Source organism: Lytechinus pictus, chromosome 11 (assembly GCF_037042905.1).
Source record: "Lytechinus pictus isolate F3 Inbred chromosome 11, Lp3.0, whole genome shotgun sequence".
NCBI classification, from domain to species: domain Eukaryota; kingdom Metazoa; phylum Echinodermata; class Echinoidea; order Temnopleuroida; family Toxopneustidae; genus Lytechinus; species Lytechinus pictus.
In genome coordinates, this window is record NC_087255.1 from 7,043,873 (window position 1) to 7,188,051 (window position 144,179).

General features: G+C 36.4%; 2 protein-coding genes and 1 long non-coding RNA gene across 6 annotated transcripts; 2 read left to right on the forward strand and 1 right to left on the reverse strand.

The window, feature by feature from the left end:
- Positions 1-12,670: 12,670 nt before the first annotated feature.
- On the reverse strand, positions 12,671-17,746 carry LOC129283840 (uncharacterized). Its single transcript, XR_008586758.2, has 2 exons — positions 17,238-17,746; positions 12,671-16,281 (listed from the first exon to the last, which is right to left on the reverse strand). It is a non-coding gene; the product is annotated as an uncharacterized LOC129283840 (long non-coding RNA).
- A 6,015-nt stretch (positions 17,747-23,761) lies between these two features.
- LOC129279349 (uncharacterized) lies at positions 23,762-55,563 on the forward strand. Of its 4 annotated transcripts, none has more exons than XR_010295087.1 (8): positions 23,762-27,654; positions 34,010-34,129; positions 36,966-37,216; positions 38,185-38,455; positions 39,481-39,603; positions 44,708-46,196; positions 47,244-47,371; positions 47,611-55,563. XR_010295087.1 is itself a non-coding variant. In XM_064106528.1 (8 exons), the coding sequence occupies exons 6-8, from the start codon at positions 46,118-46,120 to the stop codon at positions 47,737-47,739; spliced, it is 336 nt and encodes a 111-aa protein (XP_063962598.1). In that variant the 5' UTR covers positions 27,243-27,654; positions 34,010-34,129; positions 36,966-37,216; positions 38,185-38,455; positions 39,481-39,607; positions 45,698-46,117; the 3' UTR covers positions 47,740-55,563. The 4 variants fall into 4 exon arrangements, 2 of the variants coding, with proteins under 2 accessions (XP_063962598.1, XP_063962597.1); XR_010295088.1 differs by having other exon boundaries at positions 47,250-47,371; XM_064106528.1 differs by having other exon boundaries at positions 27,243-27,654; positions 39,481-39,607; positions 45,698-46,196.
- Positions 55,564-77,120: 21,557 nt separating this feature from the next.
- LOC129271347 (neurotrypsin-like) lies at positions 77,121-93,247 on the forward strand. Its single transcript, XM_064106577.1, has 8 exons — positions 77,121-77,175; positions 78,749-79,072; positions 86,341-86,673; positions 87,867-88,202; positions 88,569-88,901; positions 90,618-90,844; positions 91,511-91,626; positions 93,205-93,247. Exons 1-8 carry the CDS (start codon positions 77,121-77,123, stop codon positions 93,245-93,247), a joined length of 1,767 nt encoding a protein of 588 aa, XP_063962647.1.
- Positions 93,248-144,179: the final 50,932 nt, after the last annotated feature.

The following is a 144,179-nucleotide window of genomic DNA, read 5'->3' on the forward strand; positions in this document are numbered from 1 at the left end:
GGAATTCTTTTTCTTTCTTTCTCTTTTCCTCCATTTTTCTTACTTTTCTCTTTTCTCTCCTTATGTTTTTTTCTTTCACACATTTATTCATCTTCCCTTCCTTTATTTTAATTCTTTCTTTCTTTATTCATTTCAAGTAATGACGGGAACCGTTATCTGTCTTTTATTCTTTCCTTCATCCTTTTATTCAAACTTTTTTCCTTTTAATTTTCCTTATTTTCTCTTTCCTCTCAATTCATTTCTTGTTTCCTCATTTTTTTTTTCTCTTTTCTTTCTTCCGCTCACCCTCCCTTCCCCTTTCTTAATATATTACGTTAACAAGTCTAACATTGTGTAGCCTTTTTGGTGATTTTTTGGCCTGGCTCGGTCGATCCGATGGTACATAGTGCTTTGTCGATTGTCCCGTATTTAATTTTGTGAAATCTGGTCACCCTGGCTGGAACATCGAATTCATTATTTTTCATTTACCGCAATGAATCTAATCAATTAATCTAATTTGATGCATTAGGTAAACTTTTTTCCTTACGCCTTACGTGGTAGACATACATGTATCATACAAACTTGTAAAAAAAAAAGAAAGTAGGACACAATTGTGATTTAATGTCATGGAGATCTTTTGGGATAAGTTTTTTTTCCATACGTACCCATTCCTCTTCCTTCAGCGTGAACTATACACATAATCCCATCTCCTTATGAACAGTGTAAGAAGTAGAAAACATTTGAAACATTCTTCATTGAGTTTTAACGGGGTGCACAGGGTGGAATTAGGAAAGAAGAAAGAAAGGCATATCAACAACAAAAAAAGAATTAAAATAGATAAAAGACATTAATAAGCAGACTTGATTTTTTTTGGTAAATCGAAATTGACAAGTTATTAACAGAGTGAATGTTAACAAACATTAATGACAAACTTAAAATAAAACAGAATTATGAATATCAAGGGCATTTGCGAATTCTCATTATGTTAAAACAAACGTGCGGTCAATATTGGGATCGTCAATTCGTTTACATGGTTGATAAAAAAACCCTAATAAAGGGAATGAAAGGTACGTTGAAAACAATACTAGTATGACCAAGATCATACAAAGTAGACGTGCAAAAAGCGAACACCAGCAAAACTGGTTGTGCTCATCGATTTGTTATTTGGTTCTTTTGTTATTGTCAACAGTCTGGTAGAGTCTTGCTCCCCACCCACACCTTTGATCTCCTTTGATCACATCCGCTTCCCAATTTATGACAGGATGTTCATAGAAATGGGGGGGGGGATTAATTTGTTGATGCGTTAGCAACAATAAATGAGGATATTATTTTCATTTCGGTTCAAATCGGGTCTCTAAAACCCTCACCCTATAAAAGTATAAATTTACCTCAATGTAACAGATGGAACAGATTTATCTTTTTGCTAAAACATCTGATTACATTACCTGCTCTCTATTGCGGTTTTTAAGTTACATTGGTAGATATTCGAATTGGGAAGAGATGAAAGTAGTGGAAATAATAAAGGAGAAGCATGAAGAGGGGTTCCAGCTTCATGATGAGAACAACGCATATATTTCGCGCAATTTTATACAAAATTATAGATGGGATCAAAACGAATATTAATATCCCTGATACACCTACATGATGATAATAACACAAATAATTGACGTCGAAGTAAATATTAAACTATCATATTTACGAACTGCGGTTTTATATTGATAGATTAGTCGGACATCAATTAAAGTTATAAACATTTTTTAACTATTTAATTCTTTTAGCACATTTAGCTTCAATGTTTAGCCACACATACCCAAGTAAAAGTATGTTTTCGAAAGCTACTATGACGTAGTGTGTGGAATGGGTACTTAACGAGTTAATTATCACTTGCCGACAAAGCAAGAATGGAGCTATACAAACCATTCTTTTCTTTTGTTAAGAGTTTTGGTGGGTGCTCACGCAAACGCTAACTATCAAACCTAACAATTCTTTTCGGGGAACAAAGGAGTTAGTCAAGCCAAGTTAAAGAATGAAAGCCCCGTCCCGGTTCACCTCTATATAGACGAAAATCCTTTTAATCATCACGCGTGAGCATTACTGAGTAAACAAGTTTCATAACTAAGTACTGCAGAACTATAGGGTATCCATATTACCATGAAACAATAAGCCCCCTCTAATTTCTCTTTCTCCCCTTTCCCCTTCTCTCACTTTTTCTATTTCTCTTATCTCTTTCCTTCTCGTCTTCAATCCATCGATCCTTCCTTTTCGCATTTTCTTTTATTTTTGCTTTCTTCTTCTCCCTTTTATCTGCATCTCGTAGATCAGCGCCTGAAAGGCATGTCAGGGTATATATAAAAGGATGACCATGCAGGGAAAGAAGAGTAAATAGTTCTAGGACGACCTCCGGAATATAGGGTCAACATCGACAAATACCTGCTCCTTTGTCAGAAACTCATTTACGATCACGACTAACCATGTCAGTGAATGAAATAACGGACACCACGGGAGGAATATTCATAGGAAAGGACCCTTTACGCTGGTGCCAGTGTGTAATCGAACACAATAAGTCATTCGGTGAAAAAGCCTAAAATCCCAGTTATCAACCCAAAACTTTGTAATTTTCATAACAGATTTTATCCACGATAAATGATCGAAAACTTATGCTTGATATGAAATAAAAATCACATGCAGTCTTGAACGAATGTGTCAAATCAGACCTCCTCTTTCGACCAATAATGCACGGCCGAACATCCTAGGGAAACACCCTAGGATAGACGAGGGCGCTCCCCTAGGGCACTCATGTCCTAGGGGAGCGGACGCGGGCGTCTTCCCTCGTCCGCTCCCCTCAAATGTCCGCTACGGGCTACCGCGTTCGCCCTAGGGGGCACTGTGACGTTTCCCGCGGCCGGCACTGTATATGATACGTAATTAATCAAAATTGACAAACGATAATCCACTCAATTACTTGATTGAATGTAAAAGAGATTAGTGAGAGTTTCAAAGAGAACGGAGAAAAAGGGTTCAACGTTTGGGGCTCACTCAAGCATGAAATATGTTTTCTGTTCAATGTCAGGTATACAAAATTGAAATCTTCAAACAAACAAAAATGTAAATGTAAGTACGTAAATAAAGTTATCACATCAGTGCTGAACGATACAAGTCGAATCGCCGAGGCAGTTACGTACGACAGTGTTTTCACGCTGAAGAAATTTCCCGAATTCCGGGAAATCCAGATCATTTTCAGGTAATTTTCGGGAAATGAAAAAATGCCAGGAAATTCCAGGATATCAGAAAATTACAACTACAATTTTACGTAAGAACTTCAATATTGATGTTATATTATAATTTGTTGTATTTATATTTGTATCTATTTTTAAAAAGTGATTTCAACAAAAAAGTTAAATTCCTTGATTTTGGTCTCTCGGACCAAGTTTAGGCTCGCTTTGTTATTGTCCGATTTTGGTTACAAAATTCAATTAAAAAATTCAAGGAAATGTATATGAATTTCAGGAAATTTGAGATTCAGTTTCGGGAAATTTGTTTTGGACCTGTGGAAAACTGACATACGATTAAGATTATGATTGCTGCTACCCTGCTCAATATTTACATATATTAGTAACATTAACATTTTTGAATGTCTCTACATGTAAATAAATTACATTTCAGTTTCAAAGAGAATTACTATGATTGCACTCGAATGTTTTACTATGCTATTTTCACAGGTCCATGTTACGGGTCTCATTGATATTGTGAATATCTAAATTATCTTTTTTTTTTAGTATTTGTAACTTTATTCATGGCTAATAAAGACATTTGTCTGCTTTACAATTAAGTCTCTCAGTACCAATTTGTCACGTGTCATGAATGTTTAGCAGGCTGTTGTTTTCGAGGACAGGGGTAATGTACGTTTAGATGAATTCGACTTCTTTGACTTCATGGTGACCAGGGGCAGATCCAGGATTTTCCAAAAAGGGGGGGGGGCACATTTTCCCGACGAAAAATTTGACAAGCATAACAAAGGGTCTTCACTTTCAAAAGGGGGGGGGGCACATTTCTTTTTTACTGCATTTTTACATTACAAATTTTAATTATGCCTCTCAAGGGGTGGTCGCGGGCCGGCTTCCCCCCCCCCCTCCCCCCCCCCTGAATCCACCAGTGGTGGTGGACAAAACCGTTTTCAATTGTTTTTCATATTTCATCCCTTTTCCATTCCATTTTTTCAATTTTCTTATATAGCCTCGGGACATTGCCCCCCCCCATTAGCATACCATTAATTGTTTTGATATTATCCCATGAATTTATTCTGTTTTCGTTCAGAATAATTTATTTTCTAAATTAAATTATATTATATTCATTTCGAGAGATCCTAAATTGAGTATGTATGTGTGTGTGTTTGTGTGTATGATTGTGTTTTAGAGACGTGTATGAATCAGATAGGATCACTTACGTCTGGTGCCGACGTTTTAAAGTCACTGACCGAAAGACCTGATTGGATCTTGCACCTCGATCCTTCGTAAATTCCCCGGATTACAGCTGAACACCACAACGCCCAAATCAACGCCCTGTTTCAATGATGATTGCCTTTATAGTAAAATTACCTTTATAGGCCCATATTCTGATCGAAAACAGGTTGATTATCAGAACTGAATTCAGAGCTGCTCCTGTCTGTAGTAACATCATTATAAGTGTGGAATTCGGAATGAGGGCGTTGCTTGTTTAAAAACTTCACTCCATGGAGCTCTCCAAATTCATCTCAAATTAGACTGCTTCTGAAAACCAGATTTGTTCCTTCAAGCAGAGACGCTTGTGGCTTTCCTGGCTTGACTTCTATGGATTCTTCATGCCAACCTTAAGGACTGTGGTCTTCTGCATGATACACATCAATTTCAAACAAGACATTCTGTGGTGAAACACTTGATGTAGATGATATGAAATTTTGTTTCATATAACTGAATCTCAGAAGTAAATCCTCGGGAGCAAGAAACGTTGAAAAATGAAAATAAAAGGTCCATCAATAATGAATGTCTTGAGCAGTGTTCTTTTTTGTGCACAGATCAATGGATCTTTTCAAGTCCAAGCAGGGATGTAGTCAATGCTGACCTCGAGGCAACATTTTGCTGACCTTGGTCCGAGTCACTGTACAGAATCTATGGGAAGTTCTCTCAAGCTGCCTCATGACTCGGAAGAATCAGCCTCGACCTCATCCCTGTATGCAAGTGTGATATATATCTACGATGCAATATCATGATTAAAGAGAGAGAAACAAGAGAGCTTCAGATTTTGAAGTGTAGCAATCTCCTGAAATGTATGTTTTATTTGAAAATCAAACTAAAATAACTTAATTGGGCATGTTATTCATTATGATATGTATGAATGAAAGCATTTAAGCAATTTAGTGCTCTTGCAAAACATATTCTGAGTTGTATTTACTGCAAACACTCAGAAATATTGATAAGCATTTGCCAGTGCATGAAGTGTTTTAATAAAGAGTGGCTTTTGTGCCTATGGAGAGTTATTATTTCTTCAACATTTCTTCATACAAATTATTTCAGAAATCACAATTTGAATATTCCATGACCTCTGATAACAAGAGCAGAATATTTTCGGTGATTGACACACTTTAAAATGATATTAGGAGAGAATGTACTGAAATTGTGTGAAAATAATGGCATAATTGCTGAAGAGGCCTATAAAGATTGAAAATAAATATTATTTCAAGTTTTTCTTGAAAAAAACCCATGGAAAATTGAAAATGGCATAATTTACACAAGTTTTCAAAACAAAATACGAAAAAAAAATGTTTGCAGAATTTTTAGTACACAAGCCTATGGACAATCAATTGAACGTAAATCGAACGCAAATTTTGCGCATCCTCCAAAATCTTACATAAGTTACGTTCGATTTGCAATCAATTGCAAAGCTTGCGCTTGATCTACGTTCAATTGATCAAACGCAACTTCTTCTTGCAACAGGATTGAACGTAACTTGCGTTCAATTGCAGATTTGCGTTCAATCGCAAGTTTCTTGCAACACCCCATAAGCGTGGTAATAAATCCTCAAAAATTTAAATTCTCGCGCAGGGGGTAGTTTAAGCCTGGTTTAAATCCAACAAATCATGGCCAACAATTTTTTTTAGAATTTATGCCTATATTGCATTTCGAGCTACTTCCTCAGTTTTTAACCGATTCTCGAGACATTTGGAACACACGTTGGTCTCAAGGTAAGGAGGTGTAAGATTTTTTTTTTCTTTATCGGAAATTTGTTTTGCCATGGTAACAGTATATTTTTTGGGAAAATTTCGCCGTTTAAAATACTTCATCAGTTTTCTACCAATTCTCAAGAAAGTTGGCTCACACATTGGTTGTGAGGTACATGTAAAGATGTGCAAGATGTGCAAGAAACATTTTTGCATGTGTCGGAAATTGTGTTGCCATGGTAACGGTATATTATGGTAAGAATTATGTATAAATCTTGCTGTTCCAACTACTTCCTCAGTTCTTGACCAATTATCATGAAATTTGACACAGACATTAGTCTTAATGTGAAGATGTGCAAAACATATTCTATGCCTAAAGTTTATTTAAAAAAATGCGTTGCCATGGTAACAACATATTAAATAACGAATATTAGGTGAAAACTTGTGGTTTTAACTACTTTATAATTTTTAAACCATTTCTCATGATATTTGGCACAGACATAAGTCTTGAGGTGAAGGTTTGCAAGACACAATTTTGCATGAGTCGGAAATCGTGTTGCCATGGTAACGGTATATTATGGCAAAAATTGTGTAAAACCTTGCAATTCCAACTACTTCCTCAGTTTTAACCAATTCTCATGAAATGTGGCACAAACATTAGTCTTGATGTGAAGATGCATGTGCAAAACATATTTTATGTCTTTATAAAAAAACCATGTTGCCATGGTAACAAATCAATATAAAAAATTATATGAAAATATTGTGATTTGAACTACTTTATCAGTTTCTAACTGGTCAATTCTCTTAAAAATTTGGCACATACATTAATGTTGAGGTGAAGATGTCTAAGACATATTTTTGTCTGTATCAGAAATAGTGTTGCCATGGTAACAACATATTATATAACAAAAATAATGTGAAAATCTTGTAGTTCGAACTCCTTCATCTCTTTTCAACCAATGCTCATGAAATTTGGCACACTCATTAGTCTTGAGTTGAAGATTTTGTCTGTATCAGAAATCGTGCTGCCCAGAAATCGTGTTGCCAAGGTAACAACATATTATATAATGAAATTAGGTGAAAATCTTGTGGTTTGAACCCCTTTATTAGTTTTCAACCAATTCTTATAAAAGTTGGCTCACACATTGATTTTGAGGTATAGATCTGCAAGACATATGTTGGAAAATGTGTTGCCATGGTAACAGCATATCAAATCAATAAATGTGTAAACAGCATGATGTGGATTGAACTACTTCTTCATTTTATGACATTGGCCTATATGCTCATGAAATGTAGGTTTTGGGCAAAAATAATCTGCAATACACATTTTCTCATTTATCAAAATATGTGTTTATAAATATGGTAACTACATAGGGGGCCTACGTCAAAATAAGATTAAGACAATGGACTGGTCAGTGCTAACTTTTGTTTGGCTACATAGAGAACTACATGTAGCTGTGGGCTTAGTTCTATTTTTTTTTTTTTTTTTGGGGGGGGGGGGCTATACCTCTACTCTAGATCTCGAACTACAGCCCCTAGCTTTAGATCTAAGCCTAGATCAAGATCATTTAGTCCTATAAATAATCCAATGCTAGATCCCTAGCCTACTTCCTTTTTCCGGCCTAACGTTAGATGAGTAGAAGTAGACTAGATCTAGCCTACATTTACTACTTATTGATCTAGAATCTACATTGAGATAGAGTCTACAAGTCTCTAGATCTAGACCTAATACTATGTACACCTAGTTTGATATAGTTCTAGATCTAGATATGGTCTAACTTTTAGTCTAAGTCATTTAGTCTAGATCTAGGCCTAGGTCAGAGATTTCTAGATCAAACAGTAGACTAGATCAGCCAGTCCTAACGTTAGGGCTACTGGCTAGGCTAGAATCAATAGAAGAAAGCACAGGCTAGGCTGCCTAGATCTACATTCTTTTATAAAATCTAGGCCCTAGTCTAGACTGAGCTGTTGGTATAGCCTTATAGGTTTAGGCCTGTTTTCTAGTCCTGGAAACCTAGATCTAAACAAGTCTCCAAAATGTGTAAAATAAAAACTCCTCCAAAGAAACAGATGGACCTAGTAAAAGTAACACTACAGTATATTCTAGATCTACATTATAGATGTCTAACAGTTAGACTCTAGCCTAGAACTAAGTTTAGGCGTAGTTGGCAAGCAATGCATAGCGATAGATCTAGCATTGTAGACAGGAATAATACATTTACTGTCATATCACATTGGTGAGACTAGGCCAACGTAACGTTAGACTGTCGTAGTCTTAGCGGAACAACCAAAATACAGTCGGAGACTGAAGCTTTTGGTCTAAGTCAGATCTATTCTAGACCTACATGTAGCTCTAGATATATCTCTCCTAAGGCTAAGCCAGGCTAAGTCCTGAATGTTCTAGGCCTAGACCAATACTAATATAGATTAGGTCTAACGTTAGATCTAGGCCTATGTAGCTTCAGTCTCGGTTGCTCCACTACGGCACAAGACTAGTTACGTTTTGCTTCAGCCTTCTTCAGGAAAGTAAAAAGTCAAAGCAATTTTCAATTCTCCTCCAAACAGACGGATGTTAATTTAGTTGTAGATCTTGGGCATAGGCCTAATGTTAGACCCAAGACTAGTCTCAAAAGTTTTCCCTGGCTTAGGTCTACTTCAACTAAAGTCAGTATAAAGATGTCGAGAGGAATCTATTCAATTTAAATTTTGACAAAACAATACATGAAAAGCAATAAATGGGAATGATACACAAAAAACTGTGCAAGTCACTCAGTTTGAGATTGAAATGTTTTAGTAATTAACAAATATAAAGATAATCTGAATGAAAAATTCTTACCATATATGGGTGATGAATGTTTTTCTTTCACTACAATAGTTGTAATTAGTTTCCATAAAATCCAAATTTTTGAGAAAAAAACAACTCTAGTGACATTTTTTCAACTTTGTTGCAGTCACCCCTGCAGCAGTAATTTACCCAAAACTTGCTAGTCTTGGTCGAAAGAGGCTGATTATTTCCAAAAAAAAATTTAAACCCGGGTTTAACCCAGGTTTAGTTAAACCTGGCTATCAGAATACCAAAATAATTAAACTACACTTAGACCACAGGTGAGGTTTAGAGGAGGTTTAGTTAAACCAGGGTTAACTTTAGACTAGGGTTAAATTAAACCTGCTATCAGAATACGGGCCACAGTGTTTAGTGCATAGAGATGTATACTAATAACGCTAGAGGGCGTACTTCGTCAAATCTCTGTGATTACGCGGAGACCGGCCGCCATTACTCGATAGGTCTTCGCAGCCTGCCATGCGCGTACATTACCTATGGGGCATGTACAGTGATAGCACAGAAACGGTACAAAATGATGACATATGAGCTTGAAAGCAAATGGAAAAGCAAAATATTGTAAATCGCACTGGGTTAAAGTTCAAATTAACAAAGAATCTATCAAAACTGAGGACAAAACTGCCTATATAGACCTATCTATAGGGCATAATATATCCTACAAATAATACAGTCCAACGATAATAAACATCCCCAATCGTTTTTGCTTTGGTCATAACATTTCGATGTATCATATATATGACTTCTATTTTCCGATGATTTGGAAGGGATGAATATTAAAAATAACATGCAGCTAGGCCTAGGCATATTGTTCTAGGTCCTGCAAATTTAACATGATCTGGTGTTCAAGTTGACCTCAGAAATTTCATAGGCCCTTTCAAAGTGTCTGATGCATCCGAGACATAAGCTATCGAAAAAACACGATTGCATTTTTTTTCAAGAATAGTTTCCTAATTACTATGATGCTGATTGCTTATTTATTTCTTTACTTTTGATAATTTTTATAATTCATTTTCCATTAAGATCTACACATAGAAATCATATAAAGAATATAGAGCCTAACTCCTTTCCCCATGGTTTTAAACGTCGATGTAACCAACATCACAATAACTCGTGAGTCATAAAATGACTTTTATTGATAATATTTGAAAATGATTTATGCATTGGTCCAATTGATTGATAAGTTTATGATTTAAATGTCCAATGCTGTCAACCATCCGGTCATATTGATTACTTATATACGTGCGAGCAATTAAGAAATGTTTGTTGACAGCAAAATTTGCATATCAAATGCGCGCATGCAGTAGTACAATTTTGCAATGAACAGGAGGCCATGGGGTAAAGTGTAAGATGTTTACCGTGTATTATTGACTTGCAAACATTTCAATATTTCGGAGAGTAAACAAATTACAATGCATGTTTAACGCAACATAGAACAATTTCACTTTGATTTTCTGGAAAGTCTAAACTTGATTCACTCCGGCTGAAATACTATGCAGATCGGCAAACCGGCTGAAATATTAGGTTGATATAATAATGGCCGGCGTTTGTGATCCTAATGATTGGACCAATATTATGTGAACAAATCAAGGATAGAATAATAAGAAGAAGAGGAATAAGGAGGAGAAGAGAAGAAAAAGGGCGGGAAGACTGAGGATATTTGTATTATACTACAAAGATTATTATTACTAAAACTGAGTGTATAAAACCAGTTGATAACAATATCATGAAAGAGATTCATAAATGCAAACTTAATAAACTTATATAAAAACGGTTGCAAAATTGTGAGTACTAAAACCAAACATAATATTATTGAATATTGCAAAACTGAAAATACTTGGAATAAGATGTTATACAAATTGTCAGCTGTTGAGTGATCATCATAATTACCTGTCTTGAGATTGTGTTAATATTTATTAACTGTGTCTGTGTTAAATTTATGGCAAAGATTTCCAAACACTGGCACCGGCCTATGTCATAAACCGGTAAACATGCGTTTTGCATATTCAGTTTTGTTTGTCACTTTAAAAGTATAACTAATTTGATCTTCTAATGTAATTCTTTTAATTTCATTGGCTAGCCTATGGACCTGAGTTTGATTATTCAGGTTTGCTTTATAATAAGGTTTTCACGGATGAACAAAATTATAATATCATTGACATACGGGGCCGCAGAATGATTTTGAAACAGGGGGTGCATAAAATCAGTGACATTTATTATATCACGTTCATTTTCACTTTCGGGAGGGATCCCTGGGGGGGTGGTACTCGACCAAAAAAGTAGTAGGTATGTGCCGCGGGCGAGACAAAAAACGGGGGCCTTGGAGCGCGCTTATTGTAAAAAAGGAGGGTCCTCGGAACAGGCTTCGGAACATAGAGATGTATACTATCTCTATGCTTCGGAACTACAAATGTTTGTGAAAACGGGGGTCCTTGGAACGGGTCGCCTGCGTGTGCATCTCAATGGAACGGGCATACGTGCATGCAGCTAGCACGGGCGCCGGGTACGCTAGCGCAGAGGCGATGGTCGGACAGCGCTCTGCGGCCGCTTTTCACCAAAATTGCAGCTCATTGTAGCAGATCAATGCGACCGGAACGGCGAAACGAAAAATATGCGAAGCTTTGGAGTGGATTTCTTTCTTCTTTTTTCTCGATAAGAAGAAAATGCTATGCTTTGGAGCGGCTTTCTTTGTTCTTTTTCTCAAGACAAAAATGCTATGCCTTGGAACGGAAATTTGAGTGTAAAAATGGGGGTCCCCTCCGCGGCACATACCCACTATGCAATATATACTGAGTGCCCCCCCCCCCCGGGAGGGATCCATGCAGTCGCGCCCCTATTTTATTTTGATCATAGTGTGTCAAAGTAATTTTGATTGGGTGCGTATGACACTAGTCTTTAATTACACCCACCCATTAAAAAGCGAATAAAAATTCGATTCTAGAATGTACACTGGTGTAACGCCAAGAAAAGTAATGAGATACCCTTTATAATTACTACTTGCTATTATAATAGCGCATAATCAAAGATCAAAACACTAACTTATACAAATTATTGTTAATAATATATTTCTTACAAATTAAAGCAAGTTACATATAGTAGGCCTATATAGAAATTAAAATATTATATCCAACATAAACAAATTGGTCATGAAAAAATCAAGTGACGTGAATGAAGGAAATGTGGAAAAGGACGATGCAGTTAAAGGTAGGGATATCAAGCGGAGAAGATGGGCTAATTCACTGTCTTTTGAATTAATTGTCAATTTTTCCATTAATGTAAGTTGTATATTTTTATTTTATCTGATATAATAGATATTATTATCTAAAATAGGCCTATAAACAGAGAGGTAAATGCAAAAATTATATAAGAGAATTTCATCCCGAGAAGTCAGGTATAAATGCCAAATTCACAGCATAATCCCCATGTAATCACACTAAACAGTAAATCTTTTCAAAATGAATGAATCTTTGTTCATTTTTCTTCAAATGTTCATCATATTCATTCCATAATATTTATTTCACATTTTTGCACTTAACAACCACTTGTATCACTTGTTCTCTCTTCTACACATTCTCTCCAATCACTCTATTTAATGACTATTGGCAATTCAATGTATGTTTGCAAGTCTCTAACAATAAAAGAAACAAACGGGAACAGCATTTCAATTAATACAACCATTTAATAGGAATAACAGATCAAATAAATATATCATACAAATATATTACAATTATAAGGATTAGTTCATCCTGCTAATACTACAGGAGGATAAATTTATCCTAATTTCAAGGCTACACGAGGATAAGTTTATCCTAATTTCAAGGCTAAACGAGGATAAATTTATCCTAATTTCAAGGCTGCACGAGGATAAATTTATCTTAATTTCAAGGATACACAAGGATAAATTTATCTTAATTTCAAGGCTTCATGAGGATAAATTTATCCTAATTTCAAAGCTACATGAGGATAAATTTATCTTCGTTTCAAAGCTACACGAGGATAAATTTATCTTAATTTCAAAGCTTCACGAGGATAAATTTATCCTAATTTCAAGGCTACGCGAGGATAAATTTATCTTAATTTCAAAGCTACACGAGGATAAATTTATCTTAATTTCAAGGCTACATGAGGATAAATTTATCTTAATTTCAAAGCTACATGAGGATAAATTTATCTTAATTTCAAAGCTTCACGAGGATAAATTTATCCTAATTTCAAGGCTACACGAGGATAAATTAATCTTAATTTCAAGGATACACGAGGATAAATTTATCTTAATTTCAAGGCTTCATGAGGATAAATTCATCCCAATTTCAAGAATACACGAGGATAAATTTATCCTAATTTCAAAGCTACACGAGGATAAATTTATCTTCGTTTCAAAGCTACATGAGGATAAATTTATCTTAATTTCAAAGCTTCACGAGGATAAATTTATCCTAATTTCAAGGCTACGCGAGGATAAATTTATCTTAACTTCAAAGCTACACGAGGATAAATTTATCTTAATTTCAAGGCTACATGAGGATAAATTTATCTTCGTTTCAAAGCTACATGAGGATAAATTTATCTTAACTTCAAGGCTACATGAGGATAAATTTATCCTAATTTCAAGGCTACACGAGGATAAATTCATCTTAATTTCAAGGCTACACGAGGATAAATTTATCTTAATTTCAAGACTACACGAGGATGAATTTATCTTAATTTCAGTCTACATGAGGATAAATTTATCCTAACTTCAAGGCAACATGAGGATAAATTTATCTTAATTTCAAGGCTACTTAAGGATAAATTTATCTTAATTTCAAAGCTACACGAGGATAAATTTATCCTAATTTCAAGGCTACACGAGGATAAATTTATCCTAATTTCAAGGCTACATGAGGATAAATTTATCCTAATTTCAAGGCTACACGAGGATAAATTTATCTTAATTTCAAAGTTACACGAGGATAAATTTATCCTAATTTCATGGCTACACGACGATAAATTAATCTTAATTCAAGGCTTCATGAGGATAAATTTATCCTAATTTCAAGGCTACACGAGGATAAATTTATCTTAATTTCAGTCTACATGAGGATAAATTTATCCAAACTTCAAGGCAACATGAGGATAAATTTATCTTAATTTCAAGGCTACATGAGGATAAATTTATCTTAATTTGAAAGCTACATGAGGATAAATTTATCTTAATTTCAAAGCTACACGAGGATAAATTTATCCTAATTTCAAGGCTACACGAGGATAAATTTATCCTAATTTCAAGGCTACATGAGGATATATTTATCTTAATTTCAAAGCTACACGAGGATAAATTTATCCTAATTTCAAGGCTACACGAGGATAAATTTATCCTAATTTCAAGGCTACATGAGGATGAATTTATCCTAATTTCAAGGCTACACGAGGATAAATTTATCTTAATTTCAAAGTTACACGAGGATAAATTTATCCTAATTTCATGGCTACACGAGGATAAATTAATCTTAATTCAAGGCTTCATGAGGATAAATTTATCCTAATTTCAAGGCTACACGAGGATAAATTTATCTTAATTTCAGTCTACATGAGGATAAATTTATCCAAACTTCAAGGCAACATGAGGATAAATTTATCTTAATTTCAAGGCTACATGAGGATAAATTTATCTTAATTTTAAAGTTACACGAGGATAAATTTATCCTAATTTCATGGCTACACGAGGATAAATTAATCTTAATTCAAGGCTTCATGAGGATAAATTTATCCTAATTTCAAGGCTACATGAGGATAAAATTTATCCTAATTACAAGGCTACACGAGGATAAATTTTTCTTAATTTCAAAGTTACACGAGGATAAATTTATCCTAATTTCATGGCTACACGAGGATAAATTAATCTTAATTCAAGGCTTCATGAGGATAAATTTATCCTAATTTCAAGGCTACACGAGGATAAATTTATCCTAATTTCAAGGCTACATGAGGATAAATTTATCTTAATTTTAAAGCTACACGAGGATAAATTTATCTTAATTTCAAGGCTACACGAGGATAAATTTATCTTAATTTTAAAGCTACACAAGGATAAATTTATCTTTATTTCAAGGCTACATGAGGATAAATTTATCCTAATTTCAAAGCTACAAGAGGATAAATTTATCTTAATTTCAAGGCTACACAAGGATAAATTTATCTTAATTTCAAAGCTACACAAGGAAAAAATTATCTTAATTTCAAAGCCACAGCAATTACACAATTCACCTTAGAATAATTTAACACTTGGTTATTTCATTGGGTGGCAAATGACATTTATGATTAAATTTGCATTGGACTTGTAGACAAGAGTAAGTTTTTCATTAAAGGACAAGTCCACCCCAGGAAAATGCTGACTTGAATCAATAGAGAAAAATCAAACTAGCATAGTGCTGAAAATTTCATCGAAATCAGATGTAAAATAAGAAAGCTATGACATTTAAAGTTTCGCTTATTTTTCACAAAACAGTAATATGCACAACTAGGTGAGTCAGTCGATGATGTCCATCACTCACTATATCTTTTGTTTTTTATTGTTTGAATTATACAATATTTCATTTTTTTATAGATTTGACAATAAGGACCAACTTGACTGAACCATGGAGTATTAAACAATGCTAATTCCACATGTTCAGGGAGGAATTAATCGTTGTACCACTTGACAATGAGAAGAAAATTAGAATATTTCATATAATAAAATACAAAAGAAATAGTGAGTGGATGACGTCATGGTCTCCTCATTTGCATACCCGCCAGGATGTGCATATAACTATTTCGTGAAATTAAGTTAAACTTTAAAAAGTCATAACTTTTTTATTTTACATCCAATTTTGATGAAATTTTCAGCGTTATGCTTGTTGGATTTTTCTCGTTTTATTCAAATCAACTTTTTGTAGGGATGAACTTGTCCTTTAACTTGTGACCTGTGGTGCATGTTCAAAATTATGTAAACAACATGTATGTAACTATGTACCCGGGTTAACAAATTTGTAAAATAATCTGTGACAGCTCTCCTGTCCTGGGCGTTGTGGCTTGCGCCTGTAATCCAAGCTGTGGGGAATCAAGTTACAAATTGATGCAGAGGTTCGAGCCCTGGTCACGTCTTTCAGATTGTGATGTTAAAGGTTGGTCCCAGAGGTAAATAATCATATCTGATTGATACACGTCTGACAAAACTCAAATACACACACATCTCCTGTCTTCCAGAGACTTCTCACTGTCCTTCCCAATCCAGTTGTGGTACTTCTGAGTTCTGTAATGACATTTAAGGAGAAAAAAAATATTTTAACTCTATACAGCAATTAGTTATTGTGTCAAATTTTGAAATGCAAAGGTTTTTCATATTGTAATATGAATGATTTGTACTGATAGTAATCAATTTTATTTACATCACATTCACTGTTAACCTTAAGATGGGCTAGCTTTTGTGGCTACTCCATGGCCAGATGGTTGTATACACGTACCCAACCCTTGCCCCCCCCCCCCCCCCAAAAAAAAAAAAACCTGCAGCTGAACGAGCACAAAATTTCAACAATGGTAATGTGAGATGTATTCTGCAAAGCGATTTTGCTTACTTTTCTAAACTAAGACAAGGCATAACATAAGCGATTTTGTGTCTCGCCCACTTATGAAAATAACCAGAAATATCATGATTTGCAAGGGCACGCAACATATATAATTATTTATAATCACATATTAAATTTTAGTATTTGTTAAATAATAATTTTTATCTATAAATTGTTCTTCAAAACGGCATTTTGTAACATCACTAATCGCAGGTACGTAACGAAGCAGTTGATGGGCGAGACCTATTGTATTTGCTTTGTTGACAAACGGATGAGGGATCTACGAGAGATCGGTCTGGTAAGAAACCTTCCATGTTTCGCCTTTTCATTAACCAATTTTGGAAACTTTCATACCCATTAGATGATTAGGCGTATGAAGGTGTAAACAAACAAAAAATCAAAATCATTTACGTGATTTTTATCTTAAAAGATGGATTTCCTAGGGAAATCCATCTTTGTTTACAAGTGTCTCTTTAAATGGCAGGTGGTTCAAGGCTCCATGATGAAGAAGTATGTCAAAATATTAAAAAATTATCATCATGGAGTCCTCAAGACTATCGACTAGGACCTACATGTACATTAAACTTAGACATTATCTCACTCACTCAGGCACACATTATCATTAAAATTTACAATATCTCACCTCCATCATCTCTTTGTTTCGCCGGACGGAAACGACAGGCCTGTTGTACACTTCCCCAGTCCTCTTCGATTGAGCAAGTTGCCCGTTGACTTGAAGAAACAAAGACAAAGTGTGGACTCCGAGTTCTTGTCCCTTTCGCTCGAACTGCTTGGCTGGCTCTGCTGGGACGGCCGCGCCCGGGAGCCGGAGCGAGTGACCACAGACAGTGAACGAATACGGCACGACCACTACCGGTACCAGCTGAAGAAGATGAAACTCTCGTAGTTTTAACTCGTAATTAAAAATGTCAATAATAACGCGTAAGAGAACTTCAGAAGATAGAAACACTTAAACAGTAAAACGTGATCCAAAACAAAAACAATGTCGAGAAGAGCTATTTTGGCTTAATCAAGGACAAGGTTATCGAGAGCGGTTTGTAATCAACAGATGTCATGTTGTGAAAAAACAAGTACCGTATGCGTTCGAGGTCCGATCCGTGGCATGCCGGCAATGCATGTGCAGCGATGTGCAGCATGCGTGACACATCCCCTATTGTTATAGCGAGAGCTGGGCTATTATTCTATTGGTCTCGATAAACTTTAATCTCCATTCGATTCCCTGACTCTGCTTTTGTTTTGCAATTGCAACGCTCCTAGCTAGGGTTACAGCTATTCTACGAACCGAGACCCTAACATAATTATGTCAAATTATTTCTGATATCGCAAAAAATATATAGGCCTACGGCATATACATATATCGATATTGCTTTGCTAATAATTATCCAATGAGCTAGTATATCAAACTAAATCATAATGTGAAAAATGAATTAATATAATATTAACTATATAGTCTACAAGTTTCTTTAAGAGGGGGTAACAGTTATAGGCTATCGGCCTGCTAGCATGGTGCGCCAGAGGAAATTAATATAAGAAATTTCCCTTTAGAAAATCATGATATACTCATCTAGTACAATTAGACCTGCATGGCGTGTTCAAAATTTGGGGGAAATTTTGCTTTTACCGTTAGGCGCGATCGAGAACCTTTCTAGTTGTTGCATGTACGGTATAGCATCATAAAGATGATACGTACATCTATGATCTGTATACATTCTTTTTATTTGTATGTCCAGCTAACTGGTGGTCATCTGCCTACTTTTCCCATTAACATTTTGTTCTACCTTAATACATGCATGACGCATCTCATGTTTTGTGGATGATTTGTAATAATCGCTTGTGCTCGAGTATAAATGCGTCTGTGTATACAGACTATCATGCTATCGTCAATGTGCCCCGAATGTGTGCATGATAGATAGCATATGACCATGAGCATGGAAGATGAAAAACTGGGCATTATTGACCGTCCTTTAAAAAAAATGGCCGTGGTAAAAAAAGGTTGGTTCAAAAGAGTAAATCCATGGTCTTGTGATGATTAAGGATGATATCTATTTCATCTGACATTAACGTTTTATCAATTTTGATTGTTATTAAAACACTTTTGTGCCACTATTACTTTAGTCATGCAAATTACATGACATTGTCTTCCATATTTTTCCTTTATTCCTTACAATCGAATGGATAAAAACCAGGGAGTTGGGAGTGGATGAACTGCTATAAGCTAGCCTATACTTTAAAATTTAAATTGTTAACTTGTCCTTCTACATTCAGATCTTTGCATGGGTGTCAATCCCGGGGGAGGGGGTATTATACCCCCCCCCCGGCCCCCGGCCTTGTATATTAAAGCGTAGTACTTGTAGTCTGATCTTATAAGGATTGCAACCTCTACTGGCGTGCGTGATGTTGGGCTATAGGGACCATGGAAGAAAAGGGGTGAATTTGATAAATATAGGCCCTATATTTGTTTATGTCAAAACTTGTTACAAAATCAAATCATCATCATCATCATCGTTGTACGGAAGAAGTAGGTAGTCCTGTAGTGCTTCCGATCATTCCTTCGAAGATTCTTAAACTGGTCTTTAAAACAACTAAAACGTGTGTGGAGGGCGGATATTTATGGGAGAATTTGGTGCATGGAGGACCAGTGTTTGTCCAGTCTAGTTTTGAAAATGTTTAAAGTGGATGCCGAGATTACAGAAGAAGGAAGACTGTTCCAGGAGTCAATCACTCTCTGACTAAAGCTGTTTTTCCTTAGCGATGAGTTGCTTCTATATTTGTACAGCTTCATGTGATGACCTCGAGTGATACTTTGGCCTATGGGTGTGAAGAAGAGATCTGGATCAAAGTCTACCAGTCCATTCATAATTCTATAAACTTCAATCATATCACCTCTGATTCTTCTGTAATGTAGAGAGAACATGTTGAGTTCCTTCAGTCTTGTTTCATAAGTTAGATGCTTCAGTTCAGGCACTAGCTTGGTGGCTCTTCTCTGGATCTTCTCTATCTTGATGGCATCCAATTTGAATCTTGGATACCATATAACATTGCAGTATTCAAGTAGAGGACGAACTAGTGACTTAAACAGGACAGGTAACGTTTCTCTAGATAGGTATGTAAATGTTCTCTTTATGAGTCCCAGCATCTGGTTAGCTCGATTTACTGCTTGAGCTACATGTGCATGATAGTTAAGTTCATTATCAACAAGTACTCCTAGGTCTCTCTCAGCCTTGGTCTCTTCAAGTATCTGGTCGTCGATGTAGTATGTAGAGTTATTGTTGTTGCGACCCATGTGCATAACTTTACATTTGGACAGATTGAAGTTAAGGAGCCAGGAGTTTGCCCATTTTGTGGCTTCATACAGATCTTTTTGTAGTGATAGATGTTGGCTATTTGAAAATACCTCTCCATAAATCTTGGTATCGTCAGCATAGATCTGAATATCATTGAAAACTTTGTACGGAAGATCATTGACATAGAGGATGAAAAGCTGGGGCCCGAGGATGCTACCTTGCGCTACTCCACTGACTACCTGAGACCAGTCAGAATACTCTCCTCTTAGGGCGACTCTCTGGATTCTTCCTACAAGAAAGGCCTCAATCCATTTCAAGACATGACCATCTATTCCGTATGCTTTCAATTTCATGAGTAAGCGTTGATGAGGGACTGTGTCAAAAGCTTTTCTAACATCAAGGTACAGTATATCAATCGGTCTTCCATGGTCAAGGAGATCAGTCCATTTTTCCATTTGAACCATTAGTTGAGTGCAACAGGATCTGCCTGGAGTAAAACCATGCTGAGCATTGTGAAGGAGACTGTTATCCTTGACATGATCCATTATCTCCTCTTTTACAAGAGATTCCATTACCTTGCAGACCATAGAAGTTAGACTTATAGGTCTATAGTTTGTTGCTTTTTGTCTACTGCCCTTTTTGTGAATAGGCACGATGTTGGCTTTCTTCCAGTCTAATGGCAAATACCCTTCTCCCATGGACAAGTTGAATATGGATGTAAGAGGGTAACTGATCTCTCTAGCCAACTCTTTCAATACTCGAGGATGAATACCATCAGGTCCAGCCGACTTATTTGGATTGAGAGAAAGAAGTTGTTTTTCCACTTTCTCTTGTGTGAAGTTGATGGAACCCAAAGTAGATCCCTCATGACTCCACTCTGGTGTCATAACATTTGAGTCATCTTCTTTCGTAAAGACCTTTGAAAAAGCTTCATTAAGTGCCGACACAATATCCTCACTTTTGTATAATTTCTCTCCATTATCTAACACAAGGGATCCAATTCCTTTGTTCAGTTTGACTTTAGAGTTTACATATCGCCAGAAGTCTTTCGGATTACTTTTTGCGTTCTTTGCTAAGTCTTTTTCAAAGGTAGTCCTGAGAGTACGTGTCAATTTCCGTAACGAGTTACTGATTTCTCTATAATATCTGAAATCCTCATGACTCAGCGTGCTTTTGTAACGTTTCCATGCTCTATTTTTCCTTTTGCTTAATGCATTTGATCTTTTAGTTGTATAAACTTTTCGCTTCCTTTTGTTGGTCATGCGGGATTTAGGTATACATTCCTCTATGTGTCTATGAATAGTATCTGAAAAGACATTCCATGAATCTTTGCAGTCCAAATCTACGAGGAGATCATCCCAGTCAATCTTGGACATATTAGCTCTCATTTGATCATAGTTCCCTTTGTTGAAAAGCAAAGACTTAGAGGATAGTAGCTTTCTATCACCAATGTCAATATCCACATTGAAGTGTAAGGTGCAATGATCACTTTTTCCGAGGGGAGGTCCGCACACAATATCAGATATTGTTTCAGCTTTGTTTGAAATAACCAGGTCCAGGGTGTTACTGTGTTGGGCAACCCTATATCTCGTTGGCGAGTCAACTAATTGTGTAAAAAACAAATCCTGCAAACATTCAGCAAATTTAGAGGCTGCTGGGTTACATTGGTTTCTAGTCGAACTCGTTTGCCAGTTAATTTCAGGATAGTTAAAATCTCCAGCTATAACTAGAATATTACATGAATTTAGCGCCGAGATCATAGATTCCAATTTTTCAAACACGCTGATTAGTTTATCATTGTTCTCTTGGAAACTGGACGGGCTCCTGTACACACAAATGAAATATATACTGGATTGCTCACCAAAGTCAATACGGCATCCAACAATCTCTTTGAAGTTTGTATCAAAATCCATCTCTGTTACATTTAATGACTGTTTCGAATAGACTGCAATCCCTCTGATATTATCAATATGAAGGTTTGTATACACATTGTAGTTTTTAATGGCTATTGAAGGTTCTAGTAATTCAAATCTGCTATACTTAGGTTTAATTTCAGTTAACATTATAATGTCAGGATCTGTTCGCTCAATTTCTAACTGGAGATCTTCTAGTTTATTGCTCAGTGAATCGCAGTTACTGTACAAAACTTTCAAGTAATTAGCTTTTAGGACTTCTGGTTTTCCTGATAATACCATGTTTATATTTTGCACTGGTAGTCACGCATGCGGCTGTTGTTGATCGTCAGGGATGTCCAAAGGGCTTCCTCCGACAGCACCAGCAGCAACACTGTCAGCATCTACATGTAGCGTCTTGTTGAGTTGCGGAGACTGACCTTGTTCATGGGATCTATCCCGGTAACTATCATCTCTACTAGTGGAAGTTGTGGTGCTTGCCATCGTCTCTTCTGATTGGGTTTTCGCCTCATCAGGTCTAGAATTTTTACTTCCCTTGAGGAGGTCAGAGAGACTGATTTCCATTACTGATTGTCTGCGAACTGCTCTGTCCCTAAGCTTAATAATCTCTCCATGACGTATACCTATGTTCTCTTCACCATTGGCTCTCCTCAGTCTGAGTTCGGTGTAGAGTTCTTTTCGTTGTTTGCGTTGATTCGGTGTCAGATCAGGAGCAATGTAGGTTGTGGCCCACATATCCTTATTTCTGAGATTTTTAGCAGATCTCAGCAGAGTATTTTTGGTTGAGGAGTCCTGTAGTTCAATCAAGGTTACTCTCGGCTTAGAGAACCTGTTTTGGCCAATACCACCAAGTCTTGTAACTTTGTTTACTTCTACTCCTTCGATACCCATCCCATCTAGGATCAGTTCATCAACAATCTTTTTGTCATAGTCCTGTCTGCCCTTTGGAGAACGTGCTGTTGATTCAGGAAGGTTAAATACCACTAGATTGTTCTTTCTTCTTTCTCTTTCTATCATCTCCTCTACTGCTGCTATTCCAGCATTAGTGTTGTTTAGGGACATGCTTTGTTTCCCTTTGCTGGGAGCTTGAAAGGGACCAGTGTTGTCGGCATAGTCTTGCATATCACCAACAACAGAGCTCTTTGCTACATCAGCGTAGTTTCTGTAACCCTTCCCACTATCTACATGGGAATTTACCACAGCAGGTTTAGCAGATCCTCTTAGTTCTTCCGATTAAAAAAGTGAAAATGTTTGCTCGCTGGCTTCGCCTTCTCATTTTTTTCTAAAATAGATTTTGCCTATAGGGTTAGCGCCCCATGGCATGGACCTATCCACGGAGGACTCCCCAGTCTCCCCCCCCCCCGCTTCCGCGGCCCCTGTTGGTAGCTCTTGCATATAGCAGGTCTACTTTACGTTATTCAGATGAGACGTGGAGAAATTATATTGCTTGCAAAAAAAACGCTCCTCACAGGTTATTTATCGGCCTAAATCATATTAGAGAAAATTGAAAAAATATTAGCCAAAATACGGGAAGAGATATAGGCCTACCCTGTGTGGTAGGACACGAATATGTGACGATTCAAATTAACAGTTGCTATCAGCTTACATGTCATGTTCAGCATGTTCAGTAAAAATCAACGCCACACATAATTATGGGCTGAGTATTCTTACACGCCCCTTCGCAAAACATTTTTGTTCGTCCTTTCAGTTCCACAAACTTAACTGAGCGCATATTCTTGTCATCAGACTGTCTTCACCTCAGAAATGAGTATTTCCCCCTAAATAAGGCATTCAATTTTGTGACGCCTGTTTTGGCACTTAAATCAGTTAATCATCTTTTGGTTGAAAATGCTATAGGCACGGATAGGCCTTGAGGAAGTTCCTTCAAAATGGCCGTGATATTATGAAGAACTAAAATCAGAGCAGAAAAGATACATCAATACATTGGTTTAGGGGGGCTAAAATTGTGTTTCTCGTGTAACGGGAGACCTCAAAATGCAAAATTTCCATTTGAGTATATACTCTAGAAACTAGCGCATGTTATTTTTATTGTTTATTTCAGAAAGAGTGGTCATATTGCAAGCGAGTAATCCATTTAGCATATCAAATACTTTTTTGAGAACTTAATGCCGAAAAATACTTTTCAATGTTTCTGATGTAAAAAGTAAATAGTAAATATTTTCAAAGTGTACTTTGAAGTGGACACTTAATGTTTAAATAGAAACCACAAATAATACATAAATTAAGTAGAAATTTTAGCAATAACATAAAATAAGATTTAATGAAAGCAATGCATGGTGTGTCACAACGTAATATTTGGGGGGTCACCAAATTCATCTACAAAATACAATAATGGCCATACTTTTCATTATTTTTTATATTATTGCTAATCATTCTTTCTAAACATAAAACTATATGTAATGGCTACCAGAAAAAATCTTTAGAAAGGTAATATGCATTCTACACCCAAAAGTCGGTGTTTCCCATGTAAGCCATTTAGGCCGGGGGACACCAAACCTTACATGGCATGTAGTAACAATATCTTTTGATTGTCATTTTCTCTGAAAATTAATATGGGTTTTTCTGTACCTTTTTCGTATCAATAGACAAATCATTTTTTTAGATTGTTCTTTGGGCCTGATAGCGCCATCATAAAATGATGAAAAGTGTCCCTGACTGACACATACACACCCGATCACGAAAAGAAAACAAAAATAGGTTAGAAATGAAAATGAAAGTCATGTATTTTATATAAACTGCGTAGACAGGATTTAATTTTGGAGGGGTGGTAAGTGCACGCGAAGCGTGCCAACACTTACAGAGCGCGCGAAGCGCACTCTCGAAGGAAAGGGTGTAGGGAAGTTCTTGATATCTCATTAATTTAATATGAAAAGAAGACATCTCTTGCATCTCTAGTATCCTTATCAACTCGCCCCCACTTGCTGTGATTAAAACAAATGTATTTGAAAGAAATTACGAGCTTCCCCAAATTAATGGGAAAAGATTTTTAAAACCGTTGAATGATATAATACCGCACGAAGCGCGGAAGCTAAAACGTTTTATAAAATTGAGAACAGAAGTGGCATAAAATGCTACCTTGGTCGCATCATATTTGATGATGAAAACTTTAGCCACAGTAGATGTCTTTAGATCACAAATAGTAGAAGACGGGTATGCAATGAGGAAATATTCCTTTCCGCGAATGGTTTTGAAGCTCTGAATTGAAACTTTAACCTGCTCTAATTTTGATATTTCTTAGATTATAAATGGATAACGATGAAAAAGGAAGCTCAAAATGTGAAAGGGCCCAGTGATGCAAGCCAGACTATGAGAGGGACTTTTCATTTCCCTTCCACGTGAAATACGGTAACATCTGTGATTTATTTCGGGAGAATTATTAATTATGATTCAGAAAGTTCAGTGATATTCAAAATTTCAAATCAATCGCACAAAACAAGACAGGAGATGGGTGTAACAGCGATACAGAATAAAGTTTCATCGTACATATAGCACGGCACGAATTTATAATGCCTCGAGCCCCTTTTGAGCAGATACTTTGCCACAAATTACTCACTGAAAAGTTGGAAGATATCATAATAATTATGGGAACTCTGGGAGTGGCGGGAGTGTTGACCCGCTCCGAACAGAAGAGCCGAAATTTTGTGTCAATGCAATTTAAAAAAGAATCATCATATTTTTTCTTAAATTTATGTATACTCTATAATTTATGGCAAGAATATACAATTCCCATAGATGGGAAGGGGAAAAACCGTATCATATAGTTTGGATAGAGCTCGAAAGCAATTTTTTTAATGAATTATAAGAGAGAAAACTGAACGTCTCATTTAGGTTTTTATTCTTTTGACAAAAAAAATACCAAAAGAGAAAACATTAGGGCTGTACCCATCTTCCCTCTCTTCGCTTTTCCTTTTCCTTTCTTCTTCCCTTTTCCTCTCTTATTCTTTTTAGAGCGTTTTTTTGTTGGGGGGGGCGACCACCCCCATCGCTTCCCCCTGGCTACGCGCCTGTTTTATTATGGTGCTCCTCGTTTGAGGTAAATCTTAAACGGAATTCCTAAAACCTTCACCAATATTTTTTTCGACTGCTTTTACAACAAACTTTTCTTCAGGGAGAACTTTCCCTTCTTTTAAAAAGGTATACACTTTCCAACACACACCCGCTCCCATCTATTACGGACATGCACATATACATGTACCTTCTTAATGGATTTAACATATATTTGGATGTGAATAAGAATTGTTTAGAACTAGGTGAGATAATCGATAGTGATAGAGTATTAGAAGAAGAAATAGAAGAAATAAAAAACAAAGTTGAAGATATTTTCAATCGCCAGTTCTTATTGGATTTACGTAATGATCGAGCAAATGATGTTGAACAAAATAAATTGATAACTTAAGTTTTTAAACAGAACATACAAACAGAGAAATATCTATTAACTGTTAAAAATCAGAAAATACGGAAAAACATCTGTCGATTCAGAATAAGTTCCCATAATTTACCCATTGAAACTGGAAGACATAGACGTCCAGATTAAATACCCTCACATTTAAGAACGTGCAATAATTGTAATTCAGGAAGGGTTGGGGATGAGTATCACACGATAATAGAATGTTATGTACACACAACTGAAAGGGTGGTGTTTTTTGACAAAATAGCTGAAATGTATATACAGTTTAAGAAACTTAGCGATGAAGACAAATTTATATTCATAATGAAACTTGATAATGAAAACATAATTGATAATTCTTGTAAGTTCTTCAATGCGATTATAAATAAGAGGGGTGAGTTTTAACATCAAGTACATTTTATTTTCTTTTTAAATTTCATTCAAAATATCTAAAATCCACCAAAGCCACCATTACCAAAGATATATCTCTAACGTTATACATTTATTTACTTCCTGATTTGTATTCGATAATAACTTATGTATATTGCATTATGCTACACCTTCTTTATGTTAAATTTCAATTCGTCATTTCTCTTTGTATATATATAGATATATCTTTATAATAATTGGAAATCTATGTATTGATGTATTGCTGATTTATACGACATACATGTACAGTTATGAATGTTTTTGTTTATGTTATCATTGTAGGCCTATATATTTTAAAACAAAATATTCATGCCATATGAATGAAGTTTGTTAATAAATTCAAATTCAAAATTCATGTACGGAACCGTACATCATGTATATAGGTCCATGATCATGATAGGTCCATGATCATACCATGGAGGTAGACCAGTAACATACAAAGAAAAAAATACGAGACACAATACAAACGCACCCTCACACACACCATGGACCTATATGTTCAGCACACACACACACTGGACGACGGCGCCCCTGTCCACCCTATAGATACCCTATGCCCACGGCCACACGATAGTACGCGTGCAAGAAGCTTGATTTCGCAATCAATCGCACGTGTGTTTTGTTTGTACACAAAGCTGACGTTGGGCATCACAACACTGCACTGCTTAATAATTGCATCTCGAAATCTAAACTGTTCACTCGTAAATCTAAGTACTTTTCATTCAGCACACATTTGCAATGTGGACTAAATTTAAACGAAGAAGAATATACGATGGCGACGAAGCGCGACATCTTTTCGAAGCTCTCTATTTTACAGAAGAGGAAAATGCTGCAACAAGTGAAGAGGCCGCGCCACCAGTTTACGGGCCGGAGTACGGCTTAGCCTTAGGCGGGGACGACTCCCAGGCCAGGAGTCGAGTTTTTGCGATTTGACATCAGCTACGGGTTTGAAGATTGCAACAAGCAACGACGTTGTTCGAGCAGATCCCGTTGGCGAAGAGAGAGGTAAGGCGCGCCTATTAAAGGCTAAGCCTACTTAAGTTACTTAACCTAGCCTAAGCCTTAGCTTAGCCTTTAAAGTTTAAGTTTAAATATAGGCTATATGTTTAGTTTATTTAGTACTACTTTACTGGGGATATACATACATGTACTAGACTAAAGTCTAGACCTTCTTTAGGCTATCCTCGAGTCTGTCTAGTCTAGGCTACATGCATCATTGTACATGTATGAATTGTAGCATAGAGCAATTGCCTTGGTCTCTGTTAAATTGGTTGTTCCGCCACCAAAGACTGTTTAGTGTTGGCTCGATCCACCTACCAATTACAGAGAAATTAAAAAAAATATTTAGTAACTCCTTGAGACAGACGGCACCCAGCTGTCTAGATCTACAATGTAGATGTAGCATGACTAGACCAAAAGATTTCGGTCTCTGTTATGTTGGTTGTTCCGCTGAACTCCGTTGGCTCCACTCACCAAATACAGAGACCGAAGTTGTAGCTCGATCTGTACAGGGACTCAATGGCCATATGTTTATGTATTAAGTTCAGATCAACCTGGGAAGTGGGAGTTGCGCGACAGCCGAAGTAAGTCACTGTTTTCCCCCTTTTAAATGCTTGCTGATTTTGTTAAAATTATATCTAAACACAGGAAGCACTTGTAGTCATTATAACCATGATTAACATACGCATCTCACTATTGCAAGCGCGAAGCGCGAGCTGAAAATTTAGGAAATTCAGACCTGAAGAGGGGCATTCTAAGGCTTTTTTTGTAGGAATGCACTAAGACCATACGTATTTCACTAATCAAATGATGCGAGTGCGAAGCGCGAGCTGAAAATTTTTGATATTCAAATCAGAAAAAGGGACATCTTAAGGAATATTTTTAAAGAATCCATTAAGAGTATACATATCTTACCATAGTCAACTAATGTGAATGCCAAGCACTTGCTGATTTGGTTAGAATTACATCTAAACACATGAAGCACTTTTTTAGTCATTGTAATCATGATTATCACATGCATCTCACTAATCAAATATTGCGAGCGCGAACAGAAAATAAAGGAAATTCAGACCTGAAGAGGGGCATTCTAAGGCTTGTTTGTAGGAATTCACTAAGACCATATGTATTTCACTAACTAAATGATGCGAGTGCGAAGCGCGAGCTGAAATTTTTTTATATTCAAACCAGAAAATGGGACATTTTAAGGACTGATTTTAGGAATTCATGAAGAGCAGATATCTCACCAATCCTTTAATGCGAACGTAAGCACGGACAGGAAATGTTTTATATTAAGACCGTAAAATGGGCCGATCACTTTTAGTAGTCATGAAAAAGAAGAATATGTCACTACATAAAATGATAATAGCTCGAAGTGCGAGGAAATGTATTTGTTGTATATTAACTTGTATATTAACTCTCAAATATACTTGAAAACTATAGTATTCCGAAAAAATATTTGATCTATTATATCTCGTTAAACAGACAATGCAAGCACCAGGAACAATGAAGACATTAGCCCTGAGCAAATCATGTTTCATAAAGTTATGAAAAAAGTGTTTTTATGCAAAAACGTGATTATGTGTACAAAGTCAATGCAAATTGACATACATAAATGTATGATTATTTTTACTTTGGTTGGTTAAGATAGATTTATTTTATGTTGTTTATGTTCGCAAAAGGATTTCCGACAAAGTCCATCGAAAAAAAACAATAAAAACAAAGGTTTGAAAAAACAAAGAAATACATAAGAATAAAAAAAACAATAAGATACATAATAAATTTATTATTTTTCTTCAATTTTGTTTAGATTATTGGTAGAAATGTAAAAAATTAGAATTCTACTAGCTTTATAAATTGAGTTAAAGGCAAGAACATACACAAAAACGCCTAATTAGGGCAAACTTCATACGTTTATTTGCATAATTAATTAATTTAAAAAGTGTAAGCAATTTAGGAAAATTTTTCTATTCGGTCTTGTAGTTTACATCCGGCTCTAAGCACATGCAAATTTTTGCGGCAATTGCGCAATCAACCGCCGAGATCTGAGGGGGGAGGTCAAATTGACCCCCCCCCCCCAGTATATGTTGGTCTGAAATAGCCCAGTTAAAGGACAAGTCCACTCCAACAAAAACTTGATTTGAATAAAAAGAGAAAAATTCAACAAGCATAACACTGAAAATTTCATCAAAATCGGATGTAAAATAAGAAAGTTATGACATTTTAAAGTTTTGCTTCATTTCACAAAACAGTTATATGCACATCTCAGTCAGTATGCAAATGAGGGAACTGATGACATCACTCACTCACTATTTCTTTTGTATTTTATTGTATGAAATATGAAATATTTTGATTTTCTCGTCATTGTCATGTGAAATGACGTTTCATTCCTCCCTGAACACGTGGAATTCCATTATTTGAACATTTTGTGCTTCAGGCAAGGAGGTCCTAATCATCAAATTCGTAAAAATTGAAATATTATATAATTCAAACAATAAAAAACAAAAGAAATAGTGAGTGAGTGACATCATCGACTTTCTCATTTGGATGTAACTGGCTCGTTCATATAACTGTTTGTTAAAAATAAGCGAAACTTTGAAATGTCATAACTTTCTTATTTTACATCCGATTTTGATGAAATTTTCAGCATTGTGCTTGTCTGATTTTTCTCTATTGATTCAAATCAACATTTTTTTCAAAATTCACAAAAAATGCTTCTTTATTTATTGACCGATTTTGATTTTTTGCTTCCACCTGGTAGAGCTTTATGAAGTTCACCAAACTTCTACGCAGAATTTTGAAATTTTGACTAAAACATTTTTTATGCTAATTCAAGCGAAATTTTTTAATGCATATTTTTCAAAATTCACATGAAATGCTTCTTTATTTGTTGACTGATTTGATTATTTTTTCTTCCATCTGGTTGAGCTGCATGAGGTTCACAAACTTCAACAAATAATTTTGACTAGAAAATTACTTAAATGCTAATTTATGCAAAATTTATTCATAATCACAAATAAATGCTTTATTAGTTGGTCAATTTTGATTTTTTTTTCCTCCATCTGGTGGAGCTACATGAGGGTCACCAAACTTCCCCACAGAATTTTAAAATGTTGACTAGAAAATTATGCTAATTTGTGATATTTATGCGAAATTTATCAATAAATCACAAAAAATGCTTATTTCTCCTTCATTTGTCAATTTCAATTTTGTTTGCTTTATATGATAGCTCTAGGTGGGGGATACAAAATTAGAAATCATTAAATATGCTGCATGTATTTCATGCATATTTTTCAAAACTCACAATAAATGCTTCTTATTTATTTGTTAACCGATTTTGATTTTTTTTTGTTCCATCTGAGAGCTACATGGGGTTCACCAAGGTTTTACACAGAATTAAGAAATTTTGACTAGAAGATTATTTATGCTTATACAATTTTTTTTTCATAAATCACAAAAAAGCTTCTCTCATTTATTCATCAATTTCAATTCTGTTTCCTCAATTTATGTCACCAATATAATTCACTACATTGTCAACTGGGCTGAAATTAAAAATTGTGTTCAATTTCTTTGCGAGTTGCCGGATGAGCTCCACATCATTGATGTGCTAGTATTGTATTAATTTACCTTTTTAAAGTCAATGGTTAAGCCCACCAGTAGCTGAAGTAACCTTATTTTATGATTTGGCCCGATAACTTGTAATGTAACTACATGTACTACTACTTCTAGCATCATTAGTGTATGAAAAGTAGGAATGGAAATATTTCTTTCTTTGTTTTAAGTGAATAGTCTTGTGTATCATGTGAAAGAAACTCAGATTTATTAAGTTGTATGTGGTATTAAAGAATGACCATGTGCCATCCATTGACCACCCATTAACAAAATGGATGTACCAAACAAACCCATATTGATGTTCTGAAAGTATTATTTAGACTGAGATATTTTGTCTCTAAATTATTTTGGAATTTGTTCTTCCTAAGATGCAAAACAAGAGTATTTTCCTAATTTTGAATTCCAGTAAATTTAAAACTTAAAACCTTTCATTGATACTTCTCTGCAATCAAGACAGGAAGTGCCTAATTACTGTGTCAAAGTTGCTCTAGGCTGATTTGAATGAGTTCTAATCCTCTTTTTGTCACCTTGTACAATAGTGTGAGGGTAAGCGTGCTTCAATAGACTTGCCAAATTTAATCCCTCTTTTGTCAAAAGTAAACATCTGTGGGAGTCAAAGTTCTTCTCTTGGTAATGAGGGTTATAACATCCAGTGGCGTAGCTAGGATTTTTTCCTGGGGGGCACTGGGGGGTCCTTGCTTTTTCAGGGGGGGGGGGGACATTTTTTTCTGTGTGTGTGTATATACTATGTCACAAGGGCAGATCCGAATGGGGGTGGAGCCCGAAATTATCTTCACCTATATTTTCCCCGATCAGTCACTTCTATAAAACAACCTAAATATGAAATAATCTCATAAGCTCTATATAAAAAAGTGCGAGCGCGAAGCGCGAGCGATTTTTTTTATCTTTCATTTATTTTGTCCTGAAAATTGAACATTCTGGGCACAGTTTAATCCTGAACAAGATGTGTATGTAACTAGATAATTACTGCAAACGCAAAGCACGAGCAGAAACTTATAATGAATGTTCTAGCATGATCGGAAACAGACCTGTTAAGGACTGTTTACAGCTACCCACGAATACGGTACATATATCAATAATGGGAGCGTGAAGCGGGAGCTAAAACTTCATTTCGACCTAAATAATTGACATTCTAAGCACTTTTTGTAATCATAAATGGGATAGGTGCATGTATGTAACTAAACAATTTGGAAGAAAATTAAGATTTTAGACCTAAAAGCGGGACACTCTATTCATATTTTGTAAATTATGAATAGGATATGGTTAATTGGGTATCATTGATAATTATTGATATTCTGATCTGAAACTGGATAAGCATATTTTAAATAAAGAACATGCAGGCTATCTCAATAAACATGCGTGCGCATATTTTAGATTTAGACCTAGAATCTTGGCATTCTGAATACATTTTTATAATCATGAAGATCAATAATGCAAGCGCGAGCTGAAAACATTTGATATTATGATCTGAAGAGGGTTAATTTAAAAAACTATTTCAAGTACTGTGTAGGAAAATTGTGAAGTGGATGTGGATCACACTTTATAATGAAAGATTTGTTTATCTAACATGCGTAATGACAACGTGGAAGTTTTTGTTTTTAAGGCTTGACAACTAGAAATAAAAAAATAGGCCTACGTTTTGACAGTCACATCTGAAAATTGATATTTTGAGAACTTTATGGAATACATGAAGACAAGGAACTTGGCAATCAAATAATGCGACCACGCAGCGCGAGCTTAAAATGTTGATAATTATGTAGACCATATTAACAGACATTTTACAGAGTGCATTAAATGAAAAAAAAATAATGAAAGCTCGATGTCCGAGATGAAATATGTTTTGTATATTGACTTCAAAACTTGACATTTTAAGCTCCATATCAGCCTATTGAGCAAGATATGAATCTCATCGAACAGGAAATTTGAGCATGAAGCGCGAGCGAAAATTTTATTTAGTAACATGAAAGATTTTTTGTTTTGCAAGTCTCACTCGTCTTCCTCCTCTTCTTTTTTCCTTCTGTCTTTCCCCTTCTCTTTTCTTTCTTTTTTTTTTTGCTCCGCCAATTTTTTCAGGGGGGGCAGCCGGGGGGGGGGGGGGGCACGTGCCCCTCCTGGCCCCCCCCCCCCCCCCCGTAGCATACTCATGCATGAATTATATATCATTATGAAGCTAAGATTCCCCTATTTCTGTTGGCATATTCAACTGAAAATTAATTTCTGGTGACTTCTGTGGGGTTTGTAGCAATGTCAAAATCAATATTTCCCCAAATATTACCATTTCACTAAGCTACATAAATTTAAAGAGACTTTAAGGATATTACTTAATTTCATACACTTATTTGTATGATTAAGTTACATTTCTCCATTTTATAGCACCTTCCAGAATTCCAGGGGTACTGCCTATGGAGAATAATAAATGAATCACCCCAAGGCAAATCTAGCACCTCTGTTTCCCAGGGCCATGGCATCACCTAATGTTTTGTTGTTCAGTAGAAAAAATGCTCTTTGAGAGGTGCAAATACAAATGGAAATCTATCCTGAAAGTGTTTAAGGCAAGTTTTTAGAATGCTTAGTTAATAGGTTACCAAAACCTTGTTGATATCATGGATCTCTGAATGAATGATTAAGCCCACCAAACCATACAGTAGATCTGAAACTTAGGCAATAATTTTGTTAGACTTCTTGCAACAGTTCTGATAAGTCATTTTAATTTGTATTTTATCTATTCAAGATCAACCCTCCCGAGGAAGAAAACGTCTGATGGTTTATTTTGTTGACAGAGAGACAGAGTCTGACTCCTCTCATTGCTCTGAAGCTGTATCACGTACCTGTAGAAGGAACTTCAGCAAAAGTAAGCTATTTTTAAGTTAAAATTTTACATAATGATCATTTTATGTTACATTTTGCACTTTGTTTTACCTGTACAAACCACAATGTAACTTGTAAGGTAATGATGATAATAGCAGGGCCCGCTGGGAGATCAGGTTTTGGAACTGCATGAGTGGCTACCCTTAATGAGCTACTATGGGCTAAGGAACGAATGAGAGCATTTGTCGTTTGATAAATCAATTGGAATCTTAATTTGTAACTGTCAATCTAGATCTAACTGATTAGACTGACAAGAGTAATCTTGATTTGGTAGTCATTGCATTTTCATATGTCTGTTGTCACAACATTTGGGAAATTAATTTGAAACTATTTCCATGTCATAATATCACAATTAAAGGTCATTTCAGGTTAACTCGCATTAAACGGGGGGAGGCTGGGAGGGGGTCCCCAACAAATTTTTTCACTATGCAGCTGCGCGAATATTTTTTTTTTCCGCGCTGCTCCCTGACTTTTTACTTTTAAATATTGCACATCTTTTGAAACCAAATTTGTGATGCCTGGGTATGCGGTTGAGAAATAACAACATTTTTTAAAGCACATGTACATGTACATGTAAGACCTGCAATTGCTCCAAAATGTGATTCTGTATACAATGCAAACTCCGTTTCTCAACCAAAAATCATAAATGTATACACATTTTATTTTTGTTTATGTTTTGTGCTATTATTGATTGCGAAAGGGTCAGGGTTGGCCGATTTAAATCACGTTGATTTAAATCATGATTTAAATCACTTCCATTGAAACGTGTACAAATGATTAAAAAAAATTTTATTTGTGGCTAATTTATTTTTAATCAAAATTGAAAGATTTTATCATCTTTATATCATCAAAACATGAATAAATACTTCATATCTACTCTCCAAACAATTGAAATCATGTCATTAAAAATCAGGATAATATTGCATTCTAGCCTATAAAGTGGTGAACACTCGCCCCCTACTCCACTTGCACTATGATTTTAAAAAAATCATTGATTTGAAATAACTGACATTGAAACATGTACAAATGATTGACATGTGGCAGTAATATTTTTTTTTACTCAAAACAGAAAGATTTTATCAACGTTATATCATCGAAACAAAATCCTTCATATCTACTCAAAACAATTGAAATCATATGTTTAAGACAGGTTGATCTTGCAATGTAGCCTATATCGGTTAACACTTTATACGCAGCTGTACACCCACAGCAATAATGGTACTCCAGAACAAAAAAAATATGTTTAAAAAAAGGAATTCAAAGAGTAAAAACTGAATTTATACTATTATAGGCCTGAATTTAGCCAAGGCCTGTTCATACTTTCTGTACAATTGTGCTCATTCAGCAGGTACACTGAGAAAGGTTCAATAATGCACAGATAATTGAGTGCAATAATACACAAAATCTGCATTGTCCCTGGTTTTATCCCATTAGTATAACATTTTATTACATGTATTTAAAGGTAAATGCTAGTTTTGGTAACGATATCAAAATGAGTTCGTACAGAATCCAATGAAATGACCACCAAAGTGTCTGTTTGTATTTAGATAAAACGTATGTGCTAAAGGATTCTGGAAGAAATTGTGTAATTGCTGAGAAATCAGCAAATAAGCACAGGATTCGGGTAGAGCGTCGGGCCCGACGCTCAAAGCAATAATTTTACACTGTCCCACGTGCGCTTATCTGTGTTGGGGAAGTTCAGTCTGAACATTATTCAGCGTAGATTTCAAGATTTCACAAAGTTCAGTTTATGTAACTGTACCAGATTTAGATCCTCGATGATATACTGACAATTAAGCCTGGTTTTACAGACTTTCTCATGAAATCAGTGTTTACTGCAACTACTGGAATTTCTCTTTAAAGCTGTAGAACCAGGTGTTCTTATTCCTAGCAATACTGCTAAGAACTGCCAAATTAATATTTCAGGTTTATTGTACTAGAAACCTCCCACTTCCCCGATTGTACGAAAAGAAATAATTAAAATAAACTTGCAACTTTTTCCCAGTAAGTCACAGCTTTGCAAACAATGCTTTGAACAGTAAAAAAGTTCCAATTGTGGCTCAAATAACAAAGGATGTTTAACAAATAAAAAAAATTGTAGTTTTCTTTAACACATTATTTTCTGTTCTTGGCATGAAAATCGAGAATGTTTCTCTTTGAAGAATGTGAGTTTCTGAGTCATGGAATTCTTCCAAAGAAACTGATCCTCGTTTCATGTTTGAATAGGAATACGGTACTAACTTTGCTGTACCAAGACCCAAACCATTCAGTAGGAGCTGAATACCTTATACGAGAGGATGCAGAAAACAGCCTCGTCATCATGACTTTCTATACGGTACTCAAAAACCTTAAAGATTTACGGAAAATTTCATACTTATTTGCACAATTAATTACTAGTAATAAAAAAAAATAAAAAATCCAAATAAAAAAAAAGCTTAACTATACAACTGTCTTGTGGTTTACATATGGATCGAGGTGTATGCAAATTTCTGTGGTGATTTTGCAATCAGCGGCCAAGATCTGAAGGGGGGGGGGGGTCATTCGACCCCCCAGTAATTCATGGTCTGAAATAACCTAGTTAAATTAGGGTTAAGAGATTTTTGTCTCACCTGCATAGCAGAGTGAGACTATAGGTGCCGCTTTTTCCGACGGCGGCGTCAACACCAAATCTTAACCAAAGGTTAATTTTTTGAAATGACAGCATAACTTAAAAAGTATCTGGACCTAGTTCATGAAACTTGGCCAAAAGGTGAATCAAGTATTACTGAACATCCTGGTACATTCATGCCCTGATGTTTTTGTTTTTGATGACTTTACAGAGCGAAATGCAGCCGGTCTGGAATTAGCGGCAATACTGAGGATGAAATGCTGCAGAAGTTATTGTCTTCATAAGATATCAAGAATAGATGCAAGCAAGGCCCGCAGAAGATTTCAGAACAATACTCTAGCAGATCAGAGGCTATGGATTTTGCAGTACCTTATTGAACATCACAACTTTGTAAACATGGATGGAGACTCATCCTTGGGATTACTAGGACCCGCTTATGGAAGATGGAGTCAGGATTAGCAGGTAAATGGTTCAAGAGGTATCCTTTAACATGACTAGTACCATTCTTGTAAAATTAAATCATGATACATACTTTAAACTTTATTTTTTTCACTTAATTTATTTATAAGGGATTATAGTTTTACATGTTGTCTCTTAGGATCTGGTTCTGCTATAATCATTGGTGCAGGAGCTAAACCCAGCAAGCTTATAAAGGACAATTCTTTGGTTCACTTGGTAGTCACAGATGTCTTTTCCCAAACATTACAATTATTCAAGCACAAATTCCATGTGAAAATGGGTCTCTGTGCTTATTTAGGAGATGAGGAAGCGGAGTCTGCTTGTTTTAATCTCAAACAAGTTTTTAACATATTGTTATATGTGCATGCTGGAGAGAAAGATACATGTAATGAAGAGGAGTGCTGATATGATAAGACAACTGCAGGAGGCTTGATTGTAGGGATAGAGTAAAGAAAGTCAAAACCCTCCTTACAATGAAAGGTGCGTTAATATCAAATTTTTTCGACGAAAACTGGTCTAAAAAATGGACTTAAAAGCATTAGAATTGGACATATATAAGACCTTGGATATCAAAATTTAGTACACCCAAAATTTCACCAGCAGAAATGTGGTTGTCACCTATCTCTTTACTCCGTCTTTCCATTGCTTGGCTTGGAATTTAGAACATGGATAATTCACCCAAATAGAATTTCAAAGGGCAAAAAATTACCAAGTACATGTACAAGGGTTACCAAGTTCAAATATTTGGAGGCAGGATATGATTTAAGGATCAAAGGTAAACTGAATTAATTGATAACATTTTAAAGTGATCACAATTTTAAAGCGATAGCAATTGTTGTACATGTGACCAGTGTAAATTAAGCTCAGGGAATAATATGAAAATTTTCTATTGATAATAATATTGTAGAAGATACATGTTTATAGTTTCTTTTGCTTTAAATGTACCACCTCTGTATTCATTTAACCTCCAGAAGGATTGGTGACATCTCGTCCATCAAATCACCATCATAAAGGACTTTTTTGTCTGTGATGACGTCAATGGTGTGGCTTAGTGAATTTGTCGATAAGTTTGGAGAGAAACTGCCAACCAACAACAAAATCCATCTTCCATCATGCCTTACACGTGGAAATGTGTATTGGATTATGAAGGAGGAAGTAGAAGAGCAAGGAGGTTCTGTTTGTAGTCAGCAATACTTCTTCCGCAAATGGAGACAGGAAATGTCTCATGTTACCATTCCAAAGGTAGGTGATTCTCATGAGTATTTGCACTGTATATTTACAAAACTATCATACCTTTAACCATAAAAAACTGGGCTATTTTGATACCTTAGAAGACTGGGGCGGGGCTGATTCAGCCCCTCCCCCCATATGATCTTGGCCATTGATCGCGATGAAAATCTGCACTCGCATTACACATGGCATAATCTACAAAATGGTAAAATCAATTTTCAAAAATATTACATTGCTAATTAATTATGCCAATGTATTATGTTAATTTATGCATAAAAAAAACCTTTCCTCTATCTAAATAAGGCCCTTTTGCTAAAAATAATTCAATATCGCAATTATTATTTTTATATACTCTGTATATCATTATTTCTAGAATTCTGATTGATTTCTTTGTTTTTTATTGATTTTTTTGATGGAAATCATTGTTACTCTGACCATAGACAACATGATATTTATTATGTTTAATCAGTGAAAGGAGAAAAGGTAATACATAGATGAACTTGGGCTAAAAACACTATTTGCATCGGATTTGAACAAAAATTCATGTTTTGGGGCAATTTGGGGTCTGTATGCACTAACAAAATATTGGGTAATTTTGGAACCATGTATTCAGGGGTCGCAAGTTTATTCTCAAAAGTTGTGTGAGACTTTAAAATGAAAATTTAGTCAATGGCGCAGTCAGACAATTTCGCACGGCAGATATATCACAAAAAATGTTGAGGGGAAATCTGAATCATAGGGTTAATTATAAAACCCAAGATTTTGCATTTTATTGAAAAATTTGAAATAACTTCCTATTTCTATCACATTTCATGAAGCTGTTTTGAGACCAAGTAGATTTGATATACTTGACTATGTATTCCCCAACATAAACACAGGTCTTTAGGTGATCTACAACAATATAGCATACTTTGCTGGCTTTAGCAGTGCAGCTGCTACAATGGTATAGCACCTAACTATGATGATGTTAACTACTATTCCTTAAAAAATTTAGAAAATATACATTGTGTAATTCTCTCTTTATTTGTTCATTCCAGGTGAACCTTTTTTACGAAATGCAACATATGCACCAAACTGAAATCTTGCCTAGAGAAGACAACTGGCAGAGAAGAGAGACAAACTTTACTGCAAGAAAGAGAGTCACACCTTTTCCAGCAAAAGTAAGTTTCAATGAAATATTTGATAGTGTATATGTACATGTATTTAGATTTAATTATCACAGTCTTCCAGGATAAGTATCATTTATATGTCATGGATGTCAGCCCGGAAGACTAGCCTCCACAATTATCAATCTTTATTCACTTGCCATCTTTCTTCCCTCTTCTTTTGTGTAAATGTGGTATTTTCAAAGTATATGCAGAGATACAATGTTGAGGCCACTGGCGTAAATCCCGGGGGGATGGGGGGGATATATCCCCCCAATTTGTACGAAAGAAATAAAAAAAAAATCACAAGAGATAATTGTTTTATTGGTGAAAATTCTTCCTAAAATACCGCTTAACAAATAAAACAATATTATTGAATCATAAAATGCAAATAAAGAGCCAGTTCACCATTTCCAAACGAAATACTTACATGTAAGTCCTTATTATAACATTGAAGAGAAACCCCCGTTTCTTCCAATTCATCAATGTTGGGGTCTTTGGGAAGGGATTAAGATGGAATGTCAAAAAATTTTGAATGTAATCTCTAATAAAACAATTAAACCATCATGGGGTTAAAAGATAATAATATTGGAGGGGTATTTGCCATACAGTGGCGTAACTACGGGGGGGGGGGGGGGGGGGGAGGGGGGGGGCATGGGGGGCACATGCTCCCCCCATCGGCTGACCAAAACAAAAACGGGGAAATGGGGAAAAATAGAAAAGAGGGAGAAAGGAAGAGAAACGTAGTGGGAAAGAAGAAAATATTATTCATTATAATGTTATATTATAATTATGTTATGTTACATTACATAAGAAACATTTTTATCATAACTTCATGAAACATAATTTACCCAGGGCCTACGTCTTCATAGTTCCTGGTGCTCGCATTTTCTGTTCAAAGAGATAATATAATCCTGTTGTACTAAAACATCCCGTTTTCAAGTCAATATAAACTAAATATATTTCCTAGCACTTGAGTTATCATTATTTTATGTAGTGACATGAGCTTCTTTTACATGATTAAAAAGGTGATTGCCCCATGTTAAGGTCTTCGTACATGTATATATAAAAACATTTCCTTCCGTGATTACGTTCGCATTAGTGGATTGGTGAGATATGTCTGCTCTTCATGAATTCCTAAAATCAGTCCTTGAAATGTCCTTTCTTCTGATCTGAATATCAAAAATTTTAAGCTCGCGCTTTGCGCTCGCATCATTTGGTTAATGAAATACGTATGGTCCTAGTTAATTCCTACAAAGAAACCTTAGAATGCCCCACTTCAGGTCTGAATTATCTAAATTATCTAAATTTTCAGCTCGCGCTTCACGCTCGCAATATTTGATTAGTGAGATGCGTATGATAATCATGATTGCAATGAGTACAAAAAGTGTTTCATGTGTTCAGATGTAATTCTGATAAAATCAGCAAGCGCTTGGCACTTGCATTAGATGACTATGGTGAGATATGCATACTCTTAATGGATTCCTAAAATATATTCCTTAAAATCTCGCTGTTTGGGGTCAAAATATACGAAAATTTCAGCTCGCACTTCGCGCTCGCATTGTTTAGCGAGACAGGTACCTATCATGATTACACAAATTTGATTATAATATCGCTTTTTAGGTGTGAATATAAAAAATTCAGCTCGCGCTTCGCTTGCATTATTTGGTCAGTGAGATACATATCCGTTCAATGACATTGTCCTTAAAATGTCTCTATTAGGTCAGAATAACTAGCAACCAAGCGCTCAGTGATTTGAAAATTTTGCTGGTGCCCCCACAATGCCGTGACCCACAGTACGCCACTGTGGACATATCAATTACAATTCCTTGCATATCTAAAAACATGATAACAAAAAAAAAAGCAAATATATTTCAGTCATCCCCCCCACCCCTCAACACGGATTTACGCCAATGGTTGAGGCAATTTAAATTCACATTTCAGTGGTACGCGAGAGTTGCAGGGATAAGAACACTCAACACCACATGTAATCCTGGATGTCCATCATGTAATCTAACAGAATGTATTCTAGAATTTGCAATTACTTCCTATTTCTATCAGAAATTTCATGAAGCTTTTTTATTTTACTAAGTAGAGACAACCGCGTAGCCAGGATTTCATTTTGGAGGGGGCGGTAAATGCATGCAAAGCGTGCCAACACTTACAGAGCGCGCAAAGCGCGCTCCCTAGGGGGTGGGTGCAGGGAGGGGGAGTTTCCCCCTCCCGTGCAAAGCTTTCGGTGTTTCTTAAATTAAAATGAAAAGGAGCCGTCTCTCTTGTCTCTAGTACCTATATCAGCTCCAACTAAGTTGACTATATTTTGATTTTGAACCTTGTTTTTAAAAGTGATTGTGAACGCACAAAAAGGGATAAAATGGAGGAAATTACAATAATATTTACCCAGCGCGGAGCGCGAAAGCTAAAGTGTTTTATCAATTTTTTTCTAAAGAAAAGGGTCCCGAGATAAGGGTATTCCCTAAGTTATACTGAATGTTTCCCTTGGAAAGATCAGATATGATTACAAACAATTTAGCGGCAGTGCATATCTTTAACTCGCAAAACAAGAAGGGTATATGCCGGGAGGAAGATATTTCTCCCCGTGCAGAGCAATAAAACTCTGAAATTTCAAAGGGCGGACGTTTCATCAAATGCAGATATCTCTACCCCATCGGCTCTAATTCAATCGATTTTCTAAGATTATTGAACTTCAATACAAGGAAAATAGTGCGCAAAAAGTTGAAAATTCTGTGATTTATTGAAATTATTTAAAAAAGGATGATGTATAATTTATTTGATTTATCCTGAATCGCTTAATTTTGAATGATAAAGAAACTTAAGTGTCATTCAAAATTTCAAACTGAGGGCGCAAAACAGGACAGGAGATGAATGTGCAGGGAAATTTTAATAGAATTTGATTTAAAAAATATTGTACTTTTTTTTTATCAAATACAAATTTTATACCTTCCTCTTTTAAAATTTGGAACCTGTTTGCCCCCAAATTATGGTTATTTAGTAATGAGCTGAAAAGCAGGAGAAGTTGCCTATATATGGAGGTGACGGCAGAAATTGATATAAAGATTTTACCCGCCCGGAGTCGACCCGACCAGAAGTTGCGCGATCAATTTGAAAAAAAAAGATAACTTCATATACTTCGGCCTAACCTTACTCTTATTCCATGCCCTAATGTATACATTTAACTTTAACTGGCAAGAAACACGTAGCTGAGGTCGAAAAACTGGGTTAGAGAAAGGGTTAGGGAAACAAAGGAGAACTGCAATATTGTAATTTAACTGCGTGCAGCGCGGAAACAAAATTCATATATATAAATTTAGAGCAAGAGTGAAGAAGTTTCTCTTCTGAGAAAAAAATAAAGAATAAAAAGAAAAACCCACAAAGCTACCTTTCTTCCCTTTCCTCCCTTCGCTTTTCCTTTTCTCCTCTTTTTTTCTCTTTTTTTTTCTTTTTGGGGACGTTTGGGGGGGGGACCACTCCCCCCCCCCCCTGGCTACGCACCTGAGTAGAGAATGATTATCTTCTTTTCTAATTTCGAAAACAAATACAGTTTGGAAGCAACATTGCATAGAGAACCATGTGATCTATGTATTAGTATTGTGCAGGATAAACGGAAAAAAGTCATACGGTCACAGTGAAAGCAACTTTCCTTTCTTTGTTGTAGCTAGAAAATTGGTACTGTAAACATCGAAGGGTATATTAACAGGCAAAGTGTAATTAGCTAAAAATTATATTAAATTTTTTTTTCTGATGTCTGTTTTTTAATTTATTATGTTTTCAACTTTTTGTTTTGCATTTTCGATGGACATCATCTGCAACTTTATTCAGAATATAAAGAAAATATTATCACTTGATTTTAATCAGTAAATGTAGAAATGGTGATATATTTATGAATTTGGCATTACATCACAATTTGCATTGGATCTGTAGAGGAAATCTTGTTTTGGAGCAGTTTTGGGCCTGATGCACACTTTACAAATGTGTACTGACTGAGGGGTCGCAAATTTGGTTTCAAAAGTTTTGCGAGACTTGAAAGAAAGTCTTAGAATGAGTCAGCACCAGCTTTTCATGTTACAGATATGATGTAAAATTGTCTGAGAAAGTCCCCCCCCCCCCCTTTTAGGATTAAGTTTTTGCATTTTCAATACACAAAAGGTGTACATTCTTATTCCATGAATTTTAGAAAAACAAATAGTTATCAAGTATCAAAGAAAATATGACATGAATTTCAGGACAATATTTTTCTCAATATTGGGCTATTCTTTTACAATGTTCCATTTAATTATGTTTATTATCTTAACCCTATTTCGCCTGGGCTAATTTAGAATGGCATAGCCCGGGGAGACGTACCTGTTTTTGCTTTCCCCTTCAAACCTTGGATGTTCATTCCGCTTGATCGCGACAAAAATTAGCATGCACACACCCAAGACGTAATCTCCACAATTCGATTGTCAATTGTACTAAACTTAATTCAAATTTATGTTTAATCAATTAAATATGTTACTGTAATTTATACATTTAATCATAAGTTGGCTGTGAATCTTTAAAAATACCCCCAAAACTGCTAGATTTTGATCTGGGCAGTCTAGACAGGATTATTATGAAATGTTTTAAAAATGGCAATTTTTAAAACCTATGTTTTTCATTGTTTTTCGTTGGAAATCATCGGCAAATTTTTTCAGTCATAACTAACATGAATTCTATTGCTTTTAATCAGTAAAAATAAAAATCAGGATACATTTATGAATTTTAGCTGCATGCAGAATTTGCATTTGATTTGTACATGAAATCACATTTTTAAGCAAATTTTGTTCTTACATGCGCTTAATGTTTACGTAACATCGGAATTTGGTCTTAAAAGTTGCATGAGGCTTAATAAAGGAAATAAGTCATTACAGTCGCAGCACAATATTTTCCTGACATTACAGATTTATCATGAAAGATGTTGAGAGGGCAAAAACAGCCCCCCCTGGCTGGATAGGGTTAAGCTCTGAACAGATATTTAATTTATCATTTCGCAGAACAATGTGTATCCCGGGAAAGTGTTTTAAAATAATCTACCATAATTTTATTTGTTATATTCTTTTTCTTATCATTTTCAATGCAGGTAAAGGTAGGATTTTTGTCTCACCTGCATAGCAGAGTGAGACTATAGGCGCCGCTTTTCCGACGGCGACGGCGGCGGCGACGGCGGCGGCGACGGCGGCGGCGGCGGCGACGGCGGCGTCAACACCAAATCTTAACCTGAGGTTAAGTTTTTGAAATGACAGCATAACTTAGAAAGTATATGGACCTAGTTCATGAAACTTGGCCATAAGGTTAATCAAGTATTACTGAACATCCTGCCTGAGTTTCATGTCACATGACCAAGGTCAAAGGTCATTTAGGGTCAATGAACTTAGACCATGTTGGGGGAATCAACATCAAAATCTTAACCTAAGGTTAAGTTTTTGAAATGTCATCATAACTTAGAAAATATATGGACCTAGTTCATGAAACTTATACATAAGGTTAATCAAGTATCACTGAACATCCTGCATGAGTTTCACATCACATGACCAAGGTCAAAGGTCATTTAGGGTCAATGAACTTTGGCCGAATTGGGGGTATCTGTTGAATTACCATCATAACTTTGAAAGTTTATGGATCTGATTCATGAAACTTGGACATAATAATAATCAAGTATTACTGAACATCCTGTGCAAGTTTCAGGTCACATGATCAAGGTCAAAGGTCATTTAGGGTCAATGAACTTTGGCCAAATTGGGGTATTTGTTGAATTACAGCCATAAATTTGAAAGTGTGTTGGTCTAGTTCATAAAACTTGGACATAATAGTAATCAAGTATCACTGAACATCCTGTGCGAGTTTCAGGTCACATGATCAAGGTCAAAGGTCATGTAAGGTCAAAGAACTTTGGCCACGTTGGGGGTATTTGTTGAATTGCCATCATATCTCTATAAGTGTATTGGTCTACTTCATAAAACGTGGAAATAAGAGTAACCAAGTATCACTGAACATCTTGTGCGAGTTATAGTAGTTTTCAAAATTAGCACTGCTGCTATATTGAATCGCGTGATGCAGGTGAGACGGCCAGAGGCATTCCACTTGTTAATGAAGGGCCACGCACACGAGGACATTGACCAGCTATTCACCCGGGTTTCAACATGCATAACACGGCAAAACATACCAACACTTTCATCTCTGCTTCATCATATCCCACTCTCTTATCGAAAACCAAATACCACATCGGAAAGACTCAACGCAGTCTACAATGTGAGAGACTGGCTCAAACCTTGCCTGAACAAGATGTCACTGCACAGCTTTCCACATCAATTTAGAATCACAAAACACAATGGAAAAGCTGTGAACATTACACACCAAGAAGTGGAGCAACAGCAGTGAATGGCAGGCTACAACTGGATGGGATAACATCATCACACATCACCCTCCAGGCCAACCATCCATTGTCCATAAAGTACATGATGCTATTACACTTACCAACCTCCAACGGGATATGCCAAAGTATGCCCCCTACTTTAGTATTGAAGAAAGACAGGAATGGGAGAATCTGCTAGCTAGCATGGAGGAAGGTGGTAAGTACAGTAGATCATCTTCATGTCTTTGTATTGGCTTTGTTTTAAAGAGGGAGGGCAAGGTTGCTGAAATGGCCGATAATTTTTTTAATTTGATGTGGCTTCCATTATGAACTTCAATAGTCCTAGGTATATGAGGAAGTAATTTTCCGCATTAATTTTGTTGACAGGTGTTGCAAAAGCTTTTTAAAAGTATTGATGGACAAAATTTACAAAGAAGAAGAATTTCCTGTGGAAATAATAAAAAGTTTGTCACTCAATACTGGCATCTCCTTTATACGTACACCCTTAAAATTAAAAGTATTAAAAGAATGAAAGCATTTATTTATTCACATGTCTAAACAGGTTCATAGGATCAGAGATATAATGACTGTTTTGCATCTTAGTCCTGTTGTATGAAAATAGTAATTATTACATCCTACATAAATTAAATCCTGTATGCTGATTGGTTTAAATAGCATCATGTGACCAAACATATTCTCATTATTTTGCGGTGATGTCGAAAATGAAAGCCCACGGAAGAAAATGTGCTATTCCGTTATCACTGACGTCACTCGCAAGCACTAATACGCGCACTGAGCGCGTAGCTAAGCACTTCAGGAAAAGCAGGTCAGTCACTGAGTCAGCGGGGCTGGTTTGGTTCAGATTAAAAAAAAAAAAGGATGTACAAGAACTAGATTATCAAGATCTATTGCTCTAACTTATTAAAGTAGGATATAAAACAAATATACCAGGCCATTATTTCGAAAACTATAGAGGGAATTATTCATCCTCGGTTGTACTGGCAAAATCATTATTTTCCCTCAGGGCTTCGCCCCTCTGGGAAAAATAGTAATGCCAGTCCAACCTCGTATGAATAATTCCCGCTATACTCACTCAAAGCCTGGTATATTTTTATACTATAATAAGGTATAATTAATATCAATAGGGGATAAGGGTTGGAACTTCCAATCATTTATGCAAGCACTTATAGTTTGAAATTTGGGTCTGATTTATCTTACCACTTGTGCATATACTTCTTTTCATTCTATTGGGGATTTTTTTTAGGAATAGAAAACTCTGGTAAATGGCCACTGGTGGATATATTGATGGATAAAGAGTCTCAGAATACACCACAAAGACATCTTGATCCAACTTCGGAATTCTCAAATGATGAACAGCAACCTATTCAAGCGGTAAGTAAATGTGTAAAAGTAGCCAAATTAATCCTGCCCGTACCCGCTTTCCTCACTTGGGTTGATTGCAGCACAATGTGGTTCAATTTCTTGCTGAAGAAAGTTAACCCATAGCTGGGATTCCAAACACTCAGAATTAATCACTTGTGCCCCATAATATGTTCATGTGCACTATAACACTGTTAACTTGTATTGCCTTTGTAATAAATATTTAGATTTTTCTCATTGCAATATTTCAGGTCCATCTAGGTACTAAGCAGAAAAGGCCTCAACAGCCAGTATTAAAACTGGGAGATATGGTTGCAGTCTACTTAGAAGAGTTCAGTAATGAGTGGCCGCGAGTGAGCAAAGTGTTGGAAATGACTTGAGACAGTGTGAAGCTGCATTGGTACTCAGGATCAGAAACGTCCACGTGGATATCACCTACCACATCAGTTCAAGGACAGAAGGGTCAGCCGTACACAGGAGAAGTCTCTCTTCAAGAAGTCATTTCTTTCCCCTACAGTCTCACTAAAACAAACAAATTACCATAGGATATCCAGTGTCACTTGAAGGAAAAACGTGAAGAATACTTTGCATATTAGGTCTGTATGAACATACACTGTATTCATACCAATTTGGAATGAGTTTGTTTGTCCAGGACTCAAAAGCTGTATGTCTATATGGAAGCCACTTGAATTATGTATTTTTGTGATATTACAATGTACCTATATGTTTCCACATTGGACATGGTGCCCGGGGGGGCCACTTACATTGACGAGTGGATACCATGCGCGACCAAAAAAACATGTAAACAGGATGTCTTATTCAAGATTGGGCACGTTACGTACGTAACAAGGGTGTCAAAAACACAAAAATAATGGAAAAAGGGTATCTATTTCGCTAGGAAAGTTACGTGTTTAGGGTCAAATTTGCGGGAATGATGAAACAAAATTAAAATGTTTTATAAAGGATGTCCTCTTTGCCCCAACACTACGTGTTTAGAGTCCGATTTGCGCGAGGTGTGGAAGGTGGGGCCGTGCACCAAATGGTGTGTAAAGGTAAAACCGACGACCGACGGACCCGTGACATAACATATCGCTGTACTTGTTTAGGGGTTCATTTCAGGGAATACTTGCCAAGAGTGTTGATTTGTTACCAATACTTGTTAAGGGTAGGGTTTCAGACGCCAATACTTGTTAAGGGGTGCATTTTCAGAATATGGAAAATACTTGTTTAGGGTGCTTTTCGAGACCCCATGGTCGCGCATGGTATCCACTCGTCAATGGAAGTGGCCCCCCTGGGATATGGTGATAATTTCCAGGGTTTATCTTCACATAATTTTGATCACCTACATGTATCTACATTTAGAAGAGATAAATGCACAATGGTTGATAGAGAGTTGGTACCTGAAGTAGGTAATGAATTAAGTTCCACTGCCAATGGAAAGTTTACCCTCTCAGTGCTCAAGAGGTAAGCTCCTTACCATGGAACTCAATATGCAACATTTGCGTATACTGAACAGGCACAAATAACGATTTTCTGTAATGGCACATGTCGGTTATCTCTCAAACAAAAATTTTAAGTCAGACTATGTGAGAAAGAAATTATACATCAACTGGAACCATCTGAAAACCTTTCATTGATTGCATAGTGCAATATAGTTGAATGAGTTTTATTGTCTTGCCTGCCTAGCTGAGTGAGACAATAGGGGTCACTTTTCCGACAGCGGCAGTGTCGTCAACATTGAAATCTTAACCAAGTGGTAATTCCATAAAATATGTACGTCCGACCCCCTATATGTGGGACTTTCATGAAATTTTCTGTCTCTGATTTCTGGTTCTCTTGACAGTCTGTAATGTTCTATAACGTCCATGATTCCGTCAGTTTATGAAGTGAAGTAAGACTTGAGAAAAATGGGGGTCGGATGTACAAAAAGGCTTATCATTTTATGGAATTTCCCCAAGGTTAAGTTTTTGTCTCGCCTGCATAGCAGAGTGAGACTATAGGCGCCGCTTTTTCGACGGCGGCGGCGTCGTCAACATTGAAATCTTAACCAAGGTTAAGTTTTTGAAATGTCATCATAACTTAGAAAGTATATGGGCCTAGTTCATGAAACTTGAACAAGGGTAATCAAGTATGACTAAACATCCTGCTTGAGTTTCAGGTCACATGACCAAGGTCAAAGGTCATTTAGGGTCAATGAACTTATACCATGTTGGGGGAATCAATATCAAAATTTTAACCAAGGTCCACTTTTTGAAATGTTGTCATAACTTTGAAAGTATATGGACCTAGTTCATAAAACTTAGACATAAGGGTAATAGTGTATCACTAAAGATCCTGCTTGAGTTTCAGGTCACATGATTAAGGTCAAAGGTCACTTAGGGTCAAACTATGGCCATGTAGGGGTTATTTGAGGAATTATCATCATAACTTTTAAACTTTATGGATCTAGTTCATGAAACTTGGACATAAGAGCAACCATGTATCCCTGAATATCATGTGTGAGTTTCAGGTCACATGACTAAGGTCAAAGGTCACTTAGGGTCAACGAACTTTGGCCATATTGGGGGTATAGGAGGAATTGTCATCATCCTAAGAATACTGGGGGGGGGGGCTGAATTGATTCAGCCCCCCCTCGACATTTTTCGCGATAAATCCGCCGCTCGATATTTTTTGACCGCGTCGTTCACTGACTTTTTACTTTCAAGTCTCGCGCAACTTTTAAGACCAAAATTGTGACCCCCGGGTACGCGGTTCCGAAATTACGCAACATTTCGTAAGTGCATGCAGACCCAAAATTACTCAAAAACGTGAATTTGTGTGCAAATCCAATGCAAATAATGTTTTTAGCCAAAATTCATAAAATGTATCATTATTTTTCCTTTTACTGCTTAAAATCAATTAATTTTATCTTGCTTACGGTCAAAATAAAGTCCCCGACAATTTCCATTGAAAAAACAATAAAAAACAAAAAGTCAAAAAACAGAGAAATACATAAGAAATTTAGAAAACAATAGAATACATAAGAAAATAAATGTGATGTTAAAATTTTTGAAAAATAAATTTGATCAGATGCCTATCTTGAGTCTGTGAAACAAAAATTAGAATTTTAGGGGCATTATTTTATTAATTAGAGCATGCAAACTTATGATTTTACGCATAAATTAGCATAATTAATGAGCAATGAGATTTTTCGCAAAATTTGATATTATAGTTTTGTAGATAATGCCATGGGTAAGGGGCGTGCCAATTTTCGTCGTGATCGCGCGATCGACGGCCGAGATCATAAGGAGGGGCTGAATCAGCCCCCCCCCCCCCCCCCGAGTCTTCTTAGGCGTCGAAATAGCCCAGTCTATTTAGGGTTAAAGTCTATGGATCTAGTTCATGAAACTTTGACATAAGAGCAGCAATGTATCCCTGAATACCCTGTGTGCGTTTTAGGAACATAGCCAAGATCAAAGGTCATTTAAAGGTCAATGAACTCTGGCTATGTTGGGAGTATGTGTTGAATTGGCATCATAACTTAGGAAGTTTATGGATCTAGCTCATGAAACATCGACAGAAGGGTAATCAAGTATGAATGATTGTTTTGCACATGTCTTAGGTCACATGATCATGGTCAAATGTCATTTTGGGTCAATGGACATAGTATTTTATTTTCGTATATACGTATTAGTGTTTTCTTCTGTGAATAATTATTCATTAGCTGTTTTCAAAGGAAGCACTGCTGCTATATCGAATTGCGTAATGCAGGCGAGACTGCCAGAGGCGTTCCACTTGTTGAAATGTCATCATAACTTACAAAGTGTATAGACCCAGTTCATGAAACTTATGAGTGAAATCAAGTATTACTGAGCATCCTGCCTGAGTTTCAGGTCACATGACCAGGGTCAAAAGTCATTTAGGGTCAATGAACTTAGACCATGTTAGGGGAAAGAATATCGAAATCTTAACCTCGAGTATATATATTTATTTATTTCTTCTGTTTTTCATTGTTGTTGATGTAGTTGATGTAATGGTGTAGCTTTGAAATAAAGATAAATTTATCCTCGTGTAGCCTTGAAATTAAGATAAATTTATCCTCGTGTAGCTTTGAAATTAGGATAAATTTATCCTCATGTAGCCTTGAAATTAGGATAAATTTATCCTCGTGTTGCCTTGAAATTAGGATAAATTTATCCTCGTGTAGCTTTGAAATTAAGATAAATTTATCCTCATGTAGCTTTGAAATTAAGACAAATTTATCCTCATGTAGCCTTGAAATTAGGATAAATTTATCCTCATGTAGCCTTGAAGTTAGGATAAATTTATCCTCATGTAGTCTTGAAATTAAGATAAATTTATCCTCGTGTAGCCTTGAAATTAGGATAAATTTATCCTCGTGTAGCTTTGAAATTAAGATAAATTTATCCTCATGTAGCCTTGGAATTAAGATAAATTTATCCTCGTGTAGCTTTGAAATTAGGATAAATTTATCCTCGTGTAGCCTTGAAATAAGGATAAATTTATCCTCGTGTAGCTTTGAAATTAAGATAAATTTATCCTCATGTAGCTTTGAAATTAAGATAAATTTATTGTCATGTAGCCTTGAAATTAAGATAAATTTATCCTCATGTAGCCTTGAAATTAAGATAAATTTATCCTAGTGTAGCCTTGAAATTAGGATAAATATATCCTCGTGTAGCCTTGAAATTAGGATAAATTTATCCTCGTGTAGCTTTGAAATTAAGATAAATTTATCGTCATGTAGCCTTGAAATTAAGATAAATTTATCCTTGTGTAGCTTTGAAATTAAGATAAATTTATCCTCCTGAAGCTTTGAAATTAAGATAATTTTATCCTCATGTAGCCTTGAAATTAAGATTAATTTATCCTCGTGTAGCTTTGAAATTAAGATAAATTTATCCTCGTGTAGCCTTGAAATTAAGATAAATTTATCTTCGTGTAGCCTTGAAATTAGGATAAATTTATCCTCATGTAGCCTTGAAATTAAGATGAATTTATCCTCGTGTAGCTTTAAAATTAGGATAAATTTATCCTCGTGTAGCTTTGAAATTAAGATAAATTTATCCTCATGTAGCTTTGAAATTAAGATAAATTTATCCTTGCGTAGCCTTTAAATTAGGATAAATTTATCCTCATGTAGCCTTGAAATTAGGATAAATTTATCCTCATGAAGCCTTGAAATTAAGATAAATTTATCCTCTTGTAGCCATGAAATTAAGATAAATGTATCCTCGTGTAGCTTTGAAATTAGGATAAATTTATCCTCGTGTAGCTTTGAAATTAAGATAAATTTATCCTTGTGTAGCTTTGAAATTAAGATAAATTTATCCTCATGTAGCTTTCAAATTAAGATAAATTTATCCTCATGTAGCCTTGAAATTAAGATAAATTTATCCTCATGTTGCCTTGAAGTTAGGATAAATTTATCCTCATGTAGACTGAAATTAAGATAAATTTATCCTCGTGTAGCCTTGAAATTAGGATAAATTTATCCTCGTGTAGCCTTGAAATTAAGATGAATTTATCCTCGTGTAGCCTTGAAATTAAGATGAATTTAGCCTCATGTAGCCTTGAAATTAAGATAAATTCATCCTCATGTTGACTTGAAGTTAGGATAAATTTATCCTCATGTAGACTGAAATTAAGATAAATTTATCCTCGTGTAGCCTTGAAATTAGGATAAATTTATCCTCGTGTAGCCTTGAAATTAAGATAAATTTATCCTTGTGTAGCTTTGAAATTAAGATGAATTTATCCTTGCGTAGTCTTGAAATTAGGATAAATTTATCCTCGTGAAGCTTTGAAATTAAGATAAATTTATCCTCATGTAGCTTTGAAACGAAGATAAATTTATCCTCATGTAGCTTTGAAATTAGGATAAATTTATCCTCGTGTATTCTTGAAATTAGGATGAATTCATCCTCATGAAGCCTTGAAATTAAGATAAATTTATCCTCGTGTATCCTTGAAATTAAGATAAATTTATCCTCGTGTAGCCTTGAAATTAGGATAAATTTATCCTCGTGAAGCTTTGAAATTAAGATTAATTTATCCTCATGTAGCTTTGAAATTAAGATAAATTTATCCTCATGTAGCCTTGAAATTAAGATAAATTTATCCTCGTGTAGCTTTGAAATTAAGATAAATTTATCCTCGCGTAGCCTTGAAATTAGGATTAATTTATCCTCGTGAAGATTGAAATTAAGATAAATTTATCCTCATGTAGCTTTGAAACGAAGATAAATTTATCCTCATGTAGCTTTGAAATTAGGATAAATTTATCCTCATGAAGCCTTGAAATTAAGATAAATTTATCCTCGTGTATCCTTGAAATTAAGATAAATTTATCCTCGTGTAGCCTTGAAATTAGGATAAATTTATCCTCGTGAAGCTTTGAAATTAGGATAAATTTATCCTCGTGTAGCCTTGAAATTAGGATAAATTTATCCTCATGTAGCTTTGAAATTAAGATAAATTTATCCTTGCGTAGCCTTGAAATTAGGATAAATTTATCCTCGTGAAGCTTTGAAATTAAGATAAATTTATCCTCATGTAGCTTTGAAATTAAGATAAATTTATCCTCATGTAGCCTTGAAATTAAGATAAATTTATCCTCGTGTAGCTTTGAAATTAAGATAAATTTATCCTCGCGTAGCCTTGAAATTAGGATAAATTTATCCTCGTGAAGATTGAAATTAAGATAAATTTATCCTCATGTAGCTTTGAAACGAAGATAAATTTACCCTCATGTAGCTTTGAAATTAGGATAAATTTATCCTCATGAAGCCTTGAAATTAAGATAAATTTATCCTCGTGTATCCTTGAAATTAAGATAAATTTATCCTCGTGTAGCCTTGAAATTAGGATAAATTTATCCTCGTGAAGCTTTGAAATTAGGATAAATTTATCCTCGTGTAGCCTTGAAATTAGGATAATTTTATCCTCATGTAGCTTTGAAATTAAGATAAATTTATCCTTGCGTAGCCTTGAAATTAGGATAAATTTATCCTCGTGAAGCTTTGAAATTAAGATAAATTTATCCTCATGTAGCTTTGAAATTAAGATAAATTTATCCTCATGTAGCCTTGAAATTAAGATAAATTTATCCTCGTGTAGCTTTGAAATTAAGATAAATTTATCCTCGCGTAGCCTTGAAATTAGGATAAATTTATCCTCGTGAAGCTTTGAAATTAAGATAAATTTATCCTCATGTAGCTTTGAAATTAAGATAAATTTATCCTCATGTAGCCTTGAAATTAAGATAAATTTATCCTCGTGTAGCTTTGAAATTAAGATAAATTTATCCTCGCGTAGCCTTGAAATTAGGATAAATTTATCCTCGTGAAGATTGAAATTAAGATAAATTTATCCTCATGTAGCTTTGAAACGAAGATAAATTTACCCTCATGTAGCTTTGAAATTAGGATAAATTTATCCTCATGAAGCCTTGAAATTAAGATAAATTTATCCTCGTGTATCCTTGAAATTAAGATAAATTTATCCTCGTGTAGCCTTGAAATTAGGATAAATTTATCCTCGTGAAGCTTTGAAATTAGGATAAATTTATCCTCGTGTAGCCTTGAAATTAGGATAAATTTATCCTCATGTAGCTTTGAAATTAAGATAAATTTATCCTTGCGTAGCCTTGAAATTAGGATAAATTTATCCTCGTGAAGCTTTGAAATTAAGATAAATTTATCCTCATGTAGCTTTGAAATTAAGATAAATTTATCCTCATGTAGCCTTGAAATTAAGATAAATTTATCCTCGTGTAGCTTTGAAATTAAGATAAATTTATCCTCGCGTAGCCTTGAAATTAGGATAAATTTATCCTCGTGAAGCTTTGAAATTAAGATAAATTTATCCTCGTGTAGCTTTGAAACGAAGATAAATTTATCCTCATGTAGCTTTGAAATTAGGATAAATTTATCCTCATGAAGCCTTGAAATTAAGATAAATTTATCCTTGTGTATCCTTGAAATTAAGATAAATTTATCCTCGTGCAGCCTTGAAATTAGGATAAATTTATCCTCGTTTAGCCTTGAAATTAGGATAAACTTATCCTCGTGTAGCCTTGAAATTAGGATAAATTTATCCTCCTGTAGTATTAGCAGGATGAACTAATCCTTATAATTGTAATATATTTGTATGATATATTTATTTGATCTGTTATTCCTATTAAATGGTTGTATTAATTGAAATGCTGTTCCCGTTTGTTTCTTTTATTGTTAGAGACTTGCAAACATACATTGAATTGCCAATAGTCATTAAATAGAGTGATTGGAGAGAATGTGTAGAAGAGAGAACAAGTGATACAAGTGGTTGTTAAGTGCAAAAATGTGAAATAAATATTATGGAATGAATATGATGAACATTTGAAGAAAAATGAACAAAGATTCATTCATTTTGAAAAGATTTACTGTTAGTCTAATAATCAATCGAAATGCAATTTGTCATTAATATTTTCGATTGTAATGAGGTTGGATTCTTTTCTTCAAGAAAAAAGGCCGGAGACGGCATCCCTTTTTCCCTTTTTCACAGCGTTACAACGCACGAGCTATGTGTACATCCGGGTACTTTTACAAATCAAGACCTATCGAGCAATGGCCGACCACGCTCCGCGCAATCACAGACGTTAAGTACGCGCGCCTATGGCGACTCCGCACTCTAGCGTAATTAGTATACATCTCTATGGTTGAGTGTAACCAGGCGCTGGGCACCCTATAAAAGATGGAGGAACCAACTGAAGGGGATAATGCAGAAATCCAAGCCGATGACGGACCAACATCGAGGAAGTGCAGAAATCCGCAAGCCGATGACGAACCAATATCGACCAAGATCTCTCGCCAAAAGTGACTCGTAGGGAACTAATAACAGTGGCGTAGCTAGGACATTTTTCCTGGGGGGGGCACTGGGGGGGTCCTTGCTTTTTCAGGGGGGCACCATTTTTTCCGTTGTGTGTGTATGTGTCACAAGGGCGGATCCCACTTTCATTAATTACATTGGGGGCCTATTAATGGTTACGGTAGGCATAATAAATTATGCATACAAGAAGAGTGAAGACACATATTTGCTGAGATTACAATGATGACATAGGCCTGCCTTGACAAGGTAAACAAAACAATAAAATGTGAATAGAATGTATTCTTGATTTTTTATGGTTAACGTAATATTTTTTTTCTTTTGACACTTTTTACTAACAAAAACAATAATACATAGCGAGGATAAATGGATGGATAATTTCCTACTCTGACCTACCAAGGCCGTATGGATCTGAAGGAAGGTTCACTCGCCCCTTCTCCCATTATATTTGTAACATACATTAACCTGCAAATTTCAGACGAAATAAGAATATCAAAAATAATATAATAGAAAAGAAAAGGCATCTTTAATATCAGTTCGTTAGTTTTGTTTTCTTGTTCGAACAACAGACAGGCCTACCTAGAACATTATACGCATTTTTATTCTACAGAAAAAAAATATTAGTAGGTTTATACTCGTGGATATGACAGACCTGTAAAGAGTGTTACTGAATAAACACACAAAAATACAATCTTTCGATTACTGTTCTAAAAGACTTTAAAAAAAAAGAATTTCGGTATCGTGTGTACTGGAGGAGGAAAATGCATGCCATTACCCTTAAAGCCATTTAATTCGGCTTAATTTTGCATAGTGTATTAAGTTTTCATGCTAAACACTCTAAAACCCTGTCGTTTTGTTTAAAGCTGCCGAGTACACATAAAAGATTCAGTCTAATTGATCTCGATTTCCTGATGTTATCACGTTTCTAATTGCAGTTATCCCGCGACTTTTCTACACGTTTTTCGAAAGGAGCAGAAGTAAAAGTCCATTATCTTAGGGAAAACTCATTAAACACGCTCAAAGATTCTAGAGAGAAGAGTTAGAAAATGGTCGTCGCAGTAGACGGGTGATGTTACCCTCAACAGTGATTTGAAAAAACAAATGGTTGATCTTATGATAGTAAGTACTGTCTTTAAGTCTGTTTCGCAGAATGGGTGATAGGTAACCTGATGCGTAATGCGTAATCTGATCCGATTTGTTGAAATGTCGGTTAGACCACCCCCCCCCCCCCTCCAAACACCCAAACAATGATCAACAGTAATTCGCGCAACAATTTTAATTGGTCGATATTTCGCTTCTTGAACTTTTTTTGGACATACAACAACGTTCTCCAACATCGTAATTTTGCGATCCTTTCTACAACATAGCAATCTATAGTCAAAAACCCTTCTTGACAACGCAGACTTGTCGAAAATCGGTGTATCAAAACAGCCGTTTCGTCCAGGTGGGTGTTTCATAAAGCTGTTCGTACATTAAGAGCGACTTTAAGAACGACTGGTGAACATTTCTTGTGATAAATGATATTCACCATTAAATGTTCATTGGTGATTATTAGCAGGCAAGAAAGGTTCACCAGTCGTTCTTAAGTTTAGAACAGCTGAAAAGGCCCCCTGGACTCTAGACGAAAGACATACTTGCAAATTGTCTTCAGTACAGAATCTTACGACACTCAGCTGTCCCGGTTCACCAATTTTCGACAAAGACGTCTCATGTGTTCATTGTGATTTGAAGGTATTTTCAATAGATTGTCTATGTTTCAGAATCCGCCACCTCGCTATTGAGAAAATCTGGAATCAGGCGGGCCTGACGCATACAGATTTCTTGGGCCCGTTGGAGAACGAGTTGCAATCATGCGCAACTTGATTTTCTACCAATCAACAGCGCGCATTTGGGACTTGCGTTTAAACGCAACTCTTTCTGCAACGGACTCCAGGGGTCCGTTGCAGAAAGAGTTGCGTTTAAACGCAAGTCAAAAAATCAATCGCAAGTCTCAAATGCGCGCTGTTGATTGGTTGAAATCAAGTTGAGCATGATTTTTAAAGTTGCGATTGATTGCAACTCTTTCTGCAACGGGCCCCAGATGTATTTATCTCCTTTGCATCCAGTATTGGTATCCAGACTCAGTGAGTGCAGTTTGGAAACGAACCGATGATTATACTTTTATCCGTTGAGGGGCGAGGCAATTGAGTTTATTCAATCATAATGCTTAGTTGGCCTTTTTAAAATCATGTTCAACTTCAATATGTTTGTTTTTTTATTATGCATGTTCAAAATACTACGCAAAATCGTACATTTCCATTCCTTTATTTATCTCATTGGAGAATAGATACTTCCTATGAACTTATGAATCTTGTTGACGCTATTTTGTGCCCCCTCGGATCGCTTGTCGTGTCTTCAGCTTCCTTACTTATTCCTTATTTTTTCTGTAAATCTATCCGATTAAACGCATTCTTTATGGAAAAGTTATCGTATTCCTTAGGTTTTAACACCGGAGTTTGTCGGAGAGATGGATTGAAGCTTCGATAGGTGGATTGCAGATTTAGAAGAACATAATTTTTCAAGTACTTTGGAAGACCATGGATGTGCTTTGTATTCTAATTCTCTCACTGCTCATCCGTGAGGGAAACTTACAATCTGGTAATTTTTTTCAAGGATTTCAAACCATGATATAATGCAATACTAGTACGTGGTGTGATCATTTAAGATAATTCCCTGATTGTCTTAGAATATATAAAATTTGAAATATTCTATGTAATTTAATGCAAAGTAGTTGGTGTGTGATATCATTGACCATCTAATTTGCGTGTCGCCTCTTTTATGCGAACTGTTTTCTGAAACTCAGCGAAACCTCAAAACTCTATGTAACTCTCTTTTAAATATATCATCAATGCTTTATGAAAAAATCAGAGTTAGACATGTTCTCTTATTTTATTATGTAATTTCTTAATATTATTCACCCTTAGTATACAATTTTTCTTTGGCATAATGCTTGTAATTCCATGATGTCATTAAAAAAATGCATTTTTATTGATTGTGGGCTGTATGAATGGGATGGTTAACAAAATATAACTGATTTTTTTTTTAAACGGAGCGTTGGAAATGCCAGGCACTTAGGCTGAGAAATCAATTAAATTTCTTGAATAAATTATGGGATTTCAAGCATTGTTTTAGAGAAAGTAAATTTGCAATTTCTTTGCCATTTCTTTATTGGGGCATCATTAATGAGCGGAAATGGAATATTTGAGACATGCGATTTTGGTTTTTGAATGAATGAATTATAAATGAATGAAAATGAATTTGCAGGTATCCTTTCATCAATGTTTTGTTTGCCAAGTCATGTGTGAAATGTGTACCGCGAGAGGTACACTAAATGAAAGAAGATAATCTAAGCTTTACATATTTAATTTGTTAATCATAATATATGTATAATTAAGTTGCATAAAGCATCCTCAATCTCTTTTGTTCTATTTTTAGAAGTGCTGTAATGCAGCTATCTGTTCATGGAGTAATAACTTGCAGATCTTTTTTTTGTAGAATCTGTCATTTAAGAAAACCCCCGTATGATTTAAAGAATATTAAAAATTTAATGTTAATGTTGCTGGAAGCACAAGCAATATTTAATCAAATGTCTGTTTTGATCTGTCTTTGAAGATTTCGACGTCGAGCTCGACCAGGGATCGGGCGTATATGTCGGCCGTGTTGGGATTTACTATAACAACCAGACGGGTTCGGTATGCGGCAATGACGAGTGGGATCAATCGAACGCAAACGCAATTTGTCGGGTTCTTGGATTTTCACACGCGGAAAAGATCTACACACTCCCATCACAAAATGAGAGCATTTTCGGCGCGGGTAATGGAATTGAACTGGAACGAAGACCTGTTCACTTTAAAGCGCTTGGTTGCAGAGGAAACGAAACGAGCATCGCTTCATGCCTCTTTGAGGTTGATGATGGGAGCTGTGAGACCGATGCACACGGGGAAGCTGCAGTTTCTTGTGCGCACGGTAAATCTCTTCAGTGTTCGGGGGGGGGGTCATCAAGAGTTAACTATGACCAATACCTTGGTCACATTTCTTCTACGGCGGCCGTACGGCGAGTCGGAAACAGCCGTTTTAACATTTTTGTGTACCAGCTACATATAGGTGGATTGAATAAAAATGAATAAAACTACTGTTTTCGACTCGCCGTACGGCCGCCGTAGAACAAATGTGACCAAGGGATTAGAGTCGCAAATGTCCAGTTGTGTGCCGAATAAAAGCTATCACCGCATTGGTCACAATTTCAGATCATGCTGACAATGTGATTTGACAATGATATTGACAATGACAAAGTGATTTTTATTTCTTCATGTAACCCGATATAGGTATTGGAGAAAAACCACGAGTTTACATTTACAATTAGAACAATAATTTGAATATTTACAGTTTCATATACAAACGTTATGCTAATTCAATAACAATTATTAAATAGATGTATGAAGAAGAATAGAAGATGCTAAGAGGACGCATGCTCATGTGCGCGTCACCACTAATCATGAATCACACTTTTAAGTGTAATAAATAGGGGGTGTTTAACAAAGAGTTAAAACTCTTTGTTAAACACCAATATTTATTTTAAGAGAATTATCAAATTAAATTCAATTCAAATGAAATATGTTGATATTTTTTTTTATTAGCCAGAATAAAACGAATCCCAGTGCTTGTTAAAATTCATAGGAGACGCCGTCCTTTTGTTAAAACAGAGCAAATTCCACATGATAGAGAACTAAAATCCATTAAAAAATATTTCACGCTGGTTTGCAGAAACATACATGTTTAAACTGAACCAATCAAATCGTTATAAAGATTGAAAATACATTGTTATTCAATCGAAGTTCTCTTAAAAGTGTGGATGTGTAAGAAGAAGAAAACCTCGCCCCTTATGATAGCAAATCAAACACACACAACAATGATGTTTGAATAGGAAATGATCAAACTATTGAACCCGATTCGGGTGAGAAAAGTTGCACAAAAATTGTAGCATATGACATCACGTGCCTTCTGTGAGCGAAATGGTCGTGTTCTAACAATTTGCAATAATATAAGCTAGAAATTGGAGAACGTGTCATCAACCTTATCGTCCGACATTTTGTCAGATCTGACATTTTTCCTTGAATTTGATTGGCTTGGAAGCAATATTACTATGGTAACTGTCTGAAAAAGTTGGGGGCGTCGTGGTCTAGTGGTCATGACTCTCGTCTTTCAATCTGAGGGACGCGGGTTCGAATCCCAGCCATGGTATATTTTCCTTCAACAAGAAATTTACCCACATCGTGCTGCGCTCAACCCATGTGAGGTAAATGGGTACCCGGGAAGAAATTCCTAATAACATTATTGTAATGCGCACTTGAGTATATACATATAGAAATAGCGCAATATAAATGTACAATTATTATTATTAAAGTGGGAATTGTCCGACAAATTCCTTTCATAAAACGCTCCCCTGGAGTTGTGTTGGTCATTACATGGATCTTTTACATCCATTTCTTATATAGATAGGCCTAGACATATATATATATACATATACACATATATATATATATATATATATATATATATATAAAAAGTGCGTATCAAAAACCGGGACAGATTTGAAAAGTCTATAAATATTTTGTTTCAAATTATGATGTCTATATTTTAGTGTTAAGAGATGCTCTGAAGTCTTATCTTTCAAATGCCATTTAAAAAAATTAGCTTCGTTCATGCTTGAGCGAACACGGAATGTTTTTGTCTGGGGTTAAAAAGGAGGCTTGCGCCAAATGTCAGAAGACTAATCCACTGGGTCACAACGCTCCACATAATAAAAGGATTTTAATAATTACAAGTTTTCCCAAAAAATGATTTTTTCAAATTCAAAGGTAAAAGAACTTTAAATGAAAAAAAATAAATCAAGTAAATAAACAAATTTGAAAATGAAATTTGACAGCATAATTCGAAAATCGTGGCAAAGATAATGAAAAGGTTAAGAGGAAGTCTGATGATTAGCAAGAAGTCTCATCATCAAATTTCTCCTTTCTGCCATTTTCGCGCAAGCCTCTTTTTGAACCCCCGACAAAAACGTCCCGTGTTCGCTCAATCTTGAACAAAAATTATTTTTTTCAATGGCCTTTCAAAGATTAGATTTCAGAGCATCTATTAACATCAAAATATAAATGTCATAATTTGAAACAATTTTTTTATAGACTTTTCAAAACTGTCTCGTTTTTTTGATACGCACTGTATATATATATATATATAAATTTACATATATATATTGTGAAAGAAATGGATGAAGAGAACAATGGCGTTCTCTTCATCCATTTCTTTCACAGAATATTTAAATTAAAGAGTTGCCAAAGCTGTTGTACATGTATAATTTCATACATATATATATATATGTGTGTGTGAGGGGGTGTGAGGGAGAGGGTATGTGTGTGTTTGTGTGTGTGCGAGGGTGGGTGTAGGTGGTTGGGTGGGTTCGTGTGCGTTTACCACTCCTCTTGTATTAATTGTTTCTAATTTTAGATGATCGTGTCCGCCTGTTGTCCCATTTGTTATTTCCTAGGCAAGATTCATAGCTACTTTCCATTTATATTATCCCCATTTATCTTTCATCTTTCAAGTCATATATTTCTGCCATACTCCCATCGTGGAAACTGATATCGATATCATCTTGCCTGCGATTTTTTTTTTTTTTTGGGGGGGGGTATTAAGCAATACTTAAGATGATTTCCATGGAGGAAAAGCACCAGGGCCCGTCTTACAAAGAGTTGCGATTGATCCGATCAATCGAAACTATAGACGGCCAGCAACGTCAACATCTATTATGCATGTTTGTTCAAAATATTTTCTAACTATGATGTATATTCATGCATTCATCGTTTTTTTGTTGATGAAAATTCACTGTGTTTCTCGGTGGTTACAAAAGGCATTGTGCAAATTTCCTGTAGAAAACTTATGACCCTGGTACGTCCGATCCCCTTTACGTAAGACCTTCATGAAATTTTCTGTCTTTGATTTCTTGTTCTTTTGACAGTCTGTAATGTTCTCAAAGGACCATGACTTGCAGGGGCCGCGGGGGCTGGGGGGGGGGGGCTTCAGCACCCCACACTTTTTTCCAAAACCGTGTACAAAAACGTAAAAATTACGATAGGATTGTGATTTTTTGCATGGTCAGCCCCCCCCCCCCCCTTGAAAACCGTTCCGCTGCCCCTGCTTGGTCAGTTTATGAAGTGAAGTAACACTTGAGAAAAATGGGGGTCGGACGTACAAAAAGGTTGATAATTTTATGGAATTGCCCTACTTTGTCCCCCTCTGTTTTACACGCAGAAACTGCGACATATGTACGTCTCGTTCGCGGAGAGACCCCAAATATAGGCCAAATAGAGTTCATGGTGGACGGATCATGGAGAGCCCTCTGCGGAAATAGCAATTGGATGCCTGATGTCGCGGAAGTAATTTGTGGATCTTTAGGATACGAACGGAGCAACATATTAACGCGACGAAACCTATGGGGGGAATCCGATGTCAACATCACCTACACTCGAATGGATTGCCCTAGGATGACCGCTAGAATACATGAGTGCACCCTCGGTAGTGTTGGGGAATGCCCGGGAAGCAGATACGCCGGAATAGCATGTGACGCTTGTAAGTCGTCTTTTTACGAACTGGCTCAAACCTCCTCTGGGGGCCGTTCATAAAGCTGTTTGTAAGTTAAGAGTGACTTTAAGAACGACTGGTGATCCTTTCTTGTGGTAAATGATATTCACCATCAAATGTTCATTGGTGATTATTTAGCGCGTAAGAAAGGATCACCAGTCGTTCTTAAAGTTGCTCTTAACTTACAAACAGCTTTATGAAACACCCACCTGGTGGGTCCATAAAGCTGTTCGTAAAGTTAGGCAAGACTTCATGCACGACTGGTGACCTTTCTTGTGCCACACTATCCCTATATAGCTCACTTAGCACCAAAGATAATGTCCCAGTTGTACGTAAAGTTAAGCGTAACTTTACGAACAGCTTTATGAAACACCCACCTGGTCTCCAAAATCTGATTTTGAGATAATCGCGTTCAACTGTTTTTCAGACCCTTATAACTTCATGCTTTGAAAGAAACCAGATCGGTTATTTATACCAATTTAAAGCATACATTATATTCTTTTATATTATGCACAATTTTGTCCCCAATTCGTATTCATTATCTCAATATTTGAAATGAAGTGCATGTATGCATTTGAGAAGTTGCTAAGTTTTCCCCAAAACACGGGGTTTGAGCCAGTTCGTAAAATCACGCGCACCATGCGCACTGATTTTTAGCGGCACAAACCATGCTCAATCCACGGTCAACGGTGTGAGCCAGTTCGTAAAATCATTCATGCGATCCGCATGATTTTTAGAGAAACAAACCCTGCGCAAAGCACATACGCGCAGCATCTAGGTCGGGTCCCACGAACGTAGAAGGCAGCAACACACAAGCGTGTTGCTCTAAGGAAGGTCAACTCAATACGCGCATGCAGCTGAGCTGCGCGCACATTTTATTATTCATGCCAACGAAATCCAACGCCGATCAAATACAACAAAAAATTAGTAGCGATCACGAAAGCAATACTACATCGATATCAAAGATAACGTAAAAAAATTGTGTGATTACACATACTTTTAAAAACATACATTTATATTTAAAACCATTCAAATATAAGTTTTAGAAACTAAAATCATTACCAAATCGGTGATTGTTGTTATCAGCAATTTTACCAAACGGCTGTATTAGGTGATTTACGCCGAGACGATTTTGTGACCACTCGCAATGCATTTCGGGATTGAATATGACCACCTTATTTTTCTCTGAGCTCTTCGCTGAACCCATCATCACTCCACGCTTAAGCTCCGTATGTTACGTCGTCCGCTTAGCTCTCAACCTCTAGTCTAGCACTGCTGGTACTTGTTGTTCTAGGCGGACCACGATCGACATGGCGGCCAACCCATCGACCAGCATTTATCTGCAGCCCAAAGGCTGTGTGACTCATTGATTTTTTTTATATATATAAATAAAGAACCGGCAGCAATGCAAATGGGTATTTAAAAAACTGATTCACGTCTAAAGTTAGTAGTGTTATCATTTCTTTTCAGCATTTTCCCAAAACTTCTAATCTAAAACTAGATCTTACTTAAGCCCCTTTCACAATTGACGTACGACCTGTTTACGACCGCCTGCAACAGTTTTATCTTGTTGTTGCACGATCGATCTCTTGGTGTCTTGCAAGCACTCGCAGTCGTTGTAGACGATCGCACGAACTCGAGGTGGTCGGAGGTGGTCGTCTCTGGTCGCATCTGAACTTTGAAGATGTTCAAAATCCAAACGCGATCAAATACAATCGATTCACTCGCATCAGATCGTACCATCGGTCTGGAGATCATCGTTTGAGTGTTGTTCAACGTTGTACGACTTGATGCGAGAGGTGGCACAACTAAGTAGTCGCATTTAGTCGACTGGAGGTCGTACAACACTTGCACATGTGCTGGCGACCTATAGAGGCCAGTCTTGCAACTGGGTGCGATAATATGTAGGCCATAAGACTGTTGTAAGACCGATCGCGACACGGCTTACAACATTGCACTACCGTTGCATTCGCATGTATGCGACATTTCCTCGGTGTTACACAATAGGAGTTAAGAATAAATAAACCCCTTCCACAATTGACGTACGACCAGATTACGACCGCCTGCAACGGTTTTCTCTTGTTGTTGCACGATTGATCTATTGGTGTCTTGCGAGCACGCACAGTCGTTGTAGACGATCGCACGAACTCGAGGTGGTCGTGTCTGGTCGCATCTGAACTTTGAAGATGTTCAAAATCCAAACGCAATCAAATACAATCGATTCACTCGCATCAGATCGTACCATCGGTCTGGAGATCATCGTGTGAGTGTTGTTCAACGTTGTACGACTTGATGCGAGAGGTGGCACAACTAAATAGTCGCATTTAGTCGACTGGAGGTCGTACAACACTTGCACATGTGCTAGCGACCTATATAGGCCAGTCTTGCGACTGGGTGCGATAATATGTCGGCCATAAGACTGTTGTAAGACCGATCGCAACACGGCTTACAACATTGCACTACCGTTGCATTCGCATGTATGCGACATTTCCTCGGTGTTAGAAAATAGGAGTTAAGAATAAATAAGCCCCTTCCACAATTGACATACGACCAGATTACGACCGCCTGCAACGGTTTTTTCTTGTTGTTGCACGATTGGTCTCTTGGTTTTCTTGCGAGCACTCGCAGTCGTTGTAGACGATCGCACGAACTCGATGTGGTCGTGACTGGTCGCATCTGAACTTTGAAGATGTTCAAAATCCAAACGCGATCAAATACAATCGATTCACTCGCATCAGATCGTACCATCGGTCTGGAGATCATCGTGTGAGTGTTGTTCAACGTTGTACGACTTGGTGCGAGAGGTGGCATAACTAAGTTGTCGCATTTGGTCGACTGGAGGTCGTACAACACTTGCACACGTGCTTGCGACCTACATGTACAGATACCAGTCTTGCAACTGGGTGCGATAATATATAGGCCATATGACTTTTGCAAGACCGATCGTGACAAGATTGCACTACCGTTGTATTCGCCTGTATGCGACTGTTCATCGGTGTTATAAAGTAAGAGTTAAGAATAAATAAAAGAGAGGGCAGAAAATATTAGAAAAAAAGTGTAACAGAAACTCTACGAAATTAAAGCTATGGCTGCTATTACATTGCTATGAGTTCGAATTATATCTCACATCAATCACACTGGTTTCATTCAAACGTACGTGCAATTGCATTGTCTAACGTCGACTCTCACGAGTATGCAATCAGTTGTGCTCGTGCAACACTCGCATGTGATCGCACGAGCATAATAGGAGCATAAGCGACTTACTCGTGCAGTGGGTTTTAGTGGTTGTTTTTGTTGTACGACAGCTATTGGAACTGTGAAAGCCTCTGCGATCTTATGAGATGACCAGCGATTGATGCCTGTTGCAGCCTGTAGCACGACCAAAAGGTCGGAAATGGTCGTACGTCAATTGTGAAATGGGCTCTAGATATCTACATCCATAAGTAAAGTCTACATCTAACTTAGATCTAGATCGATAGACCTCAGTCTAAGAATAGATCTAACTTTATTAGTCTAACTACACAAAAAGCTTTGAACAGTATCGATCCACTTGTCGATGTTCCACACGGGATATCAAAGACTAACTAAATCTAGATTTAGTAGACCTACTAGTAAAATCTACTACGACTTGTTTTACTTGGTAGGAGATATGCAAAACGCAAAATAATAATAATAATAAACTAAAAACAGACAGATTTCAGCTGTAGAAGTATAGGACGCCTATAGACCTAGACCATAATTGAGGGTTGGCCCATGCAAGCCCCAAGGCTCGGTTCGGTCAATATGCCAGCCTGGTCTATGTTAGGATTCTTTTAGTCCGTACAGGGTAAATTCCTTGAGTCTAGATTTAAAAGATTCTATCTATGGTTGAAAAGTTTAGGCCTAGACCTAGATCTAAGTTAGACATGAAATCCTTAAAGGTCAAGTCCACCCTAGGAAAATACTGACTCGAATAAATAGAGACAAATCAAACTAGCATAGTGCTGAAAATTTCATCAAAATTGGATGTAAAATAAGAAAGTTACGACATTTTAAAGTTTCGCTTATTTTTCATAAAACAGTGATATGAACAACTAGGTGAGTCAGTCGATGATGTCCATCATTCACTATTTCTTTTGTTTTTTATTGTTTGAACTATACAATATTTCATTTTTTATAGATTTGACAATAAGGACCAACTTGACTGAACCATATAGTATTAAACAATGCTAATTCCACATGTTCAGGGAGGAATTAATCGTTGTGTCACCTGACAATGAGGAGAAAATTAGAATATTTAATATTTCATGTAATAAAATACAAAAGAGATAGTGAGTGGGTGACGTCATAGTCTCCTCATTTGCATACCAGCCAGGATGTGCATATAACTGTTTTGTGGAATTAAGCGAAACTTTAGAATGTCATAACTTTCTTATTTTACATCCGATTTTAATGAAATTTTCAGTATTATGCTTCTTGGGTTTTTCTCTTTTAATTCAAATCAACTTTTTTTTGGGGTGGACTTGTCCTTTAAAATTGACTTCAGAAAATGCATAGGCCTAGACCCTAAAATCACAAGCTCGGTCACAAACTCGGTCACTTTACAATATGTAAAATTATTTAAACATTGATTGCAGAGATTCAATGGTCAAATTAAGATATGGATGCCGTAGTCAAATCAATTCAAGTTCAACTTCTGTCTCAAGAAAATAATCTGGCCCCAGCCCTATAACGTTAGTAGACCACCTTGATAAGACCCTTCTGAAGTTCTGAGTTAGATCTAACAAAGTTATATCTAACGCCAAACGGTGATGGCACTTTCTGCCAAACGATGTAACATTGCAATCAGTTTCCCTCAATTGGCTGATTTTTCTCAGAAAAGTATTGAAGAAAACTAGGCACATGTGGATAGGTGGCCGTTCATAAGCTTAATTTGGCTTTAGTCTTTAGAAGTTTCAGTGGTTGCTCGATCGACCTTCGACGCAGCCTGGCTCTGTGGCTGTGCAGCGTGCAGCCGATACAATGTATCCGATGCATGGGGTTTTTTCGCCGTCCGTGCCATGGTCTCGGACTCAGAGTTGAAATTTCGACCCGGATTTCGGGGATAAAGCGCTTTTATTTTAGATTCTTCGACTTAAAAGTCAAATAAAATTTAAAATTTGAAATCTAACCTTGATCAATCATCGTTGATAAACATCAGCACTGAAACCATTGCACTTAAAATCAGGCCAGGCAAATTAGACGTCATTGTCTATGTTACTAGAAAATCTAAGACGAGTCGCCTGGAGCCCTAGCGCATCAACGTCACTATAGCTAGCTACGCGACCGGGCCAGACTCGGCGCATCCAGGCAAGAAGAATGACCTCGATTTGGACGGTGGTTGTCTATGCATTTATTAGTGGTGCAGCGGAATTTAGCAGAAGAAAATAACAAACCAGAGGTATCCTCGTTATAGGCTTATTATTCCAAAATGAGAAAAAAAAATGATAAACTCATGATTATTCAAGCCTAATATTTTTCTCAAAAAATGGGAGTAATATTTTTAATATTATTCCTCAGAACAACCGATCTGAAACAACAAATCATTAAAAAATGTTTAAAATTAACAAATGAAAAAAATAAACTCAACAAAGTTGGAAAAAACCCACCTTATTTTTTAAGTGGTCACAAAATTCGAGCGAAGTTGACCTTCCTTTAATAGAACAATACGCTTGTTTGTTGCTGCCCTCTACGTTCGTTGGTCGGGTCGTTGACCTGAGCGCGCCTTTTCAGAGACTTAATAGTACACTAAGTATGGTTTGAGCCAGTTCGTAAAATCAAAGGAGGGGGTTGAGCCGGTTCGTAAAATAATTAAATATGCTATTGTTTTTTAAATAAAATGAATTTTGATCTAACATTTGGCAAATCAATAGAATGAATCACGGACTTTCAGAATATGTAAAAAAATAATTCGAAAATTAGGTTTGAGCCGGTTCGTAAAATCACTGACGAAGTATCAGCACGATCAGTGGAGAGGATTGGCGAAGATGCAGGGAAGAGCTCTATTTTGGCGTCAAACTCGACAAAGAGATGCTGTGACTCATTGGATAGGTTTCTGGACTTTGAACCGAGAGGCCCGGGGTTCGAATCCCAACGCAGCACTCGCGTCCTTTGGCAAGGCGTTTAGTTGCATTTGCAATATTTTCCACCCAGGTGTAGTAAATGGGTATCCGGTAGAAAGAAATTCTTTGAATGATGGAGCACCCGATAAGAGTAGCTTTGCTAAAGCTGGGGTAATAGTAGGCAACGCTTAGAATTTAGGCATATTAATATCATTATCATCATCATCATCATCATCACCATCATCATGGAGCCGTGGTGTAGTGGTTCTTACTCTCGCCTTGTAAACAGAAGGTCGTGTGTTTGAATTCCACCGCGGTCTGGCGTCATTTGGCAAAGCGTTAATCCACACTTTGCCACTATCGACCCAGGTGCTAAATGGGTACCCGGTAGGATGTTAAAGTCATTGTAGCTTGTCCAGTACTGTGGGTTTATTTTTGGAGGTTAAATTTTATGTTTGGCTTAACGTGCATATTTGCCATCGGAGCAAATGTCATGGAACCAATTAGATTTAGCTAACAAACAATAAGCCGCCATGAATAAACTTGAAAAGGGGCATTGTAACAACTTTACATTTTCTTCAAATTATACAGAACTTCATTTTCTATGAAGTCCATTCACCTTTGTAAATCACATGTTTTCACATATTTCTAAGCGTACGAACATTTCCTGTTTTGTAATACTTTTTTGACATGAACGCGCATTCCAAAGCTCCATGCCTTATAGACTTCTGAACAGCCAATCAAGTTTTTTTTTATAATTCATCAACGAATGACAGCTTTTTTTTTTATGGTCAACAAACTTTTATTCAACAAATCATTTCGGTTCAAGGCGTGGCTTATCTCGGAGCTTTTTCTGTGGAAACGTTTTGCCCCACTTCTTCTTGTGATCTCAAGGAGTCAACTTCGTGATCACGCGTTTACTGAAACCAGTCTTGTATTTTTTATATACCCATACTTTAATTTATACACTTGGATTTTTATATATTGGAGTTATATAGTTCTGCATTTCTAAGTTCAACTTTTCATATGTGGACATATCTGCGGATTATTTTATTCGCGTTTTTCGTGTGCCATAGAGTAGCTTCAAATTCATTTTCTTCTTTTTCGCGGACAAGATAACGCGACAAGTTTTCGTTTTACCCCCTCAACGGACTAAATCGCTCAGATACCACTGCAACCGATAGCTCCCATTATTATATGGACTCCGTGAATCAGCTCAGGTGTGCCTTTTTGGTTTGGAAGTCACACAGTTGGTGAGTAGAATAAGTAGAGAACATATAACAATTGTAGTTAGGGAATCATTTCATATCACACCCTGCCAATTATTACTAAATTGGTGACTCCGTCTCCGTTCTCGCGTTTTTATTCTCGCCATCATGACTGATCCGCATCCTCCGCTGCATAACCCCACCACCACTCCGGCGGTTTCCACGCCGGCCGGGCCGGGTCCCGCATCGCCTAACATCGCGGCTGTGTCGCTCAAGATCCCACCCTTCTGGCCGCACGACCCCGCCGTTTGGTTCGCACAGGTAGAAGCACATTTTCTCACAAGGGGGATTTCCGTAGATGAGACGAAGTATGCCCACGTTGTTTCAGCCTTGCAGCCCGAAATTGCACAGGAGGTTCGGGACATTCTAATGGATCCGCCAACATCTAACCCCTACACTCGACTGCGAGCTGGGCTGGTACGGCGCAAATCGGTGTCTGAACAGAAGCGTCTTCAGCAATTGCTTATCCAGGAGGAGCTCGGGGATCGCAAACCCTCGCAGTTGTTACACAGGATGGGTCAGCTTCTCGAGACTGCTAAGATAGATGACACAATCTTTAAGCAGCTCTTTCTCCAGCGGCTTCCCCACCACGTCCAGGCTATCTTTGCATCAAGCCGAGATGCAATGTCTGTCAACCAGCTAGCAGATTTAGCCGACAGTGTTGTAGACGTAGGATCTGCAGGTTCAGTTTCTTCTGTTCAGCATGCACCCTCGTCAACCTCCGAGATAGTCCAACTCAGGGAGCAGGTTGACAAGCTCACTGCTCAGGTGAACGCATTGACCACCCAGCTGGTACAGGAACGTGGCCGATCCACATCTAGGCACCGCTCCAACAGCAGTAGACGCCGGAGCAGTAGTAGGAGTGACAAGTATCCCATGTGCTGGTATCATTTCAAGCACGGTGCCAGTGCACGCAAGTGTCTGCCTCCCTGCCCTTTCCAAGGTCCCCAGCAATCTACCCAGGGAAAAGCCAGAGCCAGCCGGGACTAAATGCAACCACCCGCGCTGGACCCAAGCAAGGTCGCCTATTTTACGTACACGATCGAACTACTGGCTTTAGATTTCTAGTGGACACTGGCGCTGATGTGAGTGTGATCACGCCCTCTACAGTGGAGAAGCGCCAGGGTCCTCATTCGCCATTCTCCTCACAAGCTGTCAACGAGTCAGCCATTCCCACGTATGGGGAACGCACTGTCACGTTAGACTTGGGACTGAGGAGGACATTCCGCGACGTCTTTGTTGTGGCTGACCTACCCACGCCCATCATTGGGGCTGATTTCCTCAAGAACTTTGGGCTCCTTGTAGATGTCCGACGCCGTCTAATCAGCCCGAAGTTCTCTAGGGCTAGGCCATCCTCTACTGGCAGTGATAGGTATGCCACAATTTTGGAGCAGTAACCGGATATCACCCGCCCAGATTATCACCAGAAGGCTGTGAAGCACTCGGTTACACACCATATTGAGACAACTGGCCCCCCCAGTTTCTTCACGTCCTCGTCGTTTGGCTACAGGTCGCCTAGTCATTGCTCGTGCTGAGTTTGAACACATGCAAGAGTTGGGGATTATCAGACCATCTAGCAGCAACTGGGCATCTCCTCTCCAAATGGCGCCGAAACCTACGTTTGGTGACTGGAGGACTATCGCTCTCTGAACGCAAGGACGGTGGCCGACAGATACCCAGTCCCACACATCCAATGCTTTTCTACATCATTGCATGGCAAGAAAGTCTTTTCGAAGTCTGTCAATTACTAATAAAGGCATCTCAAGCTTTCATGATAGGCCTACTTTGTTAATACTGAGGAACATTTTCAAAGTTTACCGGAAAAGCTTCAAATTATATTTTTCTTTCATGAGGACATAAAACAATATACTACCTGGTGGGTGTTTCATAAAGCTGTTTGTAAGTTAAGAACGACTTTTAGAACGACTGGTGATCCTTTCTTGTGTAAAATGGTATATTCATTGGCGATGGTTAAGCGCGTAAGAAAGGTTCACCAGTCGTTCTTAAAGTCGTTCTTAACTTACGAACAGCTTTATGAAACGGCCACCTGGCCCGTATTCTGATAGCGTGGTTTAACTTAACCCTAGTCTAAGTGTGGTAATAAACTGCCATATTTAAACCTAGGTTTAAGTTTCGTATTCCGATAGCAAGGTTTAAGTTAACCCTGGTCTGTGTGGTAATAAATCCTCAAAAAGTTAAACTCGCGCAGGGGGTAGTTTAAGCCTGGTTTAAATCCAACAAATCATGGCCAACAATTTTTTAGAATTTATGCCTATATTGCATTACAAGCTACTTCCTCAGTTTTTAACCGATTCTCATGAAATTTGGAACACACATTGGTCTCAAGGTAAAGAGGTGTAAGAAGTTTTTTTTTCCTCTTTTGGAAATTGTGTTGCCATGGTAACAGCATATTATGGCCAAAATTTTGCCGTTTAAAATACTTTCATCAGTTTTCTACCAATTCTCAAGAAAGTTGGCTCACACATAGGTTTTGAGGTAAAGATGTGCAAGACACATTTGTTCATGTGTCGGAAATTGTGTTGCCATGGTAACGGTATATTATGGCAAAAAATATGTATAAATCTTGCTGTTCCAACTACTTCCTCAGTTTTTAACCAATTCTCATGAAATTTGGCACATACATTAGTCTTATTGTGAAGATGTGCAAAACATATGCTATGCCTAAAGTATATAATTGCGTTGCCATGGTAACAACATATTAAATATCGAAAATTAGGTTAAAAAACTTGTGGTTTTAATTACTTTATAATTTTTAAACCATTTTTCATGATATTTGGCACATACATAAGTCTTGAGGTGAAGATTTGCAAGACACATTTTTTGCATGTGTCGGAAATTGTGTTGCCATGGTAACGGTATATTATGGCAAAAACTATTAAAAAAAATTTCAATTCCAACTATTTTCTCAGTTTTAACCAATTCTCATGAAATGTGGCACAAACATAAGTCTTGATGTAAAGATGTGCAAAATATATTTTATGACTTTATAAAAAAATAATGTTGCCATGGTAACAAATCAAATATCAAAGTTAGATGAAAATCAAGTGATTTGAACTACTTTATCAGTTTCCAACTGGTCAATTCTCTTAAAAATTTGGCACATACATTAATGTTGAGGTGAAGATGTCTAAGATATATTTTTGTCTGTATTAGAAATCGTGTTGCCATGGTAACAACATATTAAATAACGAAAATAAGATGAAAATTTGGTAGTTCGAACTCCTTCATCTTTTTTCAAATGCTCATAAAATTTAGCACACACATTAGTCTTGAGGTAAAATAGTCTGCAAGACACATTTTCTCATTCATCAAAATGTGTGTTTGTATGGTAACTACACACACCAAAATAAGATTAAGACAATGGTCAATGCTAACTGATGTTGGCTACACAGAAAACTACATGTAGCTGTAGGCTTAGTTCTAGGTTTAAGGGGGTGCCAGACCTCTAGATCTCGAACTACAGTCCCTAGCTTTAGATCTAGGCCTAGATCTAGATCCTTTAGATCTAGCAATAGAAATAATCCAACGTTAGATCTCTAGCCTAACGTTAATTCCTTTAAAGGCCTAACGTTAGATGAGTAACGTTAGATCTACTGTAGACTAGCCTACATTTACTATTTTTTTATTTTAGGAATCTACATTGAGCATGTTGAGAGTCTACAAATCTCTAGATCTAGACATATTACATGTAGACCTAGATTGTTATAGATCTAGTTCTAGGTCTAGATAGGGTCTAACTTTTAGTCTAAGTTATTTAGTCTAGATCTAGCCTAGGCCAGCGTTAGAGATTCTAGATCATACAGTAGACTAGATCAGCCAGTCCTAACATTAGGGCTACCGGCTAGGCTAGAAATAGAATCTAGAATGAATAGATAGCACAGACTAACGTTAGGCCTGGATCTAAATTCTTACATAAATCTAGGTCAGGCCTAGTCTAGTCAAGACTGAGCCGTTGGTCTAGGTTTAGGCCTGTTTTCTAGTCCTGGACCTGGAAACCTAAACGAGTCCCCAAAAATGTTTAAATAAAAAAACTTCAAAGAAACAGATATGGACCTAAACAGGAGTAGAGAGATGTCTAGGACTAATTCTAAATTTTGCCAGGCCTAGTTACTTGGCAAGCAATGCAGCGATAGTCAGAATTCAGATCTAACGGGATTTATTTTAAAAATTCTGACATTTTACTGTCATATCACATTGCCTTGGTGAGAGAGGCCAACGTAGACTGTCATACTCATAGTTCAGCGGAACAACCAATGCAGAGACTGTTCAAAGCTTTTTGTCTAGGTCTACATGTATGTAAGACAAATCAGATCTATTCCACTAGATCTAAGTAAGGTTAGAAAAGCAATCTATATCTATCCCTGTCCCAAGGGCAGGCTAAGCCAGCCTAAGTCCTGAATGTTGTTCTTAGCCTAGACCAATATGTAGCTTCAGTCTCGGTTGCTCCACTAAATAGACGGTACGTTTTGCTTCAGGAAAGTAAAAAAGTAAAAACAATGTTCAATTCTCCTCCAAACAATTGTTGGCCTAGGGCTAGGCTAGATCTAACTACTGAGTATAGGCCTAATGTAAGACCCAAGACTACTCTCAAAAGTTAAAAAAAAAATCCCCTTACTTAAAGTTAGAATAAAGATGTCGACCATTTAACTTATTGTTTTAGATCTAGGACTAGAGTCTAGACTCTAGTATAGAGTGGGTGAGGGGAATCTAGTCAATTTAGATTTTGACAAACATGAAAAGCAATAAATGGGACTGATACACAAAGAACTGTGCAGGTCACTCGGTTTGTGGTTGAAATGTTTTAGTAATTAACAGAAATTAAGATAATGTGAATGGAAATTTCTTACCATATATGGATGATGAATGCTTTTCTTTACCTTCAATAGTTGTAATTAGTTTCCATAAAATCCAAATTTTTAAGAAAAAAACAACTCTAGTGACATTTTTTCAACTTTGTTGCAGTCATCCCTGCAGCAGTAATTTACCAAAAAAGTGCTAGTCTTGGTTAAACGAGGGTTATTATTTCCAAAAAGAATTTTAAACCCGGGTTTAACCCAGGTTTAGTTAAACCTGGCTATCAGAATACCAAAATAATTAAACTACACTTAGACCAGAGGTGAGGTTTAGAGGAGGTTTAGTTAAACCAGGGTTAACTTTAGACTAGGGTTAAATTAAACCTGCTATCAGAATACGGGCCCCTGGGTTATATTTAGTTTACTGCCCCAGGGGGAATGGATACTTAGGAGAAAACCACAAATATCTAATAATTAAGTACATGGCCCTATGGGAAAGTGTCACCTTGGACATTTTTTTTTTTTCAGGACTAGTGAAGAAATTTATTTTGTCTTAATCTTACTCTTTTGTTGCATATAATGTTCAACCAGCTGATTCATCAGGAGCTGTAGTGTAGGGAGCTTGCACGCAAAAAAGGGCTGCTGCATTGTTAGGAGCTTGCACACTATTATTTTTGCTTAATTATTCTCCTTTCTGCTACACTGCAAAGAGCTGACACAAAATGAGGTCGCTGCATTGTTAGGTAATAGTTCACGGTAATTTTGTTTTCGCCCCCCCCCAGAAAAGAATGCAATTAAATTGTTTTCTGTTGCTTGGCGATAGGGACAAGCAGTGATATTATTATTGGTTAGAAACTGAAGTGTGTGTTGGAGTGACCATTTGGAGCAAGATATCCTGGGCAGAACATATTTTAACCTTGGTTTGGGAAGGTTAGGTTTTCACCTTTTCCTGTGTGAGAGATGTTGCTGAGGTGTCTTGAGTGTTGAGACCGGTGTGACGAGGGTTTAAAGATTCAACACTAGCATCTTCAGGCTGGCTAATCCTAGAATCCTTCACATGACTGCCACACACACCATGATCAGCAACAAGGACCGGAATTACCAAGATATCCGTAAGTTTTGTAATGTTGTATTTTTTGTATTTTTGTTTTAAAAAAAATGAAACCACTTAATAGCTTACATGGTATCTTAGATGTTATAATATTATATCACTTTTATTTTAAAACACAAGAGGAATAGTGTTTTTTTTATAGGAATTGTCCATTGGCATTGGAGTATATGAAAATATATATTATATGTCTCCTTTAACATCTTTTTGGAAGAAATCTGTTTTATGGAAGGATTGTAATTTAATGTTGATTTAATAATATACAGTATAGTGAGCATCCAAATTCATGATCAATCATGAAGTTTTTATTGAAGAATGTTATCATTTGTGCAAGGTAGTTATAGTTAATATAATTGTTGCATGATTATGGAAGGGAACTTTTTCTAGAAAACTATTTGTTATTTCTTTAAAACAGTCGCAGTTTTGGTCTACCGTTTAGCTGGGCTAAGAGAGTACTATCCTTGTCAAGAGATACAACACGGGCTCTGGGCCTGATGACACTACATAATTCCAATGTAACTGGGTCTTCGACGGACTCGCCGTCAACATTCAACACTTCTGAGTGAATGGTATTGAGGAACTACGCTGTGTTCCTGGTGATTGTCTTCATACACCCCAATTGTCGGCTCAAGAGAACTTTCGTTCGCCAGTATAGACAGTGGTATTGTCACCCGCTTTCATCGAAGAAAGTATGACTTAACCATAATATTTGAAATCATAAAGTATATACCGGAACTCAGTTTCTTATAACAAGAAACCGAACTTTAATTATCAAATTGCTGAAAGTGTCATTATTATATGCTAAAGTTATAGGTTTTCATATTAGATTTCTTATAACATGTATAATTTATTATATTTATGTTCCTGTCCTAAATTTATTATGCAAATAAAACTCCATATGCCTTTTCCAAAATGAATGTAATTATTAATATGGTCATTGTATGCTGATTTAGGATATCAGAATATTGAATTAAACAGTTGAACTACAAACGTCAAAAAGTATTTATTGTTTCTTATGTTATTGGTAACCGTGTCATTCAAGTTAATAACAAGTTAATTGATTTAAAATTTTAAACAAGCAACAAACAAGTGACTGAAAGTTGTCCTTGCCCCTTGTCATAATTTACTTACCCAGTTGCCAATTTGAAATCAAGTGATCTCAATTTTAAAGCAGCAATAACTTTCTCATCGCTTGTCCGATTTCTTTCAAATTTTCACCAGTCTGTTTTCTTTATTTTTCTCCTTTCCAACAGAACATTTATTGAGCAAGGCTGTGTTCCCCTTTAACCGTTGTTACTTAATCTTATTGTTCTTCATGAATGAATGAATGCGATATGAGCCAGTTTCCACCGAATAGACACGATTTCATCCACCCATCATATTATTACATTGCTTTGTATAATATCATTTATATGTTTTCCCTCCTCCCCTGCAATTATTTACCCGCCCCTAATCAATTCAAGATATTTTACCCCGTTTTTTAAATTCGTTTACACCAAAACATAAAAATAACACCAAATTCCAATTCACGACTAACATATTGCTCTTAATTCTTCTTTGTTGGTAATCTGTTCTAGTCCAACTCAATAATATCAGTCTTCGATTGACTAATGGCACTGGCCCTCATGAGGGTCGAGTTGAAATTTCCTACCTTGACCGGTGGAACGGACTATGTGGGAGGAAAGCGGATCGAACCAGAAGCGACCTTCTTTGTCGAAGTGTGGGCTATGATCGGGTGTTTGCGGTGTTGCAGCATGGGGCATTTGGGGAACCTCCAAACCTATACTTCGACCGCATCTTCTGTCAATCTGATGATATCTTTGAGGCATGTCGTCTTAACCTCTATAAGCTCAATTACTGCGCAGGTGGTTTTGGCGGTACTTCAATCTCCTGTGACAGTCGTAAGTAGTGGTATATATACTTTTGCACCTGGATAATCAGGATTTATTTTTATTTTTATCCTTTATTATCATTGTATTATTATTTCATCTTATTTTATTTATATATTTTTTATGAAGGGGGGGGGTTGAAAAAACGTGATGACATTGCAAACATAGCAGGAAGAGTAAGGTAAGGTCTTTAAAGGTCAAGTCCATCCCAGAAAATTGTTGATATGAATCAATAGAGAAAAATCAAACAAGCATTACGCTGAAAATTTCATCAAAATCGGATGTAAAATAAGTAGGTTGCGACAATTTAAAGTTTCGCTTATTTGTCACAAAACGGTTATATGCGTAACTCAGTGATATGCAAATGAGAGAGTCGATAATGTCTCTCACTCACTATTTCTTTTGTTTTTTATCGTTTGAATTTTAATATTTCAATTCTTACAGATTCGAAAATAGGGACCAACTTGGCATAACAATACAGTGTTTAAATAATGGTAATTCCATATGTTCAGAGACGAATAAAAAAAAAATTCACATGACTATGACAATTTCATACAATAAAGCACAAAAGAAATAGTGAGTGGGTGACGTCATCAGTCTGCTCATTTGCATCCCGACTAGGATGTGCATATATATAACTGTTTTGTGAAATTGAGAGAAACTTTAAAATGTCATAACTTTCTTATTTTACATCCGATTTTGATGACATTTTCAGTGTTATGCTTGTTGGATTTTTCTTCTTTTATTCAAATCAACTTTTTATTGGGGTGGACTCGTCCTTTAAAGGCGTTGTGATAACGGCGTCAAAACGGGACATCGACGAGGCACAAATTCGTTCCAGCTGGACGTCGCTCTTAATACTAGACCCTGTCATTCTTGCTACGAATTGGCAAGCCTACACAGTGGGCACGACTGGGGAAAATAAACGTTTTGCCCGCAGCCAGCGAAAAATATTTTGCAGTACTTTAGTACGACTGGAAAAAAAGTGGCTACTCTCATACTACATACTCACTTACGCCTTACTGGCAGACCCCTTCTTGTGCTCTGTTATTCTTAGATTTTTGACTGGTTTAGGCAAATCCGTTAGTTCTCATCTTGTATCATTCTATTTGTTGAAACATCTGGATACCACTGGACTGTTTTGGGCTCGTTTTCTAATTGCTTCATGGTGCTTTTTCTTCATAAGGTTTTTTAGTTATTGTCTCCTCTACCTACAGTCCACAGTGTAGCTATATTGGGATGAAGCATATAAGTCTCACACATGGACATTGACTTCATTCACACTTGCTTATCCAAATGATGAATAGGATTAATCTATAGTTGATCTCATCATGACTCTATACACAATGGACTTTAGCAGATTAGCAAGCATTGTTCTGATCTTGGCTTGGACCTTGTGTATGGAACAACGACTCTTGAGCTCTAACCAAATGACAATGGAAAAGGATGGACATGGCCTCGGAACTTTCTTCTTATACCTTGGTCACATTTGCTCTACGGCGGCCATACGGCGGCCGTAGATACCTGAATTCGAGAGATTTCTGCGGCGGCCGCAGAAAATCTGCGGTGGCCGCAGGGTCGACGTACGGCGGATTCCTACTTTTTACAGGCCGTAGGGGTGGCCGTAGAATTTTAACTCGGAGTTATAACATTTTTTCTTTTCTACGCTCGCCGTAGAAATTAGACTAGCCGTAGGCATGGCGTAGAACGGTCTACGGCGGCCGTACGTCGAGCGTACGGTGGCCTTGCGGCTGCCCTCGTGTTTTTCTTCCCTCCTTTCCCCTTCTCCTTTTGTGTTATCTGCTCGGGAGCCACCAGGCGCGTATTTAGAATTGTGCACCTCGGTGGCCCGACCTATAATTTTGGCCCATATGCATGTGTACTTTTCAGGAAAAAAATTGCGACCCCTCCTCGTCAGGCAAACAGGTGCCTTAAATGCATGTTGAATTATTTTATTTCATAATCACATGAAAAAGGGCAACTGCAGACCACTTTTTTAATGATGACTTGATAAAAAGTAATTTCTATCCATGAATATGATATAATACCACCTTTTTTTTAAAGAACAAATGTGACCAGGAAGCACAGATATTGCCCTTTCACCAGCGGCTAACTTGGGTAAAATTGTTATTATTATCATTATCATTATTATTAGTATTATCATGGGGAGTTAAATGCTGATTTTTGTTGTTTCCTAGGGTGTAGTTCTTACTTAAGACTAACGCGTTTATTAACATCTTAACTTTATTCATACAAACAAGTTAACATGGTTAGGGGAGATTTATTTCATAAGTCCAAATAAATAATGCGAACGCGATTTTTGATAGCTTGTGTATAGACCTGGAAATAGAATATTCTGAGAAGTTTTGTAAGCATGAGCAGGATGGGCATATCTCTATCTGTCAGGGCGAGCTGAAAATTGTCTATATTCCAAAATGACCCAAAGTTTGGAAATTCTAAGGATGAACAGGATGGGCACTTAAAAATTATTCGATCCGAGCTGAACCTTTTTTATATTCCGTTCCAAAACTAGACATTCTACACAATTTAGGTAATAATTAGGTAATCATTAACAGGATGTCCATCTAACTAATCATTCGATGCGAGCGCGAAGCGCGAATCACCCCAAAGGTCGATTTGCCCCCCCCCTTCCTAGGTCGAACATTACTGATCGTATAATATTCAGATCAGTGTCAAACATTAATTTGGCGACCCCCCCCTTCCTAGGTCGAACATCAATTTGCCCCCCCCCCCCCCCACTTTTATTACTCCCCCTTTCCCCTTTTCTCTTCTCTCCTTTTCTCTTCTTCTTGTTTCCTTCTCTCTTTCTTTTCTCCCTTTTCTCTTTCTCTTTTTTCCCCCTCCTTTTTTATCTCCCTTTTCTTTCCCTTTCTTTCCTCCCTCTTTTTGGTGCCCCTTTTCGCCTACCCGGGGGCCCGGGCCCTGAACCCCCCTCCCTCCTACCAAGAATACGCGCATGGGCATGGTGCGACACTTTGAAAACTTTCTGAAATGAAATGTCTAATGTAAAATATCATGATGAGTGTGACAAGCAATTCATGGTATACTCACTGTATGGTCCCCCTGCGGCCGCCGTGAGGGTGCCTTGCGGCCACCTCGCGTCTGCCGTAGTATTTGTCAAAAACCTACGGCCAGCGCAGGGTCGCCCTAGGGCGACCGTATGTCATGATTTCAAGGACATACGTCAGCCGCAGATTTTTTCTCCATAAATTAAAAAATACGCCGTGCGGCGACCGTAACATATGTGACCGCTAGAGTAAGTGGCCGTGGAAATTCTGAGGCGACCGTAGAATTGCTACTCGCCGTAGAAATTTTAGAATCTACGGCGGCCGTAGCAAATGTGACCAAGGTATTAGTCTCGACCCAGAAAGAGAGAGTTTGGCTCAACTACTCGTTGCAACTGATGGCGACAAATTCTGCATCTGGACTCTCAAACGAAGAAATGGGACTCGTCTCAGAGTGCATCGTGGAAAACGAGAAGAAGAAAGTTAAAGCACAAGCAAATAAACGTTATCGTAGGGCATATTCCGGTCAGTATGGTGCGAATCGTGAAAACCTGGTTGATGTACGCAGCATTGGCAAGAATGCACTTTGTGTACTCCTAAATGCTCAATCAGTATGCAACAAGACACAATACATTGAATCATTCATCATTGAAAAGAATATAGATGTCTTGGCTCTCACAGAGACTTGACTAAACGAGGGGGATGATGCTACATGTACTCCTCAGGAAGTTCTTTCAAATGGATATATCTCAGTCCCAAGGAAAGGAAGGGGCGGTGGAATTGGTCTTATAGCACAAAATCAAATCCAGATTTTACCATGCCCTATTGATCATTTCAGGAGTTTCGAATAGGCCAAGTTCCGATTGAACATGGGAAATAAATGCCTAATACTAGTCATAGTATACAGACCACCTCCATCTAATCAAATGGTCTTGCATGTCAAATGTTTCTTCCTGAATTTATGCCTATTCTTGACGAGCTATCAATAATTAATGAAGACTTCGTCCTCATGGGCGATTTTAACATTCATATGGATGCTCCAGATAATCCAGAGACAGTGAACTTCTTAAATGGACTCAATGACAGCAACTTCACGCAACACACCAGCCAGCCAACACGTATGGCAGGACATGTCATCGACCTTATCATCACAAGATCCCAGTGTGAAACGGCCAGTAAAGTGAAAGTTGGGGAATTTTATCAGACTATGCAGCCGTTCACTTTCTCTGTAAACTCAACAAGCAAACACAGCGCGTCGTGGTTAAAGGGGAATCCAGCCTTGGCCATAAAATTATGTGTTGGGACGGAGAAAAATAAATTAAACAGAATAGTGAAAGTTTGAAAGAAATCGGACAAGCAATAACAAAGTTATAGCTGCTTGAAAATTGAGATCACTAATACTATGTAGATTTCAAATTGGCAACTGGGTAAGTAAATTATGACAAGAGGCAAGGACAACTTTCCCATAGGCCATGTACTTTATTATCAGGGATTTGTGGTTTTCTCCTAAGTACCCATTCCCCCAGGGCAGTAATCTAAATATAACCCAGGTACTATATTCTGTTATGTCCTCATGGAAGAAAAATATAATTTGAAATAAAACTTTTGGGAAAAATGACATTTTAGCCACAATATGTATTGGAGTACATGGAAGAGTAGTCCTTGCCTTACATCACTATGACATCACATATGCGGCCAATTTGAAGTCTCCATGGGTATAGTGATTACCAATATTTACAACTTTTAAAAATTCATAACTTTCTTGTTGTTTGTCCAATATTGTTCAAACTTTCACCTATCAACTTGTCTGATTTTTCTTTTCCTTACAAAAACAAGTTTTTATTTCTTTAAGAGATATAGGAAACTTCGGTCGATTGATCTGCCGTCTATCTTGGAGGTTGTTGAGACATTGTTGAGTCGGGGATACTACATTAACTTAAACGTCGACCAACAAGCAGAGCTCCTCCACACTGCAATGAAGGACATGGTAGATGTCCATTCTCCAAATTAATAGACAATGAAAATTGTTAACCGCGAGCAAATGCCTTTGTATACTACTTCTGACAAACGAAAATAGAAACAGTGCAATAAGGGGGTTGAAAGACGCTGGAGGAAGTCTCGACAGTCAATCGGCAAAGTTTCATCAGTGAGCATAACCTCCTTAGAAAAATAATGTCTTGTGCCAAGAAAGATTACATCAAGCAGAAGGTTGATGATTGCAATAGTGATCAGAGGCAACTTTTTCGACTTGTAGATAATCTTCTTGGCAGGTCGAAATCCATTGCATTGCCCTCGGATTTAACAGATATTGGAAAAGGTCTCAGTGTATTTTTTCAAAAGAAAGGTTCGCAATATAAGACAACCAATGATTGGACTGGCTTCCTCTACCAGGATGTCTGAAACACCTCCTGAGCATCAATGGACAGATTTCAGCTAGTTTCAAGTGCCGAAATAGTAAAGATCATCAAATCATCACAAAGCAAATATTGCGCTCTCGATCCAGTACCTACATGGATGGTGAAGAAAGCGCCAAATATGTTTACAGAGATGATATTGACTTTAATAGATTCTTCGTTGTTATCTGCTACAGTGCCAGAATGCTTCAGGGTTACTCTTGTTTTTCCAATTCTGAAGAAGAGTACCCTTGATCCTGACTGTCTAATCAACTATAGACCCATCTCTCATCTAAAACTCAAAGGTTCTAAAGAAAGTTGTAGCTCATCGCCTCTGTACTTTCTTGGAAGACAGTTGTCTATCTGAAGACCTTCGGTCAGCCTACAAGCCTGGCCACAGTGTTGAAACTGCCTTAATCAAAGTGAGAAATTATATTTTAACAGCTGTAGACAAAAAGCAGATGGTCTTTTTGTCCTGATCGATCTTTCAGCAGCGTTTGACACTCGATCACGAGTTACTTCTGAGAAGGATTGCTGACCGCTTTGGAATAACTGGTGATGTTATTAAATGGTTTCAGTCATATCTGCAGGCGAGATCACAACAGGTAGCAGTTGTGGATACCACATCCGAGAAATACATCATAGATTGTCTGATTGTGGTGTGCCGCAGCGATCTGTGCTAGGACAGATGCTGTTTACTATGTACACAGCCGCTCTTGGAGACATTGCGCGGCATCACGACATGAAGTACCAAAGACCTGAAGTACCATCTCTACGCAGACGACACTCAACTTTATGTGGCTTTCAATCAAGGTCTTGACCAAAATAATGCATACCTTCGTATTCACAACTGTGTAAAGGATATGCAGACATGGATGGAGAGAAATTTACTGAAACTGAACAAGGAGAAAACAAATCTTATCCTCATTGGTTCACGTCACCAGCACTCCACTTTCGACCTGCAAGATCTTACAATAAACGGAGATGTTCTGCCTGTTTCTAATACTGTTCGAGACTTGGGTGTAGTTTTTGACAAACTTTGAACATGGATGCACATATTTCGTCTTCCTGCAAAAGTGTTTTCTATCACTTGCGAGACATAGCGAAGATTCGTTGATTCCTCTCTGAACCAGATGCTGCAAAAGTCATCCATGCCCGTGTCACGACGCGAGTGGACTGTTGTAATGCCCTGCTTGCTGGTCTACCACATTCTTTGGCCTCAAGACTACAAAGAATACTCAACAACGCTGCCCGAGTTCTTAAAGGAGTGGGCAAATACGATCATATTACTCAACCCTAAAAGAACCCCACTGGCTTCATGTGTCGAGAATAATTGAATACAAGATCCTGACATTAGTGTTCAAAGCTCTTCATGACCATGATGACGCAGCACCTACTCACATCAATGATCTTCTTGCCGTGAAGCAAGGCCACTATTCTTTACGATCTTCCACATCTACCACCCTCGTGAATCCTCGTAGCCGAACCAAGCATTATGGAGATCGGGCTTTTAGCTATGTGCTCCCAGTTATGTGGAATAGACTGCCAAGTACTATCAGGAATATGAACACTCTTAAGACATTCCAATCAAGTGTCAAATATTACCTATTTTCACAATCATATTAGTGAAGTCCATGTCTTATGTTTGATGCTTTGAATTGTGAATATTTCCAATGTTTTTGTTTATTTAATATGTAGCGCCTTAAGTAATGATTTATTAGAAGGTACGCATTATAAATACTTATTATTATTATTATCATTATTATTATTATTATTATATTTTAGCAGGGTTATCGTTGACTGAATTGAGCAGAGAACGTGTCATATTCTGATTTTGGTTTCATTTCTTTCTTTTTTTCAGATCAGGATGTAGATATTAATCTAACCGGCGGTGGTGGGGATTACGAAGGTCGTGTTGAAGTATTCTTTGATCGAACTTGGGGAAAGATATGCGGCAATAGCCAGTGGACCTTCAATTCTGCTGACGTCGTGTGCAGACACAATGGCTATGACCATGCTTTCATCATCTACTATGACGGCACTTTCAGTAAAGACAACATGACGACGGTGCAGTTTGATGAAGTTGACTGCGAAGGTTCAGAAACAAACCTGACATCATGCACAGCTTATAGATACAATGTAGGGTTTTGTAGAGACACCCCTCGAGAAGCAGCTGGCCTGACCTGCACTTCGGGTTAGTAAACAACTTCTGAAATCAATGTTCTTCCTACACTGGAATAACCGTCGTTTCTGAGGATTTATATAACAATTTTTTGACATTTTACTAATAATCCTCATTCACCGACGGTAGTACGTTAGTGCGAGCCCGCATGTGTAACCATTTCTACCTATTCGGGCTTAATAGTGTTTTGTCTAGATTTTTTTTAGGTCTAAATTACATTATATTATCTTGAACGATGGCCCACTATTTTCGTTAGACTGCAATCTTTCTTTTGATAAAACGAAATATGAAATAGAAGATCGAAAATAAATCTTAGCAATGAGTAATTTTTCACTTTTTTTTGCCGGAAAGGAAAAACTGGCAGACGTGTGTTGCTGCCCTCTACGTTCGTTGAGTTAGGCTTTTATCAAGGCTTTCCGATTAGAATTTTCGATATGCGAGCGACAAGTTCCGAACGCACGCACAATTAACAATATAAATAGAAGCGCAACGCAGTGGCACGAATCGCAATATACAGCGACTGGTAAAGACGTCTGTAAGGATGATGACGTCATTTAAGATTGCAATTTACGATGACCAACGAAAGGTTCGAGGATGACTATGTTTTGATCATTTGATGGGAATTAGCGGTAACTGCGGTCTAAAGTACGAAATTCCTTAATTTTATATATTTACTTGTCAAGTTGGATGTATTTTTTTGTTAATGTGATATTTTATGCACAAAACGATCCGAAAGTCTGGTTTTCGCCGAATGTTAGATCTAACTTTACTGCTAATACGTTGGCTTTACGTACGGGCCTACATTGATTTCAGTCTATGTATTGGTGAGAGAAGCCAACGCAGTTCAGCGGAACAACCAAATACAGAGACTGAAGCTTTTGGTCTATGTTCTTCCTCATTTATTTCTTAACTTATCAATTAATATCTGCAGCCTCAAAATTGTCTGATTGTTGTGACGATATTTTATTTTCAGCTTCATGGATAACATTGTGATTTACAGAAGTAGAATGCTCAGCATGTATGTATACTCTCCTGTACATTTTTCATTCACACCATTTCTTACTTCTCCACACTGTGATTAGCGCTATTGTGTATAATTATGATTAAAATTGATACTTATTTTCATCTGATAACTCCTGAAATAAAAGCGGTCGAAAAGTAGTCTGTCCCGGAATAATTCGTAACGCAAAATGGTTCTTTATCAGAATCAGCGTCAGAAGTCGACATCAGGCTGGCCGGAGGTCAAGGTACCCATGAAGGTCAAATGGAGTTCCTCGTGGATGGTGTCTGGCGAAAACTCTGCGGTAAGGAAACTACTTTTCAGGAGGCTGACGTCTTCTGCCAATCACTTGGGTATGAACGGTCATTCGCTCTTGTCCAGGACGGCAGTGCTTTTTCCAGCAGTGACGACAGAGACCCATTCTTCGACTATTTGGATTGTACTGGGTCAGAAGACAAAGTTACTAGCTGTAGAATGTTGCGTTCTAAAGAAGGGACGTGTAGTTCTCTGTATGGTGCATCAGCAATATCTTGTGAGACAGGTTTGTGGAACACCCTTACCATGCTTACGTACTAGATCCTTATAACATTGAATGAATATGATAATCTCGAAGGAAAATGTCTATACAATACATTTAAATTCCAGTAGCTCATTTGGAAGTAATTGATAGAGTACATTGTTATTGTTTTTAGTCTACCTATTTCTTTATGACCAATTCTTGTACAACCTATGTAAAGACGACCTAACATTGTTCCTATAAATAATAATTATGTACAAACCAAACTGTGACGTAAAGTTATGCCAATTACTCTTACAGAAACGCATAAGACACACTGAAGATAACATTTATAAAGGAATTCAAGAAATTTGATTTCATCGCCATTGAGTTAGTATTTTCCCCCTCTAGATGATCCAGTCAACATTCGCCTCGTCGGTGGTCAGGAATCTTACGAAGGTCGCGTTGAAATCTTTTACGATGGATCCTGGGGTTCGATCTGTGCTTCGAAACCTTGGAACATTTCCACGTCTGCTCTTGTTTGTAGCTTGCTCGGATACCATGATAAAAATTACGTCACCTTCTTCGACGACGATCGCTATGGCGACCTGACCGATCCTGTCCGTTTCGACGAATTAGACTGTAAAGGTGTCAAAACCGCCAGTTCGATCAAGTCATGTCAGCTTCGTAAGCTCAGTGCTGGTTATTGTAGAAGTGGTTACGCCAGTGTTCAATGTGACCGAGGTAAGTATTGTCAATATCAATGGAAACTGTCAATATTATTTATGTAATTTATGTAATGTATTTGCAAGACCTACTGTCAAGTACTTCCCCGGTAAAAGTTAATTTATACTGGATGGTTCATCCAAAAACAAAACTTTTAAAAATGCTAGTTGACGAATTGTTAGCTATATGAATGATCTGTTTCAAATTCGTAATGGGACAAACCATCACTTGCAAAGCGATCTAGTATGGTTGCCATTAACAAGAAATTGAAGAAAAAAAACCATGTGAATTAACCAAATTAACATATTCGTTTATTTAAAAAATTATAAAAGTATTGTGGGTCGGCTTAACAATTAACAATTTTTTTAACCGACCAGCTTGCACGCAAGTATTTTATGTGGGGATTACCAGTGCTACACGCAGGGGAATATGCGCAAAAAATAGGGACATCATTCCAAAAGACAAAAGGTGCGAAATCATAGACTCGATAGCTTAGTCGGTTGAGCGGGTGGTTCGGATTCCGGTGACCCGGGTTCAATTTCCAATTGGTGAGCTAGTGCCCCATGTTAAGGCATTAATCATCATTACCAGGTCCCTCGGAGAGGACCTTAAGCTGTCGGTCCCCTGTTTGCTTGCTTACAAGCATTCATGCTTTCTTAGCAATTAGGTAAAAAAATATATCACCACCACCACCTCTAAGATTCATCCAGTGTAGCTAGAGGCGGAAATAGTAACACATCCTCAACGCGGTCGGCCAATTTAAGGTTCGTTTGCCAAATTCAGGCTGCTACAACAGTTGCAGCGGCATTACCGATATAAGCGAGTTTTCCCTCTCCCACGCAGAACGAATAAAAAAAAACATCAAATGTATTGACAATGGAAGTCAAATTAAAATGGATAGCTGAGAGGTCTTTGTCGAAAATTGGTGAGCCGGGACAACAGATCGTCTTTAATTGAAAATTTGCAAATTTGTAGTTTATTGGGTCCAGGACGAAACTGCTGTTTTGATTCACCAATTTTCGACAAAGACTTCTGGGTTGTTCATTGTTATGAAGGACAGTTGATAATACATTCTCTATGTTTCTGAAAGCCCTCTGCCTCGCGGTGCGGAAACTCCCTTTTAAAATTGAGATCTACAACCGGCCTTGGCGAGAATAAAGCCAGTCATGACCGCGAGAGTGTTCGTGTGGAAGCGGAAGTTCCCTTGTGCTGATGTCGCACAGTTTTACGTAAGGCCGCGTTGTCCGTATTTGCGAAACCGTTTATAAACGAGAGTTAATCGAATACACAGACATAGCTTGCCATCGCACCCCTGTCGGTGTATGCCGCTGAGCATAATATTTCGACATCTCATCCAAACAATCATAATATGTATCATAAATAAACCTGAACAAGTTTTGTTCAGTTGTATTTCTAACGAAGACGTGAGCGTCAATAACGCTGATCTTCATTACGGCTCCATATACATTTAATAATGAAATAGATATATATCATTTAAACGCCAAAAGAACAGTTATGAGTAACTTGCTGAAGGTACACGGATTTGCAAGAAATATAAAACGTTACCCTTCGACATTGGAACACAGTATCAATAGGGCGACGTAATCTCACGTGTATATACGTACAAATCGGATTATTCAAGCCTCTGTTTCATGGGTTCAATGCTTCTTTGGATCTGCTCATTGCATCTGAATTAGCAGGGACTTTCATATTAATCTTATGTTCACATTTTAGCTTCGACCAAAACCGTGCCAACATCCATCCAGACCACCCAGGCTGCATGGGCTGTGGCTACATCCCTTCGACAACAGGCGCAGACATACCCAACTACGACACCATTTATTGATGCGTTTGAAGACAGTTCACCTGACATTGATGGCACCGATCGACAATCCACTACCCTGACTACTATGATAGATGACGTGATCAATTCTACTTCTAATAATCGATCTCTTAATCGGGTAAATAATATAATGTGACTGCTCATACTGACTCCATGCATTGCTTGTTCCCATTTGTGTTTCTTTTCTTTTGTTGTATTCTCAATAGACTATACTATAGAAATAAATAAAACATTTCCGTTTCATTTCTTATGAATCAAATGTCTCTAAGCTTATTGCCATGAATTCATCGTATATTCATGATATTGGGTTCATAATGAGAATCGTACATTTTGAAGAATGAATTAAGCCATTGAAGTTTGATTAACGTGCTTGCCGATTAAACGATTGATAACAACGTTTAATTTTGCTACTTTATTTCGTATTGAACATAATCAAACATAAACCATGAAGTCCGTGCACGATCAATCATAGCCAAACTAACTGGTAAAGCTTTGGAAGTAAGACCAACTTTACAGTTCAGGGCCTGTTGTATAAAAGTTACTTTTATGGTAATATAACTTTTCCATCCAATGGTAACTTGCCTGAAGTCCTTGATTCTGATTGCATGCTTGATTGCAGTTACCACTGGATGGCAAAGATAATATACTAGTAACTTGTATGCAACGGGGTCCTGATTCATATTCAAATTTGTATCAATACATTTCCAACAGAAAAATAAAACAAAATCAGATCGAGGTCGGTTTTTATGGCGTAATGCTGTTTTTATCAATCCTTTCCTTCCAGAATATGAGTGAAATATGTATTTTGCCGAGTCCTAACCAGAATATGTTACTTTACATTGGGTATGCAGTAACCATCGCCTGTATATCGCTTACCTTACTGATATACGTGATCATTCGGTAAGTCTAATGTGACACCCGACTCCAAGTTCTATATTTCCTTTTTTTTATATGTCATAGCAAAATGATTTCATGATCGGATATCCTGTAGCATTGTTCTTACTGAGACAATGTTTAAAGAAATGCAGAAGTTTTCAGTACTCCTATTTTCGATCCATGATTTGGTCTCGTCAAATATTCAGAGATTCGAGCCTCTCACAATAATGCCGAAACGCCGGTTTTCAGGAATGATGTGGACATTGATCGGGTTCTTTTCTGTTAAAAGTTTATCCCGAAATTGATGAGCGCCAATTTAGTTATCTTGTCTTCCGCATCTTGGATAGGCCGCGCTGGATGTTCCAAAGCTACCGTCCAAAATGTCAAGAATAATTGTTAGGAAGTTTCTAATCATTTATTAAAAAAAATATCAAAAGCAACATTCATTTCCTGATCCATTTTCTTGCTACCAGGATAAGTTTCTTGAAAATGCACTAAGCGTTGAAAACGGCCAACCCTCGTCATGGAACATACGTCCATGCTCGGACTAAAGCCAGAGTAGTAATATTAGTGAGTTCTTGAATATGATGGTGGTCTTCAAATCTCTCCAAATAAATGCCTATCAAAATTAGTTGTAGGCCTAGTAGTAGTAGTAGTAGTAGTAGCAGAAGTATTGTTGTTCTGGTTACCATAGCAAACTCAGACGGAAATTACTTGGCCTGATCGTGATTGGAGAGTGCGTCTCCTTAATCTGCTTCCATGTCTTCTTCATGTGCGTCCTCACGGTTGACCGTTGGACAAGTAGCCCGGAAACGGAAGTTCTGCTGTGCATGGCTTTATTGGCTGGTTTACAGTACTCAATCTTGTCATCTGCTAGCTTCATTACCATGCATGGTATAAGCTTGTACCTAGCTTTCGTGAAACACCTTCGAATCGATTCTCTATCATACCTACGTAAAGGCACATTGTGGACACAAGGTACAGTCAAGTCAATTGGTTTTGACATATTTTTTTTTTCACTGAGTAAAGTTTGACCCATCATGTCCAACCTTCCCCTAACATACAGTATTGCATAATGAAGTGTTTGTCGTTGTATCGATGGTAGTTACAGTATAGTAACAGTAACAATCAAAGTCCCATTCACATTTAAACATGGATGCTCAAGGATCTACACGGCACTGACAGAATTATCCGGCGTCTATATGTGACTGGGTCTTAGTGCTTATTTACAATTTTTATACGATGAGACTCTTAAAAACACGTCAGATTTGAAGTGTTATAATTATTGTTGGCATTCCGAAGCCAATGGGGTCTTTTTTATCATTATGAATTATACAATATAAATAGAGATATTTCTTCATCAGTGTTTGGTATTCCACCAAGATACATTATAAGCACTCAAAGACAATTGCCAAAATTTAATTGGATAAAAATACTTATGGTGAATTGATAGGGGATAGGCCAATCCCAGACCGACTGCAACTATTTCGTTATGACCAATGCCAGATCGTTGGCCGGCTTGGAAAAAGTTTCTTCAGTGTAACCAGGCACAGTCACAATTAAAACGTTTTTTTCTAATATTTCTTCAATTTCAAATTACAGGTTTGCCAGCCGCAGTAGTGGTTATGACATCGATAGGTGCTAAAGATACGTATCTTGCCACAGACAGGTGAGAATAACGTTAGGTTTAGTATACCTTCCCTATCTTCCGTTTTATTTTATTTTTTCAAATGCAGATTAGAGACTTTAGTTCGACGACGCACCACGTACTCAAGAACATACACAAACTATTGTCAAATGCTCTTCATGACAAGGAACAACTGAGAAGTCTTTGTCGGAAATTGGTGAATCAAACACCAGTTTCGTTTTGGGCTCTAGCCAACCGACAATTTTTCTTCAGCTCCGAATTTTAGGACGAAACTGCTGCCAAGGTACACTAGTTTTCGACAAAGACTTCCCAGCTGTTATTTGTTATGTGACGGGTTGCGAAAACGACTACTGTCCTTCAGACTCAATGATCATTCATTTGACTTAAAATAATTTTCTTTGACAATTCATTTAAAAATATATTTTGCGCTACTTTTAAAATGGGAAATGCTTTCTTTTATTTTCCTTTCTTCACTTCTTCAACCACTACTAACAGGTGTTTCTTTGGTGTGTGGTTCTTGGTAGGAGCCGTGCTACCTGTAGCGGCTCTACTTTTCTTCGTGACTTTATACCTCTTGATAAGGATCAATTTTCTATCAACACCAGACCCTCAACGAGGGAAAATTGATTATGACCAAGGATTATGGCTTATGATCAGAGCGCCGGTGTGGATCACAATATCTGATTTCGTACTTCTGTGCCTTTCCTTTACGTTTGGATATCTGTACGCCCTATCACCAATCCTGTACAAAGAATGGGTATTGGTGAGCTACTTAGTTTTCCAGGGAGTGATATTTGTTGTCTTGCATTGTATCGTTCCTTTGAATGTACGAAAAGAAATCAAAAGACTATTGTGGCTTGGACGGAGATGTCAGGGTAAAGAGTTGGAAAGGCGAAGGAATCTTCAAAACAACTCCCGAGGGCAGTTTGAACCAGAAAAAATGAAAGTTCACCTCGGTGATCAAGACACTACCCAGGAGTCGAATAGTTCTTTTGATTCGCTTGGATCTGTATCTAATGGAGCCGATGGATTACCTTTGCAGAACAGGTCTGCCACTTTCACCGGTGAGACTTCCTCAACTTCATCTGGTGAGGCAGACGGTCTTTCAAGTCTCCATGCAGGATCTGACTCCGAAGGATATGGACATAACGCAGAAGACAACTTATCGGAAGAAGATGAGTCATCAACAACAGACCATTGTCAAGAAAGGTCAAAAGATAACGCCTATTACATCACCAATGCAAACTCCGATTTAGTTGAGGTAATTATTATGGTGACTTGACCAGTTTCTCTGCATGACATAGGACATTGTTGATGTGCCAGTTTGATATCAGCATATGAGAGAACAATTCGGTTCTACTGTAATACTTAGGTTCTCAACAACCTCTCATTGTATAAAACACCTGAAATCGTCATGCGAGGAGATTGCGATTAAGATAATCGAGCAAATGTACTGGAAATCTTACTGATTCTCTTGCTGTGTGAGGTGAATTAAGTCTCTGATATAGTGGTTACAATACTTCATATTTTTATTGGGTTGGGGCCAACACACATTCCATTTATTATACATTTAATATTAAAGTCAATTATTTCCTTACACACTGACACAGATCTCTTTTACCCGTCGAGGGCCTGGAACCCTGTCCAAACCCAAGGGGACGTCAACATCATCACGTCGCAAGATGAAGAAGAGGCTCAGGTTGGACGAGAGGAACCCATTTGGAAGGTCATGTACGTGTACCAAACGCCACGATCTTTCAGAGCCATCAGATATCCAAAAGTATTTTGCTGGGTCAGGGAAATACTTCCTTAAGGTGAGGTATTCAGTCTTAGAGGATGGCAAGTTGTCCGTTTTGATATATCCAAAAGTATTTCGCTAGGTCAAAAGAACACTACTCGAAAGGTTGTGTTTTAAGATTCCATTCCTTACCATTTCATTCCTATGGTGTCATCGGGAAATACTATGATTGACATAAGCATCTACACCTGCAAGTTTAATTTTATGCTTTTATATCGTCTTCTTCATAAACCAGAAATCTTGGAGATGCACCATATTTTCTAAAGGAGGTTTGTCGTGCATAGTTTATTTTCAATTCTTGACACAATCGTATATTTTAGTGTGTGAATATTTTCCCAGCTAATCCAGGTAAAACTGTGTAGATGGTTCCAATATAGGTTTGCATGGGCCCTTATGCCAACTACTATATTTTGGTAGATTACATCGGTTACCAATCTACGTTTAATTTGGTCTAGGTGATCCCCCATCATTTACTTTTTGGTTATTATTACCTAGACACATTTATTGCATCATAGAAATATAAATATGAAGCTAAATACATTCTATTGTGAGTGATTTGATTCAAACAAATCTAATTCTCTTCGATCTCTTGCGACCAATCAATATAAAGGGCACATCCCTGAGTGGAACTACAGAGCTCTCCGACCAGCCCAGGAAAACCACGAAACTGTCGACTCATCTGAATTACTTGAGAAGGAAACAGAAGGATGTCGAAGATGAGAAGAGACCCTTCAGAAGGTCATGCCTCTGTTCAAGACCTGACCACTTCCAAACCAACAGCCTTGGACTTAAGGTAACCTGTGGCTCGAAGGGTCCGAAGGTTCCGTATTACATCACCAGAGACAGGGTAGGACTGGGAAGGGACTTCGGTCCTGGAATCGTAGGACGAGTTTGTCATTCTACCTTGATAAGCTCGTCGTCCGATTGCAAGTCGAACGGCCTACAGAAGGAATCACCTGATGAGATCAACTTAATGTTCAGCAATGACTGTCCGCTCACGGTTGACTCAAACGAGGAACTGACAGTGGTTTCAGTAGTGTAATTCTTAAGCCTTTCTTTTTTTATCTTGAAATATTTTTTATCGCTGCGCAACACTATTAATCTTCAACGTTGTAATTTGTAAATCTCTAAATTCTTTTTTTCTCATTGCATAATTAATGCGAAAAATCTTCAACAGTTATATTTATCCTCTGAAGGCCTGCATTTTGTAACTAGGCTAGGGTTGTTGTTAAGTTGCCTCTGATGCGTCCTGAACTTCTTGTATAAAATTCATGTATTTTCTTAATTTCGATGATGTTTACGTTAGAAAGACAACCAAATATAATCAAGAAAATGGTGTGGACAACTACACCTTAGAATTTAGATTTTCTTTTAATGACAGATAAGTTTGAATTGACGTTGGATGCATGCGTAAGGCATGTTCCCTTAATCATACAGTTCGTCTGGAGGAAAGATCAAACTCTGAATTAACATGATTAAGAACATATTGCGTTATTCAACTGGTTAATCTATTGGATGAGAAATGAATGTATTAATATAATAATCAATAGGCATTTTTTTATCTAGAAATATTCTGTCCCGAGGCGCGATGTTACTATTTTTATTACCCTGGCTTTAGCTCGAGCTGCCTTTCATTTAAAGGGACAGTTTCGTTTATCACCAATGTGTCCCGCATCCCATAAGACCCTGTCTGGAACGCCGTTTTGTCCTGCATTTCCTTTTTGAACAAACTTGATTGAGTACATTAAAACAGTACAATATCTTCCACATGCGTACACACTTAAAAAGTAATATAATACAAAGACTCGTGGCATATTAAAATTTCCTCAAATCTTTCTGTATTGTTTATGAATTTGTTCGTGATTTCGTGAAATCTTGGCCCCGTCTTACAAAGAGTTACGATTGATTCAATCAACCGCAACTATGTAAAGCCAGCATCGTCAACATCTAAAATACATGTTCAAAATATTTTCCAGATATAATGTATATTCATACATTCACTGTTTTCTTGACAATTCAGTACGCTTCGTTTTGTTTTCAAAGGGCATTGCGCAAAATTTCTAAAGAAAAATTATGTCATTGATGGATTTTCTTATACTTGAAGTCGATCGGATGAATAGTAAATATTTGTAAGACGGGCCCTGTTGTACAGAGATAAGCACGTCGCGTTCGTTATCAGCAGTAGATATGAACGTTGCGTGTGAGCGTGGATGCTCTTTATTAGGCGGCAATTAATCGCTGTTAGTAGTAAGTTGCCGATGGCACAATCACTTACTGACTTTCTCATAAGTCGTAGGTCCTTTGTCGTCAAAATCACTGTGTCCGTTTTGTATTTGGTATCTTATTTTATTTGGGTTTATGAAGTTTTAATACGTTGACGGCTTCAACGTCACTTACTAAAATTGGAGAGGGGATGCATGTTCAGATTACTAGTAGATCACTTAGGCCTATGCTAACAGTATTTCCCATTTACTGACACATGTTGCAGCCAAGTTGTGGAATCAACTTCCTCAGTCAATTCACTGCATTAAAGTGCATGACACTTTTAAAGTGCATCTAAAGACCCATTTGTTCAACATATAATGCCTTCGACATCTAAATCCACGTTTATTAGAAGTAAAATTTGCTTTGTATACATGCAGCGTACACTCTAAGGCCCATATTCTGAACTCAGGTTTAAATTAAACCCTGCTTTAAAGTTTTGTTTTAACTATGGAGAGCCAATTGGGGCACAAATCCCTAATAGCACACATCCAATTTATTAACTCATTTGACACTCAAATTATCCATAATTGTCTGTGAATGATATCTCAAGTATATTCCTTCATTATGAAAGCAAAAGGAAACAAAATAGTAAACATAAGAAGAAATATATTGTAAAAAGGATTTTTTAATTTTTTGGCATCCCATGGTTTTAGTACAGAGTTAACCGTGTTCTAAGTTAAACCCGACTTCAGAATATGGGCCCTTATCTTGTTTTGTCATCACTCACTGATCTGGCTAGCTTCCTAAATGGGGGCTGGTGTCATTATTTGCTGGAGTTCCTGTGAGTACTGAGCTGACAGGGCATGTCCCTTTGACCAGAGCAGCAATCAGAAGGGCACCAGGCCCCCACCAGGATGTAGCTAGGAATTCCGGTGGGTGATGTAAAACTGTATTTTTGTAAATCATGTACCCTTTCTTATTTGTAGTAACTTTAGATCTCTTTGTTGACTTAGTCTACATGTATATTTGTAGCTTTTTGTATATATATCCAAAGGAAATGTTACTGGGCCAGCGACATGAGCGTCTTCGGACGATATGTGCGCTCAATAAGACATCACCATAACGATTCTGTTGAACTTTGGTTCACAACACAAAAAACATAAAATAACGAAGAGTTACCTCGAAATTTTCGGCTGCTAACTGCAACCTTCGTCAGCGATGTGACCCGATTTGACCTTAGTGACGTAATGGTCGATGATTGGGTCGTAGACATTCGGAAGCTTGTATTGCCCCCCGTCTCTGCTGAGAGAAGGCCTGAACGCCCGGATGTAGATGGCCTCTTTCACATCTCTCTCGAAGTACCGCAGCTCCCTGTCGAGCACTTGTACCTTGTTGATGTCAAGACCTAGTTGGGTCTTCAACAAGATCGATAACTCAGCTAAAGGAAAGTCTCCGCCTAAAAAGGATAACCCCAAGCCACCCAAAGGACAGATAGTACTTCCGTACGTTAAAGGATATTATCGGAAGCCCTTCGTAGGAATTTCAGTCAATTTGGCATTAGGGTGTGCTACAAACCAACAAGGACCCTTAGACAGTACCTGGTTGCGCCGAAAGATAAGACAGAGAAGAAGGATATCACCTTTGCACTTTTAATATGTGATTAAATACATAAAGATTATGTTAAATTTTTCATGAATCTATTCCTATATTGTGCGTAGCTACCATCATGATGTGACCTACCATATCAAACCAACAATAAATCACCCACAATAATTTTTGAGCGTTTTCGTGAGTAAAAAAAAATCATCCTGAGATTTAAAATGATGATGATGATAATAATAATAACTTAGTCTTATATAGCGCTCTTCATTAAATCCATATCAAAACGCTTTACAATGTAAAGCATAGGAAAATATACAAACAAAAGTGAATTAGAAATCATATAGCCAAAAAACCCCTCAAAATATCAAAGACACTGTAAATGGGTAAATGTTGAATATGCTTTTTTTCATGAGATACGTCTTTAAGTTTGATATTTAAACGATGTGATATTTGTGATACAATGAAAGGAAGGTGGAAGAGTGTTCCAAAGACGTTGGGCAGAGCTTGAAAAGGACCTATCACCAAAAAGTTTAGATTTAGCTTTTTTTACCATTAAGAAATTTGATTTGCTAAACAAAGGGACCTGCTGGAAGTGTATTCCTGGATTAATTCAGAGAGAAATTTTGGAACTTGTCCATGAAGAGATTTGAATGTTAGGAGAAGAATTTTGAATTGTGTTTAAGAGTAGATGTTATATGATACGTAATTAATCAAAATTGACAAACGATAATCCACTCAATTACTTGATTGAATGTAAAAGAGATTAGTGAGAGTTTCAAAGAGAACGGAGAAAAAGGGTTCAAAGTTTGAGGCTCACTCAAGCATGAAATATGTTTTCTGTTCAATGTCAGGTATACAAAATTGAAATCTTCAAACAAACAAAAATGTAAATGTAATTACGTAAATAAAGTTATCACATCAGTGCTGAACGATACAAGTCGAATCGGCGAGGCAGTTACGTACGACAGTGTTTTCACGCTGAAGAAATTTCCCGAATTCCGGGAAATCCGGATCATTTTCAGGTAATTTTCGAGAAATGAAAAAATGCCATGAAATTCCAGGATATCAGAAAATTACAACTACAATTTAACGTAAGAACTTCAATATTCATGTTATATTAAAATTTGTTGTATTTATATTTGTATCTATTTTTAAAAAGTGATTTCAACAAAAAAGTTAAATTCCTTGATTTTGGTCTCTCGGACCAAGTTTAGGCTCGCTTTGTCATTGTCCGATTTTGGTTACAAAATTCAATTTTAAAATTACAGGAAATGTATATGAATTTCAGGAAATTTGAGATTCAGTTTCGGGAAATTTGTTTTGGACCGTTGGAAAACTGACCTACGATTAAGATTATGATTGCTGCTACCCTGCTCAATATTTACATGTATTAGTAACATTAACATTTTTGAATGTCTCTACATGTAAATAGATTACATTTCAGTTTCAAAGAGAATTACTATGATTGCACTCGAAAGTTTTACTATGCTATTTTCACAGGTCCATGTTACGGGTCTCATTGATATTGTGACTATCTACATCTGGAGACTCAAACATCCCAACTCTATCGAATTTACTCATCAACTAATACGACAGTCTCCTATTGAGACAAGAATAGATTTTTTCTTAGTTTCTGATAGACTTAAGAATAATATTATCAATTGCAATATAATAGGAAGATTTTTATCTGATCATAATCCAGTTCTTAATAACTTAATAACTCTTTGTTACAAGACTCTAAATACAAAAAATCATTATTGCTCTAATAAAAGACCTTGGGGAAAATATTAATAATCAAGTAGCTGATATAAGATTACTTTGGGATTTATTTAAAAAAGAGGTTAAACAAAAATCAATATATTTTTGTATAGATAAATCTAACAATACAAAATGTAAACAATTAAATTTACAACAAAGACTTGACCATCTTACCAAGCAGAAATTTATATCTACTAAACAGAATCAAGAAATTAAAGAAATACAAAGAGAACTAAATAATCTCTATGATTATAAAGTTCATGGAGCTTTGGTGAGATCCAAAATAAAGTGGTACGAAGAGGGGGAACGTAATAACAATTTTTTTCTAGGTCTTGAAAAAAGAAATTATCAACAGAAGAATTTGTTTAAAGTGGAACACAATGGTAAAGTTTGTATAAGTCAAAACGATATCTTGACTGCTGAGGTGGATTACTTCTCAGAACTTTTTTCAAAATCGGAAAATATAGAAAGTAAGGATATAAATGATTATTTTGAAAATATTCACATAGAAAATTCATTAAACGAAAAACAGAAATTAATGTGTGATAGCACACTTACAATTCATGAATGTAATAAAGCTATCCAAAATTCAAAACTTGGTAAAAGTCCAGGTCCAGATGGTTTAACGTTTGAATTTTTCAAATGTTTTTGGGATCATTTAAAAACTATATTATTAAATTTATTTAACCATTCGTTATCAGTTGGGAATTTATCAGTTAGCCAAAATAGAGCTGTTATTACACTTTTGCATAAAAAGGGACGAAAAGATATACTATCCAACTGGAGGCCTATCAGTCTTTTAAACACTGATTACAAAATACTGGCATCAGTTTTGGCAGATAGATTGAAACTAGTATAAGTTCATGTATTTCGCTTGATCAAAATGCCTACTTAAAAGGCCGTTTTATTGGAAACAATATAATACTTATTGATGATGTGATAAATTATATGACAAAACATGAAAAATCAGGGGCTATTTTATTTTTGGACCTAGAAAAGGCCTTTGATAAAGTTAATAGGAATTTTCTTTATAGAGCCCTTGAGAAATTTAATTTTGGTAATAATTTCATAAGTTATATAAAAGCCTTATATGCTGATGCAGAGAGTTGTATAATGAATTTAAATTGGCAGTCAGTTTATTTCCCTCTAACTAGAGGAGTAAGACAAGGTTGTCCAGTGTCTGCCCTGTTATTTTTAGTAGTTGTAGAATTTTTATCAATTGATTTGAACAAGAATGATAACATTAAAGGTATTATTTTGACGAATAATGTAAACAATTCAGTTGAGATCAAGATAAGTCAATTCGCTGATGACACCACAGTATTTGTAGCGGATAAACTGTCTTTAAAAAACTGTAATGGAAAGAGTCCAAAGGTTTTGCAAAGTTGCTGGACCATCGTTAAATGTTTCGAAAAGCTGGGGTTTTAGCTTTGGAAATTTTAACAGCAATCTTTTTCAAAAGGTTGATTGGAAAAGTGTGTTTATAAAAACTCTAGGGGTGTATTTCAGTAAAAATATGTTTGATGCTTATGAAAAAACTTGGAAAGAAAAAGTAACAAAAATTAAAAACCAAGTATTATTGTGGAAATGCCGATATTTAACATTTTTCGGAAAAGTTACTGTACTAAAATCTTTAATTCTTTCAAATATAACTTATTTAATGACTGTATTTCCCATGCTTGATCACATTAATAAAAAAATTTAACAAATCATATTTAAATTTATATGGAAAGGGCGTGATAAAATAAAAAGAAAAACAATGATTGGTAGAACTGAAAAAGGAGGAATAAACATGCCTGATTTTGTTTTACAATGTAATGCCCTAAAAACAGTTTGGCTAAAAAATCTATTTGAAACCAAGGATCACAATTTCAGATGGAAGTTCCTTCCTGAACTACACCTCAATTACTTTGGACCGAATTCACTTGTTCTTAAAATGTCTTTTGATAAAGAATGTCAAATGCCTGAAATGAAACAACTTCCATTAATTATCGTCAATGTATAATTGCTTGGAAAATGTGTAATAACAAACCCTCTTTTGAGAATACAGGTGAAGATATTAGGCAACAGTTATTATGGGGTAATAAAAACATTTTGTATAAGAATAAGTGTTTGTTTTGGAAGCATTGGGTATGCTCAGACATTCTTGTTATTGGAGATATTGTTAACAACGATGGACTATTGGATATACTGTGTATTCATGCAAAATTAAAGAAAAAAGGAAATTATTTATGTGAATCGAAATTAATTTGGAGTTGTATACCAGAAAAATGGAAAAACATTTTGGTTAATGATAAACATTGCTCAAATCATTCTATTGTTAGCTACTTTCAATTGAAGGACCATGATCCTGTTTTACATATAAAACAAAGTAAACATTTATCTGTTAAACTTTCTAAAAGATTATACAATTTTCTTGTGGATAAAAAGTTTATAACTCCAAATGTTGAACAATATTGGTCACTTTACTTCAAAGAAAATTTGATTTGGAACAATATCTGGAAAGAAAAAGTTACTTTCATTGAAGAATTTCGTTTAGCTGAATTCAACTTTAAATTTTTGTATAAACTTTTGATGTCAAATGAATTTTTGTTTCGATTTAAATTGGCAGAATCTCCACTCTGTTTTAAATGTAAAACTATTGAAAACTATTATCACTTATTTTATGATTGCCATTATTCTAGACTTTTTTGGTTAAAATTCAGTAACTTTTGTGTTACCATTAATCTGAATATTAAAAATGTGGATATAAGTTATAAAGACATTGTGATTGGTAGACACGATGGTAATGGACACAACGTTATATCTTTCTTTAATGCATTAATCAATTTAGCTTCTTATACAATTTTTCAACAAAAAAGAAAATCAAATTTTAAAGAAATATTTGAAATATTCTTAGAAGAAATAAAATGGAGAGCAAATATAAAAAAAAGTATTTTTTGGAAAAATTGTAAAACAAAGATTGAAAAGTCAATTTAGGCATTATGTTTGCTTACTATTGAACATGTATCTAAACATTTTTCTTGCTATATTTATATAATGTTGTCAATTTTTATGTTGAATTATAATGTATATCATGCTGTTGTTTTTTATTTTTGTTCAATATACAGTGACGATGTAAATGAGAACATACAAATAAAAAAATAATAATAAATAAATAAAAATAAAAAAACATTAACATTTTTGAATGTCTCTACATGTAAATAGATTACATTTCAGTTTCAAAGAGAATTATTATGATTGCACTCGAAAGTTTTACTATGCTATTTTCACAGGTCCATGTTACGGGTCTCATTGATATTGTGACTATCTACATTATCCTTTTTTTTTGTATTTGTAACTTTATTTATGGCTAATAAAGACATTTGTCTGCTTTACAATTAAGTCTCTCAGTACCAATTTGTCACGTGTCATGAATGTTTAGCAGGCTGTTGTCTTCGAGGACAGGGGTAATGCACGTTTAGATAGATCCGACTTCTTTGACTTCATAAAAGCTGTGGTGGCCAGGGGCGGATCCAGGATTTTCCAAAATTTGACAAGCAAAAAAAAGGGTCTTCACTTTCAAAAGGGGGGGGGGCACATTTCTTTTTTACTGCATTTTTACATTAAAAATGTTAATTATGCCTCTCAATGAGATGGTCGCGGGCCGGCTTTCTCCCCCCCCCCCCCCCTTGGATCCACCAGTGGTGGTGGACAAAACCGTTTTCAATGGTTTTTCATATTTCATCCCTTTTCCATTCCATTTTTTTTCTCAAATTTTCACGTTTCTTATAGAGCCTCGGGACATTGCCGCCCCCCCCCCCCCCATTAACATACCATTAATTGTTTTGATATTATCCCATGAATTGATTCTATTTTCGTTTAGAATAATTTATTTTCTAAATAAAATTATATTCATTTCGAGAAATCCTAAATTTATTATGTATGCGTATGTGTGTTTGTGTGTATGATTGTGCTTTAGAGACGTGTATGAATCAGATAGGATTACTAACGTCTGGTGCCGACGTTTTAACGTCACTGTCCGAAAGACGTAACCTAAGCTTGAACCTCGAACCTCCGCATCAATTTGTAAATTCCCAGGAATACAGCTGAACGCCACAACGCCCAAATCAACGCCCTGTTTCAATGGGAACTGCCTTTATAATAAAATTACTTTTATAGTAAGTATTTAGTGTAACCAGGCATTGGGCACCATGTAAAAGATGGAGGCACCAACTGAATGGGATAATGCATAAATCCGCAAGCCGATGACGGACCAACATCGACCAAAATCTCTCGCCAATGCTCGTAGGGGACTAATAAGTGCTCAAAAGTCAAGTAAGTTATTCTCTTGCTTTCCCGTCTGCTGCAGAAACACTACTGATCTTGAAAACGTTTGTTTCTAAAAAAAAATTATGAAGGTATTTATGGATAGTGTGACGGGATGTTACTATATGCACTGCAAAAACTCCGGTGTTGATTTAACACCAGCCCGGAATCTATATATGTCCACACCAGTGAAGTGTTAAACAACACCAGTTTCGTTTTGGTCTAACACCAGATAGGTGTTTATACAACGCCAATTAGAATTAAAACAGCATCGGTTTGATTCCAAACTGGTGTTGTTTCAACACTTCTCTGGTGTGGACATATATAGATTCCGGGCTAATGTTAAATCAACACCGGAGTTTTTGCAGTGTGACGCATGTACTTGTGATATTGTCCAAATATTAATTACATTGGGGGCCTATTAATGGTTACGGTAGGCATAATAAATTATGCATACAAGAAGAAGTGAAGACAAATATTTGCTGAGATTATAATGATAACGTAGGCCTGCGTTGACCAGGTAGCAAAAAATAAAATGTGAATAGAATGTATTCTTGATTTTTTTATGGTTAACGTAATAGTTTTTTTTCTTTTGACACTTTTTACTAAAAAAACAATAATACACAGCGACGATAAATGGATGGATAATTTCCTACTCTGACCTACCAAGGCCGTATGGATCTGAAGGAAGGTTCACTCGCCCCTTCTCCCATTATATTTGTAACACACATTAACCTGCAAATTTCAGACGAAATAAGAAGATAAAAAATAATATAATAGAAAAGAAAAGAAAAGGCATCTTATAAGTTCGTTAGTTTTGTTTTCTTGTTCGAACAAGAGGCTGGCCTACCTAGAACATTTTACGCATTTTTATTCTACAGAAAAAAATAATTAGTAGGTTTATACTCGTGGATATGACAGACCTGTAAAGAGTGTTACTGAATAAACACAAAAAAATACCATCTTTCGATTACTGTTCTAAAAGACTTTAAAAAAAGAATTTCGGTATCGTGTGTACTGGAGGAGGAAAATGCATGCCATTACCCTTAAAGCCATTTAATTCGGCTTAATTTTCGCATAATGTATTAAGTTTTCATGCTAAACACTCTAAAACCCTGTCGTTTTGTTAATAAAGCTGCCGAGTACACATAAAAGATTCAGCCTAATTGATCTCGATTTCCTGATGTTATCACGTTTTTAATCGCAGTTATCCCGCGACTTTTCTACACGCTTTTCGAAAGGAGCAGAAGTAAAAGTCCATTATCTTAGGAAAAACTCATTAAACACGCTCAAAGATTCTAGAGAGAAGAGTTAGAAAATGGTCGTCGCAGAAGACGGTGATGTTACCCTCAACAGTGATTTGAAAAAAACAAATGGTTGATCTTATGATAGTAAGTACTGTCTTTAAGTCTGTTTTGCAGAATGGGTGATAGGTAATCTGATCCGATTTGTTGAAATGTCGGTTAGACCACCACCCCCCCCTCCAAACACCCAAACAACGATGAACAGTAATTCGCGCAACAATTTTAATTGGTCGATATTTTTTTTGGACATACAACAACGTTCTCCAACATCGTAATTTTGCGATCCTTTCTACAACATAGGCAATCTATAGTCAAAAACCCTTCTTGACAACGCAGACTTGTCGAAAATCGGTGTATCAAAACAGCCGTTTCGTCCAGGTGGGTGTTTCATAAAGCTGTTCGTACGTTAAGAGCGACTTTAAGAACGACTGGTGAACATTTCTTCTGATAAATGATATTCACCATTAAATGTTCACTGGTGATTATTAGCAGGTAAGAAAGGTTCACCAGTCGTTCTTAAAGTCGTTCTTAACTTTAGAACAGCTTTATGAAAAGGCCCCCTGGACTCTAGACGAAAGACATACTTACAAATTGTCGTCAGTACAGAATCTTACGACACTCAGCTGTCCCGGTTCACCAATTTTCGACAAAGACCTCTCAGCTGTTCATTGGTATTTGAAGGTATTTTCAATAGATTGTCTATGTTTCAGAATCCGCCACCTCGCTATTGAGAAAATCTGGAATCAGGCGGGCCTGACGCCTACAGATTTCTGGGGCCCGTTGCAGAAAGAGTTGCAATCAATCGCAACTCTAAAAATCATGCGCAACTTGATTTTCTACCAATCAACAGCGCGCATTTGGGACTTGCGTTTAAACGCAACTCTTTCTGCAACGGACTCCAGGAGTTGCGTTTAAACGCAAGTCAAAAAATCAATCGCAAGTCTCAAATGCGCGCTGTTGATTGGTTGAAATCAAGTTGCGCATGATTTTTAAAGTTGCGATTAATTGCAACTCTTTCTGCAACGGGCCCCAGATGTATTTATCTCCTTTGCATCCAGTATTGGTATCCAGACTCAGTGAGTGCAGTTTGGAAACGAACCAATGATTATACTTTTATCCGTTGAGGGGCGAGGCAATTGAGTTTATTCAATCATAATGCTTAGTTGGCCTTTTTAAAATCATGTTCAACTTCAATATGTTTGTTTTTCATTATGCATGTTCAAAATACTACGCAAGATCGTACATTTCCATTCCTTTATTTATCTCAGTGGAGAATAGATACCTCCTATGAACTTATGAATCTTGTTGACGCTATTTTGTGCCCCCTCGGATCGCTTGTCGTGTCTTCAGCTTCCTTACTTATTCCTTATTTTTTATGTAAATCTATCCGATTAAACGCATTCTTTATGGAAAAGTTATCGTATTCCTTAGGTTTTAACACCGGAGTTTGTCGGAGAGATGGATTGAAGCTTCGATAGGTGGAGTGCAGATTTAGAAGAACAGAATTTTTCAAGTACTTTGGAAGACCATGGATGTGCATTGTATTCTAATTCTCTCACTGCTCATCCGTGAGGGAAACTGACAATCTGGTAATTTTTTTCAAGGATTTCAAACCATGATATCATGCAATACTAGTACGTGATGTGATCATTTAAGATAATTCCCTGATTGTCTTAGAATATATAAAATTAGAAATATTCTATGTAATTTAATGCAAAAAAGTAGTTGTTGTGTGATATCATTGACCATCTAATTTGCGTGTCGCCTCTTTTATGCGAACTGTTTTCTGAAACTCAGCGAAACCTCAAAACTCTCTGTAACTCTCTTTTAAATATATCATCAATGCTTTATGAAAACATCAGAGTTAGACATGTTCTCTTATTTAATTATGTAATTTATTAATATTATTCACCCTTAGTATACAATTTTTCTTTGGCATAATGCTTGTAATTCCATGATGTCATTAAACAAATGCATTTTCATTGATTGCGGTCAGTATGAATGGGATGGTTAACAAAATGTAACTGATTTTTTTTTTAAACGGAGCGTTGGAAATGCCAGGCACTTAGGCTGAGAAATCAATAAAATTTCTTGAATAAATTATGGGATTTCAAGCATTGTTTTAGAGAAATAAATTTGCAATTTCTTTGCCATTTCTTTATTAGGGCATCATTAAAGAGCAGAAATGGAATATTTGAGACATGCGATTTTGTTTTTTTTAATGAATGAATGAAAATGAATTTGCAGGTATCCTTTTATCAATGTTTTGTTTACCAAGTCATGTGTGAAATGTGTATCGCGAGAGTTACACTAAATGAAAGAAGATAATCTAAGCTTTACATATTTAATTTGTTAATCATAATATATGTATAATTAAGTTGCATAAAGCATCATCAATCTGTTTTGTTCTATTTTTAGAAGTGCTGTAATGCAGATATCTGTTCATAGAGAGATAACTTGCAGATCTATTTTTTGTAGAATCTGTCATTAAAGAAAACCCCCGGATGATTTAAAGAATATTGGAAATTTAATGTTAATGTTGCTGGAAGCACAAGCAAAATTTAATCAAATGTCTGTTTTGATCTGTCTTTGAAGAATTCGACGTCGAGCTCGACCAGGGATCGGGCGGATATGTCGGCCGTGTTGGGATTTACTATAACAACCAGACGGGTTCGGTATGCGGCAATGACGAGTGGGATCAATCGAACGCAAACGCAATTTGTCGGGTTCTTGGATTTTCACACGCGGAAAAGATCTACACACTCCCATCACAAAATGAGAGCATTTTGGGCGCGGATAATGCAACTGAACTGGAACGAAGACCTGTTCACTTTTAGTATCCCTAAATTAGACCCCAAAAGAGCCAATCTGGAATAAAATTATTGGAAATGGTTTTTTGACTGATTTGAGTAGGTATGGGTGTCAACATTTACCAAAAAAAAGTTAGGAGGAATACGGGTTGGGGAAAGTGCTTTTTTCAAGGTCAAAGGTCAATGACCTTTTCGTACATACTGTATAATGTATCTCTGAGATAGAGAGGCGCAGGTTGGTGATAATGATGTCAAAATGCACAAATTCTTACCAGAATATCAAATAGAATAAAATTAATGACCTAGAATGCACATTCACCTATCAAATTCAAGGTCAAAGCCTTTCAAAAGGTCAATGACCTTTTTTACATTATATACCATACCGTATAATGGTATCTCTGAGATGATAAGGTACATGCTGGTGATCATGGTGTCAAAATGTACAGATTCTTACAAGAAGATCAAATAAAATAAACTTAAGTACCTAGAATTCGCATTCACCTATAAAATTCAAGGTCAAAGCTTTTCAAAGGTCAATTACCTATTTACATTATATACCATACTGTATAATGGTATCCCTGAGATGAAAAAGCACAGGTTGGTGATCATGGTGTCAAAATGCACAGATTCTTACCAGAAGATCAAATGGAATAAAATTAAGTACCTAGAATGCACATTCACGCATAAAATTTAAGGCCAAAGGTCAATGACCTTTTATACTACATATACCATATTATATAATTGTATCTCTAAGATAAAACGGTGCAGGTTGGTGTTCTTGGTGTCAAAACACGCATATTCTTACAGGAATATAAAATAAAATTAAGCATCGAGAATGCACATTCACCCATAAAATTCAAGGACAAAGGTCAATGTCCTTTTTAACATTAGATAATAATAATGGTATCTCTGAGATAAAACACCGCAGGTTGGTGATCTTGGTGCCAAAATCCAAAGACTTGTACAAGAAGATTAAACAACACTAAAATAAGTATAAAGAATAATCTTTCACCCTTGAAATCCTAGATCAGAGGAAAGATATAATCTATATGATATAAAAATAACCAAAAACAATATCTTTTGTGTTCATATTTTATATCTGAATAATGTAAATAACCATGGCTAATTTGTAATGAAAACATGGAGGTTTCATAATTTCGGTCTGAAATAATGAAGGCCATGGAGAATGTATTTAGGGGTCAGAGGTCAATGAGCCCTTTCCAAAATATCAGTGGAAATTAAGTTTAAAAAGTTGATAACCAAATAACACTTTTCATATACTGTGATGCATTGCCAAAAGCACTGAAAAAATAAATGAAATCAAGTATATAATTTGAAATGATTTTTATCTTAAGTAGCAGCATTTAATGCATCATTATATCTAAATCAAGGTTGTCGTGTCTTTTCTCTCCAGCGATAGGCCACTCACCTCATTGCTATAATAAATATTATAAACTATTAGCTTAATCTTCTGAAAATGGATAGGACAGGTCTACCTCTCATGTCACAGCTAGCATCATCTGAGAGCATTTCCAAACAGCAGAGGGATGATGATGATGATGATGAAATGAAGGCCATCATTAGAGCTGCAGCTTCTGTCATATACATGTAGTAAATTATATATATATCAACTTCAACAAAGGTGAATTCCCGTATTATTAGTACCTTTCATCAGTTCATTGCGAGCTGCCAGAATCTCCTGTGATGCTAATGCTGCAAGACAAAACTTCATATCTGCTCTCTGTCGTACGTCACCCATGATGCTATTTCTACTAGGTATCAGTTTGTACAAGGATCATGTTTTTGGTCCAGAACAACTGATTGTTATCATGCACAAATTAGGCATATAACAATGAAGTTCAAAAGGAGATAATAGCTTACAAGTACACATCCATCGACCTAACAAAACTCCTACAGCACCACTTCCAGTTCTTGAGAATCAAGCTGTGCAATTATCAGTAATAATATAGATCATGGTCTGATATCCCTTGACAAAACGTTAGGCTTTCATCGAATGGGCCAGATCAAAGTCTTGAAAATGTCAGAAGGTTTTCAAGAGTTCAATTACTCTTTGCTGAAGTTGAGACACTTAACTTCATCTATGACAAAAAAAGCTGCAGCTCTAATGATTGCCTTATTTTAATTAGTCGTCATTTTCCCTGGCTATATGAAAATGTTCTCGGATGATGCTTGCCATAAGACTTAGGCCTATCCTTTCCATTTACAGATTAAGTTATAGCGTTATAGTATTGATTGTAGCATTTGAGGTTAGTGACCTATTGCTACAGAGATATTAGTACCTTGATTTAGATTTATAAAATGCATATCTAAATGCTGCTACTTTAGGTAACTTCACCATTGTCACCATTTCAAATTATATCACACATGATTTTTTTTAACACTTTTGTCAATGCATTACAGTATATTATAAGAAAAAGTGCTATTTGATCCAATTTTACCTCGAACTTGTATTTTGACATCATCATTGGTCAAGGATTCAACTATTAAATTTGTGTTCTTTTTCCACGCAGGTCAGTCTTTTTCCCATCAGAATCACTATACCTACATGCCACAATCACGTTATATCGACCTATTTACTTAAATTCCCTGACGCTATTGACATAGTTGATTGACCTTTAACTCCTAAATATATTTTTCATGGCCATTTTTTATCCTTATTTCTTTCAGAGTGAAATTATTAGACTTCCAAGTGTTCATTACAAATAGTTATCTTTCTTTCTATTATTCACAAATAAAATGTGAATATAATGGATAAATTTTTTTTTGGGAATCATGCATGGATATATAAATATTTATCAACTTTTGACCTTTGACTTTGGATATTGGATTATTTTGAGTCTTTTTTATCTTCTTGTAAAAATTGCTTTTTGACATCAAAATCACCAACATGCAGCGTTTTATCTCAGAGATACCTTTATACGATATATAGCCTATGTAAAAAGGTCACTGACCTTTGACCTTGAACTTTATGGGTTAGTATGCATTCTAGGTGATTAACTTTATCTTATTTGACCTTCCTGTAAGAATCTGGGAATTTTGATACAACGATCACCAACCTGTGCCGTTTCATCTCAGATATACTATTATACAGTGTGATACATAATGTAAAAAAGGTCATAGACCTTTGAAAGGCTTTTACCTTGAATTTTATAGTTTAATATGCATTCTGGGTACATAATTATATTTTATTTGATCTTCCTGTAAGAACCTCTGCATTTCGACACCAAGATCACCAACCTGCACCTTTTCATCTCAGAGATACCATTATACCGTATATGGTATACAATGTAAAAAAAAGTCATTGAGCTTTGAAAGCTTTGACCTTGAATTTCATTCATTTGGTGAATGAGCATTGTATATAGGTACTTGATTTGATTTCATTTGATCTTCTTGTAAGAATCTGTGCATTTTGACACCAAGATCACCAACCTGCGCCTTTTCATCTGAGAGATAGCATTATACCGTATATGGTATATAATGTAGAAAAAAAGGTCATTGACCTTTGAAAGGCTTTGACCTTGAATTTTATTGTTTAATGTGCATTCTGGTAATTAATTTGATTTTATTTGATCTTCCTGTAAGAACCTCTGCATTTTGACACCTAGATCACCAACCTGCACCTTTTCATCTCAGAGATACCATTATACCGTATATGGTATATAATGTAATAAAGGTCATTGAACTTTGAAGGGCTTTTACCTTGAATTTCATGGGTGAATGAGCATTGTAGGTACTTGATTTGATTTTATTTGATCTTCTTGTAAGAATATGTGCATTTTGACACCATGATCACCAACCTGTAATATTTTATCTGGGAGATACCATGATACAGTATATTTAAAAAGGTCATTGACCTTTGACCTTGAAAAAAGCACTTTCCCCAACCCGTATTCCTCCTAACTTTTTTTTGGTAAATGTTGACACCCATGCCTACTCAAATCAGTCAAAAAACCATTTCCAATAATTTTATTCCAGTTGGTTACTAATTACGGGATACTATTTAAAGCGCTTGGTTGCAGAGGAAACGAAACGAGCATCGCTTCATGCCTCTTTGAGGTTGATGATGGGAGCTGTGAGACCGATGCACACGGGGAAGCTGCATTTTCTTGTGCGCACGGTAAATCTTTTCAGTGTTCGGGGGGGGGGGGTGGAGGTCATCAAGAGTTAACTATGACTAATACCTTGGTCATATTTCTTCTACGGCGCGCCGTACAGCGAGTCGAAAACAGCCGTTTTAACATTTTTTTGTACCAGCTACATATAGGTGGTTTGAATAAAAATGAATAAAACGACTGTTTTCGACTCGCCGTACGGCCGCCGTAGAACAAATGTGACCAAGGTATTAGAGTCGCAAATGTCCAGTTGTGTGCCAAATAAAAGCTATCACCGCATTGGTCACAATTTCAGATCATGCTGACAATGTGATTTGACAATGATAATGACAATGACAAAGTGAGTTTTATTTCTTCATGTAACCCGAAATAGGTATTGGAGAAAAACCATAAGTTTACATTTACAATCAGAACAATAATTTGAATATCTACAGTTTCATATACAGACGTTACGCTAATTCAGTAACAATTATTAAATAGATGTATGAAGAAGAATAAAAGATGCTAAGAGGACGCATGCTCATGTGCGCGTCACCACTAATCATGAATCACACTTTTAAGTGTAATAAATAGGGGGTGTTTAACAAAGAGTTAAAACTCTTTGATAAACGCCAATATTTATTTTAAGAGAATTATCAAATTGAATTCAATTCAAATGAAATATGTTGATATTTTTTGTTATTAGTCAGAATAAAACGAATCCCAGTGCTTGTTAAAATTCATTGGAGACGGCGTCCTTTTGTTAAAACTGAGCAAATAGACCAGTTCGTAGTTACATCAGGGACAATTTTGGTCAAATGACCTTTCTTTTTATTTCATTATGATAGGCAGATTTCAAAGCAGGATATAACATATGCATGCCTTACATAACAGGATGAAGAAATTGAATTATACCAGGTGACTAGAATAGCACACCATTGAAGACTCCATGAAGGTATTTGTTGCATTTCTACTTTGAAGGCATATTAGCATGTTGTACAATGTACTTGGCAAACTGCAGTGAAATACCAGTCGTGGACGCATTTTTGTTCTTTGTGGATGCAAATGAAAAACACAATTGAAAAGAATATATGAATAATCAAGACACCAAAGTTGGTGCTTATCTTATTAAATTTAAACCACCATGCCACTTAAGTACAAATGACCTTTCTTTGATCATGCGCAGAATCTTCTGATCATGCGCAGAATCTTCTGATCATGCGCAGAATGGAACTACGAACTGGCTTATTCAACATGATAGAAAACAAAAATCCATAAAAAATACTTCACGCTGGTTTGCAGAAACATACATGTTTAAACTGAACCAATCAAATCGTTATAAAGATCGAAAATACAGAAAAAGAAAACCTCGCCCCTCATGATAGCAAATCAAACACACACAACAATGATGTTTGAATAGGAAACGATCAAACTATTGAACTCGATTTGGGTGAGAATAGTTGCACAAAAATTGTAGCATATGACATCACGTGCCTTCTGTGAGCGAAATGGTCGTGTTCTAACAATTTGCAATAAGCTGGAAATTGGAGAACGTGTCATCAACCTTATCGTCCGACAATTTGTCAGATCTGACATTTTTCCTTGATTTTGATTGGCCTGGAAGCAATATTACTATGGTAACTGTCTGAAAAAGTTGGGGGCGTCGTGGTCTAGTGGTCATGACTCGTCTTTCAATCTGAGGGACGTGGGTTCGATTCCCAGCCATGGTATATTTTCCTTCAACAAGAAATTTACCCACATCGTGCTGCGCTCAACCCATGTGAGGTGAATGGGTACCCGGGAAGAAATTCCTAATAACATTATTGTAATGCGCACTTGAGTATATACATATAGAAATAGTGCAATATAAATGTACAATTATTATTATTAAAGTGGGAATTGTCCGACAATTCCTTTCATAAAACGCTCCCCTGGAGTTGTGTTGGTCATTGCATGGATCTATTACATCTATTTCTTAAATAGATAGGCCTAGACATATAAATATATATATATTTATAATAAACATAAGTTCACAAGGTTGACTGGAGGTTCATCAAATTTAATTGCAACTCTGAGTTTCACGCAACCTACGTGAGGTGCGATCTTCAGGCAACTGATCAAACTTTTCAATACCATTGAACAATGCATGTCGCATATATATATATATATATATATATATATATATAGGCGTAAATAAATCAAGCATTAACGCTAGACGTAGCTTCCAAGTATCTCTTTTATTGCGAGCTTTCGGCCAGTGGGGCCTTCATCAGGCCAGCATTGAAATTAACTTTGGTTTCTGTTCATCTGGAGGAGTAGTAGTCTTGTGTAGGTAATACTATAGTTCCAGTGTCATGGAGAGTGTGTCGACTAGGTGTGCAGGTATGAGGTAAAGCTACGTCTAGCGTTAATGCTTGATTTATTTACGCCTATACGTAGAACATGACGCGCTGCAATACACGTTGTGCAAAGGGCCCTCTTCCTTTGTTTATATATATATATATATATATATGTATATATATATATAAACAGTGCGTATCAAAAAACGGTAAGTCTATAAAAAAAAATTCAAATTATGATGTCTATATTTTAGTGTCAATAGATGCTCTGACGTCTTATCTTTCAAATGCCATTAAAAAAAAATAGCTTCGTTCATGCTTGAGCGAACACGGAATGTTTTTGTCTGAGGTTAAAAAGGAGGCTTGCGCCAAAATGGCATAAAATGACAAATATGATGATTGGACTTCTTGCTAATCAGCAGACTTCCTCTTAACCTTTTCATTATCTTTGCAATAATATTTTAATTATGCGGCCAAAATTCATTTTCAAATCTGTTTATTTGCTTGAATTGTTCTGTTGCTGTTACTTTTTTATACGTTCTCTTTTAGATATGAATATTCTTCTTTAAGCAAAAAAAAAATAATAATTCAACCGAAGTATGGGAGAGCGTGTATTTTTTTTTAAATCATTTCATTGTGTGCTACAAAGGTAATGGTGCCTTTGAACAGTGGCATGCAGTGGCTCGGGGTTGCTCCCCCCCCCCCCCTTCAATAAAAAAGAAGAAAAGTGGAAAGGAAATAAAAGGAAAGATAGAAAGTGAAATATGATTTATTTTCTTAATATTATGTCAAAATCTAACATAAAATTTGATATTTCAATTAAAAAAGTTGAAATTTTTGCTTGCTCGCTTCGCTCCCTCACAACTTTTTAGTACACTCTATCCTATTTGCTGTATAATGATTATTTGTATATAATGGCAAACTGTAAAAATTGTTTATAAATAATGATTATTATATAAATAATGGGATATTGAAACAAAATTGTTATTTATAAATAATGAGACTCAATGAATTTTCATCATTTATAAATAATGAGGTAGATAATTCATTATTTATCAAATAATCTTTATTTATAAATAATGGAAAACTCGAACATTAAATAATGATTATTTATAAATAATGAAGTAGACGTTTTCATTATTTAACAAATAATCATTATATATAAATAATGGAGAACTCAACAAATTATTTATAAATAAAGAAATGTGCACTGGTATTGTTAATAAATGATTATTATTTATAAATAATAGAAAACTTATTTATAAATAATGGAAAAACGAATTGCAATTATTTATAAATAATAAAGTATGTAAAGTCATTATTTATGGATAATGAAAAACGAAAATCATTATTTATAAATAATAAAAAACAAATAATCATTATTTATAAATAATGAAAAACAAATAATCATTATTTGTAAATAATGAAAAACAAATAATCATTATTTACAAATAATGAAAAATAAGTAATCATTATTTATAAATAATGAAAAACAAATAATCATTATTTATAAATAATGAAAAACAAGTAATCATTATTTGTAAATAATGAAAAACAAATAATCATTATTTATAAATAATGAAAAACAAATAATCATTATTTATAAATAATGAAAAACAAATAATCATTATTTATAAATAATGGAATGTCGAACTATTATTATTTACAAATAATGAAGTATTACTTGGAATTATATATAAATAATTAGAAATGCTATTTTATATAATAGTAGTTATTTACAAATAAAATGTAAATTATATATAAATAATAGTTATTATTTAATAAATAATGATTATATAACAAATAATTGTTCTATATAATAGTGGCACAATCGGCGCCTCATACCTAGTCAGGTGATTGGTCGTCGATGATGCACGAAGTAAACTCGAGATCACCATAATCATGATAATCAAATCTGTAGATAATGAATCAATTATGTACATAATACAATACTGATAATACAAAATGTACAAAAGTAAATCAGTGGCCAAGTCGGCATATTGTAGTGTACAAGTATACTTAAATGTTACATTGGACTGTCATTGTAAACATGGTAAAAATTTCATGGTAAAACATGGTAAAACTGTCACTGTAAACATGGTAAAACTGTATATTTGAAAAGATTAAATGAGGAACATAAATTAATCGAATTGAACTGAATTAATACCAGAATGCGATATTACTAAATAGATATTTTGCTAATATTTTCAAATCATCTGTAATTATTTTTCAATTGATTTATTCTTTCATAGATTTTAATTCTCATTTGTATCACCATCCTAAATAAACTTAGTTGGTAAACCCCGAAAAATTGTCGTGACTCATAATTGTTTGACCTTCAACATGTACATGATGTGCTTAATGAAACTATTAATATTTTTTTCTTCGAAATGAAAATTATAATGAAAAAATAATCCCAGTGTTGAAAATGATTATTAATCATATATGCTTTTTTTTTTGGGGGGGGACCTCCTGAAAAATGCCACAGAAATTGCCTCCCTGAGGAGAGTTCGTCCAAAAGTAATTTTCGTAGGAAAATATTTCCAAAGTACAAAATTTCAGAAGAAAGCCCCGGACTGCAGAGCGTAATTTTCATAGAAACCAATGGCAAGCACATTCTAGTTAGTATTACATTAGTGGTTAGAGGAGTCTGTCGTAGCATGTATGACTGCTAGAATTATTCTTACATGAACGGCTCTGAAATGAACATTAACAGAAAAACAAGTTTATAGGCATCTTCTTTACTTTGAAGACAAGATTTTTAATCAATCTTTGTACGTTAACATGATAGAATTGTATTTATCACGCTTGTAGTGAGCTTTTATGCTTCTTGGCTTACTTTGTACAAAATGAAACAAAGTTTACTGAGATTTATAAAAAAAAAAATTATTGATTGTGTTTCGAACTTAAAATATATTACCTTTGATAAGCGCAAGGATTATTTACCTAAAAGTTTTGTCAGCCAGCGTGTTTTAATATTTTATAAAATTGAACTTAAGACATCTGCCGATGTCATGCCCAACACGCTAAAATTGTTTATACTAAGAAAAATATTATTTTAACAATTTCTATTTTTCCTTTCTTTCAGTTGCAAATAAAAATGTAACAAATGCTGATACCGCAACAACTCTAGCTGCAGTGGCTCCCCTGCCAATTAACATACATTATTAATGATGGAGTCGTGATAGATTGAACGTTTTCGAAATCCGGTCATCACGAAACTCCAGTTTTTATTGAATTAAAAGTAATATTATGGGAAAGAGTCAATATCCAATTATGTAAAGTATCGTTTGGCAGAACCAATAAAAAGGATAATCCAAGGGTTAAGGGACAATATCACTCTAATACGCTGAACTCTTGTTTAAGAGCAAATAGTAATCGTTTTATATTCAAAATTTTAATAGAAAAAGATAATCCAAAGGTTTGTATTTTGTATTTATTCTCCGAAATTCACAATAAAAACATAAGTGTACAAATGAACATATAAAAGCAAGATATAACAAATAACAAGTTAGAACAGAAATATACAAAGAAACAATATCAAAGAGACATGAAAATAATAAAATCGGAAGGATACCCAGTTCAGCTCTGCCCATAGACAGTACTCTTCTTCCACGGGGTCCAAGGATTTAAACACAAGTAATAAAGAAAAGTTTTACAAAAATCTCTTAGAACAAAAGGGGATGTGGGGGGTGGGAATTCCAGTATCAAATTCAAAATACTTCATAGATCAGGAAGGAAGGCATTGAGCCTATGTAAGAAGACTTTGAGACTACAAGGGACCTTTAGATTTGCAGGGAGATTATTAAATTGAGAAGCACCTCTGTACGAGAATAAACGTTTACAATAATTTGTTTTAGGTTTTGCCAATATTAAGTGTCCAATGGGACATGAGAGAATAATTATACTGGCTACTGGTATGTTGGAAAAATACTTTTGAATATTGAGGAGCAAGTCCATTTAAAGCCTTATTTAGATGACAACATCGTCTAGTTGATAAGGTTTTCCAACCCAAACGAACATGTAACTCACGTATAGACACGCGACTGTATGGACTTATTCCTAATATACTTCTGCATGCTCTGTTTTGAAGTTTATGTAATGAATCGATGTATTTTGCACATGCTGAACCATATACTATATCAACATAGTCAAAAATAGGGAGGATAATGGCATTGTACACAATTTTCAAATTTTTCTGATCAATATAGTGACGCAGTCGAGCTAATAAACGTATGAGTTTGCTTATTCTAAGACATATATATTCGAGATGCAAATTCCACTTTAAACTTGGATCTAATAACATGCCAAGATATTTGGTTGATTCCACTTGTTTTATATGTATTCCATTTACATTCAAGTTCAACTTATTACATTTACCAATCATTTTTCCAGAGCCAAATAGCATACTTACTGTTTTATCACAGTTAAGACTTAGTTTGGAATCACACAACCAGTTGTTTATTCTTTTCAGCTCAGAATTCAATTGGGTTTCAATAGTTGTTACATTTTTATGGGAGAAATAGACTACCGTATCATCAGCATATAGGTGAATAGAACAATTTTTTATATGCTTTACGATATCATCAATATAAATTAGGAACAAAAGCGGACCCAGTATAGATCCTTGAGGGACACCGTAGTTTATATCGGAGTCCGCGGACGTAGATGAGTTAAATTGGGTATATATACGACGACCCTTCTGATAACTTGAAAACCAGGATAAGCAAACAGAAGATACACCAATATTAGATTTCTTTAAAAGAATATAAGGATCCACAGTATCAAACGCTTTGCGTAAGTCTATAAAGACCGCACCAGTGTACAGACCGTGGTCCATTGCATTTAACCAACCATCGGTAACTTTGACAAGTGTTGTAATAGTCGAGTGATTTTTCCTGAATCCTGACTGAGCTTTAGATAATACATTGTGACATTTCAAATATTCTGTTAATTGTATCTGAACGAGTTTCTCGAGGATTTTGGAAACAGAAGGTAATATGGATATCGGCCTGTAATTGTTAGGTGACTTTTTGTCACCCGATTTATGAATTGGTACAATTTTATTTCTTCCATCTTGTAGGAAACACGTGTTCAGATAATGATCTATTAAAAATGAGTGTAAGAGATGGTATAATAGTGGGCGTCGCCATTTTTAACATCATTAAAGAGATATCATCAACACCAGTTGATTTGTTATTATTCAACCCCAAAATTATCTTCCGAACATCATCCTCGGTAACTGGATTAAATTCAAAACACGATTGTAGAGGGCTATTGTTAACATAGATAGTATCTGCACGATTATTCGTTGCAGTTGGAATGGCAGAAGCCAGTTCAGAACCAACATAAGCAAAAAAATTGTTGAAGTTTGTAGCTAACAAATAATCATTATAATCTTCAGTATCGCCGTTTTTACATAATTTTTAAGAAGGCAATGAAGTTTTGAGTACAGCCCAGACATTCTTGCTTGAAGTAGTGGAAATATTTTGTAATTGTTTAGAGAAATGAGCCCTTTTTGCTTTCCTACACATTTTGGTAACCAAATTTATTGTTTTACGATACATATTCATAACACTTTCGTCACTATTCTTTGATGCTTTCTTTTTCAATTCATTCCGTTTCGTCATCGTTTTCTTAATATCTGCATTTAGCCAAGGAGCGGATTGGTGACGAATGCGTTTCTTTTTAATTGGGGCAAACTCATTCATAGAATCCATAAAAAAATTCCCATAAATTAACAGCATCGTCAATGGTTCTAGAAGCAGTTATTTCATTCCAAGAATGTTTGGACAAATGACTATGAAAAGATTCTAGATTCACGTACTTAAGATTTGTATAGTTGATTGTATTAGGAATATGAAAAAAACTAAAGTTCAAAATAAAAAAGCACAAGTCATGGTCACTTAACCCGAGACTGATTACACCATGAGATTTAATATTCTCAACTGCATTTGTGAGCATGTGATCTATTAAGCTCCTAGTATTGTGAGTGATCCGTGTATACAGATCACAATTTATCTGTTGCATTGAATACAAATTATTCATTTCTTCGTAACGCTTCATAGCATTTGACTTGAAACTAGGTTAAGGACAATATCAATTTAGTACTCTGAAATCTTGTTTAAGAGCAAAAAGTAATCATTTTATATTCAAATTTTCTTCGTGTGCCAATATTTATTCCAAGAGGAAGAACTGAAGGGGCCCAAGCCCCAAAATCGGTCTTCCTGCCAATGAACCATATACTTCACAGTTAATCTTGATATATATATATATATATATATATACATATATATATATGTATATTTATATATATATGTATATATTCCTTTTCCATAAAATAATAATGACAACTACAATGACCTTTATTAAATACTCAAGAATGCTTTAACGTTACATTAAACATGTATTTATGTATAAATTTTGAAGAGGAATGTCAATATTTGTAATTATTCTAATATGTAAGATTTATTCATAAGTTCTATCACATCAACAAATTGCATTGTGGGTAGGCAATGGTGGTCTGAATAGCTAAGGACTTCAGTTGATGCAACTTAAAGTGACCACGTCTACACATTGCATTGTGCAGTTGTGGGTAAGCAGTGGTGGTCTTTATAGCACACTGGCTTTTCAAATATTCTTCCTTGGGAGATGTGCATATCTGAGGCTGCAGTCACACCAATACATTCGACTCCAGACCGACCAATGGTATGTAATTGGAAATAATGTAACATCATTTGTTCTGTTTGAAGTCGATCTCACCGGTGTAACTGCGGCAAAGCAGACTACCAGTCAGTCTTGTTTGTTGACATAAAAAATGACAAAAATATATGCCATATCAATTGCAATGAAGTGATAGTTAAGGTGGGAATCCACCCCGACAAAAAAATTATTTGAATAGGAAGAGAGAAAATAAAAACAAGCTTGATGCTGAAAATGTAATCAAAGTCAGGTGTCAAGTGAGAAAGTTATGGCATTTACCAGTTTCGCTCAATTTCACAAAACAATTTTATGCACATCCTGGTCGGTACGAAAATGAGGCGACCGATGACATCACCCACGAACAATTTATTTTGTTACAAAGTGAAACAAAGTTTGATTTCTCGACGATGAGTGTCATTAGTGTCAAATCTGCAACAAAAAATGAATATTGTAACGTTCAAACACTTAACATACAAAAGAAATTGTGAGTGAGTGACATCATCGACTCTCATATGCATATCACCGTATGGTGCATATACTACCGTTTGGGGAAAAATAAGGGAAATGGTTGTAAGTCATAACTTTCTTATTTTCCATCCTTTTTTGATGAAATCTTATTGTATGCTATTTCTTAATTTTTTTTTATTCAAACCAACTTTGTGCAGGGGTGGACTTGCCCTTTAAATTACGCATATGCCATATTATTTCTATACATATATATTTATTTTTGTATATATCTCTTCGTAAATAACCAAGCAGAAGTTTTGGTATTTTTAGGATTGATGAAAACGACTGATTTGGTGAGAAGTGGGTTTTACTTGTGTTGCAATTGTTAATGTATGATATGTGGAATAAATTTTATGAGAACTGTAAACCTGTGTATCTAGAATCTAAAAGATTGACATTTAAGTCAAGATTGTGGAAATTAAAATTTGTAGTAAAATTAATGAAATAAAGTTGTCTTTTAGAGTGAAGGCAAGGTGATTTTCGTAAGTTTTGTCCAATAATTTTTCTCTGTAATTAAGCGATTGGCCATTGTGGGCGTCATGCCGGAAACTGTCAGTAAATAAGTTGTCAAGTCTGTTGGTATGAATGTAGGCATATCCTGAGCTGTTGTCTGATCTTGATTGACTTTGGAAGGACATTACACAGACATTTTCTTTACAAGAGAGATGAGTAAAGATATTGGGGCCGGTGCTCATGCTAAGATATTCGAAAGTTTTAGCACAGCGACGTACGAAGGAATAAAGAACATACAAAATGTATTTACAAATGTCCTTCCTGATAAAGATAAACCAAAACGTCTGTCGAAAATTGGTTAAATGAAACGGCAGTTTAGTCCTTTACTCTGGACAAAAGAAAATTTTCAACTGTTTTTGTCTGAAGCTTATGACGGAACTGCAGTACCGGTTCACCAATTTTCGACAAAGATCTTCAAGCTGTCCTTTGTCATTTGTCGGGCATTCTCAAAATATATGCTTTTGCCAGAAGACAGCAAGCACTTGCAAGAATGGCCGGTGTTCAGGCCGGAGATATTTATAACACAATAATTAGAGTAAAATTCACAAAGCAAAATGCTGAAAATTTGATCAAAATCGGATACCAAATTACGAAGTAATTGAATTTTAAAGATTTGCATTATTCCGGTGAAACAGTTCTAGGCATGTCTTTTTGAATATTCATTGGGTGGGCTGATGATGTCATATCCCCACTTGTTCTTTTGTAATCTATTATATGAAATCAAGTTTATTCCAAAGTTTTCTACCAAGAACAAAAACAATTGGATTGACAACTGATTAAGTACATTAGTAATTTATTGCTTCAACTTATTTCTTCATATTGGAGACACATCATTTATACATGTATGAAAAAGGAAACATTTATGATTTCATGTAATAACATAAGAAAAAGGAAAGTGTGGATGTGACATCACCAGCGCACCTAATGAATATTCATGACGATGTGCATATCACTTTTTTTTTTTTTTTACAAAATATTGCTAAACTTTAAAATTCAATAACTTCGTTATTTGTTTTCCGATGCGGATGAAATTTTTAGCATTTTGCTTTGTGAATTTTACTCTGTTTATTTAGAGATAAATATTTTCAGTCCGGCCCATTCCTTTAAGTGAGGTAAAGGAAAATGAAACCCTTCGGTCAAGTTAGCTTGTATAAAAAAAAAAGCAAATAACAAATAAGATCAATGAAATTTGAGAACAATATCAAATCAGCAATGCCATGGAGATCATTCCAATGGCAATGCAACCAAGGTTTGCGATGTCACAAAAGTAGCACTCTCCCCCTTTTCACTGAAAATACATGTATACATCTAAATATCTATTTGTGCCAATGATAGTACAGACTCTTTGTTCATGATGTATCTAACATGTCCTCCCATAGAAAAGACGGAACATTCTGTGGATGGACTAGATAAAAGTGAAAATATGTAGAAAAGAGATTGGGAAGTTGCACAAGTGTGACAAAACACCTATTGTCAATGGGAGAATCTCCATATAATTTTGTAATGTCAACATTCAAGTGTTAATAACTTCCTTTACATAAATGAAAGAAAATTTCCTTATTGTTTGTTCGATTTTTCGCATTGATATTTCCAGTATTTTTTCCATTTATTTGTTTCTTTTATTTTTCTGTTTTCACATGGTCTAACTTATTCCCAGTGTTTGATTCCCTTTCAATAAAACAGGCTTGACTGCTGCTCGTTCAATACCAATCAAACCATTTTTTTTGTCAAACAGCTATTTTGACATGTTAATGCCCAGTTCGCGGTCTTTGGGAATTGGAATAAATAATATCATACGCGATGACGATGAAACGTTTGGTAACTATGCAAATACTCCACAACAGTCCAAGCATATGATAAAACACAAGACTGACTGCATTAGATTTAGATTTCTTAATCTATATAGATCATGCTGTTACCATGGAGCTAGATTTTTTTTTAAAGTACAAATGAATCTAAAAAATAAATCACTGTCGATGATGAGTGCAGTCAGTGCAACAAAGACGCAGACGGGGAGAGAGAGTGTGTGCGGATGTAGGTGTGTGTGTGTGTATGTTAAAAAAGTCTGTACTTTTGATTTTTCATCATACAATACGGTATTATTATACAGTAAATACATGTGAAATTACGAGGTTTTTGTTATTGGTATTATGGGTTATGATAATATTTGTTCGAAAAATTTATATCAAGATGTATATTATTTCATATGTTATATTGCTGTATAAGTGTACTTCACTTTAATTTGCATACATGTATTTGATTTATTACCCTTGTACATGAAAAATGTAATAGTATCTGAATAAAGGCTAAAAAAGCAAGAGAAAAAAAAAAAAAAAATGTTGTTGTGTATGTGGGGTTGAATAGACAAAAGTGACGATCTTTCAGATTGGGTACCCAAGCGCTAGCTCGAACGTTTACCATTCAATCCCAAAATGGCAATAGCCAGTGAAAATCGTTGTCGTATATGATGAGCATTATGCTTCAAACACTTCTCAGAATTCAACCAATGAGAATCGTTCTCTCTAATTATTCGCGAACTTCTTATGATACAGGGCGCCACGATCCATATGGAACCGAGTGAGAGAAAGTAAATGACCATGAATATGAAGTCCGTTGTTCAAGGGTAGTATTCTCTTTGTTCTCTGCGAAGCTCTAAACCCAACTGACAGGACAGATTTGAAACAATTTCACAACAGAGTTTACACGAGCTGGAGTACAAAGCACACTTGGCGGGATTTTTGTAGGGAGAAGAGTACCCAGCTGCAAAACAAAACGAGTAATAGACAGCCAAGGATGACGGGCAATCCACTGGTATTGCTAATTTCCCTGATACTTGTTCCTGCATCAGTCATAGAATCAGGTATTTCTTTTACATTCTGATCTCTAATAATAATAATAACAGCTCGATTTATAAAGCGCTTTTTTGTTGCCTGAGGATACAAAGCACTGCTATTATAACCCCGACTTTAGCTGTGATGCCACATTCATGATATAGGCGCTGAAGCATTCAAAGATATTTTTCCCCTACCGGGTACACAATCACCTCACCTGGGTTGAGTGCAGCACAATGTGGGTAAATTTCTTGCTGAAGGAAAACATGCCATGGCTGGGATTCGAACCCACGTCTCTCACATTGGAAGACGAGAGTCATAACCACAGGACCACGACGCCCCCACATGAAATAGTCAAAGGTGGTGGAAACAGTGGTTAGGGATGATGATGATCACCAACGATGGTGATTGTTAATGTATGATCTTTATTATAAGGGCTGTAATCATGATGATGATGTCAAAGATATATTTGTGTGCAGCCGATGAATACAGGATGCATATGCTGATATCATCGTCAAGAAATTTATCCAGCAGCTGCACTCGAACCAGGTGAGGGGAATAGGTACCCGGTAGGAAGATATTCCTTGAATGCTCGAGCGTCTGGTCAAGGTAGCCGTGCTAAAGCCGGGGTAATAATAATAGCAGGGCCCGCTAGGAGAACAGTTTTCGGAACTGAAGTGACTGCCCTGGGTAAATATGCCGTTAATAATAATATTATTATTATCATTATATTCAAAGGGTGTAACATTGCTCATGCAAAATGTGCTTCGCATGCGGCATTGTTAGATTGCTTTTTTGAACTTTTTAGCTGTTTTCAAAGACATGTATGATGCGATAATTCATCCGTGGTTTTTTTTCTTCTACAAGAGAATCGTAATATACTTATTACTCTAAAGCTTTGAACAAATTTTAATATGATGACGGTTCCCCTAAAACAAAAATTAACAGTTATAAATAGCCTTCAAAAGCACTGAATTATATACAGTACCATTTGCAATATCTTCATATAGTCGGGTTTTTCATGAAAAAAATAAACGGTATTCTTTAATTGACCTGCTCAATTATACAAAAGAATGGGTAATTCCATTAATGTTTTTGTTTTGAATTATCAATTCAGTAAGGTCCTAAAAACGCACGGATATAAAGAACTACTACGCGTTTAATTTTCACAGCACCCTGAAGATTAGATGGGCAATTGCATGACGAAATTATGGTATTTAATGTTGAAGGATTATCTCAAAAGACAATATGATGATAATTATAATAATGATAATAAATGATAAAAATTATCATGATTATTATCAAGTCTCATATCACAATCACATCCACGAAACCCATTCCAAACTGTCCAGATGTTTTGGGACACTGCGTTCTTTCCAGAGATCTCAAGGAAATAGGAGAAAGACCGACGAAATATGATGAAAGACCTTCATGATATTTGAACGTCTACATGGTCTAGTTAGATTTGTGCTAAATCAACAAATTAACGTATGAGGCACATTACTTTTCTTTTTTAAAACCTTACCCATCCTAAGGAATTGCCCTTGAGTACTTGTCTTCGTTTTTTTCTCTTCTTCTTTCAGCTGAATCTTTCACTGTCCGATTAGTCAATGGGTCAGGTGAATTCGAAGGTCGTATCGAGGTCATGTACGACAACGCGTTTGGTTCCGTTTGCGCCAACGATGACTGGGACTACGAAAGTGCGCATGTGATTTGTACATCCCTCGGTTACAGTAAGGCAAACGTGATCAGCTATGACGACATATTCGGAGGGCAAGCAACAACCGTCCACTTTAAGAAGCTTGGTTGTACAGGGGACGAAAAGAACGTATCATTTTGCCCTTTTGAAATCGACAATGGTACATGCAGGAGTCACGGTTACGCCGATGCCAGTGTCGCCTGTAAACGAGGTATTTTTTTGCCGTTATCGTTTCTAACATTTAGATGTCTCGCAGTTAAAATGAAATCCATGCAGATCTTACCAAATTGTGAACAAAGCTACTTTAGCTCCTCGATATCCCAAATAGACAAGAAATTACATGATTGCGTAAGCCTGAATTTTTGCTATCGGGCTTTGAATTCACCCAATTGAATGTTCTCGAGAATTACGCAAATATAAGAATTTGTCCCTGTAAACCCCATGGGATAACAACGTTGGGTTTAAACCTCTATTACTCATCCAAATTCTAACCATCAAAATTACCTTACGGTTTAAGATTTTACACATTCACATTCGTTTGCTCTTTTACGGCTAGTTTTTTTAACGATGTTAAAGATGACCAAACAACTCTGTCACAATCCTTCTATCACAATTATTTGCAGGTTCTAGTGACACGATGTCAGTCCGCTCTCGAGGAGGGACTCTCATTAATGAAGGTAACGTTTATGTCCAATATCGAGGGAACTTGGATTCTTTCTGTGCTAAGCCTAGTTGGGATTACAAAGAAGTTGATATCATATGCAGAGGACTCGGATTCAAGCGAGCTGACATTGTCATCCGTGAAAGTGGTGTTTTTTAATCGACGGACGAGACTACAAAACCGATATACAGTGGGATGAGCTGTTCCACAAAACATTTTGAATCGTGCACATTATCCAGAAGAAAGTCACTTTGTATGCCAAACAGGAGGCAACTGGGAGTCGTATGCGATGCGTGTAAGAATTACTGTTACATGTACTATTTTTTTAGGTGTTAAAAGTGCCTATTGGGGGGACTTTCATACTCCAATCATCACCGTAACCGTAATCAATACCATATCAAACTATTTGCAGAATTGTTGCATTATTATCAGTTTGTGCAATCAGTACGATAAAATAATGAAGTTGTTGAGTTTTTTTTTTAAATCTCAGTATTCGTCAACGTTTACCCTGACTGAAGGTTTGTTGTAAAAATACAAGAAAAAATAATTGAAATGTATTAGTGAATGTTTGAGGGAAATCCATTGAAGATTAACAAAGTTATTTGAATTTTCGAAATTTTTAATACAAAATAAGAATTTTTTAATGGTCCATGATGATTAAAACAATCTTTTAGAAGCGGGTGTATTATAAAGGTACGCCCAAGCATAAACAAACATTCTATAATATATTTTACTGATATCTGATATATGGAAAGCTGCTCCCATACGACGTCACAAATCAAAATTTTAAACTTCTAATGGTTTTATTAATCTTTGATGGATTTTCCTCAAACCTTCACAAATGCTGTTTAATTTTTTTTTTCTGCTGTTTTTACCATAGATTTTTTATCAGGGTGAACTTCCCCTTTAAAACGCTGTGCGTCTGTTGGGTGACCCGACATATGCTCCTGCGACATTTGCTCTTGTCTCATATCTCGGAGGGCATAGTATGGTTAGAGTTGGGATTGTCAGAGAGTTTTTTGGTTCAGAATAATGTAAAGATAAGGAGAAGGGTTTTAATTTCGGAGGTTAGGTTTTATATTTGCCTTAACGAGCAGATTTTCTATCGGAGAATTTTTTGGCCGGGGTAAATGTCATGGAACCGTTTGTAGATTGCAATGTCAGAGATGCCGATCGTAATTGTGTTCGACAATTTTGATATACGTTCTAGCCTGATCGAAAATGGACCTGTTATTTTATTTTTTTATTTCTCTTTAATGAAGCATTCAATTAGATATATCCTTATATTTTTGTCATTATATGTTGTTATCTAAGAGTAATATTAAATAATTTCCACTGTTCTAATTTGTAATGTATAATTTTATTTCTGTAAGGCGAATTGAGATTCATTACGGGTCTGAATTATAAAAACTACATTATTATTATTATTATTACTTTTTAAAGACCTATATTTTCTTTCGGATTTCACTGTCTTACTACATTGTTGGAGTAACGGCATGCAGGTAGGCATGACATTTTATGTGGACATTTAATTTCATTAAGACATTTAGGGCATTTGAGCAATAACTTTGCAGACGCTTTCTATAACGCAGCTTTTGTCAAAAGCAGTTAAACAAAACAGCCTCTGTAGAAAATCGGTGAATCAAAACAAAAGTGTCGTCCTGGGACCCGTTGCATGATATGTGTTGCCATAAAAAACTCGGGCAAACAAAATTATGCCATTGAAAATTACACATTAAAAAACTCTGGCAAAAATTGCCAGACTTTTCTATGGCAAAAGTTTTATACAACTGAACTCTGGACAAACGATATATTTGCAATTTTTTGTCCGGTCCGATGCTTAAGACGATGTGCTGCCCCTGTCCACCAGCTTTCGACAATGACCTCTAATCTGTCCATTGCGATTTGACGGCCCTTTTTCAATAGATTCTGAACGTTGCAGAAAGCGTCTGCGAAGTAGATGCCAAAATGCGCTGTTGTTGCTGGCGAATGGACACTGCACACTTCCACATAAAAAACACATGTTTCTGTATCTTCTGTTTCAAGGAGATCACACAGAAGCATCTTTATTCTGAGAATGAACTGTAGGTGACACGGCCTGTTGTTTACTATTCTCTTTTCATCTTTACTTGCAGACAATTATGGAGTCAACTTCCGACTGACCAATGGCACTGGTCCACATGAAGGGATCGTCGAGTATTTTTATAATAAGACATGGAATCTCGTTTGCGGAAGAATCTTTCGATCATTACACGCAAATACACTCTGCTTTAGCCTTGGATATGACCGTGCTTTTGCAATATTTCAACAGGGTGGATTCGGCGAGGCGACAAACAATGCAAATATTTTCTTTGATTCAATGAGCTGTAGTGCTAGGATTTCCACTTACACAAAATGTCGTCTTTACAAGACCCGACGTTGTGCAGACTTATACGGTGCTGTTGCAATTTCATGTGATAACCGTAGGTTCAAAGAACAAGTTCTTTACAGCTCCTCATTCTAGAGATTTTCTACTACAAAATACTGAGTGAAATCAAAGTTTATATATTATCTGTAACTCTAGTCCTGAACTAAAATACCATTGTTACATTATGCGTTGCGACATGTGACGTTATGCGTTAGCAATTTGCTGCGACATTACGCGTTGCGACATGTGACGTTATGCGTTAGAAAAGTTACGACAATATGCGTTGGTGTGCCATTATGCGTTGCTACGACAGTATTGGTTGTAACAAGACACACTGGAACCGAATCAGCTGTGAATCCATCCGAATACACGTATTCGGGGGGTTTCGGAAGTATTCTGTTCTCCCTCCGCGAATGCGAGAAAATTCAGGAAGGATTCGGAAGCATTCGAATTCACCGACACCATCCAAATTAGGCCGAATTCGGCTAGAATCGTTCCGAACTTATTCGGGAGTAATCGGTTTTGGTGTTAACCCTGGCTTAATTAACCCACAGGCTTCTTATTCCGAATTTCAAAAAAATGAAAGAATATTTTTATTCCAAATGGCGCTACGAGCAGATTGCGCTTTTTCAGTAATACCCCTTACTGTCTTTTTACATGTATATCTTGATAGTGCTTTGAAATTAATTTAATCAGAACGTTTTGTAATCTAGCAATTAATTTGAATTATTAAGAAATCGTTACAATCATAGTATCCATGGATTTATCTCCGTTAGGAATGAAACCTTATTCGAATGTCTATTTTGTTCACGCACGTTTACATGTTTAACAGTTGGAAGTCAGCATGAAACGCATAAAACTTTCTAGCAAATTAAATTTTACATCTTTTCTGATGTTTATCCATTCACTATTGAAACATTTTGTCTCTCTTTCTTATAAATACGGTGAAGTCCTTATGTTTTTTGTTCCAAAAAGGAACTAAATCTAAACGTATTGAAATGGAAAAACTCTTATTTGTGTCAAAATTTGGACTGATGAAGTAGACTTGTAGCCATACACTGTTAGAAAATGTATCCTTAGAATAAAAGAAGTTCCTGCAGCAGAGTCTCGAGAACACCTGCAATCTTACCAGATTGCGTAGTCTTACAGGAAATTGGTATTTGGTGTATGGATTCTTACAAATTTCCTTGAATAAATTACCCTTTTCCCCTTTTTAAACAGACCTGTTCTGTTGAATTGCAGAAAAATTCCTGTTTTATGAATTTACAGAATGATTCTGTTATTGCTTTCTGCAAAATCTTCTTTTGTTCCCCTGTAGAATCACACAGTTTCTTTTACAGTGTAGCATATACCAGTAAATGCTCAATATTAGGTAATGTGGTAAAATTAAAAAATTCCTAAGCTCTTTTTTGGAGTAAATTTGTGATAATTTTTTCTCAATCTTCCATAAAATATTTGCAATGCTATATCATGCATTTGATAGCCTTGTCTAAGATGTAGATATATATCGATAAAAATCTATTTTGATCAAAAGTTGATTTAGTTCTTTTTGGAATTAAGCTATTCATTTCTAAGATAGGGTAATCCGAAAACAAAATAAGGTCTAGAAATGCAGCAGGTTACTTATTGTTCATTTGTTATCGTACTAACGAACCTTATTTCATTTTAGAACTTTTGAACCTTCGGAATAGCAAACCTTATTTCATTGTTGGATCAGCGAGTACAGCACAAGCTAATTCTATTTGGACTAACGAACATGCGGAATAATGCTCCAAGTTTCTTGATTGGGAACCCCTTATTTTTCTGACGAAAGGGCAGCTCGGCATATATATGCAATTTTAGCCCGTATTCAAAAAGTCATTATGGACAAATGGGCTGAAGTGATAAGGGAAACAAAAGCTCATGTTCTTCCATTAAACCATAATTGTCTCATATTTCCATAAATGTGCGTAGGATAGGTCTCTCATGCAGCATAAAAAATTGCAGCAATGATTATTTGTTGTCTTTCTCATTTTTTTTTCTTGGTGGACAATGTGAAAGTTTAAACAATATTGGACAAACAACAAGAAAGTTATGAATTTTTCAAAGTTGTAAATATTTGTAATCACTATACCCATGGAGACTTCAAATTGGCCGCATATGGGATGTCATAGTGATGTAAGGCAAGGACTACTCTTCCATGTACTCCAATACATATTATGGCTAAAATGTCATTTTCCCCAAAAGTTTTATTTCAAATTATATTTTTCTTTCATGAGGACATAAAGCAATATACTAACTGGGTTATATTTAGATTACTGCCCCAGGGGAATGGGTACTTAGGAGAAAACCGCAAATCCCTGATAATAAAGTACATGGCCTATGGGAAAGTTGTCCTTGCCCCTTGTCATAATTTACTTACCTAGTTGCCAATTTGAAATCTACATACTATTAGTGATCTCAATTTTAAAGCAGCTATAACTTTTTTATTGCTTGTCCGATTTCTTTCAAACTTTCACCATTCTGTTTAATTTATTTTTTTCCTTCCCAACACAACATTTTATGGCCAAGGCTGGATTCCCCTTTAATACATATATTTTCGTATGCTAAAATAAGAATGAAGACAGGGTAACACCAAAACCGAATTCTCCCGAATAATTCGGACCGATTCTAGCCGAATTCGGCTTAATTCAGATGGTTTCGGTGGGTTCGAATATTCCCAAAACCTTCCTGAGTTAACTCGCTTTCTCGGAGAGAGAACAGAGTACTCCCGGAACCACCCAAATGCGTGTACTCGGATGGATTCGAAGCTGATTCGGTTCCGTTATAGCTTGCTCTATGAATATTCATGAAGACATGCGTAGAACTAATGCACTGAAATAATGGAAAATATTAAAATGTCATTCCTCATCCGATATTGATGAAATTTTCAGTATTTCTTTGTCTGATCTTACTTTAGTTTACTATTCTCAGCCTGGCGTATCCCTTTAATTATTAATCCTAAAGTCGGTTAAAAGGGCCGCCGAGTACTCGTGTCAACGTGTCACTGTCTTATTTAAAAACTATTTTTCTTGTATGAGTTCAGATGAGACTCTACAGGTTCGTCTGTCTGGCGCTAGTGGCGAACACGAAGGACTTGTCGAGGTATTCCATGCCAGAGTCTGGGGCAAGATCTGCGCTAATAACCTATGGAAATACGAGTCCGCTGACGTCGTATGCCGGCACCTAGGCTATGACCATGCTTTTGTCATCTACTACGACGATACGTTCTCCAATGATACGACATTCGTGCAGTTTGATCAGGTAGACTGCGCAGGCTCGGAAACCAATCTTGCGTCATGCACATCTTATAGATATGAAGAAGGGTACTGTAAAGATAGTGCTGGAGAGGGCGCAGGTGTGACATGTGTATCAAGTGAGTTTTTTTTTTCATTCATCAAATTATTCTAATGCCTAGAATAATCTGGTGCTAAGTTACACCAAAATAGCTTACTCATTCGTTTCAAAGAAGATGAAAAAATAATTGAATTTCTCAAAAATTAAATTAGTGAAAAAATATGCGGTATATCACCATTTCTTGTTGTTATTATTTCGCTCGAGACTTTACTATTTTTAGATTTTACTATTCTTAGTTTCGGTGAATGTGTGGGCAGTCCGGACGCTACTGGCTAAGACTAAGTGAAACACAACAGAAAAAAGACTAAGTCAGCAACAATTGGCAATTCCATAAAATATGTACGTCCGACCCCCTATTATGTGGGACCTTCATGAAATTTTCTGTCTCTGATTTCTGGTTCTTATGACAGCCTGTAATGACCATGACTTGGTCAGTTTATGAAGTTAAGTAAAACTTAAGAAAAATGGGGGTCGGACGTACAAAAAGGTTGATCATATTGTGGAATTGCCCCAGACATACACGCACACAATGACACAAACACAAGAAAATAGAAACGAGGTGAGACCAGACCGGTGCTAAAGTGTGCACACTGTTTTACGATTCATGCGATTTGTTTTAGATATATTCATTTGTATTTTTCAATATAACTATCATCATAGTGCTTTTACATTTATCATCGTGAGTAATGATAGTATCACTATTGTGATTTTTTAAGCATAATCATCATCATTCTCGTAATATTATTATGAAGGTGAGACGCCTGAAGTAAGGGTCAGGCTGGAAGGGGGAAACGGATCTCATCACGGACTAGTCGAGATCTTCCTTAAAGATGACTGGCGGAAAGTGTGCGGTAAAGGATTTAATTTCCATAATGGGGACATTGTCTGCCGTTCTCTTGGATATGACAGAGCTTTCATGATAATGGAGAATGGCAGTATGGTATTCCCAACACAAAGTGGTACAGCAATCTTCATTGACAAGTTACATTGTACTGGTGAGGAGCACGATATCACTGAGTGCAGAGCGTACCGTCTGAAGGAGAGGTGTGATTCTACGTATGGTCCCGCCGCTACATTTTGTGAACCAGGTTAAGACCATTGTCCTTTATGTTATGTAATCATTTCCTACTACTCTACCTCGTTCCGACTATCTTCACACTGGCCTCAACACCATACAGTCCCAGGACTGTCCCGAGACTGTAGCGGTGTTGCCTTCAGTGTGAATTCTCGGACCCGCAATAAACTATCCCGGGATAACCTCGCCTCACTATTTACAACTCCGCAACAAACTTTTGCTAGGCAAGCCATAGTAATAGCAGCGGGACAGTCCCGCGGTTTTCTCCGAGATAAAAAACTTGTGATATATTTACTATAATATTGGGACGTCGTAGTCTAGTGGATGTGACTCTCGTCTTTCAATCTGAAGGACGTGGGTTCGATGTCCGGTGTATCAGAGTCGGGTCACTCACAGGGTCACAAGCCTACACGTGTAATTGTTTTTTTACGATGACAACCGCTTTGGTAACCCGGAAGGAGATTTTTACATTGACATTCTGGACTGCAATAATCAAGAACCTGTTAGTATAAGCAAGGCGCGTCATCTTAAAAAATTCCAGATCGGTTATTGCAACGGTCGATATGCCAGCCTGCTATGTGATGAGCGTAAGTACGTACAGATTAACTAGTGAAACGCATCGTCAGACTGATTCATCTTTGTTGCGTAATGCCGTCCGGAATCTTTGGGCGGGGGATGATAACCCTATTTTTCATTCGAGTTACTTCACTCATGTTGCAGTAATAGCAATGAAACCAAATCGAAATAGATGGTATATCAATGTGATTCAAACAGGTTTGCTGTCGGTCTGGAGTCAGTACTCTGGTGTGACGACGAAATAAATCTTTCTCAATCGATTGTCGGTGTATTGTGCACAAGACGGGTCAAAGATTCAGGGTTCCTTTCTTAAAGCTGTTCGTCAGTTACCCAAGACCTTACTCACGACTCGAGATCCATTCTTTAATTCGTTCCCACGACCTGGTTTTCCAATCACTTCGATATCCATCAGCTAACAGTTGAAGCCCAAGGATTGTGCGATACTTTTTTAGACGAGCATCTATCAAATACAGAATAATCCCATAACCTGATGAGGGTTTCCGAAAAAAAATCTCTCCCATTTAAAACAATAGACTAATCTTGTCTAGCACAAGAACTTGCCAGCAGTCGTGAAGACTATGCGCAATCTACAAACATCACATATGAATATGAAGCACCACCCGACGTTTTGAAGACACCTAGAAAAAAAAGTAAAAGCAGAGATTACAAAATAATGTGCATCCTAGTTTGCTCTCATTATTTTTCAATCAATGGCAATCTCTGGTAAAGATTTTCATAACAACCAACATTAGTTCAACCCTACCAAATCGCAAACCAATCTCGATATTGTATCATATTTGAACATAACTATGCCAAAATGAATAATATATCTACACCAGACTCGAAAAATCATGAAAACAGAAATCAAAATATTTTCGCCATGCCTTTATGGCCTAATATTACAATCGCATATTATGTCAGCGAATGTAATGTACAAATTCACTATTGTTGTTTTTCGACAGCCCCTACAGCCATGGGATCTACAACGTTTTCCTCTACGAGTGATGTTACCACAACGATTTCCACAACGACTACTGAAAGCACAGTAACTACCCAATTACCGTTCATTAATGGTGCTGCTACTACATCATCTGTTATCGAGGACGTTACGACCACAGTTACTTCGACGAATAGTGTTCCTCCTACAGGTACTGAAGGAAAGATGTCAAGCGATGCCACGGAAAAATCAGAAGCAAAAGGAGATTCCACTTTAGTTTTAATGAGTGACCTTACTACTTCAGGTACCGAAGACACGGGTATTTCAGTACGAAGTGGTACCGTTTCTACATTTTCTGGAACTGAAGAAATCAAACCATTATCTACAACAAATGGAATTGAAACTACGGGTAATGCTGTCAACGGAGTCACAGAGGAAACTACTTCGATCGTTGATGTTTCTAATTTTCCCCACAACAGGGGAACCACCCAATTATATCCAATGAAGAATTTTGCTACTATTACTGGAAGCACTGGATTAAAGGGAATACGAAGTAATGATGTAACTGGGGGTACTGGATCCAAAGGAAATGGTTCATTTGATAACAGTCAGGTCAATGCTTCATCTACTATTGGGAATACGAATACTGAATCTATAGGAATTACCCGAATAACTAGCATGGATGACGCTGTAACTTTACATACAGGAACCAAGCGAAAGACAGGATTGCCTTCCGGGAATGATGTTGCAGCTTCATCTAATACAGCCACTGAATCTGTCACAGTGATTTTTACTGATGACGCTCCTTCTCTAGGTACTGGACCTAATGGAAATACTAAATTACATTCGAAGAATTATGTTGATCCTCCATCTACTGGATCCTGGGAGCCTACCACATCTGCGTCCAGGAATGACGTTTCCCACTTTACCGGAGGCAAGGGAACCACTAAAGGTTTACCTTCATACAAATATATTTCCACTCCAACTGATGAAAGCAAGGGGACCACGGCAAGACAATTTTTACCTGCAACAAACTATGTTTCTACTATAGTTAATAACTGGAGCAAAGGACTTGCAGTGTTAGCCAGAACGGAGGATAAAGATACACCTGGGACTTCTTCCAAGACCAATTCATTTTCACTCCAACCAAACGATAAGATGGGAAGCGATTCGAAATCCCCGCTGTCGCCTACAATGCAACTCAACTCAGAAAGTGGAAATGACTTAGTACCAGGTGTTATTATCAATACACCTACATACTCAATGGATGCGGAGGCTTCAGATACCGTGTCTATCACAAAAGTGTCTATCTCTACCGATAGTCAAGTTTGGACGGTTATCTATAAGACAAGTGTTCAGACCAACATCGTGACCGAAGTAGTCGTAGTTCCTACCACCGGACCAGACAGATTGACTCCGGATCCTACATCGATGACTATACCTGATGAAATAATGACGTCGATTGGTGAGTATTATTTGCATCAACCATTAAAAATTATCCCTTCTGATAAGTTTCGGAAAGATAGGTACATCCAAGCTGTCTCTGAAATAAAATCTTTCCCCCTTTCATCAGTTGCGACTATGTAGCTTGCTACCACTGGCTTGATTAGAAAGTAGGCGTCTTATGGATATCTATCCATAGAAGAGGGGCATACTCAGGTAATGGTCTGTGAATATATGGTCTGAGAGAAGAGAGCAGCGGGTCACAGTTCTGTGTGCGCGCCCTTTTAGGCGACCCAGATTGGCTGGCTCCTACAAATATTCGCCTTTGGATGTCTTTGACAGATATATGGCGCTATACAAATGCTGTGCATCATCATCATCATCATCAATATCATCAATATTCATATGGCATGTATTTAAGATGTATTCCTGTTATGAAGAGGGTGAATGTAAATTTTACATGTGTTGAAACTTGTGGCACCAAAAAAATGTTGACATGCTAAACCGAAATTAAAAAGGAGGATATAATGTAAATGGCGTTTTCATTTCTTTTGATTTCAACTCTGTAGCAAGCATCACTACACGATTGAAGGCAAAACTCCCTATCTCGATTTCATTGTTGCCACCGAGGGACAATTCTCCAGGGGCATTGCCAACAGTGAAGGACAAAATAAAAGTTTCTACAACGAAGGAAAGTATGTTACAAGTGACATCGATGGAAAAAATACAGAACCAAGCCTCTCCCGACGACAGAAAGCAGTATGGGAACATTTCTGGTAACCGACAAAATTGTTGGACCATCGTCAAATACAGGTGGCACCCAGATGGGATTTGTACTGAATGAAAACCGGTCTTCATCACTAGCATTGTCCACAAGGAATGTGAATAGAGTCAACAATACAGAGAATGCGTACTCAACTGACAAAATAACAATTTCGCCAGATTTTCAAGTAAGCATTTTCTTTAACGACCGAAAAGTTAATGTAAATATCTTCTCCTTACCTAAAATATCTCGCTTTGATTGAGTCATTAATTTGGATATTTAAATTCCGATATCTACAATACTTTGATGATCTGTGTCACTTAAAAGGTCTATTCATAAAAATGGCAGAAATCAATGATTACTTGGGAACATAATTAGCTTTCTACGACAAGCTGTAATTCAGTAGTCATCGGAAATTTGCATCCTCTATCTAAAATAAAAATGGAATGATGAGATCAAAGTGTAACACCCTTGACATTGGAAACCAATCAGATCCTAGGATCGTTGTCCTAATCATACGCCGGTATCAATACTCTTTACACCGTCAATAATTGCATTTTATCTTAAAAATGCACATAAAATTAGATCTGTTGAAAGATTGAAAATCATATGTTTTGTTTCTTACAGAATTTGAATTTCAGCCAACCGCAGACAGCAAACACTTCACATATCGGCATAGTACTCTACACTGGATCCATCTCTCAAGTTGGGAATGTTATCCCTCTTATGATATATATTTTATCTCCGTAAGTGCTCCATCGGATCGAAGAGTTGAAGTGGAGCAAATTTGTTAAATGTAATGGTTGCCCCTCCTAAGTTTTGTCTGATCAGAATGTTCCGTTATGCTCCGTCATGTAACCTCTTACAGGTCGATAGACTTCTGGTATTGCGCTGACACCTTTCATAAAACAAGGGGTTTCCATCAGTTCTAGAAATGACATTTGCAACAATTAACGTTGCATGAGCAGTGGCGGAACAAGCCGGGTTTGTCACAAAACAATATCACATTCCATATCGTTTTTGCACAATCACAATAGTCGACCCCCAGTTAAAATTTTGACGTTTTATGAACGTACTTGAAACAGTCCCAAGTTTGCTATTTGGACGTTTAGTCAAAACATTTTTTAGGACGTCTGTTTGTGGAAGGTTTCCGTTCTTTTTAAAACGTTTTAAATGTAAAAAAATATTCAACGATTTTAAGGACCTCCTAAAAACCTTTTTGAATGTTATATACGTAAGAAAGCCTTTTAAAAATATTCAAAACGTTCAAAAATGGTTCAAAAAACATTTTACGAACCTTTCGGAACGTTTGAGAAACCTTACATTTCCTTATATCGGCAGGTCCATAGTACTGTGTTGAATCCAGCTGGATCCGTCACTGATGGGGAAGAATTCATATTGATTTTCCATGAATCTCAAACTTTGTGATAGTTCATAATAATCAGACATCGAGGAATCATACATGTAGTACTTATGATAAATGTCTCTTTTATTTTGTATTCTCTGTAATTCTCTTCATACTTTTTATGCAGGAAGCTCAGAAGCTCAACACATGGCAAGGTGTTGATCGGCCAGTTTATCTCGTTGCTTTGTTTTTACGTCTCCTTCTTGTGTCTCATATCACTTGATCATTGGCTGACTGACCCGGAAGTAGAAGGGAGAGCATGTGTGGCCGTGTTAGTGATTTGCCACTACACTGCCTTGCTATCCGCATGCTTGATAACATTGCGTGTCTCTGAGATGTATTTTACCTTCTTTAGGATCCGAAACGTTCAGTCCAGGTCTTACCGGCAGAAGGCTTTGCTATTGGCTTTAGGTAATTTGTTTTAATTTCTATTTACTTATTTTCACGCTGTCGTCGCATGCTGTACGCTAATCAAATTGTATGATTATGTCGTCACCCAAGAAAAAAAGGCTTTGCATGAATGCCATTTACATGTAGGATATTAAAAGTGATATTGTAATAATTATAATTCATAATTAATAATTTTGCACACAATGTGCAAGTTGAATTGTCCACAATTTTTTCATCTGAACGGTGAAAATGAATTTTCATATCCCATTTCTAAGATAAAACATTAAGGCTTAGACATTGTTAGTATAGATTCCATTTAGATCCCTGTACCTCTTCATAATGATATTGTATTATATGTTTATGTTTTTTTTTCAAACTACATAGACTTTAATCTACTTGGCATTGTTCATTATAATTTCGTTGGACGACATAAAATACATTTTCTAAATGTACTAGAAAAGTGTATAAAATGTTTGATTTTTTACTCACTTTTCTAGCTCTCCCTGCGTTTCTCGTGTTTATTACAACTTTGTCTTCAACAAGTGATTATGTTTTCATAAAAGGGTGAGCAGTATTTTCCTTGCCTCATGTGATTATTGCTGCTATCATATCGAACCAACCATAACTTTCCCTATTCCCCCATTCTTAAGTGTTCTTATGCCATATTTTCTTTTGGCAATGTTTTCAGGGTCATGAATATGTGTGTCAACATATGGTCCCGTCTTCATATAAGTTTCTGCTTCGTGATTTATTTTAGATAATCAGTGCTGACCCTACCAATCACTTTCTCCTTTGATATTTTAAATAATGACATATATCCTAAGCAGGGCCCTGGAAAGGTTTCAATTCAAAATGAGGTTATTTTGGTCGCAACGAAGTTGACAAGCAAAAAAAAATGGTTTCACTACACTGTAAAAACGCTGTTTAAAATTCTAAGCACGTTGTTTTGCCCGTCACTCTAACAACTATAGTTTAAACCTTTTAAACAACTGTTTAAACGTTTTAAACAACTGTGTAAACTTTTTAAACAAGTTGTTTAAAAGTTTAAAAAATTACAAAAAAGTTTAAACAACTTGTTGTTAGAGTGACGGGCTTAAACAACGCGCTATTTGTTTTTACTGTGTACAAAATGAATAGGTTTTCAATACAAATGAAGGTCATTTTGGTTACATTCATCTATTTAGTCACACCTTCCTGAATTCCAGGGGGTGCTGCCTTTGGAGAATAATACACGCAGCATCCCCGCTTCCCAGGGCAGATCACGCCTTGAAGCTCGTTTTAACCCAAAGTGGAAATATATCGCCTTGAAACTTTGCGAACATTACAACGGTTCAAAATTGTAGGCCTGCAGAGTTTTTCATAAAAATTGCGGTATTCGTAAAATTGTAACATAAATATTTGGCAATCTGAGGATAGTATAAATGGCATACTGTGCAATCTTTTGTGTTGAATTCACCGATTTTTTTTTTTTTTATCTACTAATAATATACTTTCGTAACGTGTGCACACTCTTTACATTACGGAAAATATTGTGGCGTATATTTGACAGGAAGGGTTGCAGAAGAGTTTTCACTGTCATTGCAAGATTTATGTTTACTCTTTACAGGTGCTTCTTATATACACAGTCTATGACAGGAGGCGTTACGATCCCTTTCTCTCTTATTTTCCTGACCAATGGAATGATACTGATCCGTTTAAAATTTCCTTCTAATCGGATTTCACCTGAACCTGAAGACGAACAGGGCGATAAGGGAAGGAAAACGAGCATCCGAAAATCGGTCATAATTGGCGATAGCATTTTATTGTGTCTTTATTTGACTATTGGACATGCTTTTTTATTTTTACCTCACGACCAAAGAGTCGAGATTTTATTTATTGTGTATATGGTTATTCATAATATAATATTTACCGCTTTACATTGCCTTGTTCCAACTGAAACACGTAATGAGATAAAACGAATACTGAATTCGAGTACTGCGGTGAGTATCCCATCCTCCAAGAAAGGTGGTCAGAAGCGGATGGGTGATAATTCCCAGCGGGTGAATGACCTTGCTATCAATATTGGTGCAGGGACTGAATCGGGCACCTTTCATCAATCGGACATTCCCCGGTTACCAGACATTCAAGCGAAGTCCTACCTTACAGATGATTGCCAAGAGAAACCTACGTGGGACGAAACTATGGAGGAAATGTTACGTAATACCTCACCAAATCGTTCTCTATATCACACACAACAGGAACATATTGAATCGGGAATGGTTACACCTGACGTTACTCCGTCATCACAGCTGTTTCACCTACGACCTGAGAAGAATCCCGACTACAAATCGATTCAAGGGGGCAACCAAGAGTCTGGCTGCGGAACCAATATCTCTTACCGATTCGCCAACTCTCGGTCACCTGAAATCCAAAGTAATCCTGGCCACGACAGTAATCGTCCAGTTACACATGCATCGGACGATGATGTGGAAGAAATGCTGCTCAATATTTCATCTGACCATGCGAAAGGCTCTCGATATCACCCAAAAGATGAGCATCTTGGATCAGGAATCGAAAGACCTGAGATCATTCTATCATCACCATTGTCTCCACAACCCGAGAAAAACACCGACCTTGAACTCTTTCGGAGACGCGACAGAAAATCTGACCCTGCAAAGCAGAACCATTGCGTATCCGACGTTCGTCGGTCACCAGGCATTCACATGAAGACCATCCTCAGTACTGATCACTCAGTGAAACATGCATGGGATGAATCTATGGAGGAAAAGCTTTTCAACATTTCACCAACACGTTTTCCGTGTCACGCTCAAGATGAAAACCTTGGATCAGAAATCCAATCACCTGAACTCAATTCCTCACCACGGCGCTTTCATCCGCATCCGGGGGAAAGTCTTGGTCATAGACCGACGCAGAGACGCGGCATAGAGCCTGCCTCTGCGATACACGACTCACCCTGCTCATCCGACATTCCTCGATCACCAGGCATACAGAGAAGTTTCAACCTTATCAATAATTACCCTGTTACACAAGCACTTGATGCAGAGAGTTCCCAACCACAGACGACAAATGGGGATCCTTACTATATTTCTAACGCAAAAAGATTGCGTAACAATGATTCTTTCCTCTGATGCTCTCTTTTCATGCATAAATACGAACCATAATTTCAACTGCAGATTGTTCCTGGTAAACGCTACATCTTCATAATCCACGTGGACAGTGTCAAATGATAATTTGATTCTAGTACAAGTTAAAACATACATTGTTTTACTATCTAATGATCTAAGCGCTTGTAGATTAATTATTACCCAAGTCATGGGATTGATTGATTGATTGATCGATCGATTGATTGATTGATTGATCGATTGATTGTTTGTTTAATTGTTTGATTGATTGATTGATTGATTTTATT

What these genes read in the sequence shown, in the direction of transcription:
- LOC129279349 (XM_064106528.1), top strand. Translation starts at nt 46,118, where the DNA reads ATGCCAAAGTATGCCCCCTACTTTAGTATTGAAGAAAGACAGGAATGG. An exon ending in AGCTAGCATGGAGGAAGGTG is followed by an intron (nt 46,197 to 47,243) that starts GTAAGTACAGTA and finishes GATTTTTTTTAG; the next exon opens with GAATAGAAAACTCTGGTAAA. An exon ending in AACAGCAACCTATTCAAGCG is followed by an intron (nt 47,372 to 47,610) that starts GTAAGTAAATGT and finishes GCAATATTTCAG; the next exon opens with GTCCATCTAGGTACTAAGCA.
- LOC129271347 (XM_064106577.1), top strand. Translation starts at nt 77,121, where the DNA reads ATGACTGCCACACACACCATGATCAGCAACAAGGACCGGAATTACCAA. An exon ending in TGGCCTGACCTGCACTTCGG is followed by an intron (nt 86,674 to 87,866) that starts GTTAGTAAACAA and finishes GTTCTTTATCAG; the next exon opens with AATCAGCGTCAGAAGTCGAC. An exon ending in CAGTGTTCAATGTGACCGAG is followed by an intron (nt 88,902 to 90,617) that starts GTAAGTATTGTC and finishes TTCACATTTTAG; the next exon opens with CTTCGACCAAAACCGTGCCA.